The 144,179-nt window shown below is 40.4% G+C and overlaps 2 protein-coding genes across 2 annotated transcripts; both read left to right on the top strand.

Moving 5' to 3' along the window:
- Positions 1 to 30,046: 30,046 nt before the first annotated feature.
- Positions 30,047 to 66,286, top strand: MTDH (metadherin). The gene is made up of 13 exons (XM_040071260.2): positions 30,047 to 30,669; positions 36,525 to 36,629; positions 41,537 to 41,618; positions 42,028 to 42,207; positions 43,583 to 43,651; positions 46,736 to 46,987; positions 49,665 to 49,751; positions 52,049 to 52,147; positions 54,196 to 54,320; positions 54,873 to 54,992; positions 57,380 to 57,499; positions 61,296 to 61,452; positions 63,083 to 66,286. Exons 1-13 carry the CDS (start codon positions 30,265 to 30,267, stop codon positions 63,151 to 63,153), a joined length of 1,872 nt encoding a protein of 623 aa, XP_039927194.1. The 5' UTR covers positions 30,047 to 30,264; the 3' UTR covers positions 63,154 to 66,286.
- A 13,633-nt stretch (positions 66,287 to 79,919) lies between these two features.
- On the top strand, positions 79,920 to 138,880 carry LAPTM4B (lysosomal protein transmembrane 4 beta). Its single transcript, XM_040077604.2, has 7 exons — positions 79,920 to 80,069; positions 98,055 to 98,166; positions 105,034 to 105,107; positions 105,694 to 105,816; positions 113,404 to 113,502; positions 119,512 to 119,607; positions 136,878 to 138,880. The coding sequence occupies exons 1-7, from the start codon at positions 79,974 to 79,976 to the stop codon at positions 136,950 to 136,952; spliced, it is 675 nt and encodes a 224-aa protein (XP_039933538.1). The 5' UTR covers positions 79,920 to 79,973; the 3' UTR covers positions 136,953 to 138,880.
- The last annotated feature ends 5,299 nt before the right edge of the window (positions 138,881 to 144,179 follow it).

The raw sequence follows: 144,179 nt of genomic DNA, 5'->3' as shown, positions 1-144,179 counted from the left end.
TGCATAGATAGAATAGTTTGTTTGGCCTCTTAGGAATATATGATTCCTCTTTTCCAGCAAAAGTGCCTTATTTTCTTTTTCTGCTCTTCCTAGGTTGAGTTTTTTTCTTCCCAAGATGATTTAAATCTAAAATTCCTTTTATGTAGATGGGAGACATTTAGTTGTGCAATAACTAGTGGTCCATTCCTTACTCAGGTCTGTGGTCCAGTAACAACTGTGGGAGCACTGCATGTGCTGTTGGACTGGCCTCACAATTCATGCCTTACAAAAGGATCTGTTCTGCAGGGTTTGCTGGCTGATACCTGCTGCTCTGCAGCCAACAGAAAAAGTAGAAAACATCAGAACAAGCTCCATTCCTAGTGGAATTCCAGTAGATTTGCATGAAATAAAGCTGGCTTATAGGATGTTGTAAAATCCATTAAATGAATGGTAGCTGTTTCTGTAGAAATATTTAATCAATGATGACACATGAGAAACATAAGCACTTCAATTTCTTTAGACTGTGTAATATGGGGGGCTCTTAAATTCTTTTGAAAAACTTCTACTGATGAGTATAATTAATGCACAGTAGGGTGAGGCTCAGTACTTGCTTTCCAAATCTTAATGCCTTTAAATTAACTCAATCATTTGATTAAGACACTGAAGTATTTTCTTGAAAGGAGAAACAATATCTTTGTGGTACAAAAAACAAAAACCAAAACCAAACCGAAACCAAAACAAAACAAAGTTTTATTATTATTTTTATCAAATTTCAGTAATGGTGAATCTCTCAGATTACAGTACTTTTGATACTATAAATGCTACAGTGGTCCTCTAGCATGTCAGCTCTTCATGCTCCAGTGCCTCAAGAACTGTCTTTGTCAGGTTTTTTTCATTATTTTACCAAAAATGTTTTTATTTCTAGTTTTAGTAAAGTCTCTTAAGAGAAAAATCATTGTCAGAGGGGTAGCTAATTTTATCTTTTCTCTTAAGCCAATGATTTTCATTTCAATTTCTAGGCAAATGTAAGTGTTAATTCAATTAACACTTATAAAATAATGGTATCCATCTATCTTCCTTGAAATCTCTACATTATCTTTGGATGTGATTATGTAGGAACATTCTTAATTTTATTTGCAGCTCTCTACTACCCTACTTGAAATGTTCCTTAAGGTGCACCTTGAATTTTCATGTCTGGGAAATAATACTCTATTTCAGCTCTAAAGTATAACACAAATAGGCTACAAATTATTAACTTCTTATTACCTAGGTGCAAACTGCTTTATTCACAATTGCCCTTCTCATGTTTACATTCTAATATTGGAATATTATTCCAGTTTTATTCCAATCAGAATTCCATTACCATATACTTTGAAAATAGCTACTTCTTAATTAAAAAACCCAAAGCTTGAAAGCTGAAATTAGTTTGTATTTTCTCTATTTTTGTCCCCCAAATCTCAGTATTCAAATTTAAATATTCCCTAAAAAGAATGCTCATATGCTCCTTTAGCAGTATCCCACTTATAAGACAGAATCCCGCAGGTGCCTCTGCCATTAACACTGCAGTTGATTCAAATCTTGATTGTCAAAGCTTGGAGAAAAAATAACCTCTACCAAGGAAAAAACGTTTCATGCTTATCCTTTTTTATAGGATCTTTAAAGAACTCCTCCATCAGTCAGGACAGGATGCCTACCTTTGGACTAACCTGTTCTTTATACTTATAAGTGATGTATAATCCTGGTGTCAAAAATTTGGTGCCAGGTGAGGGTAATCATTGACTGCTTCACTTTGCTGTGCAAGGCTGACTACAGTGGTGGTATTACTACCCAGAGTCTCTCCAAAGTTCTTTCAGTTTTGTGTTTGTATGCTGTTCCTGCATTGAAATATTAAACCTCTGACATCACCAGGGTTTCTATCCAACACAATTGTCTTGCTGAAAACAGAGGCCTGGAACTTACATTTGGATTGTGTGTGGCTCACTAGATGACTTCAGCTGTTGCAGAAGTAGTTTATGTATACAACAAGCAAATGTTTTTAATGAGAAATTGGAATAAAATCAATATTGTAGAAGGAATTTGAGAATGTTCATCATGTTGTCTGTCAGCAGTCTCATTTTCTTTAATTTCTTTATTAAAACCAGCTCTTAGTAGTTCATTATATGGCATAATTTAGGTTAAAACACAACCCACATTTATCCTGTGGCCAAAGTATCTCCAAGGGTAGCAGAAGTTGTATAACTCTCTTTTCTCTTTAGAGAGAAAGAGGAGCAGAAGAGCAGTGAGATAGGGTAGAGAATTCCACAATTTCCTTTCTCATCCTATAGCCTTGTCACACTAAGGCATTTTCTATGTAAGCACATGCTCTGACTGCAGTAAATGAGTACACAGCCGCCCTTCAAGTAGGAGAGCAAAGGCATAATCTTAGAAGTTTCCCCCACTGAAGCTCTATACTTTCTCTTCTTAAGATTAGATGGATTTCATCCTTTGGTGATGACTAGCACTTTTATGAGCTCATTTTCTGCCATCTGGGAATATAAATCCTTTAACACTGGCATTTGAGTAGCTTTACATCTTTTAAGCACTGGAGAACTAATCCCATCCTCTATATGGAGTTCTGTTTGCTGGATTTTCTCGGGTAGTGGCAGAGGAAGAATCTCTCTCCTGGCAGGATGGAGCACCCTGTTGGCCAGTCTTTACTCCCTGGTAGGAAGGTGAAGCAAAGATTTCTTGCGATTCTGGTCTCTAACAGCTCTGCCATTCCCATTACCCTGAAGCAACTATGCTCTGAGTTTGAACCGAGAGGAAACTTCCCTTAAGCACACATTCCAAGTCTGGCCAGACTGTCAGTCACTGACTGGATTTTTAATGCTGCCATGCCTCCAAATGTGGCTTCAACTGCTTTCTGCAGGACAGCATTGGGCTATTTGTTCTGAGTGCTGACTGGCAAGCATCAAGTACTCAAGCAAACAAGTTCTGTTTTAATACAATCATATACTGAAGTCAACTGCTCTAGGAAGCTTTGGGCAGTCAGAGAAATAAAAAGAACATATGGACATGGGCCTAAAGACATTTTGGATGTAGCTGGTGACAATCAAATGTTGTTAGACTCACTTTAGACCAAGTATGTCTTTGCTGGCTTCTGGTCTTCTGCTCCAGATCCCATGGACATTATGCCATCATGACACGAACAACTACTGGGAGCTGAGGACAGCTGGGGTCAGGAGGTGGTGGCAAAAGGGAAAGGGATGCTTTTAAACCAAAGAATTTCTAAATAAGAAATATCAGAAGACTAGGATGTTACCACAGTTAGTCGAACAAAGAAGAGCAAGAGAATAAAAATCTGGCAAACTTCAGGAAATTGAGAAACCATTCTCTTCTCCTGAAATAATTTTGAGCAGGAGCATATGATCCTCAAAGGCCAAGAAAAAACTTGGTAGTTTGGGGAAATGCAAAGCTGGTCGAATAGATATTAAGTCCCAACTAATCTGGGGACCATTTTTTCCCAGAAGCAGTGCTCCTCTGCAGTTCCAGCTGGGCTGAGCCCTGCCTTCCTGCAGCTGACAACTGAGCCCTTGATATTGTTTCTCTGGGTAAAAGGATGACAGCCATGTATCATCCTTCCTTTGGTGACTCTTACTTCTGGCACCATTTGTTTCCATTTCATTTTAAGGTCAGTATGAATTGTCTCAGGCAAAAATGACTTAATAACGAAATTAATAAAATGAAATAATGCTAAAGTAATGCTATAAACTTATCTTTTGGCAATCTGACAAGCAAGGGAGACTTTAGATCGGATTATCTGACAATTACTTTTTATAAATATACCTAAGCCATTTCTCAGTGTGAATTTGCTGATTGCACAAACATTCAGCAGTCCCTTGTAGGCTGCAGATTCTTATCTTCCAAAAAACTTAGCAAGGTTTGCTGCAGGAAACTCTCAGTTTAAAGACTGTGACATAACTGATTGTTTTAATATCATTTTCAACCAGAATGTTCCATGGTACAGTGTGCCCTGAGATAGCATCTAAAAGTGGTTGTATGGGAGAGGTATAGGAGGACCAGGATTCATGACTCTCTGGCAACTAAAAAAAACGGGATCCCAAAGTCATAATAAAAATTATTCCCTGTGATAGGAGGTTCTGTTTGCTCTTTGAAACTGAGAGCAATAGAAAAAAATTATATTTGGTATCTACCTATTGGAACAGGGAGGCCATTTCATGGGAAGGGAAGGGAAGGGAAGGGAAGGGAAGGGAAGGGAAGGGAAGGGAAGGGAAGGGAAGGGAAGGGAAGGGAAGGGAAGGGAAGGGAAGGGAAGGGAAGGGAAGGGAAGGGAAGGGAAGGGAAGGGAAGGGAAGGGAAGGGAAGGGAAGGGAAGGGAAGGGAAGGGAAGGGAAGGGAAGGGAAGGGAAGGGAAGGGAAGGGAAGGCCCATAAATAAATTATTCTTTATGAGTGCCTGGATTTCCTAGCTGAAGACATGACAAATCACATTGCAGGCCACGAAGTAACTAGTCCACAGAATCATAAGGAGGTTATGAAGGCAGAAAAAGATGGAGAACACATTCCTTGAAGTAAAAGAGCATGGCAGCACTTCAGTCAGGACTAAGAATTGGGCCTGGAAAGCATTAACAAAGGGACACTATAGGAGATGATTTTCCAAAGTATTGCACATTGAACAGAATCTTATGTCCGTATTAAAATGTGCAAAAAGTGCTGCCATTTTGCACAGAAGGCTACCTGAGGAGCAAAGGCCAAGACAGTCAGGTCTGTCATCTCAAAAGTCACTGGCAGGAACACAAGAGAACTGGTGATCCTCTACTAATGTCATGATAAAAGTTTTTTCTTTCACAGAAGAGGACTAAGTACATTCTGACAATTAACTTCTATCCTTCTCATAATAAGCAGTGAAAGACTATTTTAACTAAGCCCAGTAAATCAAAGATGTGTGTATACAGACTAAAATTGCTTCTTTCCTTTTTTACAGTTATGAAAAGACCATCTGATTCCAATGATAATCAGCCACACCACATGATTCCCATTAGGTCTGTCCATGGAACACCTGAACGAAAGCCAAAGGAACTTGGACATGTTCCTCATTCTGCCTTTTCATTATTTTTTTCATCTAAACATCTGTTTTCCCATGTTGACATATGAGCTCATAACTTGCAGAACAAAGACAACCCGTGCCTTCATGTCGCAGCATGTTTATGTAGGTAGCACTGGGTTTTTCTGACAGTTTCTCCATATCAATTCCACCCTTTAGTCTGTTGTCCAAATTCACTGCCACATTGCAAGGAACGACCAAGAGACACTGAATGCTTCTTTAGGGAGGAAAGTTTTTTCAAAAAATAACCAGAAACTGAAGCACAATTTAATGAGGGATATTGGTTAAATATAGCTTTATAAGGAAAACACGATGATGATTACTTCATGAATAGCAATGCTATGACCACTATCACAGATCATGTCTATTTAGCTGCACAACACCATAGCATTTTCAAAACAAATGCAGCACTTGTGCCCTATTTTGAAGCTTTTACGCTTTAGGGCCAGGATCCTGTAAAAGTATTCACTTTTCACCAATCACGGGGATCTCTTGCAATACCCCATGCTAAGTATGTGTGTGTAACAGCTCAAAAGGACCAGGGCCTCTTAAACACACTGTATTTAAGATCATCGGATCCTGTGGAATGTCTCACATATGGAAAACTATGAAAGCCTTAAGTGCTTGCAGATCAAATAAGTGAATTTAGAAAAAAAAGATGAAAGATAAAAAAGTTAGAGATTACAAAATAGAGTACAAAGTAGAGTTGCTTTGGACTGTAATGCAATTTGTGCTAGTTCTGCTGGTGTTGGCTTTTCTTTGTTTACAGTATGAATGCTGTAAGCCCCCTATAGCAAACCTACAATCCAAAGTTGAAATAAAGTTAGCTTAAATGGTAAGCATTTAAAGATTTTAAAATTTTTAACAGTTTACAGTGTTAAAGTGTTGGGGTTTTTTTCCAATAATGCAGTTAATATTATTTTCAGAGTTTACATAAAAACAAATACGTTAATTTTTTTCTTCCATCCTTGTCAATTACATAAGCAGACATCTGGGAAGATGATAAGCAAGATGATTAACAACACAGGATTTGTAGCAGAAGGAACCTGGTAACAAATGAGAGAATAAGTATCATTAGGTTAAGGCTAGGACAGTGAGGCAGTAAGAGTATGAATGTACAGATTTGTGGCCATGAATACAGAAGTACAGGATACCAAATGTAGCTCTGTGTATTCCTTCAGTAATATAAACAGAGTGTCAAACACTCTGTCCAACAAAGTCAGGAGTGTGGCACCTGGCTCCAAAGAGAGGAGACAGGCTGCTGTGGGCAGGTTGCTCTCAGAGGCCATGGGAGAACACCAGCTCCAGCACTGGCTTCAGACAGCTAGGGCTTAGCAAAGTTCTTGCAGACCCTGGTGGATTGAATAGCAGCAAATGGGGTTTCAGCAGATTTGTGGGGGGGTGTGGGGGGAGGTTGTGTTTCTTGTGATTATTCATGCAGAAATTGCTTTCTCCCTTCAACTCGCTTTAGAAAACCTGTATTTTCCATCAGGGATGTTTGGAGATGCCCACTTCCATAAAGCTTACTGTTGGAAGGCTAAAAATTTAACCACAATTACTAGCATTTCAGCCAAAAAAGACAGTCATAATTTCAAGTATTAGCTGCCACTGCCCCATCAATTACAGCTACTCATAGATCTTTCCCACCCAGGAGAAGAGTTCAAATGCCAGTTTTAGCCGAATCTTGGGCCATGGCAAAGACAGACATTAAGAGCAAGGGATCCTTATATAATGTTTACATAGAGCACATGCAAAGGAATGCAGTTTGTACCTTTTTTTGCCAAGCTTTGTTTACTCTGAGATGGTAGACACTGAGGGGAAGTGGTCATGCTGTGCAGTTCCATGGGGAGGCTGGAGAGTTGGGATCCCTGTTTGCTGGACAGATGGGCTCACCTGGAGGGCAACTGACCACACTCTCACTTCTTCACTGATTCAGCACGTGGCCAGTTGATGCCAAACTGGGCAAGAAAAGCCTTCTCAAATACCTCACAAATACCTTGAGCTGTGTTTTTATGCCTTCTCTGAGGGTGGGACTGCACTGACACTCTCTGCAACTCCATAACAAACTAGTTTGGGAGCTAAATAATACCTAGCTATTTGCATTCTCCTCTGCTGGTTTTTAATAATTTGGCTTCTGGTCCCAATCCCTCTGAAAGGCCAAGGGGTATCCCATAGCAGCGGCTCTGTGTCTCTGCCAGGTCACCAGGCTACACAGAAACCTGCATCATGACTCACCAGGTGTAAATGTTTTGGGTCTAGACACCTTAAGAAGTCTTTGAGTTGTGTATATATAACTATAGAAACTTATGAATCTGATAGTAGCAAGCCCTGCAGAAACATAATTAAATGCTCCCCTGTCCTGTGATATGTAAAACACAATTTGGAAGAAGACCAAATGATAAGGGGGGGAGGAAAAATGTTAAAAAATAAGTGCAAATATTTATGTTATAACTTTAAGTAGCTTAAAGTCTAAAATACTCAAACAAGATTAAACATTAAGAAGAAACACTTTGTAAAGGTATGGATAATTTGGGAAAGATTGCTTGGAGAAAATAAGTGTTACATGCAGTTCCACAATTCCACAGATCTGTATCATTACCAGATGTTCCACAGGTTTCACATCTGAGATCCTCCTGGAAAAAGAGTATAAAAGAGAAGCATAGCTCCTTGCAAATAATTCAGAAAAGATAAAGGGGCACCTTAAGGGGCACACAGCAAAAAGGCAGCCACAGCAGAGCAGATAGCTGAAGGAAGAGTAGTGTTACAAGAAACTTAGCTATGAAATGCTTTCACAAAAAATGTACATGCAGTGAAACTCAACAAGTTTTAAAAATCTATTTCCATGCTCTCCATTTATATTTAGGACTGATTTAAGCTTTTATTTCAATTGTAGCAGTTGTAGTACAAATTAATTCTCATAGTTTTGTTCCAGCTGCTAAATTTTGATTTATTAAAAAAAAAATCCACCATAGACAATGAAAAGTATCCCTTTCTGTTCTTTAAACAGCCTTCTGTTCTGTTCACTCTGAGTGCTGCACAGTTACAGTCACGGCTGTATTAATTAAGAACATGCAGTTATCCTCAGCACCGAGAGAAATGAAGTTACTAAATAGATAAAATTTTGAGGTACCTATCTCCCATGAGAGCTTCCAATGAAAGGAAATGTTGGTGACTGATGATGTCAGTGCTTTGCAGCATGGCTGAGAAAATTGACTCTCTTTGCACCTTTGGGTATTCTGACAAGAGTGGTGTTCTTTCTGCAAGCACTCTTCTGGTTTTAAATTGGGTTGTTCATAATACGTGTTGAGTTGTGACAAGTTCCACAACTATCATTCTCTTCTCCTTTCTCTATCCGTCTTTGCTTCTGGGAAATATTGTACATAAAATTCCAGCAATGTTGGGATATAGGAGATCTTGTGCTTTGGAGATCTTAAGCAGTCTTGGACATGATTAGGTTCCAACTAATTTTATATATCAGATAATATAAACAACTTTATGGAAAGTTATGCTGACTATAATCCCACAGTGAAACTGCCAGCAGCACTAAATCACATTTATACCTCAATAGTTCCTGTTACTGTTATTTTCCTGCTATTTTCCTTCATGGTTTGGTCTGTATAAAGGCTTAGATGTGAAATGATAAATGTGACAGATATACCAATATTTATATCACATAAGGTTTTATGTTTTGATTTAGGAAGAAAGAAAAGCTATTCCTCCTAAAGTCAAGATTCTCAGGAGAGGATTGTTGCACTTGTTGCATAAAAATATTTATGTGTCAGCCTCGCAGCACCTACAGCAATGAACAGGGCATGAGGAAAGATAAGCAGAAGTTTCTAGTCAATCAGCCTTTATCTTTTTTCTCTTTTTTTTCTTTCTCTCATTCCAGATGCATGAAAGGGAGAGCACACAATGGTTAGTTCTTAACAAACCAAATTAAAACCCAGGCTAATCTCCTGATCCTTATCAGGACAATGACACAACTGCACAGTATGCTTAGAGGAATAAAGGATAATATTTTATAAATATATGTACATGCTCCTGGGACAACTATTTATGATCAAGAGATGCTTACTTCCTATATGTCATAGAAATTTTATCATGCAAAAAAATTATACTATGCAAGACCTTAAGTACATTTACTGACACTTAGGCTCCCTATCTGACTGCACAGATAATTTAGAATTATTACATCCTAAATTCTAAATGCTAAATTCTTCTTATTCATGTTTGAAGTCTAACAGTCCAATGTTACATACTGATGTAGGTGCTACTAAACACTTCATGTTGTATTTCACACTGGCATGAAAGCTTGACTTTTCAAAAAGTAATTAATTTCCTCTTGGACATGGTTATCCCTGTTAGTTACAAAGCAGTAGTCTAGACTTGCTAATGGACACTTTCAACACCTGACCTTTGGCATACACTTTTTAGGAAATTCCCTTAATTCACAAACAAATTCTGAAACTCTTATTCATATTAAACAGACTTCAGCATAAATAAGTGTCATGTTAATCAAGCTTACACTAACCAATGGAAAAATGGTCTTACAATCTCTTTTTGGTCCTTCTGATCTGTGGAATGTCTTCAAAATGAGATGTCGGTAAAACTCCTACCAACATATTAATGCCATCAGTAGTAATAACATCAACAAATCATCAGCGCGCATTATCTATTTTTTGCCAAGAGACTTGCTATCATAATAAAGAAACTTAAGACCTTTTTACTTTGAGGTGCTCATGAAGCATTTAAATTTATATTCATAGAACCATATTAAGCAACTAAGTAATATTTCTCATTAAGAGTGAAGAGGATCCCTGTCCTGACAGAAGCTGATCATTGTCTAAAGAATTTTTCACAGAAGAAAAGACAGAAACAGGACAGAGGAAATTTTATAATAAAGTACTGGAAAGAAACAGCTTCCTAAAGTACCAAATAAACAAAATTACCCAGTCAGCTAGGGAAAAAGAAGCCCAAATCCCCAGCAACAATAACGCAAAAAGGGGTTACAAAAGTCACTAGTTATCTTTGCAGAACATTTTTAAGGTACCAAGGAAGAACAGTTTTGATCTTTTCAGCTGAACAGCTAATGAACAGAATCCTAGATGCTACAGCATCTCGTGGGTGGGAGTTTGTGAGCTTTGATTCAGAAAATATCAAAGAAAAATAAGAATGGAAATCAAATTTCATATAATTTATAAGTAAGATGGTCTTTCATACCATAGCTCAGATCTGGAAAATAACCCAGGCTGTGACTTTTTGCAATGATCAAGCTATTTCCTACTATTTCCTTTGTCTTGCCTTTTCCCAGTTGGACCTTTTTTTTTAAACAGTAGACAAATAATAACAGAATAGAGCATGTTGTAGTGAAATTAGAGCTCTCCATCAGCTAGTCTATTTTATGCTTCTTACACCATGAGATGAACTTTACTGTAACTTCTCTGGCTCTGTGAACTTTTATAAGGGTAGAGGGAACTAATGAGTACAGTAGGATGAATGGCAGTAAAATAGAGCAGATGTCAATTTTTCCTGTAAAGCATACCATGGCCTTAAATCGAATATAAATTTCCCAGATTTGTATTAGTTTCTCCTGTTACAAAATGCCCAAATTACTTCAAGACGGAAAGAAGAATTCTGACTGATTAATTCACGTTATTGGTGGCTATTCATGTGAGTCAGTAAAAGGAAATATTAGTACTCAAACACCACAACAATGCTAAAATGAGAACAGTTTCTGCTATTTTTGAACAGCTAGATCCCTAATCATTATTTCACTTTTTTTTTTTTTCCCCCCAAAAAAATACTCCATAATGAACGAGAAGCATACTCTGGGGATTCTAATTTCATGAAAAATAAGACAAACTTTAATAATGCTACCTAAGATTTTTTTAAATGCATGAGTCTTGAGAAACAGTTATTCAGGTTTTAGCTCCTGCTTTTCTTGATGTTCCGGGTCCCACGGCTGCAGTACTGATTAGCATGATAGAATTACATTGGACAAGCAATTTCTGCCATCTGCTGGAAGGATATTTTCTAGCACTGGTGAGGCTGGCATTGTTTGGGTAGGTGGCCAAATACAGAGAAATTGAATTAATAGCATTCTAGAAGTTGTTGAGAAATTGAAAGTCAGTCTGCAGTATAATAAAGACCTTCACATGCTGTTCACTGGGGGAGAAATGAGTCACAGAGGAAATGATTTCCAGAGCAATAATGGAACAGGACTAGAGACTTCATCAAAGTCCTATCCCTTTTCAGAACGGTATCCCGCAATGCTACCACTGCTACTGCAGAAAAAGAACAAGAAGAAGAAGAAGAAGAAGAAGAAGAAGAAGAAGAAGAAGAAGAAGAAGAAGAAGAAGAAGGAAAGAAAATAGCAGCCTAATCATAATACGAATAAGCCGAAGAAGAAGACAAGACATCATCAGGCCTCCTCCGTCCTCATCCACCCTCAGCCCATCGTCCTCCGCATCACCCTCACCACCCCTCCCCCTCCCCCTACCACCCTCCCCATCCCCTCCCCCTACCCCTCACCCGCCCCCTCCCCCTCACACAGCAACAAGAAAAGACCACGCACAAAAGAAAAAAAAGGGGGGGTAGTAAACCCCACTAAACCCTATTTTCTGTTCAAAGCATTTCAAAAATGCAATTTTCCTCTATCCACTCTGTAATTATTTGCCAGAAATATAGAATACAGAGATACTGCATATCTGAACAGAAAAGGGTCTCAGTCTTTTTATTTTACATGAGAAGTAAAGCATTTAAGTTAACCATCAGGATAAAACATTTTAGAAAGGGAATCAAACCTAGTGTTCCTGAAATGGTATTACAGACATAAATGTCTACTGTCACATACATATGTATTGCATACAGATAAACTTCCACAATATGTATCTTCAGGATTTTAACAAAACACTGCTATTTGTCTGTGCTTTATAATGCCCTTGAAAGTATTCCATTAAGCTGCAAACTGATGTTTTCATGATGTGAATGAATGGAGTGAAATGCTATAATTACCTGAGCTAACAGAAATTGCACACTGCCTTTGCTACTCTTTGGTAGCAGCAGTACGCTACCTGGTTAATACATTAGACTGCTGTAGTAGGACTTGTAGTACTATTATGACAATCATCCATCACTTCTGAACCCAATTCCCCCTTATCAGCAGCATATAATTTTGCCATACATTAATAGTTCAGTCTGGAATTTTCCATGCTGGATGTTTGCCTCGGGACAATTTTGTAGAAAACTTCAGTCAAAAGATTTCAGCTGTTTCTGAAAACACAATTAAGGGAAGGAAAAAAAAAGAAAAAAAAAAAGAAAAAAAAGCAGCATATTGTTTTGATTGTTTTGTCCATGTTAAAATATTCTGGCAGCCTTTTCTTTTAACAGCTTTAGTATATTCATCCTTTGGTACAGGAACTTCCTGTTTGCAAGGTGGATCGTCTATTTATCAAAGGTAAACTTCTTGCTAGCCTCACCAAATTTTATCAATGTCTGTCCATGTTATAAACCTCGAAGCCTTTACATAACGTGTTTCCAGTAGAGACTGCAGTACATCCACCCACTCCAGCCGTGGGCTGCACACTACTTCGACAACCTTTCAGGCTCCAAGCTGATGTCGTGGCTGGCTGGTCTGGCCCTGTGATCTGAGACCAAGGATACCTTTACAATAGTCCCAACACTGAGTCCTGGTGGAATGGGACAGGAAAAAAAGGGGAGCTGGCCATGACAGAAATGCTATGGTAATTGTGGGTGGTATGGTGCAGAATGGTGTGGTGTGGTGCAGAAGGTGCCGTATGAGAGGAAAGCTGGGATGGGTTGCCAAGGAGCTGAGAGCAGTGGGATGGGAACAAAGAGAAAATAAAAGGTTGGTGTCGTTACATTAGACCTAGTTCACGGTGGGATATTGAGATGAAGATCTAGAGAAGTGAGAAAGTGAACAAATATGTTGGCAGGAAGGAGATATGAAAGGGAGATGGCTTCAATTAGCAATCAGATATGTTGGAAATAGTAGGAAATGTCTAGAAAAAGACACTAGAACAAGTAGCCAAGAACAGATGACAAATCTAAAGGAGAAGATTGGAAATCATTGTGAATGGGGAAGCTGAGGAAGAAAGACTAGATGAAGGGCTAGGAGAGAAGAAAAAGTATGGGTAAGACAAGCACAAAAACATAAGCTGAGGAATGAAAGTCAAGGAGACAGGGTGGGAGTAGAGCTGATATTTATTTGGAGCAGAGACTAGTACTGGCTTGAGAAGTCTGTCAGACTGAGTATTTTCAGCCATCATTTATTTCAAGACTCCTTGATCAATATGGGACATATGTCTCAGTGGACTTTCTGAAGCATGGACTGTAGGCTGGGTATCCCCAAGTGATGTCATTACACATTATCTTTTGCTCCTGTTTCATTCGCTTGTCTGCTCTGATGATGCATTTAGTACTTGTGTGATAAAGGAAACTGATTATTTGCTGGCCAAAATGTGCTTTTAACAGAGGTGAATGAAGAATTTAATTCAGCAAACTTGCCACCTTTCAAAGACAGTCTGTTTTTACCTCACCTATGTCCAGGTATAGCCACAGCCCTTAGGAAGGCTGTGCATGTGTGTGTATGCATGCATTTCTCTTAGGTTACCTTTCCTTCACAGAGTGGGAAAGAGGTATGAAGGAGGAGATGGTGATCTACCATGTCAAACTGTTGTGGGGGTGCCACCTCATTCTTGAATCCTGCTTTAAAAATGAACCTCAAGTATTTTCATATTTCTTCAGGTATGAAGAGAGCTGAAAAGTATAACCTCATGTTTGGAGAGCCAGCACGTTAAGGCTGGCCAAGGACAAGATGTGTGGGCAGAGCTGTGGGCAGCTGGCAGTGAGCACAGGCTGACTGGAAGTTGCTGCATTTCTTGCACTGGGTGGTATGAAGATCCAACTTGGTCCCTGGCCATACACTTCCACTGTTGAGAAACCAAATCTCAAGAGGTCTCCCTCAGTTTACTCATAATTTTTGAAGACTGCATTGGTCTCAGGGGCCCGCTACTGCTAGACAATTAGTAATTAATTATTTTTAGATTTCAATAACCATGGTTAGAATATAATTTATTTTCTGACTTCAGCAATAGAGAGATGTCATTTTCTCATGAAACTGAGGAATAGAGAGAAAGTTATGCAGACACACTGCATAATGCCTCATCCACTGAGGACTGTAGAGAAAATGTTCTTCTCCATTAGAGTAAGAGGAAAAATGCACATGAGATTAAAGGAAGCTTAGTCATGTGTATAACATTATGGATGAGTGGATTTAGAATAGATAGGTATCCATTGCTCCCTAAAAGGCTGTATATAAAATATCTAATGTCCTGTAAAATGTATGTTTTGCCAACTAACAACAAAAAAAAAGTTCAAATATTTCAAATCTTTCAGATACTTAAAATATATGTACCTAGAGTATACTTTGAATACCTTTAAGAGAGCCTTACTACCACAACTGATCTTTAACGTCTTTACACTGGATTCAGAACAAATATGAGAGAAAAACCCATGTTATTCAGTGACAGACAAGGTAGTCTTTTAAACTATGTGGGTGATGTGTGTACTTAAAGGCTTCCATTGCTCTCTGGTGGCAAAATTCCTGGGCAGCAAACCTTTCCCAGGTGGTCAAAACCTGGCTTTTTTAAACCTCCTCTAAGTTCTAAGATATTTTTCTTTCTTCTTTCTTCTTTCTAAGTCCACCCATGCCTGTTCCTGTCTTAGGTTCATGTGAGTGCAGAGTCCTGTGGTATTGCTGCCTAGTACCCAGAAAAAGCTGTGCTGTGTAATAGCAGCTCTGTCTTATGTGCTGCAGCTAATTAGTGTCAGGAGGAACAAAACCAAAAAGAAAAATAATGACAAAAAAATTATTTCTCTCCCCTGAACTGGTATCCAGAAAACAGAATCCGAATCACACAAATACACTTCAAATGTGGGGTGATGTATATTTATTCCCCATGCACAAAATTTCTGCCCCCCACCTCCTAGCTCGCAACACTGAGGCAGAACTAAAAGTAAAACCTTTTTAGATTCACTTGGAACTTGCTGCTGCCTCTCTGTAGCCCACTTTCTCAGTGTTTGAGCTTAAACTCACAGGAACATGCCAATACAAAAACCCATATTAAGTTCAGTGGGATTATTTGTGACATTTTTCTTCCTGGTATGATTTAATGGTTTTGTCAAGTCTTTATGCCTCTCTCTCTCTCCATTAAGAAGTATTCAATTCCTTGGTCTCTGGGTAGTTCATCCCTATTGTAAACTCCTCCCACTTTTTACAATAAGGCCAAATTTTCAAAGCCACCAAAGTGCTCAGGTTAGGAGAGAGGCACAAAAGGGGTTAGGACATGGCAAAAATATTTCTGGAAGAGGACAAGAAGCACCTGAGTAGAGAACTGATTACATGTGCACAGGATTCAAGATTTCTGTATGTTGTGCCTGGGACCAAGGACAACATGGGCAAGGACTATATGCTCAATAAATATTTCTGAACCAAGCAGAGGTGATAGGAAACATCTACCAAGATTTCTCTTAAAGGAAGTATGGTCTCATGGACAGAAACTCTCTTTCTTTGTCTGTTTGAACACTACACATATTATTGGGATTCTCAATAGAACTCAACAATACAAAAAATAAGTAGTTGAAGAACTTAGACGATCCAAAGTTCATTTAGGTAGTAAAATTTTAGCCCCCTTTTTGTTCCTTTTTATATTTTGCACTTGCAAGGAATGCTCAGCAACACCTAATGTTCAAGATGTGCAAGTCTAATATGATTTTTTTCGAAAGGAAACCTGAACAGAAAAGACTACTTTTTCAACACTGTCAGATTGTTAGTCCTGAGTAAAAATGCAAATGTGATCAGCACATTTCTCAGAAAACAAAAAGAAGTGTAAAGTGCTGCTATTGTTTTTTGTGGCTTCTGACTGAGGGGATTAATGCAAGGAAGGCATGGTGAACAACACCAGTCCAACACTTTGTCTTTTTTCTCTGGGTGCTGCTCACCTGCTTTTTCTGCTTGACTCCACATTGCAAAGCTTTCTGGGTGAGCCACATAATTTTTCAATGCTGAATAAAGCTGCTGACAGTCTTATTAATTCATTAAAATGGATGAAAGTTTTGAAATTTTATTTTCTAAAGCTTTGCTGCAGCATCTTAACAACCACATCCAGTGTTCCTAGTTACTTCATGTTAAAATGTCACTTAATTTATTAGGAATCCCAATAATAAAAGAAAACAAGCCATTTTTCATGTCATTATTATTCTTAATGAAACTCTCATCTCTTACACCCTAGCATATTGCTACCATGGCTGGTGAAGTGTGCACAAGGGAGCAGATCAAAGTTTTCTTTTTAAGCTATCCCAAACAATTTTCTAACACTGCAAGTCTCTGACTACTCTTCATTCTCCTGATCAATCCTTCTCCAGTACCACAGCATCTTCTCCCCTCTCCTGAGGATTAAACTACTCTAGTTCTCTGCTTCTTCAAAAGACAGTTCCAAAAGATGCATTTATGATCTAATTTTATTGAGGCTTGGAGAGTTATCAGTCTAGACAGACAATTTAAACAGGATGGAAGTGTGCCAAGTACTCCCTAGCGGCCAAGATTGATATGAGATCTCTAAAGAAGAGCCAAAAATTGAGTACACCAAGTCATTTTTTTTCCTTATTTCAGGATGTTGTTGTTCCCAAAACCATATAGCAGATGGAGCCTCTTTTCTCCTTTTCTCAGCCAACCTGATCCATTCAAGTGTTTGGGTCCTTACAGTAGTAATAAAAAGCAATGTTGCAAAGATGTCCCAAGGGACACATAAAGGGGATGCCAGTGTACCTAATCCCACCAAAAAAAAAATGGAAATGAGGCATCAAAAAAGGTATTGACCTGCCCTGAAGAGTTTGCACTTGTTCCATTAAGAGTATAGAAAACTGATAGAAAATAAATGCTTTGTGTTCCAGCTGGTCCTCAGACATCAGGGAGGCTGGGTGTGACTGGGTTTAATTTCAATTATAACCAGTTCATCACTCTAAGTCTGGTCATGTTCAACAAGAACTTTGATAAGCACAGATTCACAAGTAGTGAAATTTCAACAGTATGAGTCTGATCATGTTCAACACAAATGTGTGTGAGCATGATTCAGGAACAGTGTAATTTACCACTCTGATACTAGAGCTCTGGCCAAGTTCAGTAAGAATTTATGTGATCCAGAGTCACAAATAGTATGGTTTATTGAAGAAACAGGAAAGGTTCTGGATTGACAGTGGTAAATGCATGAACTGCAGAGAGTTAATATGTGTAACGACCAAAGGTACAGTAACAGAGATCTGTTATAAATATGTGTGAATATATATTCACATAAATAAATATTCCTGGGACTGCTCCAAGACAGTTGCTCATCTAAAGGCTTCCTTTTGGGAAGGAGGAGAGATACAGTCCATTGACTGATCCGAAACAAGCAGAGGCGTTTCCCCCCTTCTCCTATCATCTCTCTTTTTCTGCCCCAAACCCCTCTTCTTTTATACAGTAAGTTTTAGCAGATCCCAAAAGGAGGGAACAATTGCCCGTTACAGGTGGGGACTGGTTACTGTAACAACACATGTAAGCCGTGTTCTCTTTTAATTTGTATTCTTAGGCGAGTGAAAGTTAATAAGCCAGCAGGGCTCCATGACAGTCTTGGCTACTTTCGCTCAGGATTCATAGTTGATACAGAGTAAAATGGTCCTCCTCCACCTATGAAAGAAGCAGCAAATGCTCCCTGACATTCACCAGACAGTTTTTCCATGCATACTTATCTCCTTAAAGGACCAGATTTGTAGCAGGTCCTGTTTTGCATGTTGAAAGAGGGAGTGAAGCCAGTGGCTGGTCTGGAGGCACAGGTGCTCTTCTGCGCTTCCCTGGAACAGCACTGGGCAGTAAGGCCTCCACTTTGCTCTGAACATCATTCAGTTGTTAGGCCTTACCTGAGCCAGGTGCTAGATAAGAAAGAGGCTCAGCTCATGTTTTTCCCAACGTGCAGTGATGTATAATTTTGCGTTTTAATCCTCAATGGTTTGTTCCTTTCCCTGTTTAGCCTAAGTTGTATTCACCCATTAAGCTGTCGGTCTTCCCTGATACGTACCCCTTATTCCCAAATGTTCTCTGTCAATCCTCCCTTGTACCGTTCCCTGCCTGGACTGCCCCCTTTGGGGAATCCCCTATCCTTCCAGGGCCCCCATTGGTTTGTTTATATTAATTTCCTTCCATTAACCTCCCCATTGGTTTGTGCTCTGTAAACGCCACCTTGTGCACCTCCCCAGTCTTTTCCCTAATGGTCCCTCTACCCTAAACTCCACCCTGATTCTGTGCCTTAAAACCCACTGCCCTGCCTTTGTCTGGGTCCTTTCCCCTGCTCTGAGTTGGAGTTATGTTACAATTTTTGTTGCTTTAATAGACGATTTCCTTGGAGTTGCATGTGAGGGCCTCTTTTCTCCTTTCTACACTGATCCTGCAGGAAGTGCTCAGGACCCTCGGGACCCTGGGGGTTGTGTCGCACCCCAGCCAAGCGCCATACCACCAGGCACACAGCGATACCAACCAGCCCCAGCAATTCTTCACCAGCTTAAGGCAGCTCTTGTAGCAAGCCTGACAATTTATGATAACACAGGTAGGATAAAAACTAGATGTAACCTGCACATGGAGTAACTCTAGTAAAAGCTAATAAACTTGTAAACTGTATTATATTGGATTCTATTCTGTTATATTATATATTATAGCATTATATCTTTTATAACAAGTATCTGGGAATTAATTACAGGAACTATGGAACTAGAAAAGGGCAAGAGTGCAGGCATAACTCTGGAATGAAAAACATGGCAGGGTCATAGGGAACTGAAAGGTCTAGGAGGAAGGTAAATCAGAGGATAAACAGATGAGGTTGCAGAAATGGCAGTAAAAGAAACAGGGCCAACAAGAAAGGAAAAACTCCTAACAGCCCCTCTGGAGCATGCATGTCATTTGTGCCCTGTAGAATAAATGAATCATCTACTGGCCTTCTAAAATACCGCCTCTCTCCATTATTGTTGAAATGATACTGCAAGAAATGCAGTATTTCAGGATTTATCAGAGAAAACTTTGAGAAAAATGGTCACCATAAATATAACTACTCTAAAAAATTAGGAATTGAATGTAGCGGTTGGAGGCACTTTGGCGCCTGCATAATTTTATCACCTTGGATTTTAAGAGGAGTCCATTGTCTTGTAAAGAAATGTTATTTCTTCCCGAATGCACACAGACCAATGGTGTACTGAGAATATTTTCTTACTGTTTTTAAGTGGAATTCCCAAAAGAATGGGAAGCTACATTTCATGAGAGGATTTGAGAGTATGATTTTAATACAGGAAAGAGAACGACTATTTTAGACACAGTAAAAAAGGAGAAGCAATTGTTGAATAGTCTGCACAAATGACACAAAATAAACCTAATTATCATAAAGGATATTCCTTAGGTTAGAGGGCTGCACTTTTTTTTTTTTTTTTTTTTTTTTACTTCAAAGGGACTTTACAAGTAGAATGGAAAAAAAGAAGGAAAGGGGGCATGCAGAATTGTCGTAAGGTCAAAGGACATCGTCCAGTAAAATGTTCTGATGGCACAGAGACAGCACAGCTGCAGGCAGAAAGTTGGGATGCTGCTCAGAAGTTCAATGTGCAGTCATCAGTGATTGCTGGTGATCCCACTGGTTCACAATCGTGGAAACGCCTTGAAAAATATGTGGAATTCAGTATGTGACTTTTTAGGTCTTCATTTTTTTTAATGAAACATGCCTGTTCACCTTTTGGAAACTATAAAATATTTCTTAAAATTCAACACACAGAAAAATCAATTAATAGTGAATATGGTGAAATGGAACTAAAGGGAAGTGTTTATGAATTTGAGTCAAACTGATGACTAGAAGTTTTAGTTGGAAGACAGGGTGGAAAATCCATATAGATTGAAACAGTTAAGCTTCTTTACAATAAAATATTTCTGTTCAAACATGCCAAAAGCTTGAAAATAAAAATTTTTGTATTAAAATAACATTCTCTCCTTTAAAAAAAAAAGCTAAAACAAGAATAAGACTAAGCAAAAGACATAATTCTAAAAGAACTGGGGGAAAAGCACGCTTCGCATTTTCTTGGCCAGAACTGGTTTTGTCTTTTCCGAAAACAATTCTTGCTTTAGTCCAGATTTAGTTGTCAGCCCCAAGTATCTGTTTAGTTCCAAGCTGTCTTTTAATTTACTTTGTTTGTTTGTTTGTTTGCATACTGATTTCAGGCTCTAGAATTTATTTTCTAAGTGGAAAAGTTACTGTTTTCTCAATATTTTTCCATACTTACAGGGCTGGAACATACACCTTAGAAACAGATTCGGTTTTGGTTAGCCTGGAAAAGAGAAGGCTAAGAGGAAATTAATTACCATCTTCAGCTAAATAAAGAAGAATTGTAGAGAAAAGAGCCATCAACTCTTCTCAGATGGGCACAGCAAAAACGCAAGAGGCTGCAAGCCACATCACAGGACATGCCAGCTGGAAATAAAGATAATATTTTTCACAAGAGTGTGGCCAAGTACTGACACGTGAAACTAGAGAAACTGAAGAATCTCCATTCTTGGAGACTTTCAAAACCTGATTGGGCAAGCCTGAGCACCCTGATCAAATTTCTGAATTAGTCCTACTTCTTGCAAGCAATGGGAATACATGGGTCCCTCCAACATAATTAACTCTGTATTTCTAAATGTGAATGTTTTGCATAGTCGTGCTTTGGGTTAGATCAAAACAATACACAGGACGATCAAGTAACAACTACATGACTACCGAAAAGCACAGGTCTGGCAGCTAATGCACACATTCCATAGAAATCCAAGTATTTCATGCTCTACTTTAGACTTTCAGGATGAGCTTGGCCAATGTTGAGGAGGAAATTTACATCCTGAGCTTGGTTTGGACCACACCAGCTAACTTTCCAACCAAAACTCAGGCAGTGTGCTCAGGATATTTTACATTAAGCACTGTTGCTGTGGTTTGGCTTTCTTGGACCTACACAACCCTCACATGTTGAAATATCTTCACAGATCCTTACAGCATGCAGCAGAGCATGCAACTCTCAATCTCATTTTATAAAAACTGGCAAGATGCAACACAGTCCTCACATTGCGTCTGACAGCTTGACCTAAGAAAAAAACCTACACGAAAACAGCAGTTATCTCTCAGGGTCATAGGAACATCACATGGTACCTGAATGAAACCCAGAGGCACAACCTATTCAGTATGGACACAGTTCATCAGTTAAAGCAGTGTGGGTGAGAGCCAGAGTGTGCCACCCTAGGGTCAGGAACTGAAACAATCCCTGGTATTGTTTTACTGACCACCATAGACACATATACTATAGACACAGCAGTCTTTCAGAGAGTCAAGTTTCAATTAGTTTTAAATGAGGCTGAAGTTTTTACTCTGTATGGGAATAAAGTCTCTCTGAAGTAGATTTTAAAATCAGGAAAACTTTTTTTTCTATTTGATTTTCTAAAAAGCCTAATTCATATGCAAAATTTTCAGTTAAGAATAATTGATTGCCAATTAAAGTACCCAAAAGTTAGGAAATACTATCTCTAGGATTGATGTTTCAGACTGAATTCACATATGTTCTATATGTATTATTCATAGTTTCATGGTTGACTGGTGGATTTTTTCCTCCTCCCATGGGACTATTCAGCTTTCCATTGACTAAAAGAAGGGATGGAAAACACAAGATTTCTACCTCAGCCAAGGGGTTTGGTTTTCTGGATTTCCAAGATTACAGCTGCCAAGAATAGGTCTTTTCTGTGGTAGACCTCACAGACAAGGGTGCACAAGCTTCACAGCTCCCTGTTACATGAGCCATCCGGGAGAACAGGATGATATTAGGCTTCCTTTGGGTGCTTAAGGTGTGCTGCACTGAAAGCTCACTGAGAGCCATTTCCCTTTGTGACTGCCCTTTCCCTGAGCTGATTTGGTACTTTGGAATATTTCCGCCTACATCTGGGACAGAATGACAGAAAACAGTCCAAGCCTGTAACAAAATTATTTAGTGTAGGACATACATGAACAACCAAAAGAACTTGAATATGTCTGCACTGACAGCCCTGCAGTTTTCTAACTCTTGCTAGCTCAGATACTGACAGCACAGGACAGTGAGCAACACAGGCTACAGTGCTACAGGCTACATGTGTAAATGAGCCGGTATGCCTGGTTCTGTAATCGTATTGCAAATAAATGAATCACATGGTTTAAAGTTAATTTAGTGCCACTTCTGTGAACAGCAACCACCTCTTGATTAAAATGCTGTTTTAGGAAAACTGTCTTGCCTATTAAAAAAAAAAAAAAGCTGTGAAAATTCTCCAAACACACGTATTACCGGAGACATCTAATGTACACTTAATACAATTTCATACAACCAATGATATGAGCTAATAATTAGGCCTATAATTTGGTGTTTGCTTTCCATTAATTCAAGGAGTTTTTTCTCAGATGGGTAGCAAGCCTTTGTCACTGTAGGACATGAAAGAAAGATGAAAGACTTTAGGTATTTCAGAAGGCAAAGAGTATAGAAGGCTTTACTGTCTAACTCTTACCACCTTTTATAAGGTGTTCCAATACAGACTTAACATGATTGGTGAACAGGAACGACACCTCTATAATCCCATTGGTGAAACTAGAGAAACAGCTGGGGAAAGATTGTTTTGGGAAACAATAGTTGTTTTGCCAAGACTGTTTTGAGAAGAGGCTTTCTCGAGAACTTTTCCCTTGGGAAACAGTTAGCACTGCTAGCAGGCTAAAATCTCTTCAGACTTAGAAACGTCAGGCCCACAAGCCTTTGCATATTTATTTTTCTCAGTGTTTAGGGCTGACAGAAATTTGAACATGAATAGTCTGCCAAAGTGTTCTTCACCTCCCAAGGCGCTGAGCTCTATCAGTCATAACGACAACTCAGCTTTGATGACTAAACACTATTTATGTCAAAGGTTTAATGAGAACAGACTTATCCATCGTACAGGTAATTAAGTTTAGTATTTTTATCAGAATGTTTCTGTATTTGAATTATATAGTTATGCACAAAAATGGGAATTAAAATGAAAAATAATGTAAAATTGAGAAAGACTTTGAAGAACACATTACTCCTTAACAGTGAATTTTGATTTAGGATTCTCTCTCAGCTCAAAAAGCTGATCATGCCAACAGGAAAAAAAATAGGGTGAACTTTGAAGGTCAGAGAGGGACATGGGTTACTCATATAATTTAACTCTTCCTTTTTCCTTAGGAAAGAAATCCTTCCAGAAGCACTGCATCAGAAAAACAGTAACTGTTCAAAGTCTTGCTTTGACCACTCTGAGAAGGCAACCATTGACCACTCTGCAAAAGCAACTGAGTACTAGCCCAGGTCCACCAGCCATGTCCCAGTAAAAAAGCTTTCAGAGGAAAATTTTTTTTTGCAACATGCATCTTCCTTCAGCAACATCCTTCAAGCTTGTAATGGTTTTAACTTAATAAACCCAGGCAGAAACACTAATTAATGTAGGGGTTTTAGCATTTATTCTCTTTTTGGGGGAGGGAGAGATTAGGAGAAAAAAAAAACCAAAGCAGGCTTAAGCTTAAAAATTAACAACAATGGTTTTATTAACATACACTAAAAGAATGAAAGAAAAAAAGAAAGTTGAGAAAAAGAAAACTTAAACTAAAACAGAATGACACTTTAAAACACGCTTCTCTCCTCTTACAAACTATTAACTCTCTTATTAAACAACATAGAAAGACACAACTTGAGATTTTCAGTCAGTTTCACTATTTAGACATAATTACTCATTACTTTAGGAGAAGAGTCTCTCTAAGATTTTTTATGAAGACATTTGCCACAAGACAAAATAGTCCAGCGCTCCCAATGTCACACATCTGCTGCCGCCCAGAGTTTTCGCAGACTGTGATGTTCTATCAGCAAAGCTTCTCAGTGTATCTGGGGTACTATTCACAAATACTTCTTCTAGTCTAAAATTATCTTTGTCTTAAAGGCTGAGACCTCCTTTTAACCCAGGACCGGGGGCTTTAAAGTTCCCAAATAAATCTCAATTACATCAGTTCTCAATTTTAATTAGAATAGCATTATACCAAACAACACTAAGATGCTGCAAAGAACACTCCATTTCTCCATAACTTACCTTAGAGAAGTCCGGTTAAAAATGTCCACTTCTTCAATCCGATTCCAATATTATTAGTTCTTTCACTTCTAATCTAACTGACTTCATTTGGTGTCTGTTCTACATACCCTGTTTTCTTTCTTCTTTCTCTCCAGGAAGAATTGTGCTTTAAAAGTTCCATGTTACTAGGAAAGAGTTAAATCTGCCCGGGCTTGCAAGGGCCACGTGCACACCCTGGGCTGCATGAACTGAAGAAAATGCCAAGCTGTGCTGATGGAGGAAGCTGGTAGATGTGCTTTTTCCCACCCCTCGGTCTCATCCAGGGCGGCTCAACTCAAGAGCTGTTACGGAGCTGCAGGTTTTCTTTCTCTGCTGCCAGCGGTGATTAAGCTGGGCCATGTCTTGGCCCCTTCTGCCGTGGTCCGAGCACACGGCCCCGCACTGCCGAGCTGCAGCCGCCTCTCTTCCCTGCCAGCAGCAGGGGAAAGGGGCTCAGGCGGCCCAGGCCCTCCCTGTGCGGGCAGCGGCCCTCAGAGCCCCGGCTGAGCCCGGCTCGGCCACCCAGAGGGGCAGCAGGGCCCGACCCGGAGCCGGCCCGGCTGCCTCCAATGTCACCGCGTGCCTGATTCCAAAGCAAGAGAGTTATTGATCTGCAACAGATTAGTTTTAAAAGTCCCTTCCAATGTCGCATCGACATTTCCCATTGGTCAACCCAGCTGCCAATATCCCAGCCAGCTTTTTGATAGGTCCCTGTCCTCCCGCCCCAAACCACTCTACAGTCATGGCAGGGAAAATCATCCCACATTTCTCTATAACCAGAAAATAAAATTGTGCCAACCCATTATAAGGCTTCTCTCCTAACTGAGCTCTGTGCTTTGTCTCTCTCCCAACCCTAAATTTATGTGACTGTGGGGACTTTGCCCCAGCTACCCCAGACACTGTATTGAATGAGAGCTTGAATTCATAGCTATCACTTAGATAAACATGTCCTCATGTAGTTTAAGCACAGCTTTCTTGGGGTGATTTTATGATTATTAGTCTATTCCCTGATTGCCTGCTACATGCTCAAATATGGTTGCTGTAGCTTTAAGGTGTGTCTGGGGGGAGAAAGGAGCCTTGGGCCCCTTTGGTGGGCTTTACCACAGCCTCTCTCCCAGGTGTCTGGTGAGTCATGTGGTCTGGGTTTTTGCTTGGCTAGCATGGGGGGTTTTGTTAGCCCAGGCAGAAGCTTTTCTTTTTTTTCTTCCCCTGAGATTGGAGAGGCCGCAGCAGCAATTCTAAAGCAGCTCTTCAAAGTGAACTGGATGGTTTGGTTTTGGTCCAAGATCAGAGACCAGGGGAAAGATGAGGGGCCTCTCCGTTTTGGCCCCGTGTCTCTGAAAAAGCTGAGCCAGCAAGAGAAAGCTCACCTGCTTCATCAGCTGTGAAGAGGGGACCAATATCAGAGACTCACCAGGTTCCACATCTGATTGCCCAAACTGTTGCCTGAATCTACTGGGGTTTTTCATTTGCTTCTTTGTTTTTCCCTGAAAATCCATGCCATTTTGTCCACACCAACTGGCAAATGCTGTGGGGTTTTTTTTGTTTTTTTTCCCTGGCATGTTGGGGTTTTGTTCCAGTGTGTGTGTGCGTGGGGGTCAAGGGGGCTAAGTTCTGACAATTCAATACCTAACATTTATTTCCTTTTTACTGTGTCATATGGGTACTCTGTCAATAAATGGTTGGGGGGGGGTTTCACTAGTATTCATTTTTTATGGCAGAAAGGGATGGTTGAAACCCTTTTATTTTTTGGAGGAAACACTCATTCCAGAGTGGTTTTTTTCCTAAACTTGTCTCTAAACCAAGACAATAGCACAGGATTTCAGGAGAGAATTCTTCTGATACTCGACTGTTCCCTTCAGCAGCCTCTTAACAGGCTTAACTGGGCTAAACTGGAGCTTCTACTCTTTGTGTCTCTTCCAATTCTTATGCCAAATGTAGGTGTCAGCTGAGATCTAGCTCAACATTCTCAAGCCATAGTCCAGGTGAACATTCCTCAGGGAACATTATTTTTGCCCCTATCCCCTCCTTTGGCAATCCCTTTTCAATCTGTGACCAAATGAAGTGCTAGGCTTTCTCTCTTTTCCCAAAGCTGAACATAACCAGATCCCTAATCATTCGTTCAGGCTGAGACAGCCCAAAGTCTCTAGCGACCAACCAGATGAGAAACTTCTCTGAGAATAATTTTTTCCTGCCCCACTCCAAATGGGGATTCAAACTTGGCCTATTTCCTGTCCCTAAGCCTAATTTTAGCCACAACTCTAACACCTGGTATCTGCAGAGACCAGTCAAAGACCCCAAGCTATAGCCATGATAAACAAGTTATCCTAAGAGAATCCCTTACAGCAAATCTTTTTTATCAAAATGGAGCCCTGGGCTCTGCCTTGTTAGAAGTCCAGCAGTCTGAATGCAAAGGATGGGTTGAGCCTTGGTTCCAGATCCTGAACTAGCACAGAGATTAAAAAGATTTCAAGAAAGAGGTATTTTTGCAGCCTACCCCTTAGTCCAGCTGCTCCTTTTCTGCCCACACCAACTGTAGCCCCAGGTTTTATCTCTCTCAACCAGGTATGTAATGTTATCATTAATCATAATCCCAGACATCAGTCGGGCCTTCTCCAGCATGGCCCGGATGAAAAACGTCTCCAGGAAGATTTCTTTTCATGTCCTACCCCTTTTTGGCAGCTCTTGGCAGCTCTACACCAAGTGCATCTCTAGGCACAATGACTCTCATTCTCCTAATCCAACTCTTAACTCTAAGGCCATTCCTGAGCCTGGGCTGAGTCTTGGCTCAAGGCACCCAGCCATGACCTAGATGAGAAATTTCTCAACGAAAACTCTATCAGCAGACTACTCAATCCTTTTCCAGCTACTTGTTAACATTGCCAAGGATGGCAATTCTTGGATTAGGGATGTTTTTGTTGTTGTAGCTCCCTCCTTCCAGAAAGATAATGAATATATAACTTAATATTTTCAGTGAATTATGTACTGAGTTCACCTTAAACAACTCAGAGTCATGATCCATATAAGACAGCAAAATTGCTTATTGTTCAAGATTTTTTCAATTTCCTGTCACAACAACCTTGGATGTATCTTGTTAGGATTCTGCTTATTTAACTGATCAGAGGCTACATGCTTCTGCTGTATCCGTCTGACTTCTAATCTAAAGAATGTCTACATCTGCAAAACACGTGGCTTCTATATAATTCAAGATAATCATGAAAACCTCTTGAAACAGGTATTTTGAGGCTGCAAAGCAATAGATAGGTTTTCTTCATACCATGTCAACCAACAGGTATGGACTTTTAAATATGGTGGAAAGGTATTGTATAACGTATTTCTAATAGCTGTTGTGATAGAACAAGGAATGTTTGCACAGTCAACAGAGCTGACATTAAAAAAAAATAAGTTTAAGCTTTGTCTCCATTCTTTTTGGTTTTGCCATTATTTTCTCTTTTTTAATGTGTCATGTAATGTGTCAATCTTATGCTGTGATCTTTGGGAGAACGGTATGAAAAAGATGATCCTTTATATTAACACTGCTGGAAGAGTCCTTGGGGTAACTTGGATCAGATCTATTATTACAGTTGAAGATTAATTCTAGACTAATATATGTCGAAATTAGTTCCAAAGAAAACGTTTGCTTTATTTGATTAGTACAGTCAGAGTAGTATATTGGTTCCCAACTGTTTTAATGAGTCACACAGTGTTTCTTCAAAATATTCCAATTTGCTACAACGGTATGCCTATTTATGGCTCTATCTCATTCGTTTAGAATAAAAATATATTTATTCCTTTCAGATTAACTTACTTTACCATCCCAATCAAACCGAAACTGGCTATTTCCAGGTGAGGATCTGCTCCCTTTGTTCTTAAGACAGAAATGTTTTTTCCGACGAGAGCTCAGCTCTTCACGATGCTGCCACGTGGTGGTGCCCCGGCGCTGCGGTGAAAACCATCGTGTCAATCGCTTGGATTGTGGAATTCAGCCCCACCAGGTTCTTGCGGTGCTTTCTTTAAAATGAACAGTATTTACTGTTCCATGGCCTCGGTTTAATATATATACACACAAAACATAAAACACAAAACATCCACTGTAGCTGAATGATGCTTTCAAATTTGTTAGGCATATTTTTGATTGATGTATTTAAAACCATAACTACATGATCACTGTTCTGTCACTTCTGTCTATATAGTGCAACAACTTAAACTTCTTAATACTTACAGAATACTTTATTTGAGATGTTAGGGTAGCTGAAATGTGCAACCAGTTGCAACAACAGTTAATATTTTCTGAAAAATAGAAACAGTCTATGCTAAAGCATCCTTCACTGACTGATGTCCTTCTATGAGAAGGTAACCCACTTAGTGGATGAGGGAAAGTAAGGCTGTGGATGTTGCCTACCTGGACTCTAGCAAAGCCTTTGACACTGTCTTCCACAGCATTCTCTTGGAGAAGCTGGCTGGTGATGATTTGGGTGAGTGCACAGTTTGCTGGATGAAATACTGGCTCGATGTCACACCCAGAGAGTGGTGGTGAATGGAACAAATCCAGTTGGCAGCTGGTAACTAACTAGTGGTGCTACTCAGGGATCAGAACTGGGTCCACTTCTGTTTAACATCTTTATCAATGACCTCGACAAAGGCGATCAAGGTAACCCTCAGCAAGTTTGCAGCTGACACCAAGTTGTGTGGGAGTGTTGATCTGCTGGAGGGTAAGAAGGCTCTGTAGAGGATCTGGACAAGCCAGATTGATGGGCCAAGGCCAGTTTTAAGAGGTTCAATGAGACAATGTTGGGTCCTGCACTTGGGTCATAGCAACCGCATGCATTGCCCCAAGCTTAGGGCACAGCATCTGGAAAGCTGCCCAGCAGAAAAGGAACTGGGAGTGCTGGCTGAAAGCAGCTGAACATGAGCCAGCGTGTGCCCAGGTGGCCAAGGCCAATGGCATCCTGGCCTGCATCAGAAACAGCTTGGTCATCAGGACCATGAAAGTGACTGTCACTCTGCTCTCAGTGCTGGTGAGGGTGCACCTCAAATCCTGTGTCCGGTTCTGAAAAGACATTGAGGTGCTGGAGCACCTCCAGAGAAAAGCAATCAAGCTGATGAGGGGTCTGGAGCACAAATCCTGTGAGGAATGGCTGAGGGAACTGGGAGTGTTTAAAAAAAAAAAAAAAAAAAAAGAGAGAGAGGGGCTCAGAGCTGACTTTATCGCTCTCTCCAACTACGTGAAAGGAGGCTGTAGCCAGGTGGGGAGCGCGGCCTCTTCTCCAAGGAAACCAGCGGCAGGACAAGAGAACATCACCTCAAGCTGTGCCGCGGGAGCTTCACTTTGGACATTAGATGGAATTTCTTCACAGAAAGGACGGTCAGACATTGGAATGGGCTGCCCACCCTGGAGGCGTTTAAGGAAAGACTTGACGTGGCACTTAGTGCCAAGGCCTAGTTGACAGGCTGATATTCGGTCATAGGTTGGATTCGATGATCTCAGAGGTCGTTTCCAACCCTCTGGCCTCGGCAGCTCCCGCCGCTCCCCTCCGCTCGCTGCCTGCCACGTCGAGATCGCGGCCTCCCCTGCCGGCACCGCCCTTGGCCGGGTGCGCTGGGCCGGGCGGGAGGCGGGAGGCGCCGCCCCCGGCCCGCGCGCGGCGCTGATGGCGGTGGCGGCGCGCTGCGGCGGGGCGCGCGGCGGGGCGGTGACGTCGCGCGCGAGGCGGAGGGCGGGGAGGAGGAAGAGGAGGAGACGCGGGCGGCCCCGAGGCTGAGGCTGCCGCGTTCCGCGGAGGCTCCGCTCGCGTCCCGTCCCGTCCAGTCCTACCCACCCCCCCCCCCCCTCCCCCTGTGCCTCCGGCTCAGGCGGGCCGGCGCGGCTCTCCCGAGGCCGCGATGCGCTCGGCCTGAGCGCGCCCTCGCCGCCCCGCCCGGTTCGGGCCTCTGCGAGGCCGGGGACCGCGATGGCTGCGGGAAGCTGGCAGGAGGCGGCGGCCGGGTGGGCTGAGGAGGCGGCGGCCCGGGTGCGGGACGCCTTGGCGGGCGGGCTGGCGCTCCTGCGTGCCGAACTGGGCCTCGACCCGGGCCTCGACCCACAGGCGCTGCCCACCTGGCTCGCCCTGGCGGTCCCGGCCGCGCTGGGGTTCGTGCTGCTGGGGCTGCTGCTGGCCGCGGCCTGCGGGGGCGGCCTCCGCAAAAAGCCGGCGCGGAGCGCGCCCGTGAGGAAGGGTGACGAGGCGGTCGGCGCGGGCCTGACGGCCGGCGGGGGCCAGAGCAAGGCGGCGGGCCCGGGCCCCGGGCAGCTGAACCTCAAAGGCGATGAACAGAAGAAGAGAAACAGGAAGAAGCTGCCGGAGAAAGCGGCGCGGGTGAGAAGGATATGAGGGCCGGGAGGGCAGCGGGGGTGAAAGGCGTACTGACAGCGGCGGGACGGGGCGGGCAGTGGCTCCCGACCGGCCCTCGGTGGGGAGTCGAGGGGATCGCGGCTCCGAGCGCGGCTGCCGCTCCCCAGGCACTGTCGCCGGTGGGAAGGATCTGGGTGCCGTAGAGCTCTCCCCGAGCCGCCGTGCGGTATTTGCCTCTGGAAGGAAGAGATGGGGGGTCCTGACTGCTCTGGAGCCGTCTCGTGTCGTTTGGGTTATTTGGTTGCTTTGAAAACCTGGAGGAGCAGTGCTGCCACAAGTAAACTACATGTTAATAGTCGTGGGTGATGAGGAAACGGCTGGCTTTTTGGAAGCATTGTATTGTAAACAAAAATTATATGAAGGCTGCATTTTACTGTTATTATTTGCTGAATAATAGTGTTAGCATCCAGTAGTGGAGACCTTAGCATAGCTTAGAATTTCAAGCCAGGAGTTGTAGTCTAGACAGGTAAAGACTATTGGAAGCAGCATTGTAAGCCCTGTAAATGCTGTGGTGATTCAAACTTGTGCTTTGAGTAAGCTTTTTGCTTTGTTTTTTCAATAGAACATGTTAGTGTCAATGTTGCTGTGAGTATGCCTCAGTAGCAATATGCCTGATTTAGTTGTTACAGTAAGGATCATCTCCTTTAATAAGGAAATATGTGTCTTAGCATCCCCTCAAAAGGAGGTCATTCCTGTAGTTTATATTTTTTTAAATCCTCAATGTGTGGTGTGGGAACTTTCCATCTTTGACAGTATGCATCCGCTTAAGAGAAAACTAGTAGAATGCAGACATTGTCAACTGTCCTTTTAAAACTTACATTTGCCATTGTTTTGGGGCTTGAAGTGATTGCTTCTATAGCTTTTATATTGTTAGGATGTTTGTAATCCTATTTATGTCCAAATGGATTATAGGAATGAAAGTGTAGATGTCCCCTGCCTATTACAACTGTGTCATATAATAATATCTTGCTCTATAAAATCTGAATTGTTTCCTTAATGACAAGATAAAGGAGAGGCAATGGGTTTGTATCTTCATTTGTGTCTGTGGCAGCATTAAGATTTGAGAAGTTTGGGGAAATTTTTAATGAGAATGTAAGGCTAGGACATCTTAAACAGGGGAAAAAAAAAAAAGTCTGCATATGTCACCAATTTGTTTTTGAGCACTGAACTACTGAAGTTGTTTCTGGAAGTTGCAAGAGACTGAATGCTGAGCACCAAGAAGAGGAAACATGATTCAGAATCTTTCCAGTGTAGCTAGGTTCTCCATTTTGGAGAAGGCATGCTGAAGATGTAATTATTTTGCCATCTTGTGAAGCAGATACTTCAGTGTTAAATACATATGTTACGCTTTCTTGACAACAAAGACTAATCCTAAAAATTATATTGATTTTTCTTGATTTTTTTTTAGTCGAAACTCCAGTATGAAAACAAATTATACTCTTGCAAGTCATTGCCTAAGACATTAAAAAACAACTCCACAGAAGATAGAGTGACTAGGTAGATATCACTGTTGTCTTGACATTGCTTTGTAGTATAGGGCTTCATAAAAGCAAACTTTAGTAATTTGATATAAAAACTAACTGCCATTTTTGGTGAATATAATTAATTGTACTCCATTGAGCTTGGTTTGCATGGGCGTAGAATAAAGTTAAGGCGATGTACGAACAAATCTGTTTGTAATCAAAAGAGCAAAGTAGTATTAAAGCTGTCATTCTGGGTCGTTAAAATTTTAAAAGTTATTTTTATAGTACTTTGTATTAATTATTTCCATGGTGAGATGAAAAAAGTGCTACCTTCCTCCAAAAGGAAGTGCACAAACTGAATCATTAACTGTAGTGCAAATAAGTTTATACCAGTGGCAGAGTTTAATAGGCCTGCCTTGTGCTCATTTTCCAAGATAAGTTTAGAGAGGCCAATATTAGCGTGTCTGAGTGTTTTCCGACTTTCATGTGAAAAATTCTCAAAATAACATTGGAAACTTACAGATTCAACAAAAATTCTTACAGATTGCTGCCTGGCCATTTTCATCATGTGGTTTGTGTGCTGTGATTCTAATACTGAGGGCTGGCACAGGAAAACAGTAAGCCTATTACCAGTAGATTTACTATAGGGCTTGCTATGCCAGGGTCTAGATTTCCATTGCGGGCGTTTCAGAAAGCTTAGAGCAGCTGGCCTGTGGCTTTAAGAGCACTCTACAGATGTCTAATTAGAAGCTGTAGGGTTACTTTAATACAGAATTACTGAGCTCACTGTATGGCAGGTGATGTGTAACACTTGTCAGTCAGGATCAGAAATGTTCTTCACTGTAGCTTTTCTGAGGAAGAGAATTCATTGCACATGGCTTTATTCAGTGCCTGTATAAGTAGGGTACAACTTAACCTATTTTACTAAAAACATGAGTTTCTTTGAGTGGCACTGCATTGGCTGGATACAGTAGAACCTATGAGATTCTGTTTATTTACTTGCTGTGAACAAACTGAGAAATAAAATGGAGCTGAAACTGTTTAGCGTTCATTAACATTAAAATTTACAGAGCCAGTTCTGTCTTTCTCAGGCTGCTTGGAGAAAGGTATCGTGGTGTCTTTACATCAGGTTCTGTGCAATAAAGCTGCTTTTTTCTTTTTTCGTTTTTATTTTAACTCCTGGAAGAGGCAGAGCTCTCTGGCCCCATTAAGAAGGTTTTTTTTTTCTGTCCATAAAACTTGATATTTAATTTTAATTCCTTCTCCTTCTAAATAATTACTGTCCTCTATCTCCTACTTCAGAAAAAGTTGAAGCTGTTCTTACATGTTTTCTGTGCAATCTGCCAAGCACCACAGAAACTTGAGAGTAGCCATCTTCTGTGCTCAGCTGCCACTTTAGGAAGCCATTCACACCATCTATTTGTAGATGTGGAAAATACCAAATTGACTATGTACTTCCTATTGTTTATCATGCACCTGGAGAATAAATGCTACACACTCTAGTAAAAGTATTTGCATTCATTTGAGGAAGGTTCATACTTGGTCTGCTTGAAAGAACTTTCTGGTTTATGGCTGTCTAGTGCTTATTTACACTTAGATTGTGTAAAGACTTTATACTTTCAGCTGATGTTCATGTGTTGGTTTGTGTATAAGTTAGTGATCAAATGGCAGAACTTCGGCTGTAGGATTCTTCAGGCCTCAGAGAGAAAATGGCTTAGTTAGTTTCTGAAGAGAAGCTTACAGAAAACATTGGTAAATAGATTCTTTCACTGGCCAAAGATGTTCTAAGCAGAGGTATTTTTTATCATGTGTAACTGAGGACTTTGGCAAATACAGTATTGTAAGATTGAGGTGATAGCAATTTCATTACTACTCTTTTGAAGTGTGAAACTGAGTTATCTTTGCACTACCGTGTTTAAAGAGTACTTTTCATTCTGACAGTCTGAGGAAAACCTTTTCTGTGTTTGGTGTATCTTAACACCCTCATATGAATGGGTGTGGAAAAAGGTTTATTTAAGTATTGGAATTTTAAGGCACTCAGGCAAGAAAAGTGTTCAGTAACCAGTACTGTTACTGACAGCATTACTTCTGCCTTGTTGTATTATGCCTGGCAGCTTTAAGATGAAGGTAAAAAGGATGGCAAATAATAAATTGCACAATTTTGGATTAATTAATTTTGTCAGTTTATGTTTAATATATTACCCATGGAAGTTTTAAACTTAGGGCTGTGGTGGTCTTTTTTTAAATGAAACACTTCTGAATACTGCAGAAAAACTTTTTTCTTTCCCAGTTCTGTTGCTTTCTCTCTGGATTTTGGTTAGAATTCTGTGCTTCATCTACGGGCAGAAAATAAATGTGGAGAGCTTCCACTGAAAAGGCAGATATTGCAGTTAAGGGATGCATTTCTCCTTGAATGTCTTAAAGTGCAAGTTTTCAAACATATTTCTAGAGGTTGTTGTTTATGTGATCAGATGATCAAACAGCATTTTGAACAGTCATGTGGATGAATTATTCTAGAGGGTTTTTAATGGACATGAATTTTAGTTTATTAGATCAAAGAGGCAGCTGAAGTTTTTTTAATTAAAGATTAAAACTTCTATTTATTGAATAGCTGGGAGGCATTAAGAAAGTAGTTTTCAATTTAAGGGATATATGTAATAGCTAAGAAGCAAAACAAAGTACAGAGTTTAAAAAGTTAGTTGGCTGTAAACTTTTTTGATACATAACCAATACATCCGATGCATCAAATATGTTATCTAACTTTACTGCTACACAGGCTCTGGAGAAAATAGAGGCACAAGAACTGAGCTTTGGCAATGAGTTACTTTCAAGGTTAAGTATCAGTTCTTTGACATCCCTGTGGAATAGATCAATAAGGTGGACTTCATTGAGAAGAACCTTTAGAGTGAGTTCCTCGACCAGACTAGTAAAATATACTTTATTTTCAGAATGCTGAGGGAAATGGACTGCATATTAGATATGAGGAGTCTAGTTTAAAGCTGGTTGTTGCAGGAGAAGAGGGGTTAGGTGACCTGATCTATTTCTATTTATAGTTACTTTGAAGAAGTTGACAGTCTTGCTAACTACAGTAAGCAATACTATATTATGCACTGGTGAAATCATGCCAAGGGTGGTTTGTAAGCATAATACAATGTGGCAAGACTTAAATACCTCTAACCGTCATCAGATCTGGTATTTGACGGAGTAGGCCACTCTAAGTTGTGATTTGGCTTTTGTTTTACTTGAAAGCAATTAGGTTTGTGTGATAAAGAGTTAAAGTAGCTTTTGAGGTTTTGATAACAAAAAAACAACTAAAGGTAATAGAGTTTGAAATTAATTCCTGTAATTCTTTCAAATAAAAGCAGCCTTGAAGTTGCTATTTATGCTTATTTAGTTTTCAGTCATTAATTTATCTGAGTCATTCTGAACATGAACCAGTGACATTCGTGTGGACTCTGTCAATTACTGTTCTTGACAAATTTTCTTCATGCAGTGAAATTAATGGCTGACAGTATTATATATGCATATTTTCATCTTTTCTGCAGTTAAGCAGAGTAACTTCAGTCATAGCTTTTTGTTAGAAGAAAGTGACTTCTAAATTACTACATTTTTGTGGGGAATATGTAGGCTAAGATGTGTGCCTTTGCTGTCAAAGGTAATGTAAAGACTCATTTAATGATTGTCCAGAATTTTAATTTTATATGTTGAATAATACATGCTAATTTTATTTCCTTAGTTGTGTGAGGGGGAAATGGTAGACTAATGTAACGCCTGTAATCAAGTCTGTCTGAAAAGAACAATGGGGTATCGTGCTTAGTCGTGCTTCATGCTTGATTTCTGATTTCTGTTCTACTATGAAGTTTAACTTGTGAAGGAAGTGGGCTGGGAGGGATATGCATAGATAGAAATTGCAGATGTTTGGTCAATGTAGAAATTACTTTTAAAAATTAATCCTCATGCTGAACTGCTACAAAGTGGTAATTGTGTTAATTTCATTAGATAATTTGTGGCATGTACAACTGTAGCTGTTCTCAGTCAGTTTTTAGAAAAGCTGCGGGTCATTTTAAAAGCTGGTAAATTTCAGAAATTTACCTTTTGTTATGAAATTCCTGGATTGAATACGAGTGAGATGGAATGAGAAGACCTGTTCTCTTTCCTTTCTCATTTCTGTGTTTGGTAAATACGGAATTGTAGTAGATCCTTTGAATGCCAATCCACAATTTGGTCTGCTTTATTCAATAATCTTACAGGCATTTTTCTGTCAACAAGTAGTTGCATTTCAGTAATGGTGTAATTTGAGCTTTGCTTCATCTGTTTTCTCTAATTTTTTATTATTTATGCTCACTGTTTACACAGCCTAATGGACGGTCTTTCCTTGATGTATCTGAAGATGAAGTAATACAAACTGTTCGTAAAGACAATATAAAGCAGCCTGTGGACACAGAAAAGAAGAATGAAAAGGTTAGTTACGGATACAAAGCAGCAGTGTTGAAGTTTGATGTATATTATTTCAGTATCTAATAACTCTGGATTTGGTTTGAAATCCTGTTACTTGAATGAATGAAGAGGCAGATTTCTTACTGTGAGGACTACTAATCTAATTTGGAGTTGGAAAGAGCTAAAGTAGTATTTTCTTGACTTCTGAGACCTTCCTAAACATCACAGAATGTTTGTCAAGCAAACCCTACTCCCAGCCCCCCACTACACACTGATATCTGTTCATCATGTGACAGTGTTAAGCCTACAGAAATAAAGTGTGTTTCATCTTGATGGCTTCTATGGGGATGCAGCATAATGGTAGTATTGTTAAGTACCTTGTAAATGGTCTACCAATTGGGGGACTACTATTCAAAGGATTAAGACCATGTGCCTGCTTATTTCTTTTGCCAGATGTATCCATTAGTAATTAGAGTTCTTGATTTTTGATGATAAATGTGAGCTTTGAAGTCTGGTGTGAGCTTTTTCTTACGCAAATTAAATAGCTACATTAAAAATACCTTTTTAAATATTGATATGCAATGTCTAATCTAAAAGGTAACCATATTACTGGCAGTGTTATTTTTTGAACTGTGAGGATTAATTTTATCATACATGCTGTCATTTATGGGCAGCATGAATATGCTTAGGCCTTTGATAATTTTTTTGCTTGGTTCTTTTGCTAATATTGTGCATGGAATTTTCTCACTGTCTTTGTTTTCTGACTTGTTTTCTTCAGTAAAATGCTTTTGTTGTAACTATACTGAGGAAAAATAAAAGATCATGTATAAACAGTCAGAAACACTTTGCTGTGAGGGTGGTGAGGCACTGTCCAGGCTGTCTGGGGAGGTTTTGGATGCTCCATCCCTGGAAGTATTCAAGGTTAGGCTGGATGGGGTTTTGAGGAACCTGGTTTAGTGAAAGTTGTCCCTGCCTGTGGCTGGGGTTGGAAGTAGATGATCTTTAAGGTCCCTTCCAACCCAAGCCATTCCATGACGGTTCTCATTTCTTTAGCTCATTCAAGCTTTAATAAATATACTTGGCTACCCTCCAATAACTTCTTTTGTGGTTAGTATTTTGTCTAAAAGACTGCATCCTTTGATTTTTCTGTAGGGCTTTAAATGTTTTTGCCATTGGCAAATTGAGTGACTTTTCTGTGAAAGAGGTTTGTCTTAAAGTTCTGTGCTGTGTGGCTCTTGCTCTTCCCCGTGTTTTTCATATCATACTGGTTTTGCTTTTTTTTTTTTCCCAAGAACATAACACAATTTGAATGTGAATGAATAACTCTATTTGCAAGGTCTCAAGTAGATCAGGTGTTTAAATCCTAAACTCAACTTCACCTTAAAATTGCAAACATAGTGATCTGAATTTTAAAATGTGAATCTGAAGCTGCAGCTCTAGGAAATGAGTAACACTGAATGGATGTGGATGATTATTCAAATTGGGTTTTCATATCACTTTGGGGAACCCTGGGCAAAAAATGATTGGGTCAGGAGTAAATTGTTACTCTTCAATTAAAAGCATACTTAAGCACTTCCTTTGAACCACAGGTAACTGTACAGGCTTCTAATTATTTGGTAAGGATTCTCAGGGCATCTGTAACATTTGTAACATTATAAATCTGCTGAGGTTGTGAGGGGTTCTGTGTAAGTGTCTTTGTGTACCATCTTTGGGATGGATGGTGTAAGACAATGGCTGTGGTTGAAGTTGTGTGTGCGTGTGTGTACATATATGAATACATATAATCTTTGGCTTGAAGGGTATGGTTATTTTTTGTGCTTCAATATATGCTTTTAGTGAAAATCACACGTCCTTTGTGTTTCTGTATTCCTTGGCTGCTTCAGGATTGTGATTTTCATGCATGTTTTTCTGCTTTGTTGGAGGGAAGATTTGGGTAACATCTGGAGTCTGGCTGTTCACAGGGTTTACGATTCTGCAATTAGTGACTTGCCACAGTACAAGTGTTTTTTTAGTGTTTAGTGTAAGGGCTGTTACCTAAGAAGTGACTGTGGATGAGACTGGGGGAAGTTAAAATGTCATCGTCCATTCTGTTTGCAAGCACGTAACTGCTTTGTCTTGAATACCAGAAATAATTGCTCAACCAGGGATCAAGAAGAAAGGTTTCTTTTTCTATTGTTCTTGCATGGGGCACAATGCATCTTAAAGACTTAAAAAATTTTGGCAGGCCTGCAGTATTCCTCATGTGCTCTTTGGCAGAGCCAACACTGGCATCTTTGTGTGTTGCAGAAGGTGACACTGAATGCATGGACTTCTGCAAAATGACTGGCTGGCTTGCTCTGGCTTTAGCATCTCTTGCTGTTTCTGTCAGTTTGGTACTGAGATAGCAACTGGTCCAGCACCAAGCTTAGCAGGTGGTGGGTTAATTGGATAAAAAATGATGGTTCTGGTTTTTCAGAACAGGGTAACACAGGTTAGGAAAGTAAACACATTTTCAAGATTTGCATTCTTGATCTTTTTAAAAACAGTGTTTGTTAATGACAAACTTCTTTTTCAGCTGTTAAACTTTGATGTTTTCCCTTAAAGTGTAAAATTTGATGGAATACTTCCATAGGAGCTAGTTATTTAAGGAAACTGAAGTTACAACTTACAAGAGTAGTTGTTGGAGTCCAGGGCATTCCTTTGGTTGCCCTGGAGGGTCAGAGACCTGGGCAGGGGGGTCTGGGACCCCAGCCCAGAGCTCAGAGAGACACTGGCTTTGATTTCAGTCTATGGGAAAAACTTCCTACACTGAGAGAAGGTTTACAGGCCACAAGAATTTGAAAAAATGGTAGTTTAGCTTATCACAGAAAGAGAAAATAGTAGTTCTAGGTTCCTAGCATTGAAGTGAATAGGGACAAGATGGAGAATCTGGGGCGTTGTCTCCTTCTTCTTCTCCTTCTCCTTCCCTCACTCCATTGCTGCATTGACGTGGCACAAAGTAGTTAGTGAGGATTGGGTCAAAGTAAAGATGACCTTTTTAGTAATAGTGATAGACATTGGTAAGAAATAGTAAACAAGAAATACGTAGTAATTAGTATAAAAGATAAGGACAACCCAGCTCGGGGGGAGATGTGAGGAATCCGTGCAGCTGCGAACATCTTGTCGGACTCCGAGAAAATTGTAAGATAAGAAACAATAAACGAAGTATGCAACATTGAAAAATCTAAACCTGAGAACTCCGTCTCTTCCTTCGGCTTGGCTCAGAGCTGTGCAGGGGAGCAAAGGACCCTGAAACCACCTGAATGTTGGGGAAAGCCCCCGACAAGTAGTCATCTTGAACTTTTGTCTGGGAGACTTCTGAAGTAATTTATCGTGTTCTCTTAGTGCCAGAGGACAGTTGGGTAGTCAGGGCATTGTGGGTGGAAACTTTAGGATCTCAATTTCCAGTCTTAGTGTAGCTGCAAATGGGAGACAAAGGTAGAAACTTAATAATCTTTCTGTGTTTGATCTTGAAGAGGCAATTTATAACTAATTTTAATGTTAATTTTAATTTTTAATTCTTTCCTTCGAAGTTGCCCTATCAAATAATTTGACTTGTTCATATTTTTAGAACCAATTCTTCTCGGGTTGCTTTTGAAACCAGCCCTTCTCTTTTGGAGGCTTTTCAGAAGTTAGCTGGTATGTGGGTAAAGGTAGTCTGCTGAGCAAATGAGAATTCACTTTGGGCACATCTGTAGTTTGGGTCCCCTAGTACATTAAACCATGAGTTAACTGTTCAAATCAGTTCCCTAAATGTTATAGGTGTGATGATGCAGCATTGCATGTAAGCAGTGAATTTTTTATCATGTCTGCTGCACTAACAAGCTGTGCTGCTCTTAGTACCTGTATTGAAGCGGCAGATTACTTTTGGGGCATGGTAACTCTGAGGCATATGAACTGCATGTCATTGTGGGGGCCCGTAGAATATCTGCAGCAGCTGTGGTAATAATTTAAGTGTACCAATTCTGAGTCCTAGAGAGATTGTTAGACACTTTGACATTTAACACTAGAAAACCAAATAGTGGGAAGTCAGGTATAGAGCTGGCAATTAGTAGTCTGACTCTCATAGATGTAGTCCAGAAAGACATCCAGCATTCTTAGAATGTTTCAGACAGTGAATAAGTGAATAGTTCCCCTTACAACATTTGAGTGGATAACCATATTTCTTTTAAAAGTCTTGTTGTTTTTCATTCATGCTTATCTGGTAGTTCTTCTAACCCTTCTTCACTAGGTTGAAAAGCTTCTCAGTACTGTGTTTTCTTTCTAAGAAGGTAGTCAAGTCAATTTGCTCCAAGGCTTTCTGCAATGTATTTTCTCCCAATATCTTGGGGTTTTTTTTCAACGCTATCTTTTCAACACTCTATGTTGCTACCTGTTGTACCAAAACTATTGCAGAAGTAGTCATGTCTGTTCCTATTTGTTTAGCTTAGCTCTTATATCCAGGAAGCCTATGGCTTCTGATTAAACTGATGAAACCTTGAGGGAAAAAAAGTTTGTAATGTATGGGCTCTAATCACAGCTTATATTTTGAAGTAATTTCCAAGCTGGGGGGTTTTTTGCCTTTTTTTTTAAAGGAGTTACTGGCATTCTTTATTTCTCCATGTGTAACTGTATGCTTCTGCACAAAACAAATTTTGACAGAGTGGGATCTTCCTGCTAAAAAGCTCATTACTCCTCTGTGACTGATGCTGCCAGCATAGCTTCTTCTTCCTGCCTGGCCTTGTACTCTGAAGCATAAGTAATGTTCCCCCCACGTGCCGTTTCTGTGCTGCATTAGTCTTTCACAGAGGGTTTTTCAGGAGAATCTGTTTTAAATTTATTCCTGCATTTGGTGGGGAGGAAAGGGAATTCGGAATCACTATGCCAAGTGATCAGTAAGTAATCATTAAGATAATGTTTTATTTTTATTCTAGTCAAAGAAAAAAAAGAAATCAAAGGGAGATTCCAAAACGGTTCAGGATACATCTCGTCTGGATGGAAAGGAAGTTGATGAAGGTACTCAACACAAACATACACAAAATGCAAACATTATGGCTTAAATGCTGTTTAAGATTTACTTGTGTTTGGTTCATAAAGAAACATAAACTCATAACTCTGTAGTCACGTACTATATCCAGAAATCTGATCTTTGAAACAATGGTATTTAGTAACTTCAACTGATTTTTTTAAAGTAATCTTATAAAAACTGAGAAGTTATAGATAGTAGAGTGCTCATGTTAATCATGTTTTGATCCGTGAAGCCAAGTATTATCACAGAAAAACTTACCTTTGGCCATTTGTTTGTGTTTTCAAACCAATGTTGAATCTGACTCATTAAACTGTCCTCAGACTTCTGTTTGATATGATACAAGCTAAAAATCTTCCTCTCTGACTTAGCAATGTTTTCATTTGGGTGATGTTTTAGGAGCCTGGGAAACAAAAATCAGTAACAGAGAGAAGCGTCAGCAGCGTAAGCGAGACAAGGTGCTGAACGACAGTGGCTCAGGAGAGTCAAATCTCCAGGGTATAGAAAACACAGTTACAGTGTCCATTGAACAGCTGATGCCTACATCATCACTTCCAGTTGGTCTCAGAAAAAATAAAGGTATGATGCTTGATAGGTCTGTGAATGTGTCCTAGAAAGATAATTTTACTCGAATGCTTAAATAATGACTCTCTTTTGCATGTATGTTAGGTATATCTGGAGGTGAAACTCTTGAGGGAATAATTTCAAGCTGTGTAAAACTACCTTCTCATTGTGCAAAACTCCCCCTTTTCGAGCTGTATTTTTGGGAAAGCTCAAGGGAGTGTTTCGGAGCAAGTGGCTAAGACACTGGCCTGCATCCACACTGGTCCACTGTTGGTTGCTGCACAGCTGCACAGGATTGTCCCTGTTCCTTCACTTGTGCTCTGTCTCTCAGGCATCCTCGGCACTGCTGCAAGAACCACCAGCTCCTTCACTTGAGTGCTTCCTTATGGAAAGGTTATACCCCTGAAGTTCCCTTAAAATATCATTCACTGCTTAACATGTAGGCATTTTTCCCAACAAAGATCTGATCCTGTACTAAAGCTGTTGATAGGCACGTGTGGCTGAGATTTAGTAGTCATCTACTGTTGCTGAGGATTTAATAGATAGGGCTGCTGCTGCTGCTACAGAAATTAAAGATTGCATGGGCTGATTTAAAGCATGTATAGGCACGGGAATTCATATTTGGGTAAAACTGAGAAATGGGTGCTTTAATTAAATGAAACTTGATATTTTAACAAAGTGATGAAAAGACTGAGCCTAACAACTGTGTAGTACCTTGAAACAATTTATTGAAATTTGTCTGTCTCACCCTCCTGTTTCGTTGTCACTCATTTGCACCTTGATTGAGTGCATAATTGCTGCCCTGAGGACTAGATCAGTTGTTTCCTGTTGCCTTTTTTTCCAGTCCATTTATACAGAGCTTCAGGAAATGGTAGTTCCAGCTATCTCTATGCACTGTTGCTAACCATAACTACTGTGACCTCTCCAGTCAGAATCCTTTATGTATCATACTTTTTTGTATCTTATATATCACCTTGTACAAGACTAATCCAAAAATAATTCAGCTGTATCTAGTGTTTTCATGGTAAGTTAGAAGTTAGAAATAGTTACAGGTCTGAAATACTCAGAGCCACCCTTTGTTTGTAAATGACAACCTGTGTTTTAGATTAATGCTCTTCGTTCATTGGGAAAGTAGCTAAAGTTCTTTGAAATAGGCAGTTACTTGGTATTTGGGTCACTTGGTGTGTATTCTGTCTGCAACATAAACACGTAATAAAAAATAAAGCATTTTAGTTTTGTCCTTAAGTGTTCTAGAATTGTCTTAATTTACTGTGAGGTACTGATACATTATTTTCTTAAAGTATTAGTAATGGATTGTTACAAGATTTTTATAGGTGTTGCTGTTTAAAAAAGCTTCATCTAGCTTTGTTTCCTCTTACTTCTTAATCAGGTGATGCACTTTTGAATGCACAGATTAACAGTTCTAAACCTGCAAAGGGGGAGTCATCAATTCCACAAGGTAAAAAGTTTTCATTATTGGGCATCCTAAGTAACTAGAGAAGTATTTTACAGAAGTGAAAACAGCAACTGTTGGTGCAGGATTTTCAGTTACTGACGTGAAACTTTACTGTACATCTGGCTCTTTTGGCTATGCAAATGTTTTACTTCTAAGTAGCAGTTATTTCTTAAGTTGAAAACAGTCTCTATTACATGTAGAAATGCGATTCAGTATTTCCAATTTTTAGACAAATGACCTATTACAAATTTTTTATGTACAGAACAGTAACATTTATTTTTAGGCTCTGCTGAAAAATTCTTTATGCTAGCTTTTCAAACTTACTTATTTGTGTTAATGAATTATTTGCTCAAAGAAAACCCTGGTATTGATAACTGTGAAAAGCTTACAAGTCCTGATTATTTGTGGTGGTGCAGAACTGTTTTATTAGGTTTTTATAAGAAGTTTATGTTATGGTTCATTTCACTGTATCCCCAGTGTTGTAACCCTTTTTGTGTTGTCTGTATAACAAGGTGTTTTGTGTCAGTCCTCCCAACCCCCCTCTCTGGGGCAGCCTGTCTATCACTTTGAGGAACCCTCCCAGGTTGCGAAATCTCAGGGAGAGGGCTTCAGGTGATAGGCCCCGTGGGGGGAATTCCTTTAGCTCTGGATTTTAGTGGTCCAAGGCTTGGGGGTGGGCACACCTTGTTACCCTCTGAATTCCCTGATTTGTTGTCTTGTGATACCCCCCTGGAACCCCTTCCCCGCTTATAAGGGGTAGGAGGGGGATTCAAAGTCTCTCTCTCAGCGTCTCAGCCTCGGAGGTCTCAGCTCGGAGCCGCTCTGCTCCTCAACTCTGGAGCTAATAAACATCTTTTAGCCTGCTAAGCTGAGAGCCAGCCTTTTCTCTTCTGCGGCTGTTGCTGTCACAACACTTTTGGGGTCCAGCTGTTAGGCCGAGAAGCCGAAACGAACCGGGACCATTCTGTGGCTGTGTTGACTCGAGCTAGCCAGAGGTCATCTCCCGCCCAGTGCGGGATGGAACCAGACACAATTATTGTTCACGCTTGTTTGAGGTTGAATATACAAGTTACTAATTTCTTTGCATTCTCCTTTGAGGGGCATAAATACATTCATTTTGGAAGTTCTTACATATAAATACATGCTTATAAAAAGAATACACTTGAATATGTCATACACATAACTTAAAATATTTGACTAGTGAATCTTAACAGCTTTCTAATAACAGATACTGCTATACTAATACTTCAAGTAAATTAGTTTGACATAATGAAATCAAGATAGTTGTTACTTACATATAGCCAGCATTAGTTGTATTGCTTTAATCAAAAGGAGCTACTGTTAATAAGCAAGTCAACAAATGAATTATTAAAAGCACACAGATCGAGAAAGGGAGTCCCTTTCTGCTTGCATTTGAGAGCTTTATTTCACATGCAAACTTCCTGTACCTTGGCACAAAAGGAGGGAGCTGTATTCAGAGATGCCTAACAGGAGGCGATAATCAAGTTTCAGTAAGGGGAAATTCTGACAGGTCATGAGGAAAAAAGCTCTTCATGAGAGGGTTCAAAGCATCTCTGGGCAGTCAGCCTTTATGCTTTGGAGAACTTCATTAATGTAGTATAACTTTGAAGTTAGCTGTGCATTGAACAGAAGGTGGGACTAGGTACCTCAGATCCTTTTCAATCTTAAGTTTTCTGTGATTCAGTGAAAACTGGCTGGTCATTTAGAAGTTACAGTTTTTGACAAGAGAATAGTATAATAAACAGAGAGCAATCAAGTTCCTGCTTCAGGACCTCAGCTGCCTTTTTGCAAAGTTGCTAAAAGGTTTTTCTACGAACTGCAGTTTGGCTTCTGTCTCCTTGGTATTCTTTTGTTGCCTTTCCCTAAGACTTCATACTGTGCTAGGAGGACATTTACTGACAGGAGCAATGCTAGTGCTGTAGAGAAAGGGCAGTGGTTTTTGTACAGCAGTGATGACCTTACAGATGTCTGTAGTTGATTTGTCTGAGAACATCTAGGCATATCTCACCTAATTAATTCTATGTTATTGAAGGCAGCTTGAATTGGGTATGTTCATGCTGCCTGAGTTAGAAGCCCATTTGAAAAATAAAATGTTTGGTCTGTATTTTTTGTTGGCATATGACACTGACTTGTGCATGAGGGTTTGGCTTATTGTTTTAAGTGTTATACTTGTAATATGCAAATATTTCTTAATTGCTTGTAGAAGAGCGGTTTTTCTGTGTTTTCCACTGCATCTATAAAAAGAGAAAGGGGATTTGATATACAAAGCACTTTGAGAAAGGTTTGTGATATATAGGAAGTGAGGCTAGGTGCACTAGCCCTTATATTTTAGAGGGACATAAATTTTAAAAACTTCTATTAAGATCTTTGTCTCAGTGTGCTGCTGCCTTCTCAAAGCATACGTTGCAGTGGCTAATACTTTCTCATCCGGGTAACATGTAACAGAGACTCTTGCAGTGTTGTGGTTTTTTACCTTAGTGTAACATAAAATATGCTACTTACAAATTGAATGTTACTACGATTTTTATCGCTTACTGTGGGGTATTCTATGGTCAGTATGATATCTGTGCTCCTTGTAAATCCTGTGTAGTGTTCGGGAAGTATTTTCTAATACTTGGTAATTTCATCTACATCCTGCTTGGAGAACTGCTGCATGCAGTTATGAAACAGAAAATAGTCTTTGTTAGGGCATGGGCTTTTCCACAAGTCATCCCCATACTCTCTAAGAGAAATTAGCTGCCAGTGTGGAAAGTATCTTCCCTACCCTCTTTCTAATCTAGAGACACTGGTTCATCAGTATGTCAGCACTATAAAGAAAGATGAGGAAAGAGAGTGCAATTGGTGCTGATTTTTCCTCCCTCTTCAAGTTAGTAGACAGATGGTGCTTATCATCTGAACTGGAAAATCAGCTGAGAACAGAGCAGCAGCCCTGTCTGTATCACACTGGTGTAGCAAAGCTGCTGTTCATTCAGGGTTTTTTTTTATTAAGTGAATATGCATGTAAGTGGTATTTTAATACTTCTTCCAGTTCTTATTTTAAATAATCCTTTTATTATTGTATTTAAGTTTCTCCGGGATTGAGTGAAAGCCATACAGTTAATGGAGGAAGCTGGAATGAGAAGTCTGTAAAAATCTCCTCACAGATTGGTGTAGGGGAGGAGAAATGGACATCTGTTCCTTCAACTGCAGCTGGGAAGAGGAAGACGGAGACATTGGCTTGGGGCCAAGACACTGGAGATGCTAATGGAAATGGAAAGGACTGGGGTGTAAGCCTGGTGGGCAGGCCCTGGAAAGAGCGATCTTTGTTCAATCCTATTGGTAAGCTATTTCCAAGAGCTTGCTTCACCTAAGCATTTTTACATAAATGTATTTTTTAATAGTGTATCTCTGAAGTACCTTAATGTTTATATATTAAAAAAAATTTTGGTGTGGTCTAATGAAATGTTAACAATTTCTGTTTACTGTAAGTACTGATGGCTTAGCATCTGTGTCTCTGTGTGCAGTTAAACTGGGGGTTTTGAGTTTATTTGACATAAAATTATTTTTTGAAGGAATGCAGTGTTGTATATGACTTTCATAAAGTTCTGGAGATGATTACTAAGCCATTTTAAAGTGTAATTTCTTTTAAATAATGTCTAAAAACCCAGGTTGTAAGTCTATTATGTTGGTCCAACATGATCAACTGTGTACAGTTTTGGCTGGTGTTTTTTTAGGCCCCAGGCATAAACGTTGTTCAACTCTTATGACACTTAGTGTTACGCTGTTTTTCTCATTAGAACCTGGTTTTTAGTGCTCAGGACAATTTTTTGCCTTTTTTACTTGTGCTGTCCATAGTAATAACGGAAAAGAGATTTCTGGATTTCTCTCTGGGCAACAATCGTCACATTAGTAAATGCTGTGACATGGCCCTTCCCACTGCTCGATCTAAGTAATCCTCATCTCTTCTGGAAAGCAGTGCTCCTTTGTAGTCAGCAGTGTTCCTTCAGTCTTGCAGAGTCTTAAGTGCACCCAGCAGCCGAGCCCCATCCAGCTGCTCGCTCACTCTCCCACCAGCAGGATTGGGGGAGGCAATCGGAAAGAGAAAAGATTGAGAACTCGTGGCTTAATAGGGACAGCTTAATAGGGAAAGCAAAACCCGTGCATGCAAACAAAGCAAGGAAATAATTCTCTACTTCCCATGGGCTGGCAGGTGTTCAGCCATCTCCAGGAGAGCACCGCTCCATCACGTGTAACGGTGACTTGTGAAGGCGAACGTCATAACTCCAAATGTCCCTCCCTTCCTCCTTCTTCCCCCAACTTTATATACTGGTGGGGAAGAGCGTGCCAGGGAATATTCCTTTGGCCAGGTGGGGTCACCTGTCCAGGCTGTGTCTCTTCCAACTCCTTTCTGGGGAGACAATCCCCAGCCGCCTTGCTGCCAGCGGTACAAGTGGAAAGGGCCTTGACTGTGAGCACTGTTCAGCAGCATCCCTGTATTACAAACCCTGTTTGCAGCACAAATCCAAAACACAGCCCTACCCCAGCCATAATCTGCAGAAGTCTAGACCTTCTTTTATTTCTCTGGCATATATTGAAATGGAGTTCCTGAGGCTAGATCTGATGCACCCTTGGAAGCTTTACCATTGCTAAGAGAAGTAAAGGGCTTTTTTCATGTTCTGGATAGATGTGTTCTGCTGTGTATTCTAATAAGATACTTTGTAGTGACTGACCAGCTTTTTGTTGGTTTTGTTACTAGGGATACCTCGTGTCTACCAAGTTGATTTGCTTCTGGTAAAAGGAATAATTTTGTGGGTGAAGGAGAGCAGTGAAAGTGTTTCAGGATGACTTGACTAATATTTTCAACACTGTCACTATCCAGACTAGAACAGGTGAAAAACTGGTCAGGCCCATAGTAATGGTCAGTAAGTCCTACTCTTAGGACTTCCCTCCCTACGAGGGGAGTGTCACAGGGCTGTACTTAGAATTGTCTTGTTTATCATCTTTATAAGTGACTTGGAGGAGGCAGCCATGTCATTCACATCCAGTTTCCAGATTACACCAAGCTTAAGTGTGGGTCAGGATTCAGTTGGAACAGTCCGGGTCAGGGGTCCCATCCAGAAGGACCTAAACCTGATGGGAGTAATAGGCCAACAGGAACCCAAGGAAGTTCAGTGAGGACAAATGCCAAATGTTAAATCTGGGTTGGAAGCACCCCTGGCTGGATATTTATTGACTGCCTGGATTGCAGCTTTGTGGATAAGGAGTCTTGGTGGGCGCCACATTGGACATCAGCCAGCTGTAGATCCTAGCAGCAAAGATCCTACCAACAGTTTGCTGGGATGCATTAACACAGGAGTCAGTAAATTGCGGGGTAGTGATTATCTGTTTTTTGGAGGACATCTGGAATACCTGTCCAGTTTTTAGCCCCTTCTCCCCCAAATAAGTAAATGTAATTCTAAATAAAAGCCACTAACAGTTTTTTGCTGGCTATTTCTGCTTTTTTTTTGCCTTATATATACAGTCTAGTATGTCTTCATTTTTAAGCAGTATCTCCTATTTGTCAAAAATTGTTCTGCATTTTATTCCATTCTTTAACATACATACATATATATATATACACACACACATATACATACATATATATATATATATATATATATACTCCAAGCTGTGTTCCATCTGTGTATACTTTTCAAAACTTAATGATTCCAGGAATGGGAAGAATAATAGTGTGAGGATCAAAAAACAAGTGACTTCTCTTTTGTGAGAATTTTATACACAGAAAAGGCTATAAAGGGAAGATGATCTTGGAAAGTGTAAAAATTGTTTCAAGCTGTGTGTTCATAAAGTCACATCTCTATCAGCACTGATTAATGCCCTCAGTTGTGTGAAATGTCATCATGGCGGACTAGCCAGTGTTTTTCTGATCCAATTCATAATTAAATAGCTAAATTTTCAACATTGCCAGCAGTGTGCGACGCTCTTTTTTTATTTTTTTTCTCCCCTTCCCCCGCAGCTGCTTGGAATGTGGATGCAAGGATTAATACCTCTGAACAGAATTCTACTTCTTTCTCCTCATTTGGATTAACTCCTGGAGTTTCTGGTATGTGTGCCTTTCCAAAGATTTTTCCGTTCTCTTCTACTCCACCAGGTGGAATAGAATTTGCCAAGTGTTACTAATACGCATTTTCTCATTTTACTTTGGAAATAGTACTGCAAAGAGGTGAAAAACACTTTAAAAGCTATTTTGTTATGCTAAAATTATGCAACAATGTAACTGTTTTAAGTTGATAATCAAAAGGTAGATCAATCACAGAATATTAGTAAGAAGGTTGGAACAAAGGGGGTTGGAATGAGGTGATCTTTAAGGTATGTCATAACCCAAACCATTCTATGATTCTGTGATTTCTTATTTAACCTCTCGTTTGTGTGTTAAGTCTAAATAATGAGCATAAGAGATTGCTCAGCATTTTGATGTCTCAAGCTAGAGATCTGAAAATTTCTTTCTAGGAAAGCCCGTTTCCACCAGTCTTCTGGGAAGTTCGTTATTTGATGATTGAGTTCTTCCCCATCAAAGAACTGAATCACTAGTTTGAAAGTATGTTCCACAGGCAGGATTAAGGAATCGTGTCAGGTTTTCTGCTCTCGCTTGCGTACGCCATGAGCTTGGCATGGCAGTTTTCTTTTCAGAAGTAGCTGGCCAAGTGCTTATATGCACTTAGGCTGTGTTTGCAATTTACAGGCTTTTAGCTGTTGAGCTCAGGCTCACTGTCCAGCATCTTAATTATACAAAGAGTTTTAATTAATAAAAAAAATCCCAAGCAGCCACCAAGTTCAGTCTCTTAAGCTAAAACTTACGGAATTTTATTAAATAAAGTAAGATGGCACATTAAGATTCAGCTGCATTACCACCATTTCAACTCTTAAGAGAAATATGAAAAAGTGAAGTATATTAGTTGTCTTTGATGCACCTTAGCCAACAGTGTTGTAATGCAAAGTGACCACAAAAGAAATGAGAACATACCCGTGTTTCTGTCATCTGAGGTATCTTTTGTGGTATATGTGAAATAGAGACCCAGGTTCTATTCAGACTGAATTTCAGAAGTTTCATCATACAGTAAAATACTAATTTATTTCATTCTTACAATTTGTTTGTTTTACTTCTTTTATGAAATGGTTTTGTTAGTTGTTTATTTTTCTGAAAACAGTTATGTTAGATTGTGGTGGTGCAGAACTGTTTTACTAGATTTTTGTGAGAAGTTTATGTTGTGGTTCGTTTCACTGTATCCCCAATTCTGTATCCCTTTTGTGTTGTCTGTATAATAAGGTGTTTTGTGTCAATCATCCCATACCTCACATGACATGTAACATCCCCTCTGCCCCAACCCCCCTCTCTGGGGCAGCTTGTCAATCACTCCCGGGGTCCCTCCCGGATTGTGAAATCTCCGGGAGAGGGCTTCAGGTGATAGGTAGCCTGGGGGAAATTCCTTTGGCTCTGGATTTTAGTGGTCTGAAGCTTGGGGGTGGGCACACCTTGTTACCCCCTGAATCCCCTGATTTGTTGTCTTGTTGTATCCTCCCTGGGACCCTCCCCCGCTTATAGGGGGTCGGAGGGAGGAGCAAACTCTCTCAGCCGCTGGGTTCTCAGCCTGGAAGCTCTCAGCCGCTGGGTTCTCAGCCTGGAAGCTCTCAGCCGCTCGCCTCGGAGCTTGGAGATCTCTGCTAATAATCATCTTTTAACCTGCTAAGCTGAGAGCCAGCCTTTTCTCTTCTGCTGCTGTTGACTGTCACCTTTGGGTCCAGCTGCTAAGCCGAGAAGCCGAAAGGAGCTGGAAACTTTGTGTCTGTGTTGACCCGAGCTAGCTGGGGGTCAGCTCCCACCCGGAGCGGGGACACAACCGGACACATTAGATGTGTAACACCTTCTGTTATCATGACTGGTATTTGCCTTACTGTTGTTCATCCTGCTGCTTTTATGGTCTTGAAACCTTTGCTTTAAATGAGAATTGGATTCTTATTAATGTATAATTTGTTTGATCTGCAATGTAATTAATGTGGTTTCTTTCTAGTGATGTGATCTTTAATTGGCACAGGGTAACAGTTTTATTACCTACAAAATTTCGTTGTGTTTTTCAGTTTGAGGAGACTGCTTTTACTCACCCTTCTTATTTCTTTTCATGTTCATCTCATGACTTTGTCTTCCTTCTTCAGCTTCCTTGTTTTTTGAATATACCTCATGCACAAGAGCCTACTAGTTTTCCTGTCTTCTGCAGTCCTTAAAATCTGACTCTTTTTTTGAGCCTTTTGTCTTCATTTCCTACTTTGATTGGACTTCTTTCTCTAAGACAACTTCAGGAAGCTTGGTAACTTACAAGTACAATTTTATTTGTTCTCTTTCAGGTTCCAACAGTGAATCAGTTTCTCAGGCTGGTACTTCTGATTTTCAGTGGGATTTAAGTCATGCTCAACCCTCTGTTGATGACGAATGGTCTGGGTTAAGTATGTTCCTCTAAAGTGTTCATTAGCAAAATGTTAATTACTGTTAAAGTGTAGTTATTTGTATTAGCTACTTGTATTAGACAGTGATGGATGTCTGAGGAAAAACCTGGAATGCTTGACTTCTGTAAGCTAATAGACAGTTTGAAGGAATTAGAAAGAAGTATTTTGATAAATTCTGATAAAAAATGGTTAATCTTTAGGAAAAATACTTGGATATTCAGACTCAGAAACAAGAGAGCTCATGCATTTAAAGGCAGAAACGTCTTTGTAATAAAACAGTCTTGCTGCAAGTGATGAGAAAAATTTACAGCAAGCCTGCAAAATACGTATTTAGTAGATAGAATTTGAGTCAGTTTGTTTCTCCATATTTTTACTTTATTGGAAAGTTAAGATGAAATCAGACTCTTGTATTTAATCTAATTTGCTTTCTCATTTAGCAAACATTAGGAAGTTCTTACATATATAGGAAGCATATTCAGGATAAAAATAACTGAAATTACTTGGGAGTTGTAGTAAAGTTGGTGTTTACTCCCCACTTTCTCCTCCCTATTTATGAAAAAGCGTAGTGCATCTTGTTTTCATTGACGTGAAGAATTGTTCCAGAAGTTGACAAAAGCAGCCTGGCATGTTACCTTCTCTCTAGGAACAACTTCCTGCAGTTAAATGACTGGATAAGTGGAACAGATTGATGCAGTCCTTGACTCCACCACTGTTGGCATGATTGCGCTGTTACCAGATAATTTTGAAACGTATCTTTTGTGTTTTACCTAGTTTAAGTATAAGGAAAGCACATTTCAGTTCATCATTTGAAAGTCATCAGTTTTACATTTTATCAAAAGCATAATTGATTCACATACCTGAGCATAGAATGTTTGTGGCTGTAGCTTCTGTTAGTAGAATTTCATCATAGTTGTTAACTAAGAGTACACTAACAGATGTGTGCTAATGCAAGTTTAGGCCACGGTGATACACAGGTACGCCCAACTGCTTTATCAGGACAAGAAAATTAGCTGTATGTACAAATACTACTAGTTTTTATTATTACTAAGAATGGATTTTTTTTTCTTAAGCAACTATTGAGAGGACAGTAGGTAAACTGAGAAGTGTCGAGTAATACTTCTTTTTTTTTCAAATCAGTTAATTTTAGCAGATGAAATAGGTGTTAAGATAATATTTTTATTAGGAAAGTTTCTATTTGTTCTAAATATTCTAACTAATCTTAAGATCTTTTAGTGTATTTTTGGCTTCATAATGTTGCCAGTAAATTTAATTGGATTTATAATGCTTTTGACTTCATTTTCAGTTGTTTTAATTGAATCCCACCATAGCTGGCAGATAAATTTGCCTGTTCTTCAATTTGGTACAGGCTGGGGAGGACAAATATTAGTGATGTTAATAAAATGTGAAATGAAAATGCAATCTTTACAATGTGTTCTGTTTTAAAATTGGCTTGCTGCAACTTTCTACTAAACAGACAGTCTAAGCCTTAGTTCTTCCCTTCAGATAATTTTAATTTTTATGTAACTGATCCTTTAAACCTATCATTCCATCATAAATGAATAATAACAAAATAGAGTACAGACTTAAGAATCTCAGAAAAAAAAGATTATTAAAAATGTCAGTGTTATAAGATTACTTTCGAATCAGTATGATTTACAGGTTCAGATATATCACTTGTAAAGGAATCTTACTAAGGTAAGATTGATCAGTGTTACAGTTCATCCTAATTTTTTCACAAGCTAGAAAGAAAATGCAGAGAACGGTTTAAGATACAGAACAGCTTTTAAATTTGTTCCTCTTCACATAGTTTAGAATCATAGCTTGAAGCAACAGCATCTAGCTAGCTGCTGCTGTGATTTGGCTCTGTAAAATCACTGTCATACTCACTACCTTTTTTCTTTAACTTTTTTCAGAAATACAGGAAATTGCTATTTATATCTTGATATCAACAAGTGAATATATGTATAGGGTTTTTTTCATTTTTAAACTGGAAATGAGCACCTGTAGCATAAGGCAGTATTCCTGAAAAAACCTTCTAATCTTTGTAGATGGACTTTCTTCAGCTGATCCAAGCTCTGATTGGAATGCACCAGCAGAAGAGTGGGGAAACTGGGTAGATGAAGAAAAAGTTGCTTCTCTTCCTCAGCGTGAAGAGAGATCTGATACTCAGAAGGTAAAAGGTGGTATTTTCTCCTTAGCTCCAAGACTTTGTCCTCTACCACTGCCATTTCTTAAAGTAACTTCAAGGGTAATGATAAAGGTAATCTCTCATCACGGTTTCACTGATAAGGGTAGCACAACTGTGTTTGCACTGGAAAGGAAAACACTGAAATGTTATGGGGAAGAGAGAAATCACTTAGCTCTGTGTTAAACCTTTCTGTCTTGCTGTAATTATAAGGACTACATTTTCAGTATATACTGGGAGGGTTGAGATCTGTTTTTATGAATACTTCTTGACAGTATTTAATTCTGTATGAAAAAACAGCATTTCCATGCCCCTGCTGCCTGGTGGTCTGCTGCCTTTTCCATTCCCAACTCCGCTACCTGTATATTACCAGGTAGCATGTAAAGAATGTGGTCTTTCCAGAATGAACTGATCAGATAAGACTGTGTTCATTTCCACTACTATATGCAATTCCTTATAGCTATTAATTTATATTTAGACTATAGAAGGTATGTTTCATTGTCATTTTAAATGCTAAATACCTTCTGTTCCTATGCGAAGATTTCAGATAATGAAAGAGAAAAAGCAGAGCCAATTCTTCAGAGTTCTACAAGTGGCAAATCGAAGAAAAAGAAGAAGAAAAAGAAGAAGCAGGGTGAAGAAGCTAACTCTCCTGCGCAGGTAAAATCTGGATAGTTTAAAAGGCAGTTGCAAAGAATTCACAAAGTTGCCTTATCTTTGGATATTAGCATCTTGAACAAAAATTATTTTGGGGCAGTTAGTCTCTTTATGGGATTGGATTATCTACAATTGTTTCTTAAGAGTTAAAGTAATTCTAATTTTACTAGTATTTCCTTAATTTGTTGTATTCACAAGTTGAACGTGGGATAATTTGTAGTTTTCCTGGATTTATGAAAAGCACAAAATACATGGGAAGTATTTATCCTGAATTACTTATTTTCTATTAAATCTGGATTCTGTACTGTAGGGATGCTTCCAGGTGGAATTATCCTCTGCATGGGAAGCTTTATCCTCATGTCCTTTGAAAGACAGCTGCTTTGGTGAATATAGCTAGTTAGGAGAATGAAAGAAATTGAAGTTTTCTCTTAAGCTGTCTTCAAGTACAAATATGTGAGAATATAAGGGTTTTCTGAAGTACTGTTTTGATTTATGTGAAACAGTAAGTGCTAATGCTTCAAACTCTGTTGGTGGAGCTACTCTGTGAGTCAGATTTCAATGAGGGAAAGAATATTTTCAAACTAAGGATGGTTGGAGTTTTCTGTGTTACTTAAATAGCTTTTGAAGAATTGCATTGAAACGTATTTGTAAAAATAGCAGAAGTAGATTGCACTTCACAAGGCAATTGAATCACGTTTGAGTAGATGAAACAAGTACCTTCCTAATGGGAGAAAGCCTTTAATAGCTTATGATCAGAATGCATCCTGCTTGTGTTTACTGTGACAGCCATTCATAATTTACATTCTTTACAAAATGACCAGTGTTCAGTGGAATCTGACTGGATGAATTAGAGAACGAAAGCAAAAACTTCAATCATACTTGCTTTGGATTTGGTTTTATGGATATCACATGTTCAGTTTATTAAAAGCTCTAAAACATTAAATTCCTGTTACATGAAATTTTATTTTCAAGTAGTCTATGTGGAGGTGGAGCTAGTGTTGATTTCCCTTGTTTCTTTTGAGGCAAATTCAGTCTGGGTGCACTAGGGCTGCAGCTTTTATTTAATTGAAATCTATTCTGATCTCTGCTATGACTCTACTTAAGTGTAAGTCAAGATTATTAGGTTATGGTTAACAGGTTTTTGTGAGTGTCCTACATGAATCTTAATGTCAGTGAGGGCATTCTGAATTTTTTTCCATTGCTTCTGAGCTGTCTTTTAAATTACATACGTCAAGTAGAGTCCGACTTTCTATATTAACATAATCAGATTTGTTATTCTACTCACTGCTCTCCAACAGTTCCAATTTTGTTACTTTTTCTTTCAGTCCATCAGTCTATGAAGTCATCAATTTACAGATAAGAACTTATTTGTAGAATTTTTATGTAGAATTGGGAATTTTGCTTGATAGGAGCAGACTGAACTGCTAATACATCACACCCTACCCTTGTTATAACAGTTTAGTAATTTAACTTGACAGTCCTACTTCAAACTCATTTAAAATTTGTATATTTATCCTCTGAAAATGCAACACATTCATTTAAACATCTGCATCTTTGTCACTGATTATACTTAGAGGTTCACACTCTTTTGTTGACTTTATTGTCAAGGCAGTAGAAGCTAACTGAGGAGCTTGGAGTAAGCCAGTATGTGTTCCTTCCTGTCAGGAATCAACAGACATAGGCTGTGACTGCTTTTTCATAAGGCAATGAGTGAAGGAACAGTGTTGCCAGTTTAAACTCAGAGACCTCTTCACAACCACAGGATTCTTCTGGTGCCAATAACAAGTGTAACTACTCTGATTCCACAATCCAAATGAAAACTTTCCACTTCAGATTGTCTGAGGAGTAAAGGTTGAGACTCTTGGATACTTTGGATATATTTTCAATTTCTGTACTGAGGTTTACTTCACAGGCATTAGGGCAGACTAAACTGCCAAAAATATTAAAGCATAGTAAGGATATAAAACTATACGGCTTGCATTTTAAAACTTGTAATAAAGCACAGAACCGAGAGTGGTCAAGTGTTGTCATTGTGATACTTCTGCAAAGTGTTTGAGTAAATTCATTTTAATTTCACATTCTTATCATTTAACAGGAGTGTGAAGTGCAGTTCATTCTGAGATTGGGATTTTTGTTAGTACATTGCTTGAAGCATCCTGTTTGCTAGGCTTTATTGGATTCTATGGGCATTTTTTTATCACGCTGTTCTATACGTTTTGAGTGTTAGCATAGGCTAGTATGAGCCCACTATTTCAATTATTCTTTTTGATAGATTTTCTGAGTTACAGAAGCTGATTATGGTGACAAAACTCATTCACAGGGGAGAAGAGTCAGAACTTGATTGCAAACGCAGGCTCTTCTTTTTTCCCCTCCCACTCCCCTTTTTGTAGGATGCTGAAGAACTGGATAGAGAAGCTGGAGAGCAATTTCAGGCGGATACCTCAAAAGTTCAAGCACAGCAGGAAAGAGCTTTTTCTTTGAAGACCATAAGTACTAGTGAACCAGCTAAGGTAGGGATGCAAAATTTGATTTACGTTAAAATTTGATTTGAAGTGCTTAAGTCATTTGAGATATTAATTTGTGTAGATAAGCTTACAGTAAGTATACTGTTTGACTGTATGTTTATGAATATAAAGGTAATTGAACAGTTGAATTTTAGGCAGAGGTCAGTTATGAGTTTTAAAAGATTGTCTATGCTGAAAAGCAGTATCTTCCAAATCAGTAGTCACTTTCTTGTTTGAATATTCAAGCAATGGTTTAAAACCTGGAAATGTAGAAAACTTAAGAACTAATAGGTCTGAGCACAAGACTAGTGGCATATTCTGTTGTTACATTGCAACAGAATGAAGTGTTATTAACTTAATGTATTCTGACTTAAATGCAGTCTAAAATTGATTTTTGATAGCTGTACTGAGCTTAATGGCTGAATAAGAAAAGGTTTTATTTGAACCAATTCACAAACTCTTTGCTTCAGTTCACAGCTGAAAGAAACATATTCTAGAGAATACAAATTCTCTTTCAGTCTTTCTCCAAATAGCAGCTTTCTTAGATACTGCTACCCTATGAAGCATCACATTCTAGGAAGGTGTAAAATAGTTAATATTTCTAGTGGCTTTGATTTTTGTTTTTTATTTCCATGAAGAGTGAACACTAGTGACACGGCAGTTCGGTACAAGAGAGTATATGTCAGAATATGGAGTTTTAATTTTTAATTGCTAAGCATTAGTTTCATAAAATTAATGAGGTCTTAAGGATCAAATTAAAACATTAGAATGAAATCTTTTACAAGAGGCTGCAAGTCACCAAATAAAAAGTACAGAAGTATGTTTCTGTTGAAAATTTCTTGCAAAGCACATTCAGTCATACTTAAGGCTTACTCTAAATACCCTACATCAGAGTAGAGCTTTACTGCAGTTATTTACTACAACTGATTAGTTTAGATTAGTTCAACTTTTAATCAGGGTTGGCGCCGGCTGCCTGTTTATCTGACTAGTGTATTGCTGGGTTTTGTGGTGGTTTTTTTGAGGCTGTACTTGAAAAGACATCTGCCTGTGTACGCAAGTGGCTTTATTCTTGGAAGTGTGAGGTTTTGTTTTATTTTAGAGCCTTTAGTTGAAAATGTGCAGACAGAAAACTTGGATTGTGACATCAAGGTGGCAGGTTTTTGACTTGTAGAAAAAGGCATAATAGTGCAACCTGGAAGACTATAGCTTCTGCTGTTCAGAAATCTAAATTGATTTGAAAAATAGCTGCAGTTAGTTTTTTTCTCACAAGCTGTCAGCGCTGCCAAAATACAAGCCCAGTTTCAGTAGACTTTGCTCAGTGTTTTACTGTTTATACTCACACCAAATTTTCTAGGTGATTTGTTGGCATCAATGTTTCATGTAGACCTACACTGCAGTTTTTGAGGGGCTTGAGGATTTCAGTTACTCTTGAATCTTAAATTTAGTTTGTTCATATATGTGTCTATGTACAGCTGTAGTAACTGTGAAACAAGACATGTTCTGTATTAAACTTGGTGTGGGGGCAAAGGACAAACAAAATTATTACTAACATTCTCTGGAACTGGAGTTGATAAAGTACAGCTTGTGAATTGTTGTATCTGACATGGTCTGTCAGTCTTTATCGAGTCTCCTTGATATCAGATTTGGCTTCATTGTAATTTCACACATCAGAGATGCCTTCCAATATTGTTTGACTTGGCTGTTGTAGAAAGTTTTGGAAACAGTCTGTGACTGATGTGTGAAAAGAATGACTTAAGTCTCCAAGGTAGGTAGTTTAGTCTTAAGCAAATGCTCCAAAGCATGAGAATGAAATACAGGGAAAAATAAACTGAGTACAAACAAGTTATTATCCAGGATATCCTCAGAAACATCACAAACAGCTGAATGTCGAACCTGTGTTTCACATCACAGTATCTGATGATGGTATTTCCTCTGTGCTATACATTTGGGCTGTATTGAAACCCTTTGCATTTTATCAGCAAGCACAAGTTCTAAATGAAGATAGATACTTGGAAAAAGAAGTAACAGTTTGATAAGTCACTACCTCATTATTAAACCACAGAATTATTCATTTAACTATTTATAGCTATTTATATTATCAAATAGGCTTTATTTGTTGTTTCAGGCCTCCTTTCTGAATTAGCAGAGAATATCCTAACAAAGAGTAGTACCCATTTTTTAATGTTATTATCACTACCCTCTTTCCTGTATCCAAAATTCAGACAGAAGTATTTGGAAAAATGTCCAGATAGTGCTGTATGTATTTGTATCATTACATTTGCAGTAATACTGCATGCTGTAACACTCAAGCTGCAGCATGTTTGTTAGTCAGCCTGAGACAGCTGAGCTATTAAAATCTTAATTGAGTTGCTTTACCTGCTGGTCAAGTGTGACTGTCCTAACAAAATTGTGATATCAATAGTTACCTGAATTGATTACCTTGCACTAGAAGCTTTATATCCTCCTTCTATTTTAGAAATCACAGTTAAAGTTCATTTAATTATGTAGCTGATGATTGCTAACTATTAGATGTTAGAATTGGTTAAGCTTGGAATTCCTGTAGGATGGGAGTTCATTTTATCAACATGGTTGATGTATAAAAAATATTTGAGATTACTAATTTTTCAGTAGATTGAGAGAAATACTGCAGTTATGGATATAAAAAAACCTTGTTTCAGTTGGTGTGTAAGAGCACAGCAAGCTGTTCATGAAAGGTTAGAGAACTGCTATATTTCAAATTCATGTGTTGGATTTTTTTCATTTAAAGCTGCTTAATTTCTTGCTTACTTTGATACAATTAAAAAAGAAATTTGTATCTTTCTGCTCTCTTGAATGTTCTGGCTGAATTTTGAGATGCTTACATTAAAGTGATGGAAGCAGTACAAACTGGTGACTATGACATAGGATCTGTACATCTGCATCCAGGGATGTGGACTTCACTATTTGGTTTTCATAGTTCCAGGTCTTGGATGTTGTAACACAACTACACTTATGATTTCTTAATAACATCTTAAAGTTTGAGGTTTATTGCTTGGCTGAAATACTGTGTTCTAATACCTTCTTTTTTGAAGCCTTTTGTCTTTTGGTGACTTGCTGTGGGATCTTACCTTTTTATGTTCTGGCTTTCCTATTGTAATGTCAAATTTTTTTTTTTCCTGTTTTGCTGTAATTTTAATTATAAGTGCTATGCACTAGGGTACAGTTACCTTTTGTCTCTAATGGGAACTTTCAGAATCAACTAGATAATTGAAAGAAAAGAAAAATACTACAAGTACCTTTTACTTGGCAGTTATTTCTGCAGTAAGTTCCACTGAAATACTTGCTGACTGCTCTCACCAATATTTGTTATTCTATAAGCATACAGTGTTTTGAGCAGTTTATAGGAATGACTGGAGATGCTTTTTGTTTGTTTGGGGTTTGAGTTATATATTTGGTCCTATTTAACTTGCCTTCTTACCTTGCAACCAAATTCATATGTGTCACTGTTTTACTTCTCTGAATATTCTAGAATCTTTTTAGGATCTTGGTGATTTATAGATTGGTCTCCCTTTCTTTGCATGTATTTTAGGTATTAATGTCGTTTATCTTTGCTTGTATTCAATTAAAACTTTTGGCACTAGATGGCAGTCATAGTATTACAGCCTCAATTTAAAATTTATAAGGATTTTAACATCGCTTAATTTTTCAATGCCATCTTCTCAGCAGCTGTTAAGTATACTGCCAAAATAACACCATATAAGAGTTTTTACTTTTGCATTATTTAAAAAACTTTTGGAAACTCTTGTTTTTGTTTCCCAAATAGTCTGAGGAGGCTCCTTTGCTTGCTGTTTCTACTGAGCCATCTGTAATTGTATCAGAGAGCAATTCTGACAAGATCGCTTCCCAAGTGCCACAGATGCTGCAGGAGACAGATGTTTCTAGTCCCAATATTAAGCAAAACAGTGTGCCTCCTCCACAGAGTAAGTATTTCTTAGTACAGTTTATTTGTTTGAAGTTAGGATGTACTTTTTCCCCATAGAGTGTAGATATAATGCTTTGCCCTGAGGTTTGATTTTAAAGTGCCATATCAGATCATTGTTTGACTTACTTGTACATCTTGCCATATTTTTAACTTCCTTGAAGACACTTTGGTGTATTTTCATTGGGAGGAAAAATTGGCTTCATATGCTTGGATGACTGATAGTGTCTGTTGGGCTTGTCCAGTCCTTAACGGCCTTTGGATGTACTCATCACCATCAGGACTGGAGCTCTGTGCTGTGACTAAGGAGTTCTGCCAACACTGTTTCAAAGGGCTGCTTGCAAGTCTTCAGTGGAGAACAGATGGTTACTGACATTGCAGTTGACAGAACATTTAACTACCAGAAATTTGGGAAAAAATACAGATAATTCAAATAATTCAACTTTCAGCCTACTGAGGTCTTTTCATTCTCAATTTAGTTCATTAGCTTTTTTTTCCCCATATGCTTCTATTTAATCATAGAGGGAAACAGTTGCTTATTTGGGAGTAGAAAGGTATTGGGTGGGTGTTTTTTTGGTAGTCTTAATAGCACATAGATGAGGCTTAATTGCTGCAGGTATATTGTTTTTTGAAAATAATGCTGTGCCCAGAAAAATCAAGTGTACCCTCTGTTGTACTTGACAAAAGTGTTCATACTCATAAGCGTTTGAGTACTTGAAAGAAGTACTCACACAGTAAAACAAAAAATTTAGAAGGAAAGTGAGAATATGAAAGGCATTGCTTAAAAAAAACCAGTCATTTTGATTCAGATTCTTTAATAAAATTAATAAATACTGACAATCCATAATTAGGTGCTCAATAAGTATTGAAGTACTAAATGAGTTTTTAGTGACTGCAAAAGAAACATGATAACTTTATAATGACAAAATCTCATTCAGCTGCATTAATTGGCTTCTTGGTTTTGAATATATGAAACAATGGGATATTTCAAGTCAATGTATCAGCTTAGAACTTCTTGTTCTGGTTCTAAAATACGAAATCTTTATTGATAGATTCATGCCTCAGCAACTGGAAGAACACCTCTTAGGTTCAGTATGTACAATACTTAATAGTTTTTACCACTTTTGGCAGCCAGCATATTTTAAGGCATTCTGTTTTATTACGATTATTAAGAACATTGTTATTCTGTATTGGTTTATGGATTCCATGTAACTACATCTTTACATTGTTCAACACTTCTAAAAATATTCTTCTGACATGTCACATGCGTAGTGGTTAAAAAGCAGTGTAATCTGGTAAAAGTGAGCATTTAATGTCAGTTTTGTACATGTACATTATTTCTGGTAGACCATAATATAGCAGTGACTCTAAAAAGTACATTTACAAAATGAATTACCTTTGATGTGTATCACTCTAATTATTTGCATTGTAAAAAAGTAGCATGAAATTGGCAAGCATTGCTTCAGATGCATTTCAAATTAAATTATATTCATTTGAAGCAGGTGAATAAAACTTCTAGTTGATTGATCTGAAACACTTCCTAATAATACAGTGTGTGTTATCCAGGATTTTAAAAGCCAGTTCTGTGTAAATGTTCTCAGTCCTAACACTATAATTGTTTTGTTTTTTAGCAAAGTCTGAAGAAAGCTGGGAATCTCCCAAACAAGTTAAAAAGAAGAAAAAAGCAAGAAGGGAAACGTGAACTTCCTGAGATGGACATGTGTTGCCGAATATTGTCATGAAGATTATGCTGTTTATGCAATAATTTGTGAACATGTACAGAATTTTATATAAATTTCAAACAATTTTTAAAAACAGAACTGCTGTGAACACAAACATCTTTAAAAAGAATCAAATGAAAGTAACTTTATGATATAGCAAACAGAACATGCTACATTTGAAAGACATTCTGAAGAATCTGTTTTTCCAACTTTTGGAGAGAGATCTTAATTGAAAAAACTGGTTGTTTTACAACACAGTGCCCTGTTTACAACAGATTATACTCTCATCTACAGCTGCGGATAAAAGATTAATTTCAAGGAAGGGTTTTCTGTAAAAATAATCATCTGTACAATAGTGGGTGTTTCTTGCCTCTCTTACGAGTGATGCATTAGAAGCACAGAATGTTAACCATTTGAATTTGTTTCATGCCTAAATCAAAGTGCTTTGATTAAATACATAATCTGCCATATCTTTGCAGTAAGTTGGTTAGCAAATCTGCTAGCTATCGCAGGAATCACAAGTGCAAATCATTAATCATTTGTACAGTCAGACCTTCATGGTTTATTATATGAAGTTAACACAATAAAACTGCTTTGGGTTAAAAGTTTGAGAATGTGATTTGAAACTTGAGTATGGTTCATGAAGTTATTTTTTATAATGTCTATTACCTTACTTGAATTATTGAAGATAACAGTATATTTTTAAGAATGCAGTAATGTGCATAAAATTGGTTCTCTTTTTCATTCCCTACAATTCTTGGTTGATTCAGAATCCCATCTAAAAATTGTATTCTTTCAACTTCTAAACTTACGAAATGAACTGAAATCAGACTTTCCTTCTCCTAACACTTGTTGACTTACTGTACCCAATTCTCTTGTCTATATTACTAAAACTCTGAACAAAGCAAAGTGAATTTTTCACTCACAAATTATTTGGATTTCAAAGATCTGTTGGAGAACTGGAGTAGCTTCAGACAGCTTTAATTGACAAAAACAGTTATCAGGAACACATTTTTTTACTGCCTTAATCTGTAGTATGTAGAATGTGTCTAGACTTCTGGACAGGGGTTAGTGTTTTTATATTAAAGAAAATAAAAAATTATGCAAGTAAAGCAGTTGTAAAATAAAGACCATTTCCTGCTGGAAACTGTTAATTAAAATGGCATTGAAGATGTGTTGTCATTTTCAGGCACTGTAATGACGTGTTATTGAACTGGAGATGTGTTTGTGTCTGTAAGGTACATGCTCCGTCACGTACACTGTAAATAGCCTTTACAAAAATTGGTTTGCTAAGGATGGTATTTAACATCACCTGATGAGTTCAGTTAAAGAGTCAGGATTCTTTTCAAATTATTGACTTCTGGTTTTGTGGCACAAACAGAATTTTTAATAGCTGTAACATGTGGTACTGATCAACAATCTTGTGCTCTTACTGTACTCAACTGCAGTTTGACAGTATTGCAAGGCAGGAACAGATAATGCAGCAATCTGGGTTTAATTGTACTGAAAATGCACCTGCTAATGGAGAGCTTTCCAAATAAATGGATACTAACTTGCACAGATATTAACTCCTGTATATCAGGAACATGACGCTCTAAATTGACCTGTTAAAATAAATCGAGCATGTTGGCAGTATTGATTTATTTACTGGGAGGGAGTAATGGTTGAGTGACGTTTGTCATGATTCATGTAAAATAAATTTCGAACTGAAGTACAGCTCTTGAAGGAGTATCTTAAGGTAAACATGAAAAGTAGGATATTTTGAAATCATGCAGAGTCCTTTGCAGGTAAATAATATTATAATTTTACTTGTCTTTATAGTAAAGGTTAAAAAATACCCTTTGAATTCAGGTTTTTAATGTACATCTTAAATCTGTTCCCAATCTGTGTGTTATGCTACGAGCCTCTTTAATAGAAAATACTAAGATTTTATGTAATGAAAGACACTGCCCCCAAGGACTTTCACTGCAAAAATTCTTTTTTTTTCCTCTTGAAAATAAAATTGGTGATATTTCTGGGTTAGCCAAAATAGCTTGTCCTTCTGGAAAAAGAAACAAACTAGCTAAAACATAAGAACCCTGCTAATTAACTGCTACTGCTAAGCAGGGTCATATAAATACACAGCCTTCCTTTCAAAATGTTACCTCTTTAGCAGCACCTCTTACTGTTTTCTTAATGTGCAGTTTCCATGTCTTAGAAAGCCAAACTTGCTTTATTTGACATTCATTGAAGAGGTAGTAACTCTATCATATTGTCTATAAATAGAAACTTGGTTATCTCTGTACTATCATGTTTCTATGATGCAAGCGGTGGTTAGTCTTAATGATACACTGAATCCAGACTTTGGTACTTGGATAGTGCAAAACCCGCCATTTTAAAGAAACTTAATAATTTTTTTTCTTTTTTCTTTGGGTTTGTTTTTTTTTTTTCCTGTTGTTGTTGAATGCATGGAATGGTTTCATAAATCCAATATGTCGTTTTTTTCTAAATACTCTGGAATTATTTGTATGTGTAATTTAAACTTGTGATGATGTGTAATTGGAAAGTCATGGCATATTTTTATTTCTTTTGTGGGGAGGGAAAAGTGTACAGAATTCATATGTGCTTGTTACAAAGGTAACTGTGCATTGGTTTGGAGGGGGTGAAAACTGTATTTCTGATGCCCTTTTAGAAGTCTAAAGAAAAAAGCGCAAGTGAAGAGCACTACTTTAATATCTACTAAGAAAGAATGTACATATTAAAAGCATTTCAAAATTTATAGAAATATTGCTAGTACTGTTGTGTTGTAACTGAATTGTATCTTGCTTGAAACTGGCCTATTAATAGTTCCTAGCCATCGGATTTTCCTGTGAATAAGGCTTCTGAAAAGTGCAGACACTGAGAACATGGTTTAAGCAGACTTTCAGCTATTAGTTGTGCCTTTAACTCAACCAGGTTGCCAGTCCAGATTTCAGCTGTTAAAAATTGCAGGTCTCTCACAGACATTTGTACCTGTGAGTCTCCTCCTGATGACCACTGAGTAAAAATGAGCAGTTCTGCATTTTCGGGCCAGTACTAAAGTTTTCTTCATTGTTCTGCTTTAACTGGAAGAAAAAAAAAAATCCTGAAAATTTTTATTGCTTCTTAAAATACTCTGCTAACATTATTTTACTGTTAAAATTCCGAGTGAATTACTTCATTAAAGAACGAAGAACATCAGTCAAATGAATTTTGGGGGGAAGGAGCAGGAAGGGTCGCATGACTGAGAGTTCTTAATTTGAAAGTAATGTGGCAACACAATGGATTTTGCTCGCTGCAGGACTAACAGAACTGCTGTTAGTTTGGATGATGTTGGAGCAAGGTGGGATGATTTCTGTTTCTTCATGGGTGGGAATTACTGTTGCCTGTGTTCTGTATCATGTTATTAATGATTCATGTGTTCCTGTGGAAACTTGGTTGAATTACTAAATTCCATTTTTCATAGTGAGTCCCTTCAGTTGAGGAAATTACTGAACTTCTGCTCTTTTAATTTCTGGCTATTTGTACCAAGCTGAAAGTTCCTTTTCACTGAAAACTTTTTTTAACTGAAACTGTGATGTCTTTAATGTTGGTGTATTCTGAAAAGTGCATTTAAAACTCTTAGCATGAAACTCATGGTTTCAGGAATTCATACAATACTCTTTAAAAAAACATGGTCAGGAACACTTTTCCTGTCACATTTGTAGCATCAAGTGATCCCTTAACTTGGCTCAGTATTTTTAATTCAGTCCATGGCAGATGGTAAGTCACGGATCACTTGGAACCAGATTGCCCCAATGAACTAAAACTGACTAATATGAAGTGGTTCCCTGTTTCCTCTCAGATAGCAAGTCCTGACTAACAGTATTTCCAATTAGCTGTTCAATAGACTCTGACTTCAAGTGATTCCTTATTTCAAATACCTGGTGAAGTACAAACCAATTATGTTTTTACTGAGGTTGGTTTTTTCAGAGGCTGTTCTGATAAAGGCTGCCACAGTTTGTTTTTCATGATTGCTATTTCCCTGGCCAATCTTACCTGTGTAGGTAACAAAGTCATGCCTTCAGCTATGTCTGTAAACAAAGCTCTGAGTAGGAGAGAATCCCTCTCTGATGTGATTCTGTAACTTGGACTTGCTCTCAGCCAGGCTTTACTGAGTCTTTTGAAGAGGCATCAGCAGGAGACCAGTGCCTTTCTGAGCTGTAGCCAGTTAGCCAAAAGAGTAGGAGCTGTATCAAATGTTGTCCCTCTGCTGCTGAGGGACTGGGCATATATCTAAGGACACGTGCAAGCTTTGCTGCTGCTCTCAGAATTCTTCAAAGGTACTGTGAAAGATCAGCAGCCTCACATTTTCAAATGTTCACAGAGGCAGCTAGTGAATGTGGAAAATACCTGCAGCTGTGTCTGAAATCACTGCAGTGGTAATTTTTGTCAAGAAAGGACAGATTCCAGGAAAAGCTTCCCTGGTGGGTAAAGAAGTTAATGAGTGCTGGGACTTTTTCAAGAATGCTCTTCTGAAAGCACAAAAACAGTTAATCTCCTTTAAAGATAAGGAATGGAGGAGGAGCAAGAGCCCCCTTTGCCATATTCAGGGTTCTGAGTCTACTCAAAAGCAAAGCAAACCAGAAATGGAAATGTGGAGAAATACCCACTGAGAACCGTGTGGACATTGCCAGGGTCTGCAAAGATGTAGATAGAAAAGAAAAAGCTCAACTCCAATTGAATCTGGCCAAGATGTCAAAAAATACAAAAAAGGGTTCTTTGTGTACAGAAACAGCACGCAGCAACAGAAGGCAAATACTGTCCCATTGATAAACAAGACAGGAGAATTAGTGACTGGTAACACTGAAAAGGCAGAGGTTCTCAGCAGCTCCTTCACCTCCTCTGTCTGCACCAGTACTGCTGGGCCCCTGGCCTTGGGACCAAAAATCCAGGTTGCTGCAAATACAGATCCAACAGCGTCAGTGAAGGAATAGTGGAGGGTGAGCTATTACAGGAGCCGACATTGCAAGGCTGTTCTCCATAATCTTTGGGAAGTTGTGGACTGCAGGGAATGGCAGAAGACTGAAAAAGGCTAATGTACCCCCCATCCACAAGAAAGGCTTAAAGGAGGATCCAGGGAATTTTAGGTCCATCTGTCTTGCTTCTGCCCCTGGGAAGATTATGGAACAAATCCTTCTGGTCACAAGTCAGATGAGGCACAGGACTGGGAAAAGCCAACATAGATTGACTAAGGGCAAATTGAGCTTAACAAACTTGGTCACCCTCTGTCACAAAATAAGCTGCTTGGTTGATGTGGGGTGGGTGGTGGATGTTGCCTCCTGGATTTCTCCAAGGCTTTCAGTATGGCTTCCCACAGCCTCCCTCTGGAGAAACAGATGGGCTGTGGTGTGGATGAGTGCTCTGTGTGGTGGTGGGAACTGGCTGAGAGGGAGCACCCAGAGGGTGCTGGTAAATGGCTCCTTTCCAAATGGGCAGCGTGGCACGAGTGGGTCCCCAGGGATCGATGTTGGGCCCAGCGCTGTTTAATATCCTCATAAAGTGATCGGGATGATGGATCAAGTGTACCACGATGGAGTTTCCTAATGATACCACAGAGTGGGGAAGTGAACACTTTGGAAGAGAGAGCCACCCTGCAGGAAGATTGGATAGCTAGAGAGCGGCTAACAAGAATCTGATGAAGTCCAGCAAGGGCAAGCGTAAGGTCTTGCACCTGGGAAAACATAACCCAGGTGTGCAGCACGGCTGGGACCTACCCAGCTGGGGAGCATCTCTGTGGAAAGGGATCTGGGGATCCAGGTGGACAATCAGGTCAATGTGAGCGAACAGTGCCACGCTGGCAAAGCCAATGGAACGCTGGGCTGCATCCACAAGGGCATCACCAGAGAGATCCAGAAGTCATTATCCCACTCTGCTCAGCGCTCATCAGGCCACACTGGAATACAGTGCTCAGTTTTGGTCCCTGCTGTGCAGAAAAGATGTGGACAGGCTGGAGAAGGTCCAGAGAAGAGCCACAGAGGTGATTAAATGACTGGGGAGCCTATGACAGGGGGAAAGGCAGAGAGAACTGGGTTTGTTCAGCCTTGAGAAAAGATGACTTAGCCTCACCACCATGTTCCACCCTATAAAGAGAAGATGGAGACTCCCTTTTTACAAGAAGTCACATGGAAAAGAAAAGGGATAATGGGTACAAGTTATTCCTGAGGAAGTTCAAATTGGACACATGGGGAATTTTTTTCACAAAGAGATCAGTCAGCCATTGGAATAATCTCTCTGGGAAGTTTCTCCAACACTGCACACTTTTGAGATCCAGCTGAATAGTTTGGGCCATCTTGTCTCAACTGTGTTTTTGCCAAGAAAGGTTGGATCAGATGATTCTTGTACTGTACTTTAAGAGAAAAAAAAACAATGACACCACCAAATGCCATAAAATTGGCCTGATACATTATTGTTTGAATGCAGTAAAATTATGAACAGAAAACAGACTACAATAAAACTCGACCTGACTGCTTGCTACCTGTCTTTCCATAAGTGGTTTGGGTTTTTTTCTGTGGTATGCATAAAATGCATCTCAAGAACTGTATTTCTATCAGTCAAATTCTGCAGTTATCAAGGTGATTTTCCCCAGAAGTGTGAGACTTTGACAGGTCCATGTGTTCTCCAAAGATTCTACTGCTTTAGGTTACTGTAGTGTTAAATAGTATCCTTTTCATAACCACTACCATGTGTTTTTTGAATCACAGAAGAATGTAATCCATCAGTGATAGTGTGAGGGGGAATAAAAGCTATAAATTCAGTGTCAAAAAAGGCCGTAGTCTTTCATGGCCCTACTGAGTTTGGTCCGGGGCAGTCTAGGACAGGGCAGCTGCCTCAGGGCCTGTTTCAAGTCATCTGTTACAAGTAACCCTCCTGTGCCAGCAACATCTTCATTTGCCTTTTGAAGTATGCTGTTCCAGTTTTGTGCCTTAGTTACACTGCCCTTTAGCTTGGCTGCGAAGGTAGAGCCTTTCAATAGCTTTGAAATTTTTCAGGTTAAACTCTTTCTCCATGAGCTCTTGCCTGCGTGGTCTGAGTAGCCGCTTCAAGAAAAGCCAGATCTGAGATTGCACGGTGACTCTTGCAGAGCAGTGGCCCACGCCCAGCAGCAGCAATGCCAGCTCAGCCTAACCCGTGCCTGCCCCTCTGACTCACCTCCTCAGGGGCAAAGGTAGCTGTTAAACCAGCTGAGGGCTGTGGTGGTACTGGAGAGTTACTCTTACTCCAGCTGGCTCCGGCATTTCTGCTGTAGGTCAAGTCTGTGGCCTGTGTAGCACAGGGTTAATATTGGGGTTGCATTAAGTATGAGACTCACCCAATTGTATTTAACAGCTGAGGGTCCACCTTCATAGATACCATCTGTCATCATCATGCCTGGCTGGTTATTTTTAAAACATTTTAAAAATCAGTAGATATTTTCAATATTTCCTCCATTTTTGTTGGAATTCTTTTCTGCATTTTCCAAGGATGGAGACTCAAACAGCAGTCTGCTCTGAACAAGTGTGTTTATTTAAAAAAAAAAAAAAAAAAAAAAAAAACCCACCTGTCTTTTTAATAAACAAAAATAATGTTATTTGGACTTGACCTGCATATTGAACACTTTTGAACAGCAGTACTAGTAGTAAAAAGTATTTTAAGTGCTTTTCTGGAGTGGGCTCAGCACTTGATAGAATTGAGCTGGCAAATCAATACTGTGCTATTTTATATTCATGTACTACAGACGTGCAGTTCAAAGTCATCCAACTCATGCAGCTTCTTAACTGTGGAACTTCTTTATGATGCTTTAGGAGCATGTCTTTCTCTGAGCCCTTAGCAGGCATGCAGAATAGAAAATCTAGTGACTGTTTTTGTAATGATTAAAATACTTAAACTTGTATTGCCTTGAATATAAGAAACGTTTTATAGAAATGCATAATTGAGGGGTTCCAAAGTCTGATACAGGTGACTAAGAGAGGCAGGTTTTACACACTCAAAGATTGCCATGTGTTATGGATTTCTGCAATCACATCACGTGAATGCTAGACTATGGTCAAACTTAGTCAGAAGTCATATGTGTCACATTAGAAAATAACTTTTTGTCTGTTTCACTTTGAGGCAGAACACCAGCTGTGCAGAACAAGATAATTATGGAAAAGCAGGATTGCATGTGCTTCACTTTACATTAAGAATTCCATCTCTAAAAATCTTGAATGTGCACTAGTATGCCACTGAAATTTGTGCTACCAGAGAGCATTCTGCTGGAACACATTTTCTTAGGTCAACACTTAATGTAATGTTAACATCTCTTGAGAGCCCCACAGGTTCTTTCACACAATGTTTCACTTCTGCTTTGTGTTGCTGCTGTATGGAGGACATGATCCTGTTTAAGGCTTTAAACTCCCTAGACTTAATCATTCCAAATATATCTTGAGCAGTTCACCTCGAAGAAGGTCCTTTAACTGAAGTTTAACTGAAGAAAGAATTACTAATTGCAGGGGGTTTTTTTCCTTATGGCAAATCAGCAGCTCAGCCCTGCTCCCAGTGAAGTGAGCTACCAGCAGGGTGTTCTGTCAGGGCTTTAAGGGTGTCTGCATCAGCATCAGCATGGTAAAATTCACAGTGAGGAGTGCTGTCTTACAAATATGAAACTGTCCTATGTGGCAGTTAAGTGGTTTAAAGGGTCATATACATTAAACATCAAAAAGGAAGGGGGAAAATGTGTAGGTTTGCATTTTCAAACTATGTTTGGGTTTGGAGAATGTCATGTTGGTGATCAGTGACTTTAACTTTAAAAGTGAAAAGAAAGTTCTCTCCAAAGTGGCAAATGTGTAACATCCTGGTCTGCAGAGATGGTGTTTCTGAATGCTAAGAGTAAACCTCTGGTATTCCGAAGGTTTTTGCATAGATGTTTGACATGAAATGAATTGCACTGGAGATGATGGGTTACAACTGTGACTTACTGCAATTACACTTTCTCTGTGCCTTTACTAGTCCATTACTGAATACCACTGTGAGTTGGGACAGCTCTGCAATGTCGGCTCAGGCAGGATTTCCCAAAGTTGCCTAAGGCTGTAATCAAACGTTCAGATGTGCGTGCCTTATAAAATGCTTTACAGTCACAGTATGGTAATATACATTGATAACCTATATTGGGACACAGCAGAAAGCTGTGTGATTGTGAGACATGCTTTTAAAACAATGTTGATACTGCACTTGGAGGTCCGTTGGCAAGCAGTGCTATTTCAGTAGAATTATATTGGCATTTATTATGTGATTTGCTGTACAAAAAAATGAAAAATTAGAGATGTTATTTAAACTATCACTGTTACTTCTGGCATTAGATATCTTAGGAGGATGTTTTGGAGACTGTGATGAAGAGAAGCCAAGAGTATCTTTGGTTTTCATAATTAGAAGAATATTAGCAGTCTTGATATTTATTTTTTTTTCTTTAGAAGAAACAATATAAAATATACACTATTGGCTTCAGTCTCATCCCACACACACATACACATGGTACTGGTGGTTCCATCTTATGTAGCTTTAAATCTAGATTTCTAAGCTGCATTTTCTAATACATACAAAACATTTATAAATTGGAACAAACTTAATCCAATTAAACTTTCTGCACCATCAGCATGGTACAGAAGCGTTTCCCTTGCTCTTGAAGTAGTAGTATCATCAGTGCTGCATCTCTGCACTTCAAGAAGGACGTATCACAGACCTGTAATTACTTACAGTGTATATAAAAGGTTACATTGCATGTAGAGTACTTGCAGTTTGCCACTGCAGAAAAAGGCATATATTGGCTAACTGGGTTTGAATTGCTATTGTGTGCTCAGCAAATCAATCATCAAGGGGATTCAGGACAGACAGCTGAAGGGGACAAACTCTGCTGATATTTTCACAGTATAAAGCCACCAGCTCCTATGGCATGCTCTGCAGGCTTGGCTGGAAAGCAATTGATCTCCATTGGTGACCCCCTAATGAGCAGTGGATGGGTAAACAAGCAGAGGCTATGACACTATGAGAAAGTTAAGTGCTTTTCTGAGCATTGAAAACAATACATGTGAGACTGGAAGTTTCTGTAACGTTCCGTGGCAAACCTCTTCCTGCAGTGAACACTGCTGAGAAGAACTGGATGGCATTCCCTGGAGTTTGCTCAAGAGTCCAGCAGACTTGGAAGAGAGCAGGATGGATATTAGTTAGAAGTCATATGTGTCACATTAGAAAATAACTTTTTGTCTGTTTGTCTGTTCTGTCCTGCTCGGAGAGCAGGATGTCTACTCCATAGATACTCAAAATAATGATGTTGATGCTTTTCAGTTGCTTTAAAGTTGGTGGTAGCTCAGAGCTCCAGGTTTTGGCATGTTTGGCTTAATATGCTAAAGAATAAAATGCACTTGGGGGGAAGTCTAAGCAGGTCCCCAGGTAAAGTGGTGAGTTAGTGCTTGAAACATGACTGGCATCTAAAAATCTGAAACTGGGAAGGGTAAGTTACAGGCAGTAATAAATTACAGTTATGGAAGATGTGTTGTTTCAATTCTTCTTGGCTGTACTTAAAATCAGTATAGGTTCTACAGAATGGAAGGACATGATTTATCACTAGACAGAATGTTGACAGAAGACAAAATGATCATGAGTTGTACTAGATATAACCAAAACAAATCCAAACAGGTATGTAAACAAAACATGCTTGATGATCAAATTGGTGGGGGGCAGGGGGGAGGGGAGCTGGGGGGAGGTGGGGAGGAGGAAGAATGTCTACATTATTTTATATTAAAAGAAAAGAAAAGGTGGTCTTTTAAAAGAAGGGGAAAACCCATAATCACATAATGAAGAAGGGAATTAAATCGGGCAACATTCCCAGTGTTGAGCCATACTCAAATGAATCCATAAATTAAACATTAACTAATCTAACTAATGGAACTAAAAGGAAGTAAATGCTATTTGATGTATATTAGCTTTTCTTAGAAGGTTTGCCTCTCCTATCAATCAAAGACCTGTGACCTCTCTGACTGCAAACTCAACACAGTATTAAAAACTTTCACTGAGATTTCCTCTGCTCAAGCAATCTGGCAAGCAGTGAGACTGCTGGCAACACAACAACCAATTTATCCAAGAGCCCTGTCTCATCCTTGTATGCTGTACTTTATGTTCTATAACTGGCTACAGATTATGGATAAAATGTCCCAGTCAGTTTAATACTGTGTCCAGCATCAGCATTCAGGCCAGAAGACCAAAAAGCTCCAAGCATGACCTTGCACTGGGTTGGTGTAGTAAAAGGTCAAGTGTAAATCTGGGAATGTTTTAATGTGAGTAGTGAAGAGGAATGGGGGTGCAATACTGTGTCCATTGATTAAATGAATACTGTTATGTCTGATGCCTGCAGTTTTAAAAGCTTGTACAAAACTGTCTAGATCCCCACAATAGTGAGGGAAGCAATAAACATACTTAAAGGACTGAAAGCAGTGTCTGATGAGCAGAAAGTTAATTTATCAAAAAAACTTGGAGGAGAATTTGTGTAGAGTAGAAATTATTAGGATATGAGGTGGTAAAGGGGTCATTAGCCTTTCTGGTGGAGGAAGAGGTGATGAGTTTTAGTTGGTACAGGACACCTGCACCTACCAATTTTGTTGATAACCGTTGCAATTAGTGGTGATGTCTCCGCTTCTCAGTATCTTCAGGCATGCTGAGCCAGCAGGGATAAAAACAGAACTAAAGCTATTACTGAAATTTACAGACTTCCCAAGGCAAAAGGAGAGAGTTCTTTACTGTTAAGGTACTGGCAGAGCCAGGTTATAACTCCAGTGTAAACATCTTTTGCAAGGAAAAACGTGAGCCTTTGGCAGCCTTGTGCAAAAGTGATTAAGAAAGAACAGCACGGGCAAAGGGGAGGAGAATAGGAGTGGACACAAAAGAGACACTTATTTTCAGAAGCAGGCACTCCATGTGGAGCGGATCCCCTCTGAGGAGACTGCAGCCCATGGAAAGCAAACTCTGTCTGAGGGAAATCTTCAAGAACATGTACCAAATTGCAAATCTGCTGCCAAGCAAATAATTAGAAAACTGCCCAGTTTATTTTTGCAGTTTCTTGCAAATGTAGCGCAGCTGATTTAATCTCACCCAGAATGTTGAAATTAATCTGTGAGGCTGGCATGAATGAGAAGGCCAGAAGAAAAAACAGCTGAATCTCAGTGTACTCTAGAATTCACTAGCCTTCTTGTGAGTCCTATATCTTCAGAGCAAAACTGAGAGGCTTTCAATTAAGAAAAGGGGGAAAAGAAGGATGCAGTAAAGCAAGCTTTTTCTTGGAGAACATTTGAGCTCTTGACAGGGCAACATATCAAAATATTTTAATGACATGTTTCTTAAAACCACCACCTTCAAGTAGATTTATGAAGCTGTGGCCCAAGGAAGCTAGAGTTACAAATACACTTTACCATCAGGAAGGAAAACGTGTAAGTACATAAATTTCCTAAGATATTAGAATCACTATCTTCTACATGACAAATCATGACAAAATATCCCAGTAATGAGCTAAAAAGTTCCAGGCATTTCTCTCAACAAAATTTAAAGATTTAAACACAATTTTTAAGAGAAAGAAAAAATAAAAAAACCAAACACCAACCAGCTAACCATTTGTTGTCCATTGTTTGGTGCTCAAAGAGAAGCCTTTAGCTCTGCAAGCAGTTGCACATCAAGCTGTGTCATTGCAATGGCTTTCTTACAGGCTCTGTGATCAGCGTTGTAACATGCCGGAGAAAATACTCTTCTCACTCTGATCCTTTTTTACGCAAACCAGGGAGATGAACGACCTCTTGAACGCAATTTGAATAGTAGCAGCAGTCCTGTTGTATTGCATGTTGGCCAGTCTTTGTGGAAGAGGGGTAGCGTCAGACTTTTATTGGAGGGTTACTTCTTTTAGAAAGTAGAGGTATTTTTTAAACTTCATTGCATTAAATATTTCTACAGCTCTGAATACTTGACTCACTTGCAGCCATCCTGAAACACAGGTTCTGAAGCAAGCTGGACAAAAGGACTCTTAAAATGGCTCTTTACTACAATAAGAGTCACTTCCCCAAAGTCGTCACCTCGCTGTGTCTGAGGACAATACCCAGACCTTGATTTCTGGACAATGTTTAACCCTTTTCTTATCTTGTCTTAACTTGCCAAATACAGAACAATTAACAACGCCTTTGTTCACTCGGAAGCACGTGGCTAATCCTGCAAGCAGGAGATGTGATCCTCTTGAGCTGCCCTTTTGTTTATTCGCCGTAGGCAATGCCGGGCTTCAGTGTAATTGAATTATTCAAAGCCAGTTGAACGCTGCTTGCACCACCTCAGTGGGCTATGAGCATAGATAGGTGGAATCACAGTTTCTAAGCCAACTGTCCTCTTCCAGCAATCTTGTTAACACCAAGACAGGTATTAACAAGGTTGGGTTAACCGGTAACCAATTTTAGTGGGCACTAGAAAGCACAAGAAAATGCCAAATCGATCAGAGCATCCTCTGGCAGGAGGGAGAAGTTGTCCCTGCAGTGAGATCACGGGGGAGACACGGGGAATACCGAGCAGAAGCAGGGCACAGAGTACGCTGTGTTTTGTTAAACAGCTTGCAGCGCAGAGAACAGCTGGCGACGCAGCAAAGTGGGTCTGTGTCCCTTCCCAGCTGGCTGGCAGAGCTCTCGGGGGGTGCTGTGGGGAACGAGTGGCTGCATGAAGGGAGTTTAGTGATCTGCAGCCCTGCTGTGGTAAGGAGGGGCAGGCAGGAGCCATGAGCCTGCATTGCTTTTCCGGGTACATCCCACAGCCATCCCGCTGACCAGCGGCTGAGCAAGGGTGTGTCAGGCTTTGACCCTGTGCAGGGCTTAATTTCAGCATTAAATGTTCCCTTGGAAAAATGTCTTACCATATGGATCCCACTGCAAAGATTATCTACTTCAGCGCAGCTGAAAAAAGTGCTTGTAAGTAAGCTGTTAATTCTCTTGAGTTTGTCTCACTTGCTGAGCAAGACAGCGATACTTACTGGTCCTGTTCAAGTTTTGATGAATAAAAATGACAATCAATCTCGTGTACCTGTTGTACTTCTGGGAACCTTGACAAAACTAAGGTCTCAACCAGTTCACGCCCCTGTCGCATCTTAAATGATCTTCCACCATCAGGTGTAAGATTAGGTATTCTGGATTCACAGCCACCTCTGTAACAAGTGCTTGTCATTTCTTGCTTTACAATGCAAAGTCAGAGACATGGAAGTTTTACTAACAGAGGTTATGCTGAGGAGGGTCTGTATCTGTGGCAATATTCAGGGTCTGAATTCAGGGTCTCCCCACTACCAAAATCTTGCCAAGCAAACCAAATACAGCTAGCTATAAATCAGGAGTGTGATGTGAAGCCTGATGTTTCCTGTTCTTTCCCATCAGGCTTTTTGAGCAGAAATTAATAATTATACAGGAAACTGCTCTGAAGTGATTAGTGTTCCCTGCTTATTCTTTCTTCCTTTTTCTTCTGAGAATATGGGGGTTAAAGCCACTGTTGGGAAACCATAAGTGAAAGCAGACACGCATTTAATTTCTCCTTACAGAGACGAAGGTGGTGCTGGAGGATATTATAAACAGCGTCTGCCTCTCAGCTCCAGGACCTGAGTTCTTCCTGCCTGGAGGCTAAAGGCCAGCTTGCTGTGTCCATCCCAGGCCGAGGGATGCTGCTGCTGCTTTCCCATTTGCAGGCACAGGAGCCCAGCAGGGGCAGCTGTACAGATGGCCACAGACAAGGTGCTGCCTTCATCTGTGCCTCCAACACGTAGGACTCACAGAAGACCCAAGTACAGACCAGCTGGTCCAGCTTGATGCTTGCAAGCAAATAACACCCACCCACCCCCTGATCACTCACTGATCCCCCCGGCAGCTGGCACTCCTTATAGTCCCCACACAGCGTGGAGAGTGGAAACTACACAGAGACACTTCAGAAAGGTTTTGTAAGAAGTGAGGGTGAGCAGGCAGTGTTCGGCCAGACTCTGCACACGACTGACCTTTTTTACATCCTTTTTTGCCTGATCCTCCCTCTGCTCCTTCACGATCCCCTTGCTCTAATTATTCCTTCCAAAGTTTTGTAGAGCCCACCTCAAATATCCCAAACCCTCCTGTTCTTGTTTGCCCCTTCTTATCAGTTACAAACTCCAGGTGACCCTGTCCAAAGCTCTTCAATGGCCCATCAGTCAGTAATCTGACACTTTTGGGTTGTGTCATTGTTTCTCTTCTCCCTTTCCCCCCAGGTTTGCATCTGTGTGCCTTTCTTTATGGAATCCCCCATAATTTATTGCCACCTCTGCTTTGAAAAGGTCAGGTCCTTGGTCAATAGCCTTCATGAAACAGAGGCTCTTACTCTCCACAAGACATGCATGCAAGGGGTTAATCTCTAATTTTCTTACTCTCTGGTACTAAAGGACAAGGTCTCTCAAGGTTACCAGTGAGATAGTCCAGACCCCATGGTTTGTGATTTTCCTTTGGCCTCTTGAATATTTCTCAATACTGATGTTTCATTTTACAAGAATTTTAGTTTCACTTTTCAACATGAACCTTGAAAATATTTGGCTTATGCATAGAATCTAGTTAAAATTATAAATTCAGTGCTAAGTGGCTTTTCTTTTTATACACAAAAATCCCTGCCAACCTCTTGCCAATTTTAAAAGGACAAACTAAGAACAGAGGTTATGTAAAGTTCCTACTTAAAGTATTTTTAATTTAATTTACTATAGTGGCTTTGTGAGTAGGTATAAGCATAGTTAGAAATGTTCTAACTGTGCCAAGTTAGCTTTTATCTCGAAGTTCCTGCTCTGTGCAGACGTATGTATGTACGAAATAATGAAGAGTCCCAAAGCAACCATATAGGGAAGCACTGAAGTACTTTTCAATGTTATATTTTGATGATAAATTGTGGAATTTGGTAGCAAGCCAAGAAGAATGGCAGTAAATAAATTATGCTTAGGGTCAGGGTAGACACACAGACCTCCTGATAGTATTTTCTTCGTTATTTCATCTGGAGGATAATGCAAGCCTCAAATAATAAAACATGAAAAGTCAGCTGCTTGGTAGGAAGCTCAGCTCAAATCTGCATCAGTGCTTGAATATGCAGGACTGGGTCCTTCCTCCTAACGATGCGAGTCCCCCCACAGCCCACCACCACCAGGGCATTAGATACAGGTCGTGGCAATGAGCTTAACGTTACCTTGGGTATCAGTTACACGAGGAAATTCCAGCCGCCCCAAAGCAGCAACTTTGGGAGTTGATTAGGAGGGCACTGTGAAAGAAAACAAATGCTCATGGCTGCAGAATTTGGGGCAAATTCAAAACATTCCAAGACCTCCTCCGATATTATCTTTCCTTATAGAGAAATGGAGTTTATTTCTGCTGCTTTGCCACTGAAGAATTGAGTGAGAGGAACTACGAACCCTGCCAAGGCATCGCCGAGCCGGTTCGCCCTCAGCGGGCTCGCCGCAGGCGCAGCCGGCGCGGCGGGGAGCGTCCCGCGGAGCCCGGCCCTGGCCCGGCGGCGCTGCGGCCGGGCTGCCGCCTCGCTGAACCGGACTCCGCACGCCGAGCCCTCGGCGCGCCCGCTCCGGGCCGCTGCTGCGGGTACAGGTGCCCGCAGGGGCCGCACAGCTGCCTCCGCCCGCCTGGGCCGGGCCGTCCTCTCGGTCCCGCCCGCCGGGGGGGCGGCCCCGGCCCGGCCCCGCCCCGCGGAGCGGCGCGGACACAGACGCGGAGCGGCGGAGCCCGGAGGAACCGCGGAGATGCTGAGCTCTCCCTGGGCGCGCTTCTACTCCAACAGCTGCTGCCTCTGCTGCCATGTCCGCACCGGCACCATCATCCTCGGCGTCTGGTACCTGGTAAGGGAGTCCCTCGCTCCGGGCGCTCGGCACCGGCTGCAGGGGCAGTCTGAGGGCTGCTCGGTGGATGGGGATGCCGATGGCAGCGGCTCGGGCTGCGCGGGCGGGTTTCGGAGGGAGCGCGTAACGCGCGGGCAGCGCCGCGCTCCCCGCCGCTCATCCCGGCGGGCGCAGGCTCTCCGAAAGTGGGGCACGGAGCGTGTGCAGGGGCAGGGCAGCGGGGCAGCACGTACTGTGAGCGGGCAGGCTCGACAGGGTCTCAGCCGAAACGCTGTGTGCGGGTTGAAAATGCGATGAGTGAAGACCCCTGGAGTGAGGGGTTTCTCCCAAACTTGGGGTGGTCTGAGGCCGGGGCTGGCTGCAGCACACGGGCCCCGCCGGTGCATTCGCTGCAGCAGCGCTGCCCGACCCCTGGACACACCGCGCAGAAAATCACGTTTTATCATCTCGGGTCTCTGCTTCATGAAGCAGTCGAGTGTTCTTGTCGCTGCTGTCCCCTGCGTGCCAGGTAATCGTTTGGCAGTAGTGCTTTTGGTCTGCCTGGCGGAGAGCTGAAACCTTCCAGGCAGCTGTTCGCAGGTTCTAGAAAGACATCTTTCCTCTGCCACGATTATGGGACATGAATGAGGAATTTACCCTGGAGGCACTCAGGATTACCATCAGTAACCAAAGGCTCTTTGACACGCAGCTATTTGGCCCGGAGAAAGACCCGGTGAGGAGGAGCCACCTTAAGCCCTCAGTTCCTCTCACAATTGTTACTCCATCCTTTGCAATGTGCGAAGAGCAGTTTTCCCAGAGCTGGTCCAGCCATTATCGCAGAGTTTTCAGAATAAAAAGAACTGGTTGTTTGCTGTAGGTAACGTGGATGCACTTCTCAGCCTGCACAGTTTCTTGGTGTGAGGAATCGGTCTCCGTCTGACGGCAAGGCTGTGCAGAGCTGTTTGCCAAGCACCATTTTTCAAATGATTGCAGACGGAAGCAGATTAGACCCGGGCTTATTTACTAACTACAGAAATTCCCTGCAGAAGCAAGTGAAAAATGCAGGGCTGGCCTCCACTGTAGGACAGCTCATTAAATAAATTCAACCGGTGTAATAAAAAAGCTAGGTTGACATTTATGTCCTAGAAATCGTATAAAATGTTCTCTGTCCTGTAAAATATGCATTTCACCACTGAGAAAATTGTGCATCAGTTGAACCATTTCTTGCTCCCGGTTTAATAAAATATGGTTAATGGCAACGTCCACAGCCTGTTGTTTCTACGATGCTGACAATATTGTAAAAGATGCCTCTCTTTGCCTGGCTGCAGTTAAGTTTTGCTAAGTTGTAATGTGACCTGAAAGCTTTTGAACATTTTTTCTAGGGCGCTTATTATTTCTTTCTGCCTTTAGCTGAATGAAGTCTTTTCACATTGGCTCCACAGAGACAGGGATACAGATATTTTAGCTGTTAGTGGACCTAAAGTTATTTGAGGAAGAGGAGTGCATCACCTGGGCTTGGATACAAAGAAAAGCTTGATAGCCTTTTAGACTGTTACCTAATCTGTTATAAACATTTAAATACCAGTGGGCCAATTTCACATAGTATTTTACTGCAAAATCTGGTTTTAAATTTCCTTTCCTATGAGCAGGTATTTCCTGATGTACACTTCTTGTTTCTTTTGCTTTCATAACTTTTTTGGGGTGGATTTCTAAATTACTTCAAACTGATACGGTACACATTTCTTTCCTAACATAATAAGCACTCAAAAAGGTTTAGCATTTATTATCTGCATGCCTCTAAATATTTATTCTTAATGATTAAATTCAAAATTCCAAGTCATATACAAATGGATTTCTTTGGCTCAGAAGAACAATTATGGTTTGGTTACCATGTGCCTGTTGAGGGTTAACATAAAAATAGATGTTGTCCTGGTGCCATTCTTTTTCTCTGCATGCATTTTGGGTGATTGCGTTACTCCAAACCACACATGACCTATGAGCATTACTTCAAAGTTCAAAAATCCTCTCTGATTTTTTGCAACACCAACATGTATTCTATATACTCTTTGCCATTATTCTTTACAGGAAATTACTTGAGGAAAAACATCAATGTAGAGAATGAATAGTTTTCTTGTTGCTTTTTCATTTCTCACTTCCTGTGAAGTGTAAGTTTTATTAATTCTATGACCATGAATACAATGATTCAGTAGCAGAGGCATCAGGAGGAAAAAGCACTAGCTTAAAAGTTTTGGCAGACTTAACACATTCTCACATGTTGAACCAGTTTCGAGTTAGCCTAATTTCAGGAGGCAGAATTTAATGTCTGAGTAAATGGGGAAAGAACAGCGGCTGAGATGGAGTTCATCATCCCATAGCAACGCTCCCAGTGCCATGCTGTGCATTGGGAGTTGGAAGGGTGTTGATAACACACCAGTGTTTTGGCTGCTGCTGAGCAGTGCTGGCACAGCATCAGTGCTCTGTCACAGCACTCCACCCCCCCATCAATAAGCTGGGGAGCTCTTTAGTTTTAATGTTTTGACTGGGTGTTTGGAGTCCTACAAGTAGTGGGGATAGTAGGAAGCCGAGTGCACGTGGAGTCGTCAGAGCTGCTGTTGAGGGAGTTTTCCCACAAAGTAAGGGGCAGGAACAGTGTGCTTTTCCGACACAAGCACAGCAGCCACAGACACGTACGATGGTCTCAGAATGTATTGATAGCTGGGAAATAAATATTTAATTTTACTCTATTTTAGACTGTAATGGATCTCAGAATACTCAATATAGCTCTTGTGCTTCAGTAGTTTCTTCCTGGTAGAGCCATTGGTACTAAATCGAGGGTAATATAACACACCAGTGCATGATATTGCAATATAGCATAATAATGCCATATACATGGTGTCAGTGAGCACTGAGGTACTTCAGTGTAAAGAGTAACTTGTAAAGGTTGGGGTAGCCAGGGGAAATTTCCTGAAAAGAATATCTAATGCAGTTGCAGAATAGCCCACCCTTCAGGAACTAGTGTGCTGCCTCGGGGAGAAAAGCTTAACAGGGGGTGCTGCAATGTTAAATACAAATATTATCCTGCGGACTAAAATGTCAGTAATATGGCTGGTTGTGGATAATGTTTATTTCAAACCTGAGGACCAGTTTGGTTTGGCTGGTTATTAATTTTTAGGTTTTTATCTGAGATGGACTGTACACTTCTCTGTATTATAACAAAATCAGAGGTCATAATAGCAACGCAGAAACATTTTGAGGCACTTACAAGTGTTGTATTAAAAAAAACCCACCAAACCAAGTGAAATTAGAAAGTCACTTCCAACAGCTTAATTTTGTCACTGTGCTGTTCAGGGCAGTGACAATGCTGAAATGAGCCAACTTCAGTTCTGATCTCCAGCGGGTGCTGGAGTCCAGGGGAAAACTGGCATTTCTGTTTCCAAGTGACCCAGTCAGTGCTGGTGAGTCAGAATAACAACACCCCTGTCAGTGACAGCGTTTATAAACACAGCGTGTCTTCTTCCTGAGGAAATGGACTCCACGTTCCTTGTGTAAAACACAAAGAAGGAGCTACATCAGATATGCTGATAGTGTCACGGAAGGATTTTCCACTCTCCTAGCAGTGGCAGTGGGGTTTCTGCACACCCTTAGGGTCCTCTGACACCATCTGGGATAACAGTAATTCTGATTACTTCTGAATGGCTTTGGTGGGGAGAGGATGAAATTGTAAGGTATCAGTTAAAAAAAAATTAACAATAAAAGAAGGAGCCTTCGTTTTTGAGTTCTTCATTTTTTTTTGCCCAGTGCCTCTTGCTGCCTGCCTCAGTGCAGCAGTGCCCCGGGCACAGGCTGCTCCTCCCTGGGAACCCCAGGAGCTGCTGCCACGCCTGTGGGGCTGCTGCCCTCCCTCTGCACTCCCTGAGGTCCTGACAGTGAGGGGCTAAAATATAAACTAATGGAAGGCAGAGGCCCTTTTACAACCACAGGTTATCGAGTTGTGTGGCTCTCACTGAAGGCTGTGTGGTAAGGACATAGAGCAAGCTGAAGTTTTTAGCCAGGTTAAATGCTTGAGCTGCTGTTTGTGGAAAGCTCAGCATGAATTGTTAGTTGTAACATTTCAGTTCTGGATTTTTCTGAATATACTGTTGAAAGCATGTCTAATATCTATCTCTGTCCCAGTAATTTCTTTGAATAAAAGGGTTGAATCCTAATGATGAAAAAATGTACTGGTAGTAGACTTAAATTGTAAAGCAAAAGAAAAGCACAGCGTGCTGTGGTCTCACTGATTTGAGGTTGAACACCCTGACAAGATTGGTAGAGTGCCCTTGATGGGATGTCAAAAAGAGAAGGAAAAAATATATTTTGTGACTAGGGCACATTTATGTCCTGTTATTTTTTCAAGCCTCACGCAAAACAGAATCTATGACAATGTGCTTAAATACCAGTTAAAAGATTGCAGTAATCTTGGCTTACTTGGCAGGGGGTAGAGATCAGCAGTGACTGCCCATGTAAACAAAATATCCCTGCTCTGGATCCTTCCAAGCTGCTCCCTCTGCACTCCTGCAACCTTTACACTGTCTGTGACTGCTCATATCAGCAGTTGTAACTGAGGGTCCCTTGAACACGGTGTAAAGGCTCTTTCAGGGCAAATTAAGAAATTATAAGACGTTCTTATTTTCAAACCTGTGGGAATCAGGAGATTTTGAAAACTGAAAAAGGAACTGAAGTTGTGAAAAGAGCAAAATTGCACAATTAGCCTGATGTGTTATCTCAGTGTCAGGTTGTGGGAATTTTCATGAATACAAGTATGAGGCCTTGTGTTTTCCTTAGAAAATTAACTTGCTTTGTTTTTATATGGAATGAAGTGGGCTAAAAAAAGAAAGGATTTTCAACTTTATGTCTGTACGAAGGGTCATAGTAGCCAGCTCACTGAAGGCTCATTTCCTTCAGATCATCCAAGGATGTCGCTTCCCATGTTGTGCCAGTGTGATACAGCTGGGGGTTGGGTCGGATTATCCTGCAACACCACCTTTACCACCTCTAGTGACAGTCCAGTCCTGGTGGCCCTGGGGAAAGGATTGCAGAACAGGGCCTGCTGTGGATTCACCAGGTGGTTGCCCCTCCATGGCCAAGACCTGGGCTATATATTCAGGGGGAAGAGCTGGGTGGTGCCGATGACATTCCTATTTCTTGGTAGGAGATGTAGTGTCAGCAGTACATGAAATTTCTCCACTAAAAAGTGAAGGTGTCATAATGTGAAATTACTCGAGATTCCTAATTCTTCGAACAGAAACGGCTGAATTGATTAAATATTTATGTCCCAAGTGCCATGTCTGTAAAATGATCCTTAGTTTTTCTATTGTCTGTACTTCATAAGATGAAAGACAAGACTGTGGAAGAAAAGCAGTAACATTCCCAAGTAACTCATCAGACTCTTCTTATGCATATGCTCACTGTTGAGGAGAGTGGAGAGAAAACTTGGAATTCATTATTATTAAAGGAGAATATGAATCTTACTTGTAAAGGCTTCCCTGATGATTGATGTACATATTGAATATCCAGCTGAGACGGGAATCAGATGAGGTTCAGGGTATATGCTCTTGGACTGGATCACATCTGTTTCATTGTCTTCAAGACGAGGAGGAAAAATGACAAGTACCTGCTCAAGTCCTGTATGGTATTTTCTTAACAAACTGAAAGCATGTGTATGCATTTTAGGCATGTCATAGCAAAGAATAAACAATGCATGGTAGAAGACTCCACATCTCCTGACAGTTGTGAAGCAGGTATGTTTATTCAGCGCTGGGCACACGGGGGATCACTCCTCCAAAGGTGTGCGTGCCTCGGTGATTTTCCTTCGGCTGTTTATCTTCTGAAATATCACATATGCATTCACAATACACCTATGCATATTCATTACCTAGCCCTGCCTAGCCTTGCTTCATATTAAAATAAGCTAGAAAATCCTCCTGCGGTTGCACAGCCCTCTCTGGTGGTCCTGGGCAGGGGTCTTCTGATGAAGTAAGAAGTCTTCCTCCAGGTGTTCGCTATTTGACCCCTACTTCTGGGCAGGCGCAGTAGGGACTTGGCTGATTCCCAGGTCAGTTTGTCCTGGCCAAAACCAGAAGCCTGGTTCTTGCTGGCTTACAAAACCACAAGTTCTGCTTTGTCAAGTTTTTACAATACCTAGGTCCTGCTTGGCTGAGTTTCACCAACATATATCTTATCCCTATGATTTCTACCTAGCAACCAGCTTTGTGACTAAATTCCTATGTGCTCTGGTACAAGTTGTTTCTTTGCTTCTACAGATCTATCTCTACAAAATCGCTGAATAATCTGCTTTAAAACTCTGAATTTTCATATACATAAATGTTCCCCATATCATAAAGAGCAGTAATGTTCATTAGTATGAACAAAATTATCTTATCTGAAGGACCTTCTCAGTAACCACATTCTGATTGTACCTTCTAACAGTTATTAGCTTCAAGAACGGCATCAGGAGAACTCCTTAAAGGACTCTTCCCTGCTACGCACAAGCCCAGGTTGGTTTCTGCAGTGCAGGATCTTACCCCATCTTTTTTCTCCAATTCACGCTTCAGGCCCTCTTGAAGTTGAATTCCAAAATAAAGGAAAGTATGGGAGGAATTTAAAGGGCACAATCAGTAAGATAGCTTGCAAAGAGCCTAATCACTCACCTGTGTGTGACAGAATCCATCCCAGAACAGGCCAAAAAGGTTATCTGAACAAGGGATGGGTTCATTGGTACACCATATCCCAAGTTACCCGTGCTTTCTGTTCTAGGTGAAAATAGCTGTATTTGCATTTCTTGTGCTGCAGGGAGAAGTAGAAGCAGCATTTTATTAGTCTGTCCCAGACTCTGTCATACATCAGTAAGACATTTAAACATTTATTTAAAATGTTTTTTCTTGCAAAAACCTTTTAGGTCATTGCAGGGATAAAATTTCTTGAAAATGTCTTTTGGACAGCCCTTGCACTTACTGATATTAGTCTGTGACACAACACAACACAGGGATTTATGAAAGTGTCTTTAAGCTCTAATCCCCTAACACAGACAGTTTTTCATATATCCCCAAATACCATGGTAGGATATTTCATAGAGTGTGTAATCATTGCAATGACAGCTGATAATCTGCATCAGTTGTCTTGATAATTACACAGTTGTCTCATGTAATCAATACAATTATCAGCTCAGTTATCTGCAAACCTTTGTAAAATACCCTTTTTTTTCTTATTAAGGCCTTCAATTGGATAATAAATTCCCTCCAGTGAGAAGACAGGTGGCTGGTTGTAAGAGGAGCAAAGTTTACATAAATGCTTGTTGAAGGAAAGAATCCCATTAAGTGTTCAGTATGCTATAATTACATTTGAGTTTTTATTTTAAAAAATTATGAATATATTTATGGAAAGGGGAGGAGGTATTACATTAATCAAGTAGAATGTGTTTGGAAGTTCTGTTGAAGGTTAATATGTATCTCCTAGTGAGCCAGAGGAGAACATTGTTAAGCTTCCTAAACTGATTGTTGATTAGACTGACGTCAGTGAAAATGCAATTAGTCTTATATATTCTTGGACATATGGAACGGATGTTGCAAAATAGCCAGGAATTAATTTCCTTGATTGCTTTCTTTTTCTCTTGTTTTATTGTGAGGCTTGTGCTTTGACTGTAAAACTCTGGAAGTTTTAAGTGGCCGAGGCTTGAAAATATGCAGGGCAATTTCTGTGCTGTTCTCCAGCAGGGCTGGAGGTTTAAACTCCCGAATCTCCAAACAGCAGAATAAGAAGCAAAACCCCATGCTTGTGTCTGAAGGTGAGAGAGTGTGCTCCTGGTCGATGTGAGGTTTGCTAGGGAGGTGTCACTGAAGAATTAATATGGACTTGAGCCTGTTCCTGGACCTCCTGTGGGTCAGCTCTTCTTCAGGTGTCTGCAGTCAGCTCTACTGTCATCCTGTAGTCAGCCTTGAAAGGGGTTTTGAGAGTGCTGTTTTTCATTTTCTTGCTGGCATGTGCTGAGCAAGGTCTTGTTCTATCCAGAGATATATTAAGCTGCTTAAAACAGACAGGACAAATGCTTTTGGCAGAAACACAGTTTTGTGGGAGATTTTCACCTTGGAGAGATGCATTTCCCAACAGTGAAACAGCTGTGCCCAGACAGACAGGATACATGTGATCGTGTTCTTTACTATTTCAGTAATTATCGGTACTGTACCATCCTTCCACTTCTTCCTTGCATAACTAAATCCCTGCCTTGGGATGCAGAGTGCTTCAAGGGTGCAGTCACTTGAGTGGCTTCTGTGGATGTTGCCTGTGGTGGCTACATAGGAGTAATGGATCAATGATTTGGTGTGTTTTGGTGTTGGTTTTTTAATGAAGTGGTCACAGGTCGCCTGCTCTCAAAACCAGAGCCCAGTCCTCTCAGCAGTGCAGAGGCGCCTCCAGAGAGGCTGGAGGGGTCTCTGAGCACAGACAGCGCTGTGGGCTGCTCTGGGTATGGGACACACGGTGTGCTGGCCAGGGCCAGTGGGTACCTGGACAGTCCAGCCCAGGTGGGCAGCTACAGCGACCTTGCCTGGCCCATCCTCTGCCACAAGTCCACACAAAAGTGCAGATCTGTGGGAGCTGCCACAACTCATCACAGTCACACTTCAGCAGGTCTGCCCTCAAGCCTTCACAGTCACCTGCAAGGCTCAGACATGCATTTTTGAAGTCAGCAACAAATACAGAAACCAAACAAATCCCAGCTGAAGAACTTTTTCTAGTAAAGTTTTATTGCTGCTTGTTCTCCACTGCATCCTGAACCAAGATGACATTTAGGAAAAATTGTGAGTTGAACTGGCAACGATATAATTGTATATGTGATTATATTTCCTAATAAATATTTCCCTAGAGGTCTTGCTGGGCAGAAGACTTCAGCAATCATTTTCAGGATTTTCTTTAAATACAATGGGAAAGTAACAAAGACTCTATAACAAAGACTCTACTGATAAATTTGTATGCAAACAGCTTATTTCCTTAAACTGGGAAAGGACTAAGAATCAATAATGCTATGATCCAGTTATTAAAATTATGAAAGAGATGCCTCTGTCCAAATTAAGGGGCAAGCAAGACCATATGCCAAAGTCAGTAGTATGGATTTTATTTAACAGCAAATGAGAAGTAGAAACAGATACAAAGAAATAGAAAAAAGAGGGGGGAGAAGAAGGGAGTGACAGAGAGGCAGATTAAGTAGAAAATAACGCCACTCCATGGATCCTGATCGCATCCCATTGATCCTGTTCTTCTGATCTTGGTGGTAAGGGTCCCACAAAACACAGAGTTCAATGGATTAATGTACGCTCAGGCCAGGTGGGAATGTTCCCCTGCAGGGATCAAGTTTGACACTGTCTCTTGCAGCAGAACCTGGAGCAGTTGCGTCACTTTGCATCAGGCGCAGTGCTCCGGTGCGAGGCCTCATTCCAGGAGCAAGTCTGGAGAGCGCTTGGGGGGGGGTCTTTGCTGGGTTATTGCACCCCCCCAGCTGCCTCTCATGCGAATGTCCCGTGGATTTGGCCTTCCCGGGGTGGTGGGGTTTCACAACTGAGCCCTTTGTGTGAGGAAGGATGGGTGTTCACTGTCTCTGACCTGAGGTCATGCCACACACCCAAAACTCTCCTCCTCCCGCCTTGGCTGGGGAGGAGTCTGTGCAAACCGGGCCTCAGCAGATGAGTCTGTGGGCTGTGGCCTCCCCCACCTCAAACCCAGCCAGAGCTCACTTCTAGGACAGCTACTGGGTTTGGCTTTCTGGGGGGTACTTTATTCTCCCTCAGCCTTGTTTCTTTCTCCCTAGGCCTGAGATGATTGAACAATAGTGTCACCTTTATCTTATCTTAAGTTCCCTTAAGTAGTTTAACTCACAGTCCCAGGTTTCCCTCAGGAGGCATCTTCGGGGAGGGGAGGGCTTTGGTGCTTTCAGCTTCTTTATACAGTTTTGCCATAATGGGCAAAAAGTCCTTCATAAAAATATGTAAGCCACAAACCATAAGATTTCAGTCTCTCAGAAGTATATCATGTATTCAATTCTATCTCTTAAGTAGGCAGAAACCTCTCGTGTGCATATTGCACAATCTGTCCATCTATTTTTTTATAATAAATATAATCATTACCATATTTCAGTAATAACAGACATCTTGTGGTTTGGGTTTAAGCCTGTTAAAGGCTGGCAGTAGTTGTGTCATTTGTATGGAAGAGTGCTGATAAATTATTCTGTACTTCCTATATCAATTTAATCAGCATAGTCTTTAAAGTTCAGTGTCATAGCAATCAAAGCTGAAATTCTATATAAAGTCTGATTGAAATCTTTTATGCAGCTTTCTGTTGTATGCTTTCTATAATACAGACTGTGTAATGTGCTAGTCTGAGCCTGCCTGGATGATTCTTTGCCTTCTCGTAAGTAGTATGAAAAAATAGTGGCAAGAATTGCAGACTCCACCTTACCTTCTCCAAATTAAAGAATATGAAAACCTAATTGCTACTTCTGACCTGACTAATGTTCTCCCTCTTCCAGTGCAGTATTTCAGATAGCAGCCAGAACCATGCTTTGAGAAACCACACAGAGAGAGGGAACAACTTGTTCAGGGACAACATTTTCTTTTATTCCCCTATAATGTTAAGGTTGGGCAGTCACCTCAAGCAGGAAGGCTTGTATGTTGTTTTTAAGATCTTTTGTGATATGACTAAACATTTGCATTTCCTTAATAAACAGCTCATCCTTTTCTGAATTCCTTCAACCTTTTGGCTTCAGTAATAATGTCTGATAATGAGTTTCACTGGTGAAAGGTGTGAAGGATTCCCTTTTAACCCAAGTGTCCCTCTTTCTGTTTCCCTTCAGGCTGTTCTGTTCCATTGGATGAATGTGTCTGGGTTTCAGACTTGGACCACTCATTAAATTGTGCATCACTAAAACATCTGCATCTTGTCCTCAAGTACTGGAAAGCTGAAACATTTTCATTAGCATGAGGCAGAAGGTTTACACGGCAGAAAAAAGAGAGGTGTCTACTCTGACAGCCAGGCTCTCCTGCTCCTCCACCCCTGGAGTTCAAGCCAGTGGCTGTGGTGTTCTCAGATGTAGCTCTCGTGCCCTGAGGGGGAGAGATGGAATCACTGATGTGAGACTTGTCAAGAAACTTGGCTACACAGAAGGGACATCTTGTTTCTTCTTGTGCTATTTGCCTGCTCTTCACAGCGGTCAGCTTAAAACCTTTACTGATAAAATTGCTTCCTTTCTTCTTCAGTCAGAGTTCAGAAAAATCCCCCAATGAACACTAACAAACACAAAACTTTGTCTAACAGGGGGAGACAGAGAACAGATAGAAAAATCTTCCTACATGGGGCAATAAACCTTAATTTATTATCTACACTAACAGAGAAGTTTGGGAAAGGCACCCCAGACAGTGCAAATCTACCCTGAACTAGTTATAGTGAACCTGATTTTTTTTCTTTTTTTTTGGTAGAGTTCTTTTGTCCTTCTGATGAACAAAAGTGTTCTTGCTTTTATTGATATCTCATGCCAAGTGAGAAGGGGAAAGTAGATATGGAGAATTAGACACTGAGATACTTAAACAGGCATTTTCCATTCATTTTTGTTTTTTCTAATAGTGATACTGACTTCAAATATCCAAGTGCTAGAAAATAATCTTCTGTTTAGTTTCAAGGAGCAAAGTAGTTTAAGACTGTTTTGTTTCTATCATTTCTGTAGAGAATGGGTACCTAGGCTCATAAAATTGCCGTGAGGTATTTTGTAGACAAACAGAGGAGATGGTATGTGGGTTCTGATTGAGATTTTCTTAAATTTTACTAAATATGTTTAGGATTTCTTACTACTAAAATTAATGTCCTTGGCATTTTTCTTCCTTAGTATCTCTGTAGAGAACAACAAACTAAACCATGTCAGCTTTGTGAGATATTAAAAATATGCCAGAACTCCGTGTGCCAATTTCTACATATGACTGGTCTTCACTCTGTCAAAAAATCAGCTCTGGGACTGTAAAAAGGGGCACAGGCAGGGAGTTAGCTCTCCTCCAATGCTGAGATTTAAGGAGGATGCTTAAGTGGATCTCTCTTGAGTTCAGTGCAACTGAAAACAGTCACAGAATTAAAGCTGTAGAAAAATCTTTCGCCACCCTTAACACTCAGACTGCTACATGCATGGATTCAGTTATAAATTGAACCCTCAGCAGAAATAAAGCTGAAGGGACTCTTCTTTTTTTCCTGTAAATACAGTTCTCTCTCTTCACTGCATTAGAAAGTCTTGGGAGAACTGTAGTGGAATATTTGTAGAGGGGACCCAGTAGACTTCAACAGAAACATCACTGTATTTTTAATACAGCGTGTTGATTTGAAGTGAGCATAATGTTTCATCTTCTAAACTCCTTTATCAAAGCTATTTTATTTTGACTCTTGACTGAAAGCCATTGTAACTCCTGGCCATTCTTTCAGTGTTTACAGACATTTATGTAAGTTGCTGGTGAAGGCATTTCCCAGTCTGCCTGAGTAAGAGATCATCAGGAGATCAGTGTTAATGGTATGCTCTTAGGAACTACTGGAACTAACTTTATTTTAGATAAGCTGGGATAGATACCATACAGCTGTACTTCTGCAAAAGGTCTGAAATGATAGTGATTTTTTTTTTTCTGATCACCTGTTGCTGCCGTGGTTTCTGACACCTCTCCCCCTGCATTTTATTCCCATTGGTCACTACAGTTCACTGCTGACTTTAGTAACAAATTACATGGAAAAAAAAGTGACTTATTGACAGTAGAAGTCTGAAATTCTAGTGCATTACATAGTTTCTAATTGTTGGATGCTGCCTATGGAAGACATGAGGTTGAGTCCTTGCATCTAAACACTGGACTTTCCAGCAGAACTGCCTCACACGGTGCTTAAGCTGCTGGCTCTTTATCACAGTGCAGATGGAAGCAGCATCCGTGGCTGCTAGTGCCAGTCCCAGTCTCATCACCTGCTGCCTGTCTTGCTCATGCCTGCATGCACCTTCCTCACACAGCTGTTGCTGTTCAAAGAATCTTCTATTCAAACCAGAAATTATGTTTTGTAAGCCCATAGCAGGAACTCCAGTTACTGCTCCGATATCTGGATATCTCTTCCATAATGTTTCCTCTTTCCCCTTGGCTTCATACATTCTATGGTTTCTATAAAGCAGCTATTTTCCTCCCCTTCATTGATTAAAAAGTGGATGTAATTCCATCTGCCTGCCAGAGAAGTAAGATTTTGGGAATTTTTTTTTTTAAATAATTATTTTATTTCCATATCAGAATAAGAGGACAGTTGGGCATTTTTAAGACTTTCTGTTGGATCTTTGTCCAGTGTGTTTTTAGGGCACTCTGAACTCATCATTCAGGGACTGAGCCCAGAAGCAGAGCTGGGGCTGATGATGGGGTTCACCAGCCTCAACAGGGCAGGTGATAAACCAGGGGGTCCAACCAAAAGCAGAGAGGGCTAGGACCAGGGACACAACAGGAGACAAGCTGCAACATGCCTTTAGAGGGTTCACCCAGGAAGCGTGGCTGGAGGCTGGCGTGTTGTACCACTGGGACAGAGACCGATGACGCCAGGCTGACCTGGGTGGAGTCCTGGCCTTGGGCAGGGGTGTGGAGAGGCCCAGATTTGGGCTGTGCAGGTCAAATAAGGCCTGTTAGTGTCCCTGGAGCTCCTCTCCTGAGCCCTGGCTGGCACTGGGGCTGCAATCAGCCATAGGACCCAGTGGTCGCAGTCCTGGCTTGGTAAGTGCAAAGTCGTGCAATTTATTCTTATTGAACACCTGTCATGGGCAAAGTGGGAGCTTCAGATAACGTTTATTAAAGAAGCCCTTCAGCTGAGTCACAGGGTGTAGAAAGGATCCCCTTGATTTTTAAACTCCTCATAGAGGAGTCTGGGTATGGCTGGATCCAGTCGTAATCCCAGACTTTGTCAACAGTTTATGTCTAAAGGATTATATAGGTATAATTGAATCTTTATACAACTTTGTCCCTCAGGATAAATGACAGCAAACCAGATATATTTAAATAAATATATTTTTATTACTATAATGATTAGACAAAACTATCTTAATCAGAATTATTTCCTACACAGTATAGGAGCTGTAACAACTATTACAGTAGACCATGAAGCAATATTGAAGCAATTGTATTAAAGCTAGAAAACATTATTAATTGATATTTAATTATTATTAACAGATTGATTTTACTCGGCAGTATCAATGACCATGGGCCAGTTTTTTTCACTCAGCCTTGAAAAGTAGCCTTGAAGGGCATCCCCACTCAGGGGAAAAGTCTCCACACATGCACTCCAAGAAAGGGTATGGTAGAAGACCCTGCTGTTCAAGTTTGAGATTGGGTGATGGACAGTCAGCCAGGCTCCAGGATGGTCTCCAGGCCAACTGTGTCAGCTCAGTAGCTTTAGATAAACTATCGGTTTGTTTGCTCCTTTATCCACGTATTTTACCAGGTCTACCACATTTTCATCTCACTGTCAGAATGTTTAACTTCGGGATTGAGTCAGACTTGGCTTCAGCATTGTTCCACACCCAAGGCAGCATGAATCCCCTTTCTTCATTTACCACTGATAGCTTTGCAAATAGGACACTGATCAAGTTATTTTACCCTATTCCAGGGAGAGCACCCTGCTACAACGCCACTGCTGTATGACCATGGACATGTTTCAGTTTCTCCATCCATAAAAGGAGGACATTGTGTCTCACTGGGAAGTTATAGGATTTAGCAGCTTCTTGAAACTTGGCATAATTAAAATGCTTTCTAAGCGTTGCTGATTGGTTGTTACACTATTTGTTGCTGAAGAAATGTAAAACACCTTGAAAGACATTTTGGCCCTATCAAAAGAGCACAGGAATCCCTTTTGCTTTTCCTAGAATGGATATTTCAATTCTCATACCAACTGCATATACCAACAGGGAATAATTTTTTATGCCTTGTCCTTGATTGTGTGTCCTTGGAAAACATTACATCAGTAACTTTTTAGACATACTGAATTTATGCATTAAAGCATTTTTTCCCCAAAATTCAACAGTCACGTGACTTCCAAAGCAAAAGGAAAACCCTAATGAACCCAATACGCCCAACTGTGCATACATTTCTGGGCGAAAGAGGAAGCAAACTCGTGGTGTATTTCATTTGCACTGCTGACAGCACAGCTCGAAGGTGCTCAGATGATTATGAGAATCGCAAGAGAGCAAACTGATAGAACAGAAAAGTAATGCACTAAAGAGTATTAGAGAGATTCCTACTGACTGCAGCATACTTCAGATCAGGCAAACACAATCTGTGTCTTACACGGCAGTGCTGACAACCACATTATCTGAATCAGGACACATCCATAAGGAGAAAGTAGAGTGCGTAGGTCAGTATTTTATGAATTTTCATAGCTATATCTGTACCCAAAAAATGTGTCTTTAAAATAGCAACACTCTATGCATTTGTGGTTTCTTATTGCTTGGATATTTTGAGTACTCTTCTTAGGTAACATTTATTACTGGCTTATGTCTTCTAGCTTTCCACAAAGAATAGCAATATGGAGTTATATGTAGTGTTAAAACTCAGTAAGATTTATGGAATATAATTTTGATCTTTGATGGTCATCTGATGTCTTCAAAACCAAGAGAAAGCCAGGACATCATGCTACAGCATTCCCAACATGAAGCTGTTTAACTATTCTATGTAAAAATGCAGTAATGACAATCTCTAAGCCCCTCCAGGCAACCTCTATCTGCCTCTTTTTTTACTGTTCACCATGCTAACTTCAATTTTCTTCCGCTGTGATTCAGATCTGTTTACCCAGTGGATCTGGAGGAAGGTCTGTTGCTTTGTTCTTTGCCCCCTCCCGCCTTTCTTCTCATAAAAGACTGAGAGCACCTGCCCTTACTTTTTCCTTGCTAAGCAACCCCAGTTTTTTCCCTATCTGTCCTACATTCCAGATGTCTGACTGTCCTCTGTTCTGATGCAGGATCCTCCCCAAGGTTTTTCCTTGTACATTTTAGAAGGACTTTGAATCCTTTCTGCAGGGCCCCATGGAGGGCAAGTGGGAGGATAGTTTGTGCATCTAATGCCCAGGTTTCTGCAGCACTGCCCACCACCATGTAGCCACAAAGATGAGCTTATGGGATTCCACTGAGTCGTGTTTGGTTAATTCCCTGCAATACCCAGATTCCTTTCTGAGCAGTTGTCACTCTGTTTTTTTGCCTCATGTTCTTCTGAAGTTCTTCACAAATGTGTTTTTCTATGCTTTTTGGTGCTGAATTGTGCTCGGTTGTCTGAATTCTGCTCTAGTTGGTCAAATAATTTTGATCTTATCTCCCAAAGTGCTTACAATTTGTCATTGTCTGCAAATTAGAGAAAGGTATACGTTACAAGTGACTTGAAATAACAAGTCTCTCAAAGATTCGGGAAAACCCTAATCAATATATCTTCTGTGCTGGCTGTGAATCCTTAAATGCACAACAGCTGTTCTTTCAGTACAGTTACCCAGCTGGCAGTGCATTCACCTTCCTGCACATTCAACCAAATAAGGTTTTCCTTGCTCATTTATGAGAATCTCTTAATGTCAAAAGGTATGCTAAGATGCAGAGATGGTATCTACTGCTTCTGCCCTGTCCATAAGGCTTCTTAGTCTGTCAGAGAAGGAAAATAAGATAAACTACTTACAGTTTGTCCTTGACAAGCCTGTGGTGATTGTTACTGGTGACCATACAAATTTGAAGTGTTAATGGGGAGATTACTTGATCATCTCTTCTTATTTTGTTCTTAAATCTCACAGTCTGTCTAGAAATTCACTGCATGGCCTTCCTGCTTTGAAAATGCCTAAACCGTGCTTGCTCTTTTCTTATCTTGTGAACTCAGTCTATTCTCAGCAGTTTTCAAAGATTGCTAACAGATCTGGTATCAGCTAGACTTAATGGGATTTGCATATCAAAAAGGATTTATCTTACCTGAGAAATTCTCTAGGCTGTTATGTCTTGAAATAACCTGTGCTTCTACACCTTCTTGTTGCTGTTAGTAATCTGTGATCAGATTAGGATGACTTTGAAGTGAGAACCAAAGCAATAAAATCCATTTTTCCAAGAGTACTGTTTTCACCTTTCTTCTTCCCATTTTCTTCTTCATCAGTTATCTTCCTAGTTCTGTAGAATAAGCTTTTAGGCTGGCTGCATTATTTCATGTTTCACAATCTTCTTTTCTGCAATTGGCTCTCTTCACTTCAAAGTGATATGAACATTTTGTTCAGATTTGTTTTAAAATACAGCTCTTGGCTACCTCTCCAATTCATTCATAGCTGATATTTGACAATCCGCTTCTACTGAATCACTTGATATTCTTGGCATTTAATTCACTTACTGCATTTCATAGCCAAGGCCTTGGTGGATGTGAATGTCCATCTGTGCCATATGACACAGGAATGTGAGCATCAGACACAGGGCTCACATTGCCACCTCCTCCCACCCCCTCCCAGACCTCATTTAGCAGCTCACCTGAACCAGTGCCTCACTCTTAAACAGCATTTTCCAGTAATTAACCTCCTCTTTGATCATCTAGCAATTTCACAGGGTCTGTCCCCAATTCTAGTTCTGCCATGCTGATAGTCCTTGATTACAGCACCCATTTGTAATAATCTCAAAATGACCGGTGGATGTGCTAACATGTTTTTTTTAGTCTGAAAGAGCAGCAGTAACTTTTCTGGTGTGGAATAAAGTCAGAATGAAAAGAGGTAATGTACATTTTGTTTAATTTTTATGCCGCCACTTAGGGGAGAAGTAAGTCCTGTTTACACCAATTTAGAGAAGTTAATTGCAGTATTAGATAAATACTACAGTTGTACAGTTGGAAAACAGTCTAGCATAGCTGGTGTGAAACACGGTGGGTATGTGCTGCCCAGAGGTTTTTCATGGATTACTTTCACAGTCTGATCCTTTTCCCTTTTTCCTCTCTGTAGATTATAAATTCAGTGGTCTTGCTGATTCTGCTGAGCGCCCTGACTGATCCTGACCAGTACCACCTAACTAGTGCTGAATTAGGGGGTGAACTCGAATTTATGGATGATGCCAGTAAGTACAAATTCCCTAATTGCTAGCATTTATTGCTCCAGCATTTGTGTAATTCTCCTATCATTTCAGTAATTACTGTCCTTTTAATTTTTGCTTCACCTTTGTATCTTACAGATGCATTTTTATTGTGAAAGGTGTCATGGCACAGTTCAAACTTGTTTCCTCGTAGTAACCTTATCTGCCACCTACTTCTTAGTAATCAATCCATCTGCTCTGCTGTGTCCTGGCTTGGCAGGGGCAGAGCCAGCTCTTGGCAGGGAGATGTATCCCTGAACATGGTGCTGAGAGGCCCAGGAGAACTTTGCAGGACAGAGGAAGATCTGGAGTCTCTGCACCTCCCAGCACCACATCCCAAGTGCCTGCACATGCACAAGAACCCACGCTGCTGCTCAGACAGCTGAGTGTGCTCGTTCATGTTGGATGTATTTATCACCCCCCTGTGCGTGTGGCATGATTTGCACGGACCTGCTCAAAGAGAAGCAAATACAAATATCAACTGTATAGTCACAGGCATATTAGCAGTAACACAGAGCAATTCCTTCCCTTACTGAAAGGCTTCATAGAAAATCTTCAGTATAGTTTCAGAGAAGGGTAGGCTAGACCATTTATGTCTCCTACAAAACTTCCTGTCCTTTGCAAATGTTTCCTTGTTGCATAACTTTCAAATTGTTTGGTGATTTGTTGATTTAACTGTTTAATTCGTAAAGTCTTCCCTCAATGTGATTTTGATAAAAATGTCTGTTGATTTTCATTTCTGCTCACAAGATGGTTACATTCAACATTTCTCATAGTAGTCTGAAACGAGGTCTGTTGCTAATCATGCTGGTGTCTTTCTGCTCAGAATCCCCCCAATCCACAGCTAAAGGTTCTATGTCCTTTCCTCATTCCTACTGAAGTCAATGAGAATGTCCACAGGAGAAGCAATAGCCCCACACATGAGAAAAGAATTTGCCCGTTGTTGTGTCAGAGATGCTGGGTATCGTTTAAGGGATGTTTATTTCCACAAGATCTTTAATTCAAATATGCCTTGAGTGTCTACATTGAATTAATGATAAGGCATGGTTGCTACTTTATTGTGTCTTAATTGAAAAACCACCTACAACTTCCGACTAAAAATCTTTTTATATAACTGGATTTAAGGAAGTAAGGACCATAGTAGATACAGATGGGCTCCTAGCTGGTTCTGACATATTAAAACTGACTGCCTTGTCCTAATTCTCAGAGATTAACCTTGGTAATGACTGTCTGTCAGTGTGGTTTTATATAGCCAACATCTGAGGCCTGCCAGTGCCCAAGGCTTAAAATTGTAATTCTGTTTTGTAATGCAGTAGCTGTCAGATAAAGTACATTGAGGATTTCCATCTACACTTGAAAATTGTATTTTCTGTATGTTTTTATCTTCTTCTGAAGTGAACCCTGCAAGACTGTGAAAGGATGGCTTATAGGCCAAGCAACCTCATTTCCATTTGGTAGAGGGAACATTTCACAGGCAGTTAAATTACGAATGAACACTGAATTAATGTCTCCTTTTATTTTTTGACTCCATCTGGTTTGGTGCCTTCCTGAGTAAAGGCAGTTGAATCAAGCTACTGACTTTCATGGTTACTGGATATAGCTGGCAGGAGATAATTTCTTTCTTCATTTCTTTAAGCATGACTGTATTTGTTCAAGTGCAGTGATATGTTTCATTATGAGGTAAATAATCAGAAAAACTTCCACGTACTCTTCTCTTTTCCTCCTTTTATTTGTCTTTTTGGTAGAAATGTTTCTCAGGTTAGCTGCATGCACTGAAACCATGTGTATGAAATACAGGAAGATGTGTAATTTTCTGTGCTAAAAAAGGTCCCAAAGCTGTTATCTATATGTAGTTCTGATGACATATAATAGTGACACAAACACTAATAGTCATTATTCTCATTGCTATTGATGCTCCTCTCAATAGCAAACAACAAAAAAAATGCGGACAGAGAGTTAACATGTAAAATTTGTCATTCCCTTTCTTTCTCTCCTGCGAGAGGATCCCTCACAAACAATCTGAAAACAACGTCTGGGAAAAAGACCTTACTAGCTGTGTCACAGTAGTCAAATGAAGTTAATGACAGGTTTCCCTTCACTTCCAAGAAACCAGGATTCCCACAGTATTTGTATTCAGATTTATTTCTAGCTGTGCCTGGTTTATAGACAGTTTTAAATTTTCTGTTCCAGCAGTGGGAAAAATTCCTGACATCTGCACAGCCACAGCCAGTCTAGTGCAAACTGCTTGAAAATACCAGTGCAACATCAGTTCTTAATCCAGGATTTAGTGTGGTTCCAAGGGCATTACCAGAGGCTCCAAAATACCTGTTTGATTAGTCAGAGAAAGGATTTACCTGAACACTTAGAAAAAAGCTCTAGGCTATTTATTTTCCTTTCTATTTGAGAAAAGGAAGAAAGGGAGAAGAAAGTCTGCCAAGACAACCATGTGGCAGAGGGAGGTACTGGAAGACAGCAGTGTGTGTGGTTTGTGTGGCTCTCCAAGATGTACATCTTGGAGCTGGGTAAAGTGCTGTGCTTCCTCCTGTGCTGGATATTCAGCTGAGCCCATTCAGTCTCATCTTTCTTTTTATTATTTCCTGAGGGAGTTTAGAAGCTGGACTGGGGAAAATTAGAAACGTGTGAGCTGCTCAATGTAATACTGGTGCTGTTAAAAGACTGATAATCTCAGAGCAGGAGGTGGAAAAGACCTGTAATTAATTTTGACTTCCCAGAGGGTTTTGCCTCAGCCTTCTGCTCAGCTTCTTCAGACGCACAGACCATCATCCTGACACGTCAACAGCCCAAACAAGCAGTGGGTGTTGTTTGGTTTTATTTACTGCTGTCATAATGTCAGAGATGTGTGTGATACTTCACAGGCAACATGACAACAAGGATTAACATCCTCTGCATGCCCTACAGAAACTGAGGGGAACTTTGACACCAGTGTCATCAACTTAGGTCAAAATCTGTCCGTGTCCCCTGCCCTGGGATGGGCAGACAGGACAAGCAGACATCTCAAGGCAGGGGAGAATAATGTGATGATCTCTCTGCTGAATATGGCATGCACCCAGGACTTAAAAATATTAATTAAAAAAAAAAAAAAATTATAAAGAAGTCTACAGACAGCAGGCTGGGGATAAATGGAAGTGGTGGAGTAGGTACATTCCTGTCCTAGTCCATCAGCACCAACCTATGTAGTACAAGTCCCAGCTACAGAGAGGAGCAAAAAACTAGATCCCTTCCCAGCGCAGGATATTCAGGGCAGCATCTTCCTCTCTAATTTTATACTCTGGAGTAAATGTGCTGGCCTTAAAGGTGCAAAATTGCTCGCCTCTTTTTCACAGGGAGAAAATGCTGCTGCTGTGAGGGTTGTGACCCAGGCTGCACGGTGCCTGGCAGCAGTGGCAGCAAGCTTGCACAAACAGCCTGGAGGGGAAAGCAAGGCAGTCAGGAGGCTTTTGGATAAATAAGGCTGGGAGAGTGGGAGAAACTGCCTGAAGATTGCAGGCTGCTGATCAGCACCTTGCTGGCCCCTGCTGTCAAAGCTGTGAGCCAGCGATTATCTCCAGGGCTGGGGCAGGTGATGAGGATTTGAGGTCTTCATCATTCCACACAAGTCCTGGCTCAGGGACTGGCCTTGCTGGCTGCTCCTCCCCGTCCCTGCAGCACCCACCACCAGCCTCCTCTGTATGAGGAAAGGGGAAGGCAAGGAAAAACTTTAGAGGTGGATTCGAGGGAGCTTGAGCTGCAGCTTGCTGTGCACGCAAGTACCCCATGACAGGAGCTCTGCCCAGCCCCAGCAGCATCTTCTCTCCAAAGAGGCAGGAAAGCAGGATGTCACTGCAAGGTATAAGAATTAAAAAGCTCAGCTGGGTTCTTTAAACCCAAGGAGGAAACTCAAAAAGCCATCTAGGACACTAGGCTAGATAACCCCTTCAGCAGTCCAAGTACAGCCCTTCTAGCCATGAATGCCACAGAAAGCACAGCATGGTTGGAAAAAAATTCACACACTCCTGTCAGTTTCTCACTTAATGTGCTGCATATCTAGTTTCATTCTGATTAATTGAAGCTGACACGGCTCAAAAAACCCAATGAAGCCTTAAATGAGAAAGAACTAGCTTGAGCCAACTAGGACTTGGCATGGTGAAGCACCATTAGGGAGACACTGGAGACAGGGAGCATGAGTGTGTCAGACCAGATCTTCAATGTCAAGTTCATCACAGTTTGCTGGGCTCTGGCTCTGAACCAGTACTGCCACAGTCACCAGCAAAGTTCCACCAGCAAAGTGGAACCTGTGACTCCTACATCTGCTGCAGCTTCCCCCTGGATGCAGGAAATAAGTGGTTGGGATCAAGAACAAATGCATAAGCAGTGCCTCCAAACTGATGGTTAGAATCAAAATACTGATCCAAAAGCCTCTTTTACAAGGGTTTCAATTGAGGTTAGTGGCTACAGCAGCCATTTTCACTTCTTTTCTTTCATTACCTCAGTTGTACCTGGTCTATTCAAAATAATTTTGATTTCACAGCATGTATGTAGGCAGCTAGAGTAAATGGCCACATAACCAGAAGCATCTTAAGAGGCTGCAGTACCTTTTAATAGTAGAGGTGTATTTTGTGGATACTTCTTCCTCTTGAGGGAAAAATTCAGATCACTTTGAACAGGCACAGCACAGCCTTTATAGCTTCTAAAACCCCAGAAACTGGTGGAGGTAATGCAGCTCAAACACTGCACCAGTAGTCTGGATTCTCTACACTTTCTAAGAGGAGAAGGAGGTGCCTTTGAAGAGCAATTTGGGATGCACTGAGATGTCATTCCCTCCTGAATGATGAGCAGGAAGCCCAGCTGCCTCCCAGTGGCATTGTGTGGCACCCATGAGCTGAGTTGCAGGAAGCCACTGTGAAGGAATCGGGGTGTGCCAAGGTGAGCTAAACTCACTGCTGAGTGCAGACCCCTCTTCTGGGTGAGACCTGCTTATTTTGACAAAAAGACAAAGATTCAAGCATTTGTACTGTGAGAATGGGACATCTGTGCTCCAGGGCCTCATCAGACTACAGTGGTTTGAATGTGCTCCTCCAAGTGCCAGGAAAGGGCACTTTATCCTTCAGATTTAATCCATTAAATTAGGAAGAAGCGTGCCATAGGACTTGTTCCATGGCATTTGAGTCCCTGTGCAATCACAAGGACAAGAGGGGGCAAGAGAGAGAGAACAAGAATCCTGAAACCTAGGACACAGGCAGTTCTGATTAGGAGAGACCTGGGTTCTGAAGTCCATAATCCAGCTGTTGGGAGGTACAATGCCCAAGGAGCCAGAGAACTCAAGCAGCTCTTGGAGATGTCCTCACCTGCCAGCAGCAGTTTGCTCCTCCTCATTTTTCCGCCAGCTTCACAAACCTCAGGTTCCTCTCTGCATCAGGGGCCAACAGAAATCTGGATTAGTGCCGTCTGGGGCACAGTCTGTGTCCCCTCAGGTGCAGGAGGATCCAGGACTGGGTCTTTTGTTTTCTACATGGATGATCATTCTGGTAGGCTGGAAAGAATGACAGACTTAGTGTCTGTCCTTCCTCCTCAGCCATGACCTGCGTGAGCCTGTGCTGCTTCCTTGTGGTGGCAGGTGAGACCTGTCCACAGCTGCCAGACCCTTTCAGAGACTTGGATGAGCTTGGGAGTTGAGTTGAGGAGTTTTCTGTGCTGTGGGATGCTCCTCATCATGTGCTGGAGTTAGCTCTTGTGGCAGCTCTGTGATGAACTGATGTCATCTTTACACCTTGAATGCTTCCAAAGTCAGGGTAATGGACATCCAGAACACTGTCATGTGTTTGTGCATCTCAGAGGTCCTCCATGTACCTCATCAAGGCAGGTAGTTCAAATGCTCCTGGTGACAGCAGGTACCTCACAGATAGCAACAGAGGTGGGATCTCTAAAGCCATGTCCTATGTACCTCATGTCCTCATGTACCTTATGTCTTCTATCCTCTTGTTGCACTGGCTTAATCTCAGAAAAATAGGCACAGTGTTCTATTACACTCCCAAACTCACTGTAAGGTCAAGTTCAGAAATTCACTTCTGATCTCCTGACAGTGTTCTGTAATGATATCTAGGGAGGTGCATATGAAAAGACCAAACATGTAATTTTTTCCCCCCAGGATCTCCTTCCAACTGTTCATGGCTTAGAAACTTCTTAAATCTAATGAAAAGTTAATTGAAAGCTGATCAGCAGTAGAAGAAAAAGATACGAGTCCTGCAATTCCTCCAATCGAAACCTTAAAAAATATTTCCCTTCCTTTACTGCTTTAACTTTCCTGACAGTTATGCATTTTCATTAATAAATATATCTCTGTAGTATTTTTGGTTGAAATGAAAATTTTCAAGATGTTATTTCTGCTGTAAGATGCCTTTATCTGCCAGTTTTGCTCCTTTTCCAGTATAGAGATACATGAGCAATGGTATGCAGCAGCTGTTGGTGAAGATACAATCTGTAGTGTAAAAAAGCTGACACATTCTGACTACAGATACCAGCACCACCTGTAGAATAGTCCTGTCAAAACTGCTTCTGGCTTTTGAAATCCTTAGAAAAATTAAGACTATTCATCTCCATAGTCTTATAGGAGCTGTAGTGGTTTGCACAGTGTTAAAGTGTCAGCACAGTGTAATGCTGCAGGCTTGCACAAACAGAAGCACTGTCTGTGCTTCTTGTATTTAGGAAGTTCCTCACAAAAGCCAGAGATTTCTTCCAGCAATGGCTGAATGATGCACCTGACCCCAACTCCTACCCTGCCCTTTGAGATGCTCTGCACAAGAGAGATGTCAAGCTCTGAATTTGTCTGCAATCATTGATGTGTCTCTTTTCCAGATATGTGCATTGCCACCGCAATTTCTCTCCTTATGATTCTGATCTGTGCAATGGCTACATATGGCGCATATAAGGTAATTCATTATATTTGGTGAAGACATGAATAAAGTCAACTACACAGCTCCATAGAAACAAAATTAGAAAGCTGTTTTCTAACAATTGCTTCACTTGTTTAGCTGAAAATTGAGAAAAGGGAGGAAAAAAAAGAAGTTGAAGAGGCAGCAGAACTGATTGCTTAGATCAGTGGTACCCCAGGGCCCCCTGCTGCAGTTGTTGTCTGCAGTTTCAGATATGAGTAAACTCTGGGCAAATGGTGAATTCAGAGAACTGAATCTTGTAACTTTCAAAGTTAAGGGAATTTTTTCCCATTCACCTCCCAAGCCTGTGGTTTGTCCCAACATTAATCCTATTAATTAGAAAGAGAAAGTATTGTGTGGTTTTTAAATCTCCTAATGTAACAAGTTGTGGGAGTTGTGCCGTGCATATTACTGCAGTATAGCAGCCAAATTGCCTTTGCCAAACGTTTTGGCTGAGTGTCATATTTCCTTTAGCTGATTTTATATTCCATAATGTCAAATATTCCTTAGATTCTTGTAGAAAGACATGTATTCCTCTATTTTAGCTTATGGCTGATCAGTTTCTAATTTATTTTCTTTTTAGCAACATGCGGCTTGGATCATCCCTTTCTTCTGTTACCAGATCTTTGACTTTGCTCTCAACACGTTGGTTGCCATCAGTGTACTCGTCTATCCCAGCACAATTCAGGACTACCTCCGTCAACTGGTAAATCACTTGATGTTCACAGGCCTTTGGGGGGAAAAAAACTCTAAGGTGCAGTTTTTGCCCTGTATTTCTAGCCAGTGATATCCTTCTCATACAGTCCTTGAGAAGTTCTTTCAGTTGTTGCCAGTCTGAATTCAGCATCCTTGCAAGGCTGCATTACTAACTTACTGCAATGTTTGTGAAAAGCTCACAAGTTTTGGGATGATGTGAAAGCTCTCAGCACTATTCATTTAGAGTGAGACTCAAATTTCAAGACATGGATGATAAATAACTGCTTTTGCATTCAGAGTTATTGTGTTCCTATCCAGTGGCTTATTTTTGATACTATTTTGTTGCTCCTTTTAATTTATTCAGTAGCTATAACACATTTAATTAGGCAGGAGTTTGATTGAGTATAGGTTTGGTTTTGCTAGAAAATATTTTGGATTCTGTCCTAGGGACATTTAGAGGCTCCCTTCTCATTCTGCTTTGGCCAAACATCTATGGCCAATATTGCGTAAGTGTTCAGGATCACAACCCCCTAGAGCAAAGACAAGAGCCACCAGCCCCTGTCTCATCACAGGAGCATGTCCCATGTCCAGCAGGATTCACGTGGAGTTGCAGAGCTCTGGAGAAGCCAGGGCTGCAAATGTCTCTGAAAATCTGCCTTGAGAACTTGAATACAGATTAGCTTGGCTGTGAACTTTGTTGTGTGGATGGAAAGCTGGCTGGTATAAATAACAGGTAATGAGAAACAGCAGGCGGATAAGTAGCAGCACAAATCTGCAGGAGGAGGCAATGTATCATGCCCCTGAGAGCTGGGATGCATCAGGAGCCTCTTAGCCTTCATCTTATTTAACACCCACCTGCATTCACAGCTGATGGTGCACTGGAAGAGAAGCAGAGGAATAAATCAAAAGGTTCTCAGAGATATGAGTGGAAAAGAGCAAATTACAGCCATGGTTTGTGAGTGCTAAAGCTGGCACTGCCTCTGCTGGAGGGAGCCCTCCTGCCTGTCCTTTGCCTGCAGACCCTTGCTGCTGCATCGGTGCCAGTCCTGCTGTTGTGGCAGCACAAGCATCTGTGTGGCTGCAAAACTCCCCCACCTCCCAGAGCATGAGCTGTAACCAGATTTTACTCAGTCTTGGTCACTGTGAGGGAACATGATGGGGACAAAAACAGGCTGGGAAATGTGCACTTAAAAGCCTCTGCTCTTCTGCTGAAAATCTGGTGCTACGTTTGGAGCTGACTCACTCGAAGGGCAAAGGCCAGCTGTTCCTCTTGAAATGTTTGCTAAAACATTCCTTTATTTCCTTGCAGATAAAAAAAAATAATAGGTCCTTCTGTAGCAGAAATAGAAAGAGAGCAGGCCTTGGAAGGGACTGGGTGTGGTGCAGCAGAGCGTTCCGTGATCTGTACTGCTGCTCTGGAGTGTTGAAACTTTGGTTGCACACATCTTTGTCTTGCTGTTGTAAATCGTATTCTGGAGTGGTAATGAAATGCCACAGGACTTCAGGAGTGCTAAACTGTCTGTAGTCAAAAGGGCAAGGGGGATTTCCAGGATAATTATAGGCTGATTAGCCTGACATTGCTACCACGAAGAATAATAACAGAAGGGCTGGGGCTGAGAGGACAGTCAATTGATAATGGATTAGACCAGAAAAAAATGATTAATGACTGCCAGCACAGTTTCATGAAAAATCAGTCCTGCAGGCAAACTCATTTTCCTTCACTGACAAGATTACCAACTTCATCAATAAAGATGGGCAGGGGCATTAATGGACTTTCATTAGATGTTTGACTTTGCAGCATGATGCTCAGAGCATCAATAAAGCAGTAGATCAATACAGGATGTGTCACGTGGATTAGGAGAGGTTAGCTGGCAGACTGCAAAGGGTTCTGGTCAAGCTGACCATCTGCCAGTGAGTTTCTATTTTGAGTAGAGGAAGGTCTCCAGGAATCAGCAGTAGATTTCATGCTCCTGCTGACTTCCATTAATGATGTTGGACCCCAAGAGGCACTTCACAAAAGCTGATGTCAGCCATGGGAGAACTTTTCCAGGCTCACTGTCTAGAGGGATTGAGTCTTTTGGTGGGAGGTTGTGAGCAGGAGTATAATCTAGCTGTTTTTTGTTATCTTCTGGAATGTATCCTACCCTGCATTGCCCAGAGTGAGCACATCTCTGCATTTCCCAGTGGCAGTACTTGTGACTTTTCCTTGCAAATTCACTTCTAATAAAACCCATGACTGACACTGAGCTAGACTGCCTGAGAACTTGAGTTCAGCCACTAATGTGTGCTGCAGAGACAAATGCAAAGGAGTGTAAAAGCCTGAGCAATGCAGATGAGCATACAGTCTGACAACTGTGCCTGGGATGCAGTGACCCTGTAAGCAGCCTAGGGATTTAAATGCCAAAACTAGAGTCCCTCAGTTGCTCTTGGGATTTGTGGACAGAAAAAAGAGCAATTAATAGTAAGGTAGAGGAGACTTCCCTTCTCAGTTGGTAGTGTGGATTTTCTCCATCTATTTGTGGAGTCTGGTTGTAAAAAAAACAAGGCTTAAAAGTCAGAGAACATGCAAAAAAGTTCCTTAAAAAAAAAAAATATATATATATGTATATATATATAAAAGCTGGATATATTGTATAGTATGGTGAGAGATAATCAGCTTTTCCTGCTTCATTTACTGAGAAAGAAGACTGAGAGGCACTGCTATTAGAGGTTTCATATGCAAAATAATGAGGTATTAAAAGGCTGTTCAAATTAGATGTAAAGCATAATGCTAATGAGCAGCTGGAAGCTAGGCCAAGTTAAGTTCATTTAGAAGCAAGGATTAGTTTATATTTTATCATTTGTGTTGGAGATTAGTGATGGGCAAAAACTACCAAGGGCTGTGATGAATTTTGAACAGTTAATGTCACCTGTTCAGAAAAAGTTTTGAAGCTGTTGTCCATCTGCTTTGAAGCTGATTCTGCCTCCTCTGTCTTAGCTGTGGTCCCAAGCACAAATGGCTCAACTGGAACCCCTTGTCCCTTTAGCTGCAAGAGGTACATCTCTTGGCATAAGGTTGTTACATTTGGTTCAGGGTAAATACACTCTGTCTGAGTGGGCAGAAGCAAAGGGGAGACGTGAAGATACTCAGACATGGGACATGATGAAAATCAATGCGAGCAATTACACAATAATTGCAGTGGCATCCCGGTGTGATCCCTCCTGATGGTTTGCAAATAAGCCCTAGGGTTTCTTGCCCTCACCCCCTTTGCAGTGGTCTGCCAGGGTAGGCAGGAAACAAGGATTGTGTTTCTTCCTGGCATTCTTGCAGTTTCTTTTCCTCTAAAACTGCTTTGCATTTGGTATATTTTAGGGGGCACAGCTCCATAAGGTAAATGAAAAATCCCAACTGTTCTTCAAATCCATTATTAAAAGTCTGGAAGAAACTCTGCATTTGGTAGCAGAATACATTTAGCAGTCTCAGAAGAGCTTTCTTGTTTGCTCCAAGATGAGGAAAACCCTGTTTCTTTAACCATTTCTACTTCACTATTATCTGGTATCATAATACAGTTATTTTGGTGCACATCTGCCAGATTTTAGTCTGTCAGTAATGAGTTCCAGCTACTGTGAAACTCCATGTACTTTAGCAAAATTATGAGTACATATCAAGAAGCTGAAAATGTTGCAATTGTGTTCACAGGGTGTTTGGTAACATCAGTCTATACTGGCTTCCTCTTTCCTAGAAACAGTGTCTTTGGAAACTTCTTGTTGCTTTTTTTTTGCATACAGCAAATCCAACATGTGTAAAATAAAAATGATTTTAGTTCTTGGTCTCAGCAGAGGTCTAAAGCAGTTTGACCTAAAGCACATTTCTTTCATTTAACCCCACAAAATCCTTGCTATGTGGCCATTTTAAAGCCATCAAATTAAACACTTCATCTTCTGTTTGATAACAGCATATGAAATGGATTGAAGACGAGGTGCAGAACAGGCTAGTCTGCAACTGAGTTAGGCGAACTTATTTCTAATCAAAGCGCAGGACTATGATAGTTCATCTAAACAAAATTTCAAAGTATATCAAGTAACTTTATTGTTGTGGGAGTGCCTGCAATGCTGCTGCCTAACAATTCAGGTGGTACCAATCATGCTTTTAAATCCATGGAGAAATGCCTAGAGAACATAAAAGAGATTAACCTAAAGAAATTTTTCCTATAAACTAAAGCTTAAAATCTAAATATCCTTTCTGATATTTTTAATGCCATTTCATAATTCTTAAGAGGTACCACTAACTTCATAGCAGAGCTTTACAAATCCTACAAACACATTGCTGTTTTCTTTCAATTTTGCAAATTTTTTGATACTTGGAGGATTGTAACTTGGAATGACAATTCACACTGTATTTTAAAGGAAGACATGAAAGGTTGTGTAAGCAGACTGAGAGAATGAGAAATGGCTTTAGCCTTTGTCATTTTATTCTTCTTGTGTGTTTGTACAATACCAATGCAGTAGAAATGTGCTTTCCCTGCATGTTTTAGAGTATTTTTAAATGTCTAATAGGGCTTTGATATGAATAAGCAGTAATTTTTTTTTTATTAGAAGTATATGAGGTGTATTATTATGCACGCAGCCCTCTCCATGTCCGTGACAAGGTTATAAATGACACTTATAATTATGACTTTAGCATGCCAGTGGAACACCATTACAACTACCTTTCGTTTGTCTAGAAAATTTTGTCATGTTCTGCTCCAAAATCACTCCTGTGTTTCCAGTGATAGGCTTGGTTTTTCCCACCCAGATGTATTTTGGTCTTTTCTTCATCAAACCTTGCACAACATTTGACACTGATCTTTTTCCAGGAGTTGCAGCACCGAGCCTGGTGCCTGGAATCTTCCCAGCAGCAGCATTTCAGCTACAGGTCTTCCCACAGGAGAGCAAACTCCCAAGACAGGAGCAGAATTTCTTGTCCCACCTCATGTATCCACATCAGTATTTAAGTTCATCATTGCAGTCAGTGAAGGCCAGTGGTTTGATTCATCTGAACCACTCTTGGTACCTGTTTTCCATGGGAATTAATGAGGTATTGGGAACAGTTGCAGCCATGGGTGGGATGGGACCCCAAGAGCTGCCTAATGGCTCCAGTTCCATGATGGTACTGTGTGAGACTGGAGCCAGCTGAGATGCTTCCTACCATCTTTCCTGCTTCTTTGTCAAAGGTGCAGGTTTTCCTACAGCACTGTAGGGGTTTGTGGTTGTGACTTAAGATCGGACTGCTCATAGGCTGGCCCAGCCCAGTTGGCAAAAAAAGACCAAAGGGTTTCCTCCATGCTGACCCGGTGCTCCTGGGCTATCCATCAGAGAACTGAAAGCTTTGTCTCACACACAGGAAGCCTGGAAGTTCCAGAAGGGACTGACTTCAGTGTTCACAGCCTGCACCAAGATCTCCCAGGCACCTGTGCATGGGGGTTACCATGGCAGGGTGTGGTGAACCATTGCCTCATGGGGCTGCTTACACCTCTCATCTCTTCAGGACAGAGACTCAGAAAGCTGAGCCCAGAGGGGACAAACCACAGTATTTGTTCTTCATGTGCTCTCCTGGCTTTGCTGAAATATTTGCTGAAGCACTGGTGTGGACATAAGGGAAGGCCAGGCACTGCTGAGCAGCGCATCCTGCACCAGACTTCACCAGGGCTCATGCTCTAGCAGATGTTCCTGTTTTGCAAGGAAGTGGGAACTTGGTCATTTGCCCACCCTCCTCTTGCCCCCCATGCAAATCCTTTTTGAGTTGATGTCTAGAAGCATCCCATTAGATTATGGCCAGAAAACCAGCATGCAGTCATCCAGTCTTTGACCAGTCACTGGTTCCCAAAACCCATGTTTTTCTTCGAATAACCGACGTCGTAATAGGATTTTTTTTATTACATTTACTAACTATTTTGACTATTTTTTAATGGTACATCAGTACTGAAGAAATAATTTGGGTACAGATTTACTATAACTGTCCTTGACTGACTGGACTTTCTAACTTCCTGACTTATGGTGTCCCTCCTGCAAGCAGGAGGTCAGGTTGGGGCGTTAATGCTTAAATTTTATGCATATAAAGTTTTTGTTTAATTTTGCAGTGCATCGTTTCTTGGCATATACTCTTCCTTTCTTGGTCTCTGGGTGACTGCATCTACTATATTTACAGTAACCTTCCATGGGGAAAAAAAAGGGCAGTATCTTACTGAATTATAACAAGCTAGTTCCCTACAGAAATTGTACCTCGACAAAGAAGATAACACGATAACAACTTCAGCCATGGAATTCACTACATGGAATTCACTACAGGAACAGAAACAGTGCGGAAGTCAAGAAGCGGAAAATGTGCTTATGTAACATTTATCTGCAAAGGGCTACAGCTGCTGTTGATGTTAACCACTCTGAACAGTTCATGGAAGCGCTAAATAAAGAGCTATTCTCAGTAGCAGCTGTCCAAAACAAGGATAATTTCCTGATGCACTGGGCTGAGTGCTGGAATAAGGGTTATTAAGGGGTTACTCTGGATTTACACCATCATTGCCAAGAGTACAGTTATAGCTCGGTCTAGTTAATTGTCCTGACAAGGATGCAGAGCTGGCCTGGTTAAGTAATTAGACCTGTAAGGGAAAAGGGAGTTGTGTGGAAGGAACTATTGCATTCAGATATAATGAGCTACTGTTGCAGTGGAGCTATCTTTTCTGGAAAACAGCTCTGTCTCTGAACAATGGTTTATTCTAACTGAAACAGGAATTTGTGTCTTGCAGTATTTCAGAACTATTTGGAACATTCATTTTAAAGGGCGTGGAGTTTTTAAGCAATAAAAAATACAGTAAAACATTTTTAGGGGCTGTTTTTCAGTCACTGATCCTGAAGTGTTTCACAGCTGTAAATCACTAGAGCCTATGCTAAGCAGGAAGATTCATTTTGTCACCTCTATTTCATGTAGTATGCTGTAACAGAAGGGCCTGGGGCACATTTCCACATTTCAAATTGGAATCACGAGGTGGCACCCCTGTAGGACCCATGACTCTATAGCACACACACTTAGATGGCAGCACTAACAAGTGTTCTTAGAGAAGCAGTCCAAATTTAGCCAAAATAAGATGGAGTAGAATAGACTCAATGTATTTTGAAATGTCATAAAATATTAGGTGAAGGGATTATGCTGTCCAGTTTTACCCGCTTTGACTTTCTGGAAAGAACTGCCACTGTTCAGCCAATGCCAGTGTAATGATTACTCATTAAGTACAAGATTTGCTTGCCATTTCCCATGGTGGATGATTTCCTGCTGCAAAGCTTTCAGACTTCTGCTAGTTTGTGTCAGATACAAACCCAGTGTGCACCGAGGAAGAGGGAGCCCACACCACATCCAAAGCAAAAAGCAAATCCCTCAGCCCTCCAGGGAACCCTTGGCAGCTGAGTGTTCACAATGCCTCTTGTAGCCACACTTACTGAATCTGGTTGTTGGTGAGGAAAGCTCCCGATTTAGTAGATCACAAAAAGCTTTGTAAGCTGTTAATTATAGAATGCACTAGTTGAATAGCTCTTAAATGACTTGTGAGATTGACTCACAGTGTTTTGCTTATTTTTGCTTATGCAGCCCAACAATTTTCCCTACAAGGAAGAGATTATGTCTGTGAACCCTACGTGTCTGGTTGTGATTATCCTCCTCTTCATAAGTATCATTTTGGCTTTTAAGGTAAGTGCACTATTGTGTATAAAGTCCACTTCTGGTAATGGGTGAAATGTCCCTTGCTGGGAGGTCTGTCTTTACAAGAGTTCTGAGTAACTATACCCCCAGCAGCCTGATCCTTACACAAAACACGGTTATAGGAATGAAGAAGTTGTGAAAAATCTCCTAGACAAACACAAGAACATATAGTCTGTAGTGGGGAAGTGTGATGCTTATAGGAGCAACTCATGGCTTACAAATCCTTTGAAGCAGTGGATCATCTAGTGGACAAGGGAGAGCCTGTCGATACGGACTTGTTGTGTTTTTAGAACGTGTTTCGCAGTGTGTCTCGTGAAAAACTTTAAAAAACACTCCAAGATGTGTAGGGAGAAAAGGTAATCTCACTGACTGTAGCTAGGGAATAGGGAATAAGCATAAATTATCAGTCTTTCCAGCACTGTGACCCATGCAGTTTGGTGCATTCATAAGAGCTCTGAGAAGGGGAAGGAAATGTAACAACATTTTTTGCAATGGCATTCAAAATAGGGAAAATAATCAGCCAAGAAATCTTTGCAGGAGAATCTCATGGGATGGGACTGACTGAACAAGGAGAACTATCTCCTTGATGAGAGAAACTCAGTGGTGAAAAATTCTGAGTAGTGAGCACTGAGGAAGCACGCTCTCATTTCACAAACACTGCGGTGGACTCTGAAGTAAGCGTGACCACCTATAAAAGGGATCTTGTAGCTGTTACAGATAGACCTGTGAAAATATTAGCTCATTTCTGGTCAAACAAGTAAATAAAATGCTAAGAGTATTAAGAAAGGAACAGAAAAACCAAAATATAAATTGTATCATTTCTTAGCCAGTTTTGATCCCACCAACTCTGGAAGCATGACTTCCCTTCTGATGCCCCGTCTCAGGAAGAATTTTGTAGAGCAGGTAAATAAATCCAAGCAATCTCTCCTGGGAGGAGCACCATAAAGAGCTGTCAGACCAAGCAACAGAAGGAATGAGAATTTATTTGCTGTTATGCAAACCTAGTGGGTGAGAGGGCTGGAGGTGGCAGGTGCCTGGCAAAGGGGAGATGTGGCATCACCCAGAGCAGCTGGAAAGGGCTCATGTGAAACCAGCACCTCCAGGCTGACTGCCCAGTGCGGCAGCCCCCACCTGCTGTGGCTCAGAAGTTCAGAAGGAGCTCAGAGTAAGATCAGACAAATTAATCTAGGGAAAACAACCACCTGTGGCTCCAACTAATACCCTTATAAAATATGTCCAGTTGGACCTCTTGTAAAATATGCTGGTGTGTTTGCCCTTTCCTTGTGCCCTTCTGCAAGTTTCTCATAGCAAGCACTGCTGTTTTTGTATCTCTTGTGTGGGTCTTTATTTCAAATTGGTCTTGCTCTCTCTGCAAAGCAATTTGTGATCAGGGAAGTCCCAAAGAATCACAGTGACACCAAAGATGTTGCTTCCAGACAACACATTTGACAACATATACAGGGAATATCACTGTGGCAAAAGCGGTAGATTAGGTTATTAAAGCCACTTCAAAACTGGTGAAAGGAACCCAACAGATAGGGTGTATTACAGTGCTGTTGGAAGCTGTGCTCACTTTCTGTGATTTAGCAATAGAGTTTAGCCTTTTGGCCTTATATGTTTACAACTATATATCTGATTTTATTTGCCCTTCTACGAAATATATGAGAATTTAATAAACCCGTAGATTTTTTTGGTTTACTTTTAGGAGTATGTTCTAAAAAATTGCTCCGATGCAACCAACAGCTTGTTTTTACCCCAGACTAAGTATGTAAAGAAAGCTTCAAGCTTATTTAAAAAAAAAACAAAAACAAACCAACCATACCAAAAAAAACCTAACTAAAATTGGAATGGCAAAGATGCTTACTACAGAGACAAGAAACCTAAGAAATTAATAGTGCCAAAGACTCATTTTGCTTTTAAGTGGTAAAACTTTTTTTCTGAGAGTATATGTGGCTCATATAATGCTCATTCTAGCAACACATTATCATATAAATGAGTCACAAAAAATGTGACTCACACAGAAACACATGCTAAATTCCAGTTAGCATTTTCATTTGAATTTCTTATGTTTCCAGAAGAGCTGCTGTGCAGATTTACAGAATCTGCTCCATCAAGTGAAAGCTGAACACACCCAGATGCATCACATTTTATCTCTGGTAGACTTAACAGATGGTACTACATTTATATATTGAAACTGGAAAGGTACTGTGTATAAAAAAATATGCCTCCTCTCCCTCTGGAGTTCAACTAAAAATAGGGGAGAGGAACCCAAACATTGTGATCTAGGAAAAGCTGCAGTGGGAAAAGCTGCATTCAGCTGGTGGGAAATACAAAACAGAATCACCTTAATTCCTCAGTAATATTTGGTATTATGACACTTTTGTTTTGGGTGAAGCTACATGAATAGGAGAACGCTACTGAGCAGAAAGCAAGATTATGAAGTCTTAGATGCTGGGTTTGTGTTTTGTAGTCATAGGTTTGTGGAAAAGAAAGGGAAACAAGAGAGGGTGGTAAGAAAGCAAGCCAGCTAACCACACACAAGCACTTGTCTTTTTAGTCCTTATCATTTACTTGCATCTGAAGCACCTAATGGGAATTTCAGGCAGTTTCACACAAAACACTTTTCAGAGTAAAATATGTTGTTCCATTCACTGTCTTTGTCTAGAAACTGAACTGGAGTTGCATACCATGAAACATAGATGTTTCCTATTTGGCTGCGGAAGGACATCACAAATGTGTTTATATACGTGTACACAGGACTTCAAATTGCATGTAGCTAACACAGTGACTTTTGAATGGTGTCCTCTGCAGCTGGTTTGGAAAAGAGGGCCTTGGTTTCTTCCAGCCAACCCCAGCTTCTGAGCCAGAACAATTGAGGCTTCAACCTCCCCATCATGGGGAAGCTCCTCAGGCCCAAATGAGCTCAAACACAACCAGATTAAGCCTTTTCCCCAGGCTGTCCCAAGCACTCTGCAGCCTCTTCCTTGGCCTTTCTCTTTCTGAAAAGTAGGTATGAAGAGGTAGCTTCCAGCAAGGCAGCCAAAAGGTGTTCCAGTTCAGTGAGACAGGCTGGTCTTCAGCAAGCTGAATACTAGCGCTGTTCTCCATAATAAGCCTATAAGCTGGAGATGAGACCACTCTGCATGTCCCTGTGTCCTCAGCAGATGGGAAAGGATAAGAATGAAGTTCTGTGTTCACCCTGAGAGATTTGCTATCTCAACCCACAGGCATTCTTCCTGGCAGGGGGAGCCCTGACCTGCAGCACATCACCTGGCATCTGCTACCGTCGTGCAGGGCTGATGGAGCAGCAGTTGGGACCGTGGGCACAGCCCCAACAGCCAAGCTGTGATGCCCACTCCCAGGAATGGTCAATACATAGCCACGAGGTTGCTACCTGTTCCACAAAAGCCTAGGACAAGTCCCAGCACTGATGATGACAGGATACTTATGGGAGAAACATCTCTAAAACAGGAGTCAACTGCTTTAAATTGCGTGCCCCAGTGTGTGACTGTGAGCCAACAGATGATGTCCTGTCTCCTGTAAGGTGCCACATAAAGTGTTGCAGACCAGTGGTTTGGTTTAATATTATTAATTATTTCCAGTTACAGGATTTCTTTCAGTTCTAAGCAGTTGTTCATATACAGCCTTTTTATACTCACGAGATACACATTCTAGTGTGCTGAGAAGATGGATTTAATTGCAGATTTTATCAGCACAACAACCCATTGTTTCTCTTTCTGTAACACCAACATGGGAAACACCTGTGGTCAGCTGGTATGCCATTAGCATCCCTTTAAAATCTTCATATAAGTTTCAGTTTGTGTAGAAATCTTTAGCTCATTTTCACCAGTTACTGAAGCCCATCCCAGCTCTGTAAACAGAAAATTGAAAGCAGCTAGGGAGTCAAACGGGATTCGGTGCAGGCAGCTACTATCCTGAGGGGGCTCTGCTGGGTCTGTGGTGTTCACCCTGCACTTGCTGCCAGCGAGGGGTTACCCAGAGGGCTGCTGTGACCCAGATCAGCACAGACTTTCTCTTGCTGTGTTACAAGAAGCAGCACAATACAACAACCTCTAATTTCCACAAAGATGCTGGTCAGTCTTCTGGTCAGGCATCTGATGAGCACAGGTCTGCAGTTCGCAACTGCAACAACGAGAGTCAGGGTGACAAAGTTTTGTGGGCCAATTCCTTGGTCTGTGCTGGCTGATGACCTTCTTAATTCAAGGAACAGACCTCACCCACTGAGAAACAGCTTGTGCATGCAGGAACTGGGCTGATTAAAGCTAGGGTTCAGAGCTGGGAAAGCTGTAGAGGTTCATTGTGGGGTTAAGTGTCTTCTATTCACCAAATGGAATGGGTGGGAGCATTAAAAAATAAATCTCCCACTAGCTTCTCCCAGGTAGAATTGTATTATCCAAAACAAGCTTCCCTCACTTTAGATTTTGATCGAAGGAGTATGGAAGTAGTTTTGCAAATAGGTAGGATTAATGTAAAGGCTTCCTTAAAAAGACAGGCTGTGTCCCCTCAGAAGTGTGCTGTATTCAGTCTCTGTTCTGCTTTGGCTCTTACGCCTTTCCCAGGCCATAGTATCTGAGCACCGAAAGCGACTGAACTGCTTATTGCCACTTAAAATTAACAATGACATTTTACTTAATTCTGGAAAAGATGCAGTGACTCTCCATGTACGTGCCTTTACTTGTTTCAGTAGCCTGGGGTAGGTTTGCACAGCCCAAAGCTGTGCAAAGAGCCTGTCTAATCTTCCCTTGGGACTTAGCTCACTCCAGAAGACTTTTCCTCTCTCCACTTGATGGCCAAAAGTACTGTGAAAGTCTGCAACAGCTGCAAGTCAATCCAGGGTCTGTAAGGTACTGTGGAAAAAGAGGAAGCAAATTTATCAGATTTTAGCCAGCTCAGCCCTGGTGGAAAAATAACTTCCTGATCTGCGAGCAAGCCATCAGTGAATCACGAGGCACCCTGAAAAACACAGCTCATGTGTGTCAGCTCTGGAGACAGAGGAAGCACAGGGCAGCTCAAAGGGATAAGAGGGTTTTGGAAGGCCATCAGTGCAAGTGAGTCACAGAAGCATGACTCTCTCAGTGAGACACACATGCAAATTCAGTGCTGGTTGTTTAATCTGTGTGTGTGTTAGGTTTGTGGAAGAATTGCTGTGCAGATCTGTTAAGTAAAAATATAAGTTGGGTGCTATCAAAACACAAAGTTCTCCTCATCACCATTGTGTGTGATTACATGGGTGTCTTGGTTTGAAAGAACACAGAAGGAAAAACCCTAACCTCCAACAACGGGAAGCAGAAAGCTCCAGAGAGAACTGCTTTAGCCAGCTGTGTTACTGACATCCTGTGGATCTGACTCCAGCTCCTCCACATCTTCCTGCCTCTTATCGTCCTTTCAGTCACTTTGCTCATCTCTGGTGCCCAAACTGGAATATCTCCTGCCCCTGAAGGAGGTAGTGGCTGTGGGCATTTTGCCCAATTGGTTAAAGAAGTGGAGACAACTTTGACAGGAAGCAGCACTACCCAAGCTCCAAGAACAAAAGCAGTAAAGTTTATCATTTTTGCAGTTAGGTTTATTGCTGCTATTACAGGGGTTTTGCTTTACACTGGGAAAAAATAAAAACACTATTTTTACCAATGTTTAAAATGTCAGAAATAACCTCACATTTCAATAAAAGCTTTTACTTGGGCAATTTTCTCTAGTCAGGCAAGAATGCCAAGACCCCAGACCATTCCAGTCACATGGAATACATGGATTTAATAAGCCCACTTTATGTATATTGAAAGCCACAGTAAGGTGTCCCCAGAACCTTTTCAATTCTAAAGAACCCCAATGCTTCGGAATTGGGTATGAGGAATGACATTGGATTATTCACAGAGCCCCCAGACATTCTCTGTTCGTAATTGTAAAGGATGGATATGCTCTGTTAGAAAAACATCCATGGTTTATTTTCTGCACAGAATAATAGATTCCTTTTCTTTGCAGGGTTACTTGATCAGCTGTGTGTGGAATTGTTACCGATACATCAATGGCAGAAACAACTCGGATGTGTTGGTGTACATCACCACCAACGACACTGCGGTAAGGATGTTAGATGGCAAACATCTGTGTAATACTACCCGTTTAAAGGCTTTGTTTTATATTTCTGACTCTTTAGTTAACCACCTTAATTCCTTTGACAGTCCTCATCTGTTGGTGATGTTTGGACTTGAAACTCAAGGGACTGACGTGCAATAGTTGCGAATCACATCTATTTCTAAAATGTTGGTTTTATTCTATGCATAATAGCTGTTAAAGAATCTGTGTTAATCATAAGCTACAGTTTATCTTGTGGCCCCAGGAATGACCCCCAGTTCTGAGCTCTCCAGCTGTGTGATGATCTGGACAGAGGAGGGACTGATTAGGACTCAGGGATGCCGTGGCCTGCACCTGCTGTGAAGTTTTGTTCTATCTATAGAAACCTCGATTTAGGACACTTAACATCTGGTGTAGTGCTTTACAAACTCACAGAGAGGAGCTAAAAGGCAACAAAAGTTCGGTGATTTGTTTCCCAGTGCAAGATGGGGTTTGTATGGTAAGGAGACCAAATGAAACAAAGCTCAACAGGAATGAAATTAATAAACAGATTTTAACCTCAAAGAATGGAAAGCATAGGTTCACTTTATAGTAGTTTAAGTTTGTTAACTCTGTAGTAAATTTAGTGCTTACATGGACACATGCAGGACATGATTGCTAGGCAATGTCTTGAGTTTTGCAGAAGGCACTGAAGGAATACAGGAAGAAAGGGTCTCTGGAAAAGAGCCAGTTCTGTTTGCAGTGGTATTGCCATGGAGCAGCTCAGTTCCACCCAAGGCACACCCTGAGGGCTCTGTGCCAGATCAGCCCCACGGGGCATCACCATGGGCTTATGTAATCAGGGTTGTTACATCATTTACAGACAGAATGAGAGCAGCCTGAACTTGGTCCTTTGGATCATCTGGATAAAATCCCAGGATTGCCTTCCTCAGGTTTTCCTAATTGTGGGTGGTCTCCACACAGTGAGGTATTAGACTGTCAACTATAATCCTTTGGAATGAGCGATTCCCAGGCAGCCTCAAGGGCTTAGAAAACTGTCACTGCTTTTACATGGAAGATGTAACTCTTGCATAGTTATTTGTCTTCTATACCTGAAGCTTTAAGAAAAACGTGCCAAGTTTTACAGACGATGATCACAGCTGACAGCCAGGACATTTAAGTGTAAAAACATGGATTTATTTGGAGCTAAGAAGTATTATATTACTTTCTTTACTGGAATCTACTTTGAATAAAACCAGGAAATTTATGGGAAATAATTTTGATAGCTCTTTTGTTCAGCCTGTAGGTAGCTGTAACCCAGCTTCAAACATTGTTAACTCTACAAGCCACAGAGCCAGCAGGCTCAGCGGTCGGAGTGTCAGCTGGATTGTCTAACTAAATTTACTTTTTAAAAATTATGTTAATACCACCTGCTTCACTGCTGCCTTCATAAGACAAAATACTGGTTTTTAGGGATGCCTGGCTACCAAAGTTCTTAGTACTTTTGTATTTGGTAACTGCCAAATGTTTCTGTGAGAAAAGGAAGCCCTTTTATCCCATTCACGGATGACATTGTTGGACTGAACCTTTAATTTAACTTTGCTAATCTTGCTTTTACAAGCCACCTAAAGCAAAATCAGGTTGTGAGAAAGGTTGTGCATTCCTAGCTAGGGCTCTGACCATTGGACTCTTCTTCCTTCCCCAGTATTTACACTTCTTTAATTTTAACAAGGTGAGAATCTGTTCCTGTCAGGTATGATGCATTTTTCTGAGGAAGTTCAATAAGATGACATTAAATGAGAAAGAGCTGTTTGGGAATTTATCAGCTAACCAGAAAAATCACTCAAACATTCCTGTTTGTGAGTACAGAAGGGTCCAGGAGCAATGCTGCTGGGGAAGATTTTCTCAGGCCCAGGCAAAGGCAAGAGGAGAGTCCCTAACAGCCTGGGTTTTGAATTATTTATTTGAGGTGGAGGCAAGCTTCCTTCAAACCCATGTCTGACTACTTTCTAGTCAAGGTGAGCACCTTCACTCTTAGGTGACACAGTCCATATCCATCTCTTTCACATCCTTCCCTGACAAGTTCCATGTGCACCAGCACAGTGCTCTCAGTGTTGTGATGGAGGAGCTGACGTGCTCCTGAGCAGCCTCTTTCTTCTGCTCTTTGCTGAGCTTCAGAAGGAGTGACAGGATATGGGGTTAGATCCCCATCATTCTCCACTGTGAGTCAGAAGATAGTTCTTCCCTCCCTTCACCCCTTGAAATTACAGGTTTAAGAAGATTATCTTTTTCACATGTCTGCATTGTGAAACATGCACAAACCTCCCTCCCCACATGACTAAAAAAAATGTAGGCGCAACACTGTTGGTTTAAAATGGTTTCAAAATGAAAGGCTAGGGCTTTGAAAGTTAAATAGTGAGGACCTCTGAGAGTTCAGAACTCTTGAGGAAACCTGACAAAATTTTGAAATGCTATGATAGGTCACTACAGTCTGTTGAATTGTATAATATTCTCCCAACGTTCAAGTGTACTTTAAAAATGATCGTTTTTTCATTTTTATGAATCCTGAGAAACTTCTTTCAGCAGGGTTTCTTCATACCAATATGCCTTTAAATCATGAGCTACAAATTTCTTTAAAAATATGAGTCAATCTCTGCCCTCTTCTTTAAAATAAATCTGTCATTTTTAGAATCGAACCTGCTACCTGAATTCCAACAGAGCTGCAGGGTACATTCCCATCTTCAGAGATGTTTTTTGATATGTGCTTGTCATTAGCATTAACTAAAAAAATCTGTACAAATGGAAGTAAAAATCTAAGCTTAAATAGGAGACTGGGCATGATTGCTACAGTTTAGAGTAGCAATTTTAAGTAATCAGGAATCAAAAAATCACAGAATGGTTTGGGTTGGAAGGGACCTTCAAGATAATTTAATTCCAATACCTCTGCCATTGTCAAGGTCACCTTCCACTAGAACAGGTTTCTCAAAGCCTCATCCAACCTGGACTGGAACACTTCTGGGAATGGGCCATCCACAGCTTCTCTGGGCAACCTGTTCCAGTCTTTTACCACCCTCTCACAGTAAAGAATTTCTTCCTAATGTCAAATTTATACCTACTCTCAGTTTAAAGCCATTCCTCCTTGTCCTAGCACTACATGCTCTTGTGAAAGGTCCCACTCCAGCTTTCTTTTAACCCCCTTTAGATACTGGAAAGTGCTAAAAGGTTTCCCTAGAGCCTCCTTTTCTCCATTTTTGTGGCCCTCCTCTGGACTGGCTCCAGCAGGTCCATGTCCTACTTATGATAAGGCCCTCAGAGCTGGATGCTTCCTTATTTATGGAAGGATTTTGTCTTAAAATCCATCCTGCAATCTGAATTGCTTCATGGCTCCCATTTGCTCTATTGTTCTCAGCACAGAAATTTCCAGTTAGTTCCCCTGGTCAAACTGGTTCTTCTAAATAATGCTCACAGATCTGATCTGTAACTAACCTTTTATCAGCTACCAGATAATCTGATTTTTGTCACTCAGTGTAAGTGCTTTAAGCCATCCTTTTTGCAAGTGTGCCATCTGGAACAAACATGCCTCCTCCCACTGCAGGCTGTGAATGGGATATTCCTGCTGCCCATTAGGGTTGTCCTTCTGTGACCTTTGATCAAAATTTGGCACCGCATGAATACGCCTGGCTTGGCTCCATCAATGGACTGCGTTGTGACATGGGGGGACCAGCTGATGCTGGGCAGAGGAATGGCCTGGACCCCAGGCAGGGGGAGGATGTGACACTCTTATGCTCCTGAGGACCTGAGAGTCCAGCTGTGTCCATTAGTCACAGCAGAGTCTCTTGGGAATATGGATCTCCCTCCTCCTAAGTGTTTTTCCCATACTTCTCTCCCCTCAGTTTCTGGAGGTGTCTGTTGAAGCTTTTGGCATGGCAGTAAGGTGGTTCTCCTGCAGTAGTCTGAGGATTGCTTGTCCCGTTTTCCCAATCCATAGTAACCTGAGGATTGTTTTTTCCACTTTCCCAGTCTGGGATTGCTTTTTCCTGCCAGCTTCTCAAAATGCACCGTGGATGAAGGTTAATTTTCCACACAAATTTAAACTGTCACAGTAGTAGCACGGAAATATTGCAAGTTGGAAAAATTGCCAGTGTACAGGTGCAAAAAGATAACCCAAAGTTAGGCATTTGTTCTCTGGAGCAGTAGCAGCTCTGTTGTACTCTTGGACAGCCAGGGGATTTCAGTCTGTTTATTTTTAACTCTCACTGAAGCCAATCAATGGAAGTTTCATCTCCGGTCATGCTGCCAGTGGAGATAAAATGTAAAGCCGTAAATCTCTCTTCAAAGTGGGATTTAGATCTTTATGTGCTTTATAAAATCGCTTCAATAGATTTTATCTTACATACACTTACTCACAATGGTTAATAAGTTATTTTTTTTAAAAAAATGCAGATATATTCCCTCTGTGGACATGATCTCAGCTAAGTAGCCTGTAATTAATTAGTCAACACTTTTGTTTGCTTTCCCTGTCTCAAAGCAGTAAGAGACCTATTTGAGAAGTGCAGAGTTAGATCTCTCATTCCTGCTGGATGATTTCTCTGAGCAGAGGAAGACTATTCTTTGGTAAAGTTGGAAGAGCCATTCTTTGTATTATTGTGTTATTAATTTGTTGATTAATCTTTAATCTCAGTGAAGAGATTATTCCTTCTTACTTTTTTGTTTTTCTTTTTTTAACTTTTTATCTTATCATCTATACTCAACTCTTGCTTCTGCTTTTTCCCTGTTGATAGAAGATTTTTAAAATCAAAATCCAGCATTCTCTGTGGTCTGCATTACTTCATGCTTCCTGTTTGCTCTGTTGCTTAGTGCTATAGGCTAATTGCACTTCTTGGTGTGGGTCTCACCTGTTATTAGGTAGGTGCTGTCAGAAGCCAGCTGTACTGTTTGGAATTGACTGTTAAGAGTGTCAATTTGGGGCAAATACCCTCTTAAGTTTAAAAGTAAGATTCCCAATTTGTGACAGTCATAAATTTACCTGTGAGCTAAATTACAAGATCAAAATATACATGTTTATCTATTTTCCTAAGTAGATTGTAAATCTCTATTAATTTGCAGTTGACATATTGGAATTTGGAGCTACTACATGACAAATTGTGAGAGATTTGCAATTAAAAAAAAGACAAATCTGATCTCAGTGTTCATAATTAGATCGAAAAGAAGACATGAAATGGGGATGTGTAATTTAAATCTTCCAAATCTTTATGGGTTCACTAATTGGGTATGTTGCAATGTAGGAAAAAAACAGTATTTATGAATTTGCAGCATTTTTTTTTCTTTAGTGCTTTTTATCCTAATGGGATTGATTCGCTACCATCTGACAGCTGCTGCTCTTTGGGCTTCAAAACACGAGTCAAAGTCTTCAGTATAATTCCAAGGATACATATCAGTGCAGCAAAAGTCAGTGACAGCTTAAATCCCTGTTGCCGAGGATGTACTACGGGTGTTAAGCTGAGCTGTGTGTGAATTTTCCAGGTCAGGCTCAAGTCATAGTTACACTGTGCAGAAAGGGATGGGGGAGGTGGGAATTCACTCAGGCAGGTGTTGCTCAAACAGGGAGTTGCAGCAGGGTGTGAGAGGCAGAGGCCCGGCAGTAAGGAGCCATGCTGGGGCTTTATAGCCGCAGAGATGCCTGCACAGGAGCCCTGCCCTGCTGCAGAGCTGCTCCCCCGGGGTGGTCCTGCTGCAGCCCCAGCACTGCCTCATCTGCGTCACCTCATCACTTCCTCCTGCACGGCACAGCACCGCCCTGGCCTTTGCCAGGCGCAGGAGGAACTCCTCGCACATCCCAGTCCCTCCCGCCCCGATGCTCTCTGACAAAGCTTCCCCCACCCCAGCAACCCTGCAGATGCTGAAGGGCCATCAGCTGGGTGGGGGAGCAGCGGCAGCTGGTGGCTCCGCGGGTGGCTGTGTTCTCGGGGATCCCCTGGAGGCTCCCTGCTGGGGAGCAGCACCCGGCTGCCCGTGCTTGGCAGTGGTCAGAGGCCTGGCTTTCTGTGGTTGTTAATGGTTTCTGTTAACTCGTGGACTTTTAAGTCTCATTTCATTTCACTTTAGTGGCTCCCCTAGAGCAATTGTGCTCTTCCCAAGCATCCCTTGGGACTCTTTATGGACACAGAACTGCCCACTGCGGTCTGGTCCAAACTGCACGGCGCTTGTGGGTTTGGTCCTGTGTCTTATGAGCAGTGAGGAAAGCAAGGTCTGCTTTAAATTAGCTCTGGGACAGACACTCAGCTTCAGAAAGAGCAAGGTTGAGTGGGTATTCATCTACCGAATTTAGAAGACCTGCAGAAGTTTGTGGGAGTTTCTGGCTGACGGATGCTTTACGGTTGTGATTTACTAACAGTAATAGATCTTTTTATAGACAGAAGCATTTCCAGCAGCATCTGTAATGTAAGCATGGCTGTGATAACCACACTCTTGGGAAATAATCAGTCCTGTTAAACAATTTTTGTGTCCCACGTGAGCTATCCCCAGCTTTGTGTCTTGTTAACGCTTGAGTGGAATACACAATGTAATTACAAAAGATAAGGTTAGAAAGAGATGTAGTTTAGTAATTAAAAACTCCACTGAAAGAATAGTGCTCTCTCAGTTTTCTGCACTCGAGACATCAACCATTTGTTACACAAAGTAAAAATATGCTTCAGTGTCTTCAGTACTGCTGACTTGTAGGCGATTATACCCTGAGAAAGCGTGTGCTCATCCAGAAAATGCTCATTTAAAAAAAAATAAGGAGAAACTGAAAAAATAACACTGTTCTGCCTATACAGAATCATGGTGAACAGCTAGAGAGGCAGCAGTGTGAGGCTGACCAAAATGTAGGAAAGGCAACTGTGACCTGAGGAGGGCTGTTGCTCCATGCCTCTGAATGGAGAAAGTAATTACACCATTATTCTGGATGACTTTTATGAAGCTGCACATGATGAAACAAGACAATAGCTTCCTCAATTCAATTTTCTTCCCATGCAAGGGTAATCACAATCTGTCCGTAAATATTGTTGTATCCTAGAAATATATGCATTTATTCATCTTATCTGGAGTGCTGAAAGCGTTGTGCTGCTTCATTACAGAATTTCATAAATTCGTGTAGTTTCCTAAATAGTGTCTTGGAGAGCTGGTGGCTTGGAATAAGCAAGGAGTTTTGCCAAAGAAAAACAAACCATACCAGCTTAACTTTGCACAGATGATTTTGGAACACTGAACCCTACTTCTTTGCTGAATGGGGTTATAAATTATCTCTGAGCTCTTCTGCCTCCAGTTACTCCATCTGTAATTGTTCTAGTGTGGTTTCTAAAGGAAATGCATACATATAAACATAAAAATACTTCCTGTCCATGTTGAGAGGAAGATTTCTTGGGATTAATTTGAAAGACAACATGTAATGAAATCCTTAAATAGTAATTAACTAGCACACTTTGGACAGATTTTTCAAGGAAAAGCATCCAAATGAAGCCATAAAAGCATCTGTGTATGAAGCAAAGTCAAACATTTCTCATTTACTATTAAACAAGATTTGAGTCAGATAGGAAGCTTTGGTTTTGGCCCTGTACCTAGAGCTCTTTTTGTCTGAGGACAGCGAGGAGGAAAAAGTTGGGAATTTTTTTTTTAGACATTGCTCTGTTACTTCCTTAGAAACATTTGCTTTGACTGGACTCATTTGACCAAAGCATTCATCTACATTGTAAACAAGCACCTTTGAAGCAGATATTTATAAGCATTTACTTCTAAGAATTGCTTCTAAAGGGCAGCTGGTCTCACCTGGAAGATCATTTGACCCAGCTCAGGTGGGTGAAAGTGCCTGCCACTTTCCTGAGCATGACTGTAGGTCAGCTACCTTCCCAACACCTTTCACACCTGGTCTTGGAGCTCTCTCTTCAGCCTGGACCCAAAACTGTCAAGTGGGTTTCTTAGTATGAAGGAAGAAAGTGGGGACTGCACTCCAGGGGAGCAAGGATCCTTAGTGAGATGCAAGAGGGCAGAAGATGAGAGAACCTAATAGAAGTCTTTAAAAAGTCATGAGTGGAGGAGGTGAGAGGAGGTGTTCACTGACTTAGAAAAGAGCTAAGGGACACTCAGTGAAATAGCTACTGGCAAGTTTCATAGGAAACCAAAGGTATTTCTTCATGGAACACCTAGATGAGCTGTAGGACTGCTTGCCAGGGGATGTTGCGGTGCTAGACATCAGCATGGAGTGATATACAGGCTAGAAAAATCAACAAAAAATTCCTTTAATGACCAGTAGCTCTGCAAGTCCTTGACAGTCAAATTTCTGATAGTTTAGAGAATACTCTGGGCAAATTGTGACAATATGCTTGTGCTGTGCTTTCTAAATTTCTTTCATTGTTCTGTCTTGCACTTCTGTTTCTTTATCATCCACCACTTACTACTGTGATCTGGATGGACCTTTTAACTTATCCAGGAGAGCTGTTGCTACATGCAAGTGCTTAACTGCAGCATTATGAAAGCTAATCCCTACTTCTGTCTCCAGTGCTTGCCTTTTATGCAACATCTGACTGTATCCTGCCACAGAATTATTATTATTCCTCTTTCTTCACTACTGGAAAAAAGCTCCCTCTTCTCCTGAAGGCTGTCACCCTTTTCAAATAGTCAGTGTGAAATGTGAATTCATGTAAAGGGATTAAATAGAAAACTGAATTCTCAGTTTTCTGAGAATTCTTGCTTCTCCCACTGGTGAGTGCTGTGTGCAGTTTTGGGCACCAAAATATGAGAAAGATATAAAGCTATTAGAGAATTTCCAAAGGAGAGCCACAAGCATGGTGAAGGGTCTGGAGGGGAAGCCATATGAGGAGTGGCTGAGTCTTGGTCTGTTCAGCCTGGAGGAGAGAAGACTGAGGGGAGATCTCATTGTGGTTTTCAGCTTGCTCACAAGGGGAAGTGTAGAGGCAGACATTGATCTCTTCTCTCTGGTGACCCGTGTGAATGGCCTGAACTTGTGTCAGGGGAAGTTTAGGTTGGATATCAAGATAAAGTTCTTTCCCCAAAAGGTGGTTGGGCACTGGAATAGCTGCTACCCTAGGGAAGTGGTCACAGCATCATCCTGACAGAGTTCAGGAAGCATTTGGACAATGCTCTAAAGCACATGGTGAGACACTTTGGGATGGTCCTGCACAGGGCGAGCTTCAGTGATCCTTGTGGTTGCCTTCCAACTCAGGATATTCTATGATTCTCTGCACTCTTGGAAACTTCATTATAGAAAAAAACATATTTCTTCAGACACTCTTGATAAATGCTACTTCTTTTCTCCCTACAGAGAAATGTTAAAAACTTTTGAAGGTCAACCTCAATAAAATCAGTATATTTAGTACCTTCCAGTAAATTTTGTACAGGAAATAAAACAAGTGCTACATTAATAGGCTCATTTCCTTTCAAATAAAATACAAAATTGATTAAATAATCAGTGATATTTACATATAGTCACACAAAGTACTGAAGGAAATAGCTGCCACTTTGTGGCTCAGGTCTCCAAAACAGAGCATGAATTGAGAAGATCTGGATTTCAGAAATTTTTAAGAATAAAATACACCTTAATTTTACATTTTCCTGTGTAATTTCAGACTGCTCAGGAAAAAAAAAAAAAATAAAAAAATCCCACATTGTCAAATCTGACAGGAAACATTGCAAAAAGAGAATTATTCTAAGCCTTTCCTGCCTACAGAGTGAAGCAATCAGCTGGCTATAACTGTGTATGCACACAGACATCTTCTGTTTTCCCCAAGTGATCTTCATAACATCTGTGTAGTCAAGATCCCGACAGTACATTTGGGACTGTCTTGAACAGGACAGGTGGTCTCGATGGCAGCCTTCCCTCTAGAGCTGTTTGTAGGCTGGCTGCTGCTTCACTGCAGCTGAAAGTGCTTTAGGTTGCAGTTAATGGCTCCTCAAAGCACCACAGCTGTGGGAGGAAATTCCACTCCTCTTGGCTGGGTGAGTGACAGGACAGCAGGGAAGTAAACATGAAATTAGTAAATGTGATTGCATACCATTAAACCCTTTCCAAACCACACAGTGGTGTCAGAGGGGTGCAGGTCGGTTGTTGGTCACTGCTGGAATCACTGAGATGAAATTAGGCACTGGTGCAATTAGGCATGAGCTGCTTAAAACCTCTTCTCTCAGTTCAGTTGTCTCTGAGTCTGATGCATCAGCCTTGTGCTATATAGAGGAGAAAATGTACCCTGCATTAGGAAAGGCATGTGGTGACTGTATTTCAGCACTGTATTCAGCACTGGCTCTGGCATATTCTTCCCATCTGTCAAACACTATTCACCTTGTGGTTACTCTCCCTCCTCTTTTCAATAAACAGAGAATACAGCCTGAGCCCACTGACACTTTGTATTTGACCTGTGTGGAACAAAGGGCTCCTTTTGCCCTCTTTTCTTTTCTTCCTCACATATTCACATTGGCCTTCCTTAAGGATTTGGGTGTCTAAAATGTAAAGATCTGCAGAAGAATTCTGTGCAGTACATACAGAGCTGTGGTGAAGAGCTTGGGATAAACATTTCCAGGCATAGGCTGAAAATTCTGCAAATACATATTTAGTTTGTAAATATTTCCACAATTTAGCATCTGTCTCATACAGTCATATGCAAGTGTCATACAAGAGAGTTTTGACTCTGTCTGGATGCTTCCAACATAATTTAAGAAGTTTCAAATAATAATAACTCAAATAATTCAAATTTGTTTTACAAATGTGAGATCCTTCTAAGGTAAAGTCAAACGATTTATCAGAACTCCAAACAATAGCAATAGGACCAGGATTAAATTACTACTAATTGCAGTAGTAATGACCCTCATTCCACACAGCTGTTTATTGTTACCTGTTCCTGTCACCTGTGTGATGTACCCTGAAGTCCTTCAGCATAAAGCAAAGGTGTTTTTACTGAAAGGCTAAAGTTTGAGAAAACTTTGTGAATGTTCACTGTGAAGGTATAACCATCAGTATTTATCACAGACCTTTTCAATCTATAGCATTTTTTTGGCATTTAAGTTCTAGAAGGTGTTGGATGAAAGTATATTAGAGTTGTGCTTGTTTCTAACAAGACATCAACAAGGTTTTTTTGTCATGGGAACTCCCAATTGTTTCATACAGCAGCCAAACAGCATGCTGTTCAAACTCAAAGCTGTTGGTGGCAACTGTACCATTCCATCCAGTAGAGAAGACAAATGGCTATTGGAAAAAGCAATCCAAAGCTCTCTGGAGACACATAAATATTTCTGTTGAGTTCTGTGAGGTTTGGGTGAGAATACAGAAATAATTAATTGATCAAATATTTTATTTTAGTCATATGGAACTTTTCTCCTTTAGAAAGAGGACATCTAAGGCCTTGAGTTCAAACAGGGATCACTGCAGCAGTATGAGAAAACTTGTACATGTGCTCAAGAAAGAAAATTTTCTCCTCGAAGTTCAAGTAAATGTGGAATCAGCTGCAAAGATATGGCGTGATTATTGAAATAATGCAGTATGGCCCCCAAAGCAGGCAGTCAAAGAAACAAAACCCTGTTGGGACAAGATTAGCTACAAACTGTTTGAATATACAAGTATATTTCTGCTCAGATATATTTCTAGGCAATGCCTTAAAAAACTTACTCTCCAAAACCAGGTTAACCAGGATGTAAAAAATATGAAATGACATATGCTTATATTAACTGAATATGTTATAGCCATTGGCAAGCAAACTTGTTTGGTAATTATTTCTTTCAGAGAAGGTCATCCTGTATCACGTGCTTTATAATAGAGATGCTTATGTAATACAATACCAAACCACTCAGATGACACCAGCTAAGTCAGGATTTCTTATGGGTCAGTTATGGATTACTTCTGCATATTATACAAGACTGCTTATCACAAAATGCTTAAATGCTATTGGGAACAAAGCCCAGCACTCAGCACTCCCTGTTCCACTTGAGCATAGGGGTACATAGCCCCAGCTTCTCCTGTTTCGTTTCGTTTCGTTTCGTTCCTTCCTTCCTTCCGTTCCTTCCTTCCTTCCTTCCTTCCTTCCTTCCTTCCTTCCTTCCTTCCTTCCTTCCTTCCTTCCTTCCTTCCTTCCTTCCTTCCTTTTCCTTATATATTTTCTTTGTGATATTTTTGTACTTTTATAGAAAAGAAGCAAAATGGCCACATGCCTCCTTTCTGCTGCAATTAAATTGTTTTAAAATAAGTCTATGTTATATTTACACTGGACATTCCAGTAAAATTTCACTCTAATTCACCCCAAGGGATTTATTAACAGGAGTCTCAGTTACCCCACCTCCGTGGCAGGTCATAACAAAGCCTCCAGGAGAAGTCAAAATTTTGGCTAAATCCTAAGGCATGTGGATTTCTGGAGGAATATTCAAAGTATGTGGGGAATGAACTGGGGAGGCTATTAAAAAGGTTCAGAAGTTTCACAAGAAAACATTTACACTAGAAGGCTAAAGCGCATTTGCTAAGTGTTTTTAAAGTTTGGGGTCACCTTATTACTGGCAATAGATTTTTGTTTGAACAGTTCTACCAGTGATGACTTTACAGGCTTACTCCCCACACATTTTTTTGTTTCAATAGTTAAATATCCTGGTTTTTCGTTCCCTAACATGAACAAAATAGTTATGAAAAATAATCAGTGTAGAAGGAGCAGAATTCAAAATTACTTCCTTTGCCCAGCAGTGTCTTAGTTAAATGAAGAAAGTATGCACAGAATATTAAACAAAGGTTAAGGTGAATAAATATGATGGACAACAAATGGAAGAAAACGCTCAGTTTGTTGAATACATGGCACCAGCTGGGACACCAAGTGTTTCATATCATTCATACCTACAGTAAAAGCTCTTCAAGCTAATTTAACTTTTACTTTCTGTAAAAAAAGTAAATTCCTTTCAATATGGTTTTGTTACTGTTACTTAATCATCTATCAATTCTAAGTCTAAATAATCATCCTTCAGCTTCCATTGAATAATTCTTCAGCCAGTTCTAATTACAAATCCTGTAACTCTGCCTCTGTAAGAGATTATTTTTTACAAAAAGAGATTTTTAAGCCCTTACTTTCCCTTAATATTTTTTCCATCTTTCCTCAATTAAATCTATTTTGGCAAAAAGGAGAACTGTGATAAAACATGAATTATTTGAGCTTTTAACTGCTTACTGTTAAAATGGCCAACAACTTACAAGAAAAGATAATTTCATTAAAATTTTAATCACTGAAATTATACCGAAGTGGCTGAGATGAAAGACTGGGTCAGAGTAGTTTTCTGGAGTAGTTTCTTGTGTCAATTTTAAATTTCAGCATAGCTAAAGGAAGCAGATAAGTGCCTTGAACATAAACCAGCATAGATATTCAGGCAGTACATTATGCTCTCCAGAGAGATAAAATGGAAACCAGTCACCAAGCCAAAGGGTGAATTCAGAAACTGGAAAAATAAAAACTCACTATTCAGTCTTATCTGTGAATCTAATTAGAATAGATACAGTCTAAATTAATTTACAAAGTACAAAAAAATATGTGCATATTTTAGGTACATGGTACCCCAAGGCAGAATCTCCACTCAGACAACTGATGCATTTTGCTTCCCAGGCATTACATGTTTGCATTTCTTTGTTTCTTTGTGATGAATTGAGAAAAATGTATGTTAGTTCCCTGAATGCTGTAGGATTAATGTTTGCAGAGTGTTTGAGATTGTCACTCACAAGTTATTATAAAAATTAGGAAGGACACCCATTTTTGGTGTGATCCCTGTGTGAAGACATTCTGGCTTTTTTCAGTAGATTAGCAAGCAAGTTTGGAAGATTGGATAGTTGCAGAGTCCAGTCCTATAGAATGCCTAAAATCTAAAGGACAGAAGCTCCTGACTTCTTTCACAAGCCCTGTAACTGTGTTAATTTTATTTAAGAAGCAAGTACCATTTTCACACCATCCTTTAAGATCCAGCCAGAGGTAACATTACTCACTGTTTGTACAATAGTCTGGTGTAAAAGCATCACAGAGAGACTCTGAAATCAGAGATCTAGGAGTCTCAAACCAAGAGGGTCCAAACCCACAGCTCCAATCTGCCATATGAATGCTCCTGATATAAGGTTTTCAGTTAAGTTTGAAGGACCACAGGAAGGAAGGAAGGACCACAGGAAGGAAAGGAAAGGAAAGGAAAGGAAAGGAAAGGAAAGGAAAGGAAAGGAAAGGAAAGGAAAGGAAAGGAAAGGAAAGGAAAGGAAAGGAAAGGAAAGGAAAGGAAAGGAAAGGAAAGGAAAGGAAAGGAAAGGAAAGGAAAGGAAAGGAAAGGAAAGGAAAGGAAAGGAAAGGAAAGGAAAGGAAAGGAAAGAAAATGAAGAGCAGATAGTGGAGAGGAAAAACATATCCACCTGTGGATCCAGTGACAAGATTTGACTGTTGTAATTTTGATGTCCGTGGTCGAAATAATGGTTACAGTTTTGTTCCATTGGGGGTGGGGCCTGCAAAAGAAAAAGTTTGTCAGGTTATGTACCTTCAAGTTAGCAGAGGAGCACCCAGATCCCTTCCAGGGAGGGTATTCTTCACGTGTGATGGAACACTACGGAGCACACAGAGTTTTCCGATGGAGAGTTCCCAAAAAGACTCGGGGGTTGTCTGGAGTCCTTGGTGATCCACAGTCCTCTCTAGGAATGTGTGCTCTATGTTGTGTGGTCACCACAGAACAGGAAAATCGGCTCCAGAAAGGGGCTGTCCTACCTTTGTATGGTCCCACCTTTCCAGGAATGTTCTGTTCCATCTTGCCCAATTGAATGGTCGTTAGTGTTTGAGGCATAGCAATGCATTATCTCCTTGCTCTCCAGACTTCTACAGACAGTCCTATTCCCTCTCACTTCTTATTGAACTGTTGTGAGAAGGTGTCTTCTGATGGCCCTCAGGGCCATTAACCCATATATGAGGTTTGGGTCTGCAGAAGGAGGAAGAGTGCTTACCTCCCAAGATGTAAAAGCCTCATCAGGAGGCTTTTCTCCTACCAGGCAGATTTTGTTTCATACAAGAGTGAAGGAAATGGAGAAGTTCACTCATATCATTAATTCTCCAGGCCAGGAGGTCTACTGGAAATGACAGCAACCTCAATGCTGAAGTAATAACATTGATGTAGACACAGTACTGTTAGGACACATGGATTTTAAAAAAGGATCAGAGCACAGGAAGATGTATTGTCCATTATTTATCAGCTCATCTTTATCAGCTGGAAGATGGTCTGTTTCACCATGCACAACTGATGAAACAGACTCTGAACCTGAAAGAAATGGATCACAGGTTGGGGCTTAGCATTATGAAAGTGCAGTAAGACAGCTAAATTTTCACAAAGGGAACTTGATTCATTTTTAGAGTCATCTGTAGATCTGATTTAATTACTAATTATATTGTGTCATAATAAAACTAATTAACATGTTCCAGTGTATTTGAGAAGCTAGTGCTTTTTTAGTAACATGAAGATTTTACTAGAAATCTGTATTAAATTTATTAAACTATAGTGATAAGTGCTAGAGAGGGGATTTCATCTAGTGCTTTTCACAGTTAACATGCTTCAGCACTGTGATTTACTGAGGTTGCATTGCAAAATATATTTATGATTTTTATCATAATATTTCTTTGAAATTCTAAATGTTGTCCTAATTTCACTAGATAAGTAATTATAAGATGCTTGCAGCCTTTAAGGGTGACATAATTTATTAAATGCTTTTCAAATACAGGGGTTTTTACATTGTGTGGTGCATAAAATACTGCATTTACAAGCTCAAACATATGGTATTAATGAAGAGCAATGGCTCTGACAATTTCCTTTTCTGAGTAATGAAACTTTTCTGATTAAGGGCTGAAGATGCCAAGGTAGCCATTCTGTAATCTTAACTACGTGCACAGATGTATTTGAACACATGTTCATCAATGCATGTTTGGAAACTCACATGAGTATAGTGTGAATCACACTTGGAACTATCCCACAAAAGTCTGTTCCAAAGTCTATTTAAATCTATAGAACGATTCCTCCTGATTTTGTATGTTGTGATTGAGGTCCAAAAGGGATGATTATGGATGTTTCTTTGCAGAAGGCAGGTTATCAACTTCTGTAAGAACTGGTGAAATCTTCTCATGGCAAAATTCCACTGGCTTTATTGAGATCAGGATATTTCCTAAGTACATTTAGACAATCAGCTTTACATGCTCTTTCATGACCAAGGAGTGATGCTGATAAATCTGGAAATTCCATTATGAATAATTTATCATCAGCTGCGTAAAGTATCTCAGACAGTGCACTTCAGTGATATTCTTACATGTTATTGAGCTATTTTAGGAAATGTACACTCATTCTTCATTCAGACGTCTGTTTTATCCTCAGTCCCTGCTGGGGTTCACAGACCAATTCCTCCTTCACCTTTTCACATGCAAGCTAACTAATGTCAGTGCAGGTGCCATTAAAAATTGCATGATGGCTGGCATGCTTCCCTAAACAAGTAGGAATCTTGGTTCAGATCTCTCCTCTGCCCTGTGTGGCCTGAACTTGCATCTCCCATGTCCTGGAACAGTGCCTGGACTCCAGTGAATGGGGATGATATAGGACTAAACCTGTCCTAATTTCCTAATTGCTATCAGATGTTGAAGTAGTCACTGAAATGCTTCTGGGAGCATAGATCTTCTTTCTCATGGCTGAGTACTCCAGAAGTATAAAATTGGAGATTTATTTAGGCACTGGGTAATTTGTTCTCCATTTACTTTCTTTTTCCCCACTCCAAAATAATTATTAGGTATTCCAGGGAGGGCTCAGAAGGAGAGGTTTTTGGGACTTTTCTCACTCTGGCGGTTTGAGCACTCCTCCAGGAGACAAGGTTTAGTGCTCTTTACAGAGGAGAGCTGCAGAAGAAGCAGCCACTATCACTGCAGACTGAACAAATTCAGGTACCAGCAGTGAACAGATGAAATCAAGCTGTCACTGGGGTTACTAAGAAATTAGAAGAAATAATGTTTTCTTTCATAATGAGAAGGGTATACACACTGAAAAGGAGGAACTTCAAGCTAATATTATTTCTTTTCCTAGCTATTCTGCTCCTGCCTCATAGTTTACTCTTTTTGTTTAGTTTGGGGGTGTTTGGAGGGGTTTTTGTTGGTTTGTTCGGGGTTTTTTATTGTTGTTTTGGGATTTGGTTTATTGGTTGGTTATGGACAAAGCCTTAGGGGTTTTCCTTTCTGTAAATTTTACCATCTGACTTATTTTTTTAAAAAAACCCCTTTTTTTTTCCCTTCCTGCAGGTCCTGTTACCACCATATGATGATCCTGCGAATGGAGCTGCTAAAGATCCACCACCACCTTATGTGTCAGCATAAGTGAGAGTGCTGTGACCCTAGGGAGGATAGCTTTACTTTACAGACATCGAAGCAATAGTTTGATAATTTCACTTCCAGGATATAACCTCCATGGGTTACACGTTGCTGTTTTGCTGACAGTATACTGAAACTTAAATTGTATGACTCATATTCTGTAGATAGTTTTAATAATTTGCTTCAACTACGGTAGTGTTTCAGAAACTAGTGAACTAGTTTCAGAATAATTCTGGGTAGCACTAGGGTTACAGTAGTCACTGAGTAGCTTTTTCCACCATGTTTGACATACAGTGCTAGAGAACGTAGAACTTTGTATTCTCAGTCAGGTTCAGAGTGTAACCTAATTTTTTTTATTTGTAAAACTTCCAAAGTGTTACAAATATGTTTCTCAGATGCCCACATTCAACTTCAGAATACAGATCAAGTCCAAAAAAGTGACATTCTAGTTCATTCCTCTTTTGCAAGTATTTTTGAAGTTACTGTGCTGTGAATGATGATGATGATTGCAAGAAGCAGAATTAGATTTTTGCACTGTTCTCATCAATCTGGCTAATGGGAAACGTATTTAATTGGGAAGGATAAGTATGGGAAATGAGAACAGACAAAGCACTCTATGTGTAACATGCCAGAACCTGTGGTCTACACAGACTCACTTTGTCCCAGCCTGAAACCATTCTAATGCTCAAAAAAAAATTTAGCAAATTCTGATAACTTTCTTTTCCCATCTACACACCTTTTTCCTTCCCATTAACTCCACAAATAGTATTTTGAGGTCACAAAATCCCCTCTTTAAAGTCCCAAGGTTAGGTGACAAAGCCGTGTCTTACGCACTCAACATGCAAACGTTTTCCCATCGGAATGTGCCTGTAAATATCGCAGTGTTCTGCTGAGTGTAAACTAAATTATGCAGATTCTAAGATACGTGTTCCCAACCTGTGGGGAACTTAAGCATGTAATTTCCTTGAGCATCAGCAGATATGTTTTCTCTGTTTCTCATATACATCAGTGTTGGGGGGTTAGATCCCTTTTATGACTGAACTGGTTGTACTGAGAATCTTTCTCATGGGGCTCATCCATCTGTGAATGCTTGTGTGAGGTATTTATTTCTTCTCTAGAGAAGTGCCTCCTGCACATGTAACTTTTTGTTTTGATGGAGTTTCTTACTTTTCATTGAAAAGGAACATGAAAAGGGAATACAATGTGTCTCTACCTCTCCTTCTTTCCCTCTGCATTGTCTCCTCTGCATTTGGGGTGATTGAAAAGGCTGAAGCTAAACTGGTGCCGTTGCACAGCGCCCCAGGTAAAGGGCAGTGCAGAGCTGAGTCACGGTTTGGAGGGGCACCAGAAGACACCAAGGTGCCATCTCTCCTGTGGCTGGGCTGGCACATGAGTCCACACCCTTCGTGCATTGACTCCGTTCTGCCAGCTGAAGAAATGTGGAACTTTTCCTGACTTTTTCTGGAAAAGAACTTTCCAGGGGAACACAGGACTGACAAATTCTTTTCACAGAGATTGCAACTGTGAGCTGTTCTTGCAGAGGCCGGGGAAGGAAAGTTCAGACTCTTTCTGCCTGTCTCTTCCACACCCCTGGCAAAAGGCAGGTCCACATCTGCTTGTTGAAATTTTAGTTCATGGCTTATCTACTCTGAGATCAAACTAAGCGATGCACTTGAATGAACCAATCCTGAAATCCATCCACTTTGTCACAATCCTATTTTTTTCCTTCTGAATAATGTCATCTACTCTCATTACAGATATCTTTGGGAATTAATCTGAATTTAGGGGTTGTGCTGGCCGGCTGGGCTTCTGAGCTTCATTTTCTTTCGTTCTTGACAGATTTGTGAAGGATATTAAGCAGTCATCTGTTGGTTGTAAATACATCGCATCTGTGTATACAAATTTCTCTACAATAAAAGGGTTGTTTCCTCAAGGCTATGGCAATAATTTTTTTATGGTCTTCCAAGCACAAACATACACAAATTCCTGTCCAATATGTCATAGAATTTTCTCTGAAGAGGACTAAAAGATAGGTTTTTAGTTCACTCACCAGTCAATTCACCAGCTTTCCCATCATACTGTACAAATGGAGGAAAGGACAGTAAATTCCATAACTTATTGCATAAGACCAAAAGATAATTCGAGGTTTAAGTTCATCGTCCCAAACTGGAGGCATTTTTTTAGGTCTGATGAAGTGTGTAATACAGAACAGGGCTAAACTGAGCTACACTGAAAGCTGGGACTGCTTTTTCTCCTCACCATAATAGGAATAACGTGCTAATTCACATGAAACTTCTTAAGACTTTAGCTTGTCTCATTACAGAATCAAGACTTCTTCACAAACCCTATGCGTGCATAAATCTGAGTACAGTTTGTCCTGCCAGAACTCCTCTTGGATTTGGTCCAATTTGAGTTAAAGAGGGCAGGAAGGTTATGGTATCAAAACTATGACATGCTTGCACACAGGGTAAATAGCTGCGTAGGAGGTAACAGATAATGTAAGATAAGTTTAGTTCTGGTGACATATCAGAAGAGCCCCATGAGAGATGAGTTCTACTGCTCCCAAACAAAAATGAGATTCTGTGGATTGCATGAAGAGATACGAACTCCAGCTGAAGGGCTTTTATCCTCAGATGTTGAATTCATTCTCCATTTCCATGTACAATTCTGGGGAATCTATACCACAGCTTTTCTGTAATTCATTTTTTAATAGTCATCTGTGACACAGAAAGCCCATTAAAAAGCTGGCTTCCAGAGTTTTTGTGTTTTGGGGACTGCTTACTCCTAACAGTTTTTTCCAATATTCCTTGCATTTTTTCCTTTCTCACAGATATCAGGAGCATCTGCTTACTCAAATGCTCTCCTGGTTTTGTATCTGAAACTCTAATATAGCAGATTTTTATTAATAATTTTTAGTAACTTAGTGGAAGGAACCTTCTTTGAGGAAATGTTGACATGAAACATCATAAATATAAGGCCAAAACCAGCAAACAGGAATCTAAATTTTGATAGTTTCAGAAATACAAGTAGATCTTTGCTGAAATATCTTCTGGGGTGAGTTTTTTTGTTTGTTTGTTTATTTCTTTGGGGGGAGGTTGTTTGCTTGTTTGTGGTTTTTGTTTGTTTGTTTGTTTGTTTTAATGTGTTACAAGGTATTGCTGGCTTCACAAATCCTACACATGCTAAGGCACAAATCCAACTTTTCTCATATGTGCCTGATGCTTTTATTCCTGATTGAACAATGCAGCAATGCAGGTTTCCTTTATTCTACACTCATCCATGCATCATATTGGAGAAAGCAACAAGCAGTTTGTAGTGGTGACCCAACAGTGTGGCACTCGTGCTTTTAAGTGCATGAAGTTTTCTAAAACAATTCCTAATGACCATCAGTTTAGGTGTTAGCCTGTCTGTACTTCTTTGGGAAAACCTCTGGCTGGTGAAAACAATCCAGTCTTGATGTGTAAGCAAAGGCCACATCGAATCAGCATAGAGCCAGATAAAATCTTGGCAAAGGAAGCAGAGCAAATGATAACCAGTCAACAAGTTCCAAACAAATTCCAAATTCTTTCAAATTAGGGCATTCCTCACCACTACCCTGTTGGCTAGGGATACCATGGACAGTTTTAAAAATTGTTCCTAATAACAAATCTGTGCTCACTGGTGCTTGGAATGTGCAAAATGGAAGACTTGGCTACTGCTAAGGGCAGAAGGGAAAGAGAAACAGAACATGGAAGGGCAACAATCACGTACATCTTTTAAGCAGCACAGAAACAAGGTTCACTGCTGCAATGCTGGTTGACTTATGTGCCCTTTCTCCTCTGCTATGGTCAGGAGGAAATATAATTGCTCATGTAACCCCTTATATTAGCTGTTAGACAAGCTCTGTTCCAGAATTCTGTCACTGAAATGGATGATACCTTTGTCTTATTTTAATGCAAGGACATTTACAGATTAATATTTCTAAACCAAAAGAAATATTGATTAAATGCCTGCCAAAGTGTCTGGAGCTAAGTTTTATCCTTCGAGACTTCTTAGATGTTGTCTCCTTAGAGGCTGCTCTCTTTGGATGCTGCTTCTCTGAAGCCAGGTTGTATCTTTCCCATTTACCCATCTCTATTAGCTGTAGAAACTGCAGTCAAATATCACAAAAAAGCATTTCTTGCAAATTCACTATAGAGATGTTTCAACACTCAGTTCCCAGCTCTGAGGAATCCAAAACAGCAGCTATAGCTATCAAAAGGGAGGCTTGGCTCTGCTAAATCAGGGATTAGTGTTCTTTCAGAGAAAGACTCTGGTATTTGTAACTGACGTCTCCACACCCATGGGTTTGACCTGGAATCGTTCTGCAATGTGGCCAGTTTTTCAGCTGAATAGCTCAGCAGGGTGTGGAATACAGATCTGTGACCTTCTGCCTGCAGCCTGTGTCCACCTTCAGCAGATGAGGATACTCTAGCACTGGGAGTGAAAGCCTCATTGTCACCCAGGCAGCAGATACAAAGCTATTTCAATGCAAAAAGGCAGTTCTACAACTATATCCTGGACAATGAGCTACAGCAGTTTATTTTAGTGAAGAACCTTAGTGAAATTTAATGCAGTGAATTATTTCCTTCAGAGACATTATCATAGCTGAAACCAGGACACAGATTATTCAAACGTTTCAGAGAGGAGAGGTTTTGGGAAATAATGAAATGTTTTCATTTGTAGCCAGAGCTGGACTTAACTAATTAGTCTGAGCGGAGGACACAGGGTCACTTTGAAAGCTGAATAAACAGCAAGGAAATGAATTAGGCCTGTAGCAGGGCTGGTTACTTGGCTTACAGGAGAAGCTTTGCTAGCCAGCAGAGACAGAAGAGTTGTGAAGCTACTCTGAGGGAGGGAGCTGCAGCACTGCAGAGTCTCTGCAGGCATTTCAGAGGACTTCTGTTTGCTCTTTGAGGTCATCATGACCTGCAATAGCAGGGATGAGCCACATACAGATTTTTAGCCCAGAACCTGGGCTCCATCACAATGCTTCTGTGCATCCTGGTAATAACTCTTAACGGGCTTCTGTTTCATATAAACTTTCCCTAAATATGTAAATACTTCTGGTTTTTGAAGGGGTTGGGGTTTTTCTTAGGTTCTTTTTTTTTTTTTTTTTTTCCATGTAATATTCAAAATTCCCCATTTCAGGACAGTTCATGACAGTAGAGGCAAGCATGAAATCAGAGGTCCAACATGAGTAAACTTTTAGCACCAAATCTTCTGATCCCGTTCAATGCCAGGATGGGCAAGGTGTTCTTTAAAATTCAGATACCATCTAATAAATGAGATATGTTCTTTATGGATGGAAAGTATTTCAGCCTTCATTCTGTGCCAGAGGCAAGCACAAAACAGGCATCATCTCTCTTATGGATAGACAAGTACTTCTACAGCTTTATTTCGTGTACCACCAGTACACCAGCTGAACAGATCAAAAAATAACGCTCCAGAAGACTGATACTATTTAGATAAATGTGGTCATTCTTGGCAATATCAGATACACTCACCTGGGGCAGCAAGGACAATGAAGGTAAAGGAACAAAGGCAAGAGATGGCAATTAATTAAAAATATTTATCTTTTGGGAATTTATAATGTCATCTACCCATTAAATCATTAGAAAAATGGAATGAGGTTTTTCCCTCATTGCATTAGAGCAGAGGATGAAAGTTGCTTTATCAGCTGGACAGAACAGCATAAATTTCCTGCTATTGTGTGATCCTGCTGTTTTGCTTGTCATTAAAAAAAGCAGCTAAAGAAGTTCAAAAGGCTCTTTGAAACAGGCTTTTTGAGCCACTAGTTTTGAGGGTTCTTTTCTTAAAAAAATATTGACCTTTGCTTATTTTTTAATGCAAATATTTTCCTTTTAAATACATAGATATTTAGTCACGGTATCTGTGGCCATATGTTCACCTAGAACTGACTGGTTTCTGTTTCAAATGTATATTTTCTTTGTGGCTTTTTATCTTGTGAATTGTCAGCAAAAAAAGAAGCCCAAAGCACAACATAATATATCGTTACCTTTTGGTTACTTATTCCTCTCTGCAATTCAATTTTTCAGCCTGGATAAAAAATCCTGACATAGTAATTTGGACAAATAAGATTCAAATAAAAGTATCAATACACTCAACAGACACTGTAAGCACTCCAGGGGCCTAGAAAAGTAGCTCCTGGTGAAAAAGGGAACCTCAGAAAACTCCTCTGTTAACTTGCACTCCTGTCAGCACCAAGCAACAGAACCTGCATGGTTCCATAATTGCCACTGTGCAGGGGTAGGGCAGCAACATTCAGATGTGAGCTGCTATTTGTGGCTCTTGTACAAGAGACTGCACCAGCAGCACAGTCCCAGCTGAGCTCAGACCAGTTCATTTTACATGACCAGCCTGAGGATGAGCTGCAAAAAGGCGTCTAAGAAAAGAGGGAGGTGGATGTTTGAGGAAAGAAGCAAACTATAAAACAGCTTTGTCTCAGGGGTTCTGAGTCCAGAGAGAGTCACAAGCTGGGAAAGTTTTAAGATGTGATCTCTGACGGTATTTGTGATGCCTACATGTGCCCAACGTACAATGTGTTTCCTGCCCATGAGCTAGGTCCATACTCAGCTCACATTCCTTCTGCTGGCTCCTTTTTCAGTAATAAATCACCTCTGTGGCAATACTTTTCTGAAATGCAGACAGATTAGATCTACTACATTACCTTTGCCTCAAAAAAACCCCCAACAAGTTGGATGAGCACAACCTAATGTTGAGAAACTAATTCTGTATTTATCACGTGTTTATGTTTTGAAATGTCTGCAATTTTTTTTTTCTTCAAATTTTGTTCTGAAGTGTTTAGTATTATTTGGATCAGAATAGAAGCTGAGATGGCATTTGTGCAATTCATGGTGGTCTGAGGTATTTATTTCTTTTCAATTTGGTATACCTGTGCTGGGATGGAAATAGTCTCCTCCCCTTGATGTGAATGTGTTTTAAGGTTCATGTCTCCCTTGTTTGTAGTTGCTGCAGCTCTCACTTATTATCCTGCCTTTGTCTGTGTTGACTGTAATAAAATATATATAGATAGCAAAATCTTTAGCATTGTATAGACAAACAGAAGCAAGACGGATTTCTCAAGATAAAATTTTTGTTAGTTTCTACTGCAAACAAGAAAAATTGAGATCTTAGTAAAAAGTAGTTCAAAATAAATGAAAAAAAATAATAAAATGGTTGTTAATGCAATAT

The sequence above is a fragment of the Hirundo rustica genome, chromosome 1 (genome assembly GCF_015227805.2).
Source record: "Hirundo rustica isolate bHirRus1 chromosome 1, bHirRus1.pri.v3, whole genome shotgun sequence".
In the NCBI taxonomy this organism is placed as follows: Eukaryota; Metazoa; Chordata; class Aves; order Passeriformes; family Hirundinidae; genus Hirundo; species Hirundo rustica.
Note: the sequence above shows the minus strand (reverse complement) of the source record. Positions and strands in the feature narration are given on the sequence as shown.

Coding starts and splice junctions, on each gene's coding strand:
- MTDH (XM_040071260.2), top strand. CDS start 30,265: ATGGCTGCGGGAAGCTGGCAGGAGGCGGCGGCCGGGTGGGCTGAGGAG. Junction 42,208..43,582: donor TGGTCTCAGAAAAAATAAAG/GTATGATGCTTG, acceptor CTTCTTAATCAG/GTGATGCACTTTTGAATGCA. Junction 54,321..54,872: donor AGAGATCTGATACTCAGAAG/GTAAAAGGTGGT, acceptor TCCTATGCGAAG/ATTTCAGATAATGAAAGAGA.
- LAPTM4B (XM_040077604.2), top strand. CDS start 79,974: ATGCTGAGCTCTCCCTGGGCGCGCTTCTACTCCAACAGCTGCTGCCTC. Junction 80,070..98,054: donor TCCTCGGCGTCTGGTACCTG/GTAAGGGAGTCC, acceptor TCCTCTCTGTAG/ATTATAAATTCAGTGGTCTT. Junction 105,108..105,693: donor CTACATATGGCGCATATAAG/GTAATTCATTAT, acceptor TTTTCTTTTTAG/CAACATGCGGCTTGGATCAT.